The sequence below is a fragment of the Heterodontus francisci genome, chromosome 31, assembly GCF_036365525.1.
Source record: "Heterodontus francisci isolate sHetFra1 chromosome 31, sHetFra1.hap1, whole genome shotgun sequence".
Classification (NCBI taxonomy): domain Eukaryota; kingdom Metazoa; phylum Chordata; class Chondrichthyes; order Heterodontiformes; family Heterodontidae; genus Heterodontus; species Heterodontus francisci.
The window spans coordinates 44,831,019-44,975,197 of NC_090401.1; the positions used below are offsets into that span (position 1 = coordinate 44,831,019).

The 144,179-nt window shown below is 45.9% G+C and overlaps 1 protein-coding gene across 2 annotated transcripts; it reads left to right on the top strand.

The window, feature by feature from the left end:
• The first annotated feature begins 28,578 nt into the window (after positions 1–28,578).
• LOC137347219 (PR domain zinc finger protein 1-like) lies at positions 28,579–86,219 on the top strand. 2 transcript variants are annotated; one of them, XM_068011459.1, is made up of 6 exons: positions 28,579–28,749; positions 45,276–45,395; positions 69,624–69,876; positions 80,220–81,286; positions 84,132–84,260; positions 85,089–86,219. In XM_068011459.1, the coding sequence occupies exons 1-6, from the start codon at positions 28,579–28,581 to the stop codon at positions 85,644–85,646; spliced, it is 2,298 nt and encodes a 765-aa protein (XP_067867560.1). In that variant the 3' UTR covers positions 85,647–86,219. The 2 variants fall into 2 exon arrangements, with proteins under 2 accessions (XP_067867560.1, XP_067867561.1); XM_068011460.1 differs by lacking the exons at positions 28,579–28,749; positions 45,276–45,395 and adding an exon at positions 69,351–69,466.
• The last annotated feature ends 57,960 nt before the right edge of the window (positions 86,220–144,179 follow it).

Sequence of the window (144,179 nt, forward strand, 5' to 3'; positions counted from 1 at the left end):
TGAAGGCAAGTTGTGTCCTAACCAACAGGAAATTCTGGCTCAACGGGCAATTATAACCACATACCTAGCACAGGCCTGTCAGAACGGTGGTGAAGTGGAAGCCCATTTTTTTTTTTCCTCCAACCCCGTTTTTTTTTTTCTTTTTTTTTATGTCGAGGGGGCCTTTATTCCTCAGGCGCCCTTTATATACACACTTATATTTTTAAAAATAACTTTATTAAAACCAGATAAATAAACAAAAAACTCAAATTAAAATGCCATTCTCGGCGTCGACAATGCACTCCAGTCCCTGCGGTGCCCACCGGTCGCGGAAGGCCTCAAGCGTACCGGCGGACACCGCATGCTCCTTTTCCAGGGACACCCGGGCGCGAACTTAACCGCGGAAGAGGGTCAGGCAATCGGGGAGGACGGACCCCCCGACGGCCCGCAACCTGGACCTGTGAATTGCCACCTTGGCCAGGCCCAGGAGCAGACCGACGAGGAGATCCTCCTCCCGGCCCAAGCCCCTCCGCACCGGGTGCCCAAAGATCAGGAGCGTGGGACTGAAGTGCAGCCAGAACTTGAGGAGCAGCCCCTTCATATACTCAAATAGGGGCTGCAACCTCGCACACTCCGTATAAATGTGGAACACGAACTCGTCCAGGCCGCAGAAAGTACAGGTGGCCTGGGAGTCCGTGAACCTACTTAAAAGCCTATTGCAGGGGACTGCTCTGTGCAGCACCCTCCACCCCAGGTCCCCGATGTAAAGGGGGAAGACTCCCGCGTAGAGAGACCTCCATCGGGGTTTCCCCTCGCCGCCAGATGGCAACACGGACCGCCAGGGCGTGTCCGGCCAGCCTACGAGGGTGAGGAAGTGGAGAGTGTGCAGGAGCAGCCCGTACAGGAAACCCCTCCGCGCCGATTGGAATGGCACGGAGGGCATTTCCGAGAGGCGGCTCGGGTTGTGTGGGACCGGCTCCCGAGGAGGGTTTCGGGGCCTGGGTCCGATGAGCAGCTCCGCACTCCCGAGCCCCCTCGCCACCCGCAGTGAGGGGCATCCCGGGGGTTTCGGCTACTCCTCCACCCGCCGGACCGTCCCCGGAGCCGGCCGCCCGGACAGCCGAGGCGCTCTCCTCCGCCGGCGGGGGAGCGCCCTGACTGGAGGCGACCATGTTCCAGACTCGGAAATGATCCCGGTAAAAGACAGGCAAGACGTGGAAGCCCATGAGGGTGAAGACCTGGCAGTGTCACAGACCTCTTTGTAAAGTATGCTGCTGAGAGAGTTAATGTGTGGACTAGGGCAATGTCATGGGAACATAGTGCAATAATGAGTGTGTCCAGATAGTGTAATAGGGAGCGTGTACAAATAGTGCAATAGATTGTGTGTCCAGGTAGTATAATAATGAGTGTGTTCAGGTCGTATAACAGAGAGTACATACTGGTTGTGTGATGTAACAGGTAACGTGCAGGTAGCATATTAGGATCATGTAAAGATGTGTAATTTCCAGTATTGTAAATTGCACTTCCTGCATTACATGAAGCACCAATTTCTTCTTAACGGTTCCTGAATTTCTGGGAAATTAAATGCCAATAAAAAAACAAGGATCGGATAATCTGAGATTTCTCACTGAAAGCACCTACGAGCTGAGTGGGAGCTGAGGCGCTAAAATTAGCCTCTGCTACCTTGATTGTCCTTTATAAGGAAATTAGCAGCAACCGTCCAGTTTTAATTCACTAGGACTGAGAGAATAAAGAGTATTTTATAAACAGGTGTAAGTATTAGAGTTAACCTTACTGTTAAATGTTGACAGTAAGCGGCCCAGTCGTTCAGTGACTATGAATATCACCTGAGGACTGTGTACATTCATGTAATAGTGTAATAGAACCATGGAGGCCAAGAATTCAAATCCCAATACGGTAAGATATGAAATTGAACACAATGAATCTGGTAACCAAAATAAGTCACCATAAAAAAGCAGCTAGTTCATTAATGTCCTTAAAGGAAGAAAGCCTGCTACTCCTATCTGGTTTGACACACAAGTGATGGCACTCCACCCTACATGTACTGCCATCAACATAAGAATTGTAATGGTCAAGGAAAAGACTCACCAGAACCTTCTCAGAGCAACTAGGGCTGCCCAGTAATTGTGGCCTTGCTGGCAATGCCCTCATCCCTGGAGCCAGCCAGACAGAGCAGAAGGAGGCTCGATCCCCAGTTTCTGCTGATAACAGCCGCAGGAGCAGTTTGGCCATGAACCATCAATTTTGGGTCCCCATGGAAGGAGAAGGATGCTCCTGATCATTATCATCACTATCCCAAGAAATCTGATCAGGAGAGGGCTGTAACTTCTGACACTCACTGTTTAGGTTCACACAAAAACAATGGCTGCTTGGGTGAGGTGGTGGAGGACCATGAGCATCAGTGGAACTAAACATGAGAGTCAGAGCCCACAGGAATAAGAGGGGAGAAAATTGAAATGAATGAATGAATGAATAGGCTTCCATTCAAGGCTCCTTGCATTAACACTTCTATGTTTCAGCCACTCCAGAGACCTGAGCACAAAATCTACTAACACTCCAGTGCAGTACTGAGGGAGTGCTACATTGTCAGAGGTGCCACCTTTCTGATGCCTTGTTAAACCGAGGCCCCGTCTGCCCTCTTGGTCGGATGTAAGAGATCTCGTAGCACTACTCAAAGAAGAGCAGGGACTTCTCCCTGTTGTCCTGGCCAATATTTATCCTCTTTCAACATCACTAATAAACAGATTATCTGGACATGGCTATTTGTGGGAGCTTGCTGTGTGCAAATTAGCTGTCAAGTTTCCTATATTACAAAAGTAACTACACTGCAAAAGGACGCCATTGGCTGTAAAGCATTTTGGGACATCCTGAGACTGTGAAAGGCACTACATAAATGCAAGACTTTCTTTTCTTCCTGGATCTAATGCTGGAATGGAGATCGGCTGCACATCCTTTATAGAGAATTCTGGGAGTTGTCAGAGGCCAATGGCAAAAGCAATTCTTTGCCGTCATCTTCTTGTGTTATTGAGAAACCTTGGTCAAACTGCAAAGGGTAAAATAAAGAGGAGGTAAATGATGAATTTTGGTAAGGTGACTCCAAGCGTGGGGTTTGAAATTGTGTAAATTGTAGGAGGAAGGGAAACCTACAAACATACAAATCTGATGGACAGGAAAAGACCAGCTTGTTCATCAAGGCTGTCTCAAACCCAGAATGGCAGGAGCATCACAACAAGATCCTTCCTCCCTTCACTCCACTCCATTCCCCCCACCCCCAGCCCCGCAGCCATGTAATCTTCTGGGATACTCCCTCAGCTGGTCAGTCCAGGGAGCTCACATGGATCAAGTGTTATCTATAAAGACATTTATCTTCTAAACGAGATGAGAAGCTCTACATGTTTGAGATGCTGGGAACGAATTCGAGTGGGAGATGGGGAGATGAGTCCTGATGCAACAGCTGTCATAACTACAGTGCATTAATACCATGCTGATATAACAAGCCCATGGGACAGTGTCTAAATCTGAATCAGAGGCTGGCAGTGCGGCAGATTTTCTTTAAGAAGAGCTGAAGTCTTTTCTTTATAGTGAAAACTATTTTAGATCAAAGTGGAGTTTGCACTGTCACTCATTGCCAGTAACTAACAGAGCAAATGTTTTTAGGGGGCAGCTATATGGCAGTGAGCACTAAGGGATATAGGTATGGGGGGTAAGGGGGTAATAGCAGAGTAGGTGCACTGAAGGAATAATAGATGGGCAGGTTAGTGAATATCAGCACTTATCTGACTGTAGGACACATACACTAAGGGCAGTCCTGTGTTCGTATGGGGACACCTTGTCTGCTTGATTAGGCAGTATTGCATTTACCCATTAACCTATTATGGGGCTTGAGCAATGTATCTTTGCACAGAATTAACACAGTTCCACTGTGACACAACCCCTCACATCTTCAAACTTGTGGCTGAGATGCCAGCCTGATGACAAAATATCACCCACGACCACCAGCCACCGGCTCTTTGCTGACACCACAAGAATAACAGCAATTTAAGAAATATAAGAACATAAGATTAGGAATAGAAGTAGGATATACGGCTCCTCAAGCCTGTTTTACCATTCAATAAGATCACGGTTGATCTTCTACCTCAGTTCCACTTTCCTGCTCTATTTCCATATCCTTGATTCATTAAGCACCCAAAAAATCCTTATATTTAACTAGCCCCTTTGACATAGTATAACATCCCAAGGTGCTTCATAGAAGCATTATCAGACAAAATTTGACACCGAGCCACAGAGGCGAGGTTGGGACAGGCGTGTTCAAAGAGGTCGGTGTCAAGGAGTGTAATAAAGGAGGAGAGAGAGGTGAAAAGGCTCAAGGAGGGAATTCCAGAGCATCGGGCAGCTGAAGGCACAGCCACCAATGGGGGGGGGGGGAGGCGATGAAAATCAGTGATGTGCAAAAGGCCAGAACTGGAGGAGCGCAGAGAACTGGGCGGGTTGTTGGGATGAAGGAGCTTACAGAGATAGGGAGGGGTGAGGTTTTTTTTATTCATTCATGGGATGTGGGCGTCGCTGGCCAGGCCAGCATTTATTGCCCATCCCTAATTGCCCTTGAGAAGGTGGTGGTGGGCTGCCATCTTGAACCGCTGCAGTCCATGTGGGGTATGTACACCCACAGTGCTGTTTTTATTGACTTCGTAGCGGTTAGATACAACTGAGTGGCTTGCTCGGCCATTTCAGAGGGCGTGTAAGAATCAACCACATCGCTGTGGGTCTGGACTCACATGTAGGCAGATTTCCTTCCCTAAAGGATATTAGTGAACCAGATGGGTTTTTACAACAATTGACGACAATGGTTTCATGGCCATCATTAGACTAGCTTTTTCATTCCAGATTTATTAATTAAATTCAAATTCCACCTTCTGCTGTGGTGGGATTTGAACCCATGTCCCCAGAGCAATACCCTGGGTCTCTGGGTTACTAGTCCAGTGACAATACCACTACGCCACCGCCTCCCCTGGTTTGACTTGAAGACAAGGATGAGAATTTTTAAATCGAGGCATTGCCAATGTAGGTAAGTGAGCACAGGGGTGATTGGTGAATGGGATTTGGTACGAGTTAGGATACAGGCAACTGAGTTTTGCATGAGCTCATGTTTACGGAAGGTGCAAGATGGGAGGCCAGCCAGAACAGCATTGGAATAGTCATGTCTAGAGATAACAACGACATGGATGAGGGTTTCAACAGCAGATGACCTGAGGCAGGGGCAAAGACAGGCAATGTTACAGAGTTGGAAGTAAGTACACTTAGTGATGGAGAGGATATGGGGTTGGAAGATTAGTTCAGGGTCAAATAATATGCCAAGGATTTGAATGGTCTGGTTTAGTCTCAGACAGTGGCCAGTGAGAGGGATGGTGTTGAACATTCTAACATTATCAAACTAGCATCCAAAGTGAATCCACTAAAGTCAGACTAGGTCAAATTCAAGTAGCTTAAAATACCATGGATGCCAATTGTGCCACAAAGCATGAGCAGTGAACATGCTGAGTGTAATTCTTTTGTCAGGGATACACACAAGGAGCTCTGTTAGATACTTACTATGTATGATACCAAGGATTAATGGTTTAATCCATGAATTTCCCCCTCCCCCATCATAGATTTGAGAATTCTCTGACATTTTCTTTTCCAATTTCAATTGTGCATTTTTCATTTCAAGGGCTAATGCCTCTCAATAAGCTCCCCCAGACACCCCCCTGGGGAAATGTACTGCTTGGATGAACAAGTGGCCTACATTTTGCTGGTGAGCAGCATCTGGAGCCAAATTCTATGCCCACTTAGAGTGGGAAACTGTGATCATCGACTCAGTGGGTAACACTCTTGCATCTGAGTCAGAAGGTTGTGAGTTCAGGTTCCACTCTAGAACCTAAGCACATAATCCAAGTGACATTTCAGTGCAGTACTGAGGGAACACTGTACTGTCAAAGGTGCTGTCTTTCAGATCAGATATCAAACCACAGCCCCATCTACTCTCCCAGGTGGATTTAGAAGATCCTATGGCACAATTTGAAGAAGAGCAGTGGAGTTCTCCCTGGTGCCCTTGGGCCAATATTTATCCCTCAACCAACAACACTAAAACAGATCATTATCACATTGCTGTTGATGGAACATTTCTAGGTACAAATTGGCTGCCTTCTTTCCTACATTAAAACAGCAACTACACTTCAAAAGTACTTAATTGATTGTAAAGCACGATGGAATCTCCTGAGGTTGTGAAAGGTATTATTGAAGTGTAAATTCTTTCTTTTAGGAGTGTCAGCTTGGATCAGGTGTTGAAGTTACTGGGTTGGAACTTGAACCCACAAACGTCTGACTCAGGTGAGACTGTCATCAACTGAGCCATGCCTGATACTTTGAGCTTGCAATGTTACCTGACAGTGATCTTACTGGGACTGGAGTTCTGCTCTATTTAGATGCAGAAAAAAAAATAGGAGCAGAACCTCAGAATTTCCTGTATCTGATGCCACAACACCAGCAATGGTTGTCCATGAAATGTCCAGGTCCACATCACTGTCAGGTTAATGAAACTGAAAAGGAATCTGCGCGTCCAGAAAGCCCAGTGTTAGTTCATACACAGGGTCACCCATTCTACTCAGGTAGCATGCTTGCTTCGGAGTCAGTAGGTCATGGGTTCAAGCCCATGCCAGATACCTGAGCACAAAATCGTGGCTGACACTCCCAGTGCAATACTGAGGGAGTGCTGCATAACCAGAGGTGCCATCATTCGGATGAAATGTTAAACTGAGGCAAAGTCTGCCCTCTGAGGTGGACGTCAAAGATCTCCCAAGATTTGTAAAGAAGAGCGGAGGAGTTCTCCTTGGTGTCCTGGACAATATTTATCTCTCAATTAACCTCATTAAAAAGCTGATTACCTGGTCATTGTCACATTGCTGTTTGTGGGAGCTTGCTGTGCTTAAATTGGCTGCCAAATTTCCTACAGTGCAACAGTGACTACACTTCAAAAATACTTCATTGACTATAAAGCACTTTAATATGTTCTGAAGTCACACAAGGCATGATATAAATGCAAGTTCTTTCTTTCTCATGCCCTACTGTCTGTTACTCTTTCAGGAGTAACGCACTGTAGGGAAATGATAGAATGAGTCTGTGCTGACAGCTTCAAATCTGGGAATGTAGAAGTCAGTTTACATAATAACAAGATAACATAATCTTAAACACAGGTGGATTTACAAATCAGATCAATCAGCAGGGTCAGAAATCCCTGGGCAGTGACTTTAGCAGACCGAGTCACTGACTGACTGCAGTAGATAGACCCTTCTCTCCTGAACTGTGTTGCTGGCTTCTTGCTGAGATATTTTACACTCACCCTGCTCAGTCTCTCATACCTGGTTGTCAGAGTTCAGCTCAGTTCCAGGATTGGATTGCAGGATTGGAGTGGATACATTTGAGGTTTTTAAAGTGACAAAGGGGTTAGGCCAATAAGGATGACAGTGAGTTGCCCCTAGATCACAAAACAAGAATCATCACCACACGTGCACCTTTTAGAACGCCACTAATATAGGAAGGAAAATATGGTCCTATCAAACTAAAAGAAGCCAAAATAAGTCACAAAGTCTCTACAAAAGCAAAGGGATAAGTAACTCAAAATGTTTTAGATTTAGATATACAGCACTGAAACAGGCCCTTCAGCCCGCCGAGTCTGTGCCAACCATTAACCACCCATTTATACTAATCCTACATTCCAACCACATCCTCACCCGTCCCTATATTCCCCTACCACCTACCTATACTAGGGGCAATTTATAATGGCCAATTTACCTATCAACCTGCAAGTCTTTTGGTGGTGGGAGGAAACCGGAGCACCCGGAGGAAACCCATGCAGACACAGGGAGAACTTGCAAACTCCACACAGGCAGTACCCAGAATTGAACGTGGGTCGCTGGAGCTGTGAGGCTGCGGTGCTAACCACTGCACCACTGTGCCGCACTGTTAGTAGTATCTATAAGACACTCTATACCCTGTGGTGCCTCCAGGTTGCAGTAGAGTCTTGGTTAATAGGTTATTTGAAGTGGATGGGGATGGTAGGATCAGTGGTCATCTACTGAATGAGGTTCAAGGCGAGGAAGCATTTCTCTTTGCAGTCACTTTTCTCTGGAACCAACTATGAAAATACACAGTTGGTTGTTCTGAGGACACTACAGTCCTTGAAAAGGGAACTGGGCAAGTGCCTGAGAGAAGACCCAACTTACAGCTATGGGAATAAATCGCTACTTACTTGGGATCATGAGAGGCTTTGGGCTATAACCCAGGAGTCTGAGTAGTTATTGGGTGGGCCAGTGATTTTTCTGGTTGCAAGATTGACTGGATGGACCTGAAGTTCTTTCCTCTCCTTTGTTTTACATCACTGCCAGGGTCATCAGGCTGAAAATGTTGAAAATATCTTCAATGGCGAGAAAGGAAATGAAAAAAACTTGCAGGATATCCTAGAATGCTTTGCAACAAACGGTGTACTTTCTTGAAGCACAGTCACTGTTGGTAATGTTCGAAACCTTGCAGCCAGATTGCACACAGCAAGCTCCCACAAACAGCAATGAGAAAAATGACCAGATAAACTGAGAGGAAAATGAGGCAGTGTGTATAATGGGCAGCTGATCCGATATCACCCGTTCTGTGCCCCACTCTGAATTTGGAAGTTCTGGTGCTTATCAATATCTAAGAATAGCTGGCTACGTGGTTGATGGAAAGGGGGAGGGATAAGGGGATCTGGGAACACAGTGGGCACATGGGATTAGGATACCGATCATACAAATTAGAAGCAGGAGTAGGCCACTCGACCACTTGAGCCTGCTCAGCCATTCAATAAGTTCATGGCTGAACTGATTACTCCACATTTCCACCTACCCCCGATAACCTTCCACCCCCTTGCTTATCAAGAATCTATCTACCTCTGCCTTAAAAATATTCAAAGAGTCTGCTCTCATGTGAAGGATAAACACCACTGTGGACTGGATGTATCAATTGACCTGTTTCAGTCTTGCAATTTCTATGCAATTCTATGATGGTGGCATGTAGATCACATTTATGTACCTGTGTAACCCCATGAGCTGTTTTTTTAAAGAACACAATGACTTTGTAAGCTTTTTGCCCAGGGGGCTTAAACTGTCACCTTTGAGTTCGATTTATTGCCTGGAGCTTGACCCAGTGTCACAATGTTGTGTGCAGGAGGATATTAAAGAGCTTTATCAGTCAGTGACATGACAGACTAAAATAGTTTTTGTTCTATATGTGAAGTGTGGCTTTTGATCGCACTTTGGAGCAGTGAATGCTTAATCACTTTTGCTTATCTCTGGAAAAAACACCAAGAGGAGACCTGATAGAGATGTTCCAAATTATGAAGGGGTTTGACAGGAAGGATGCAGAAATACTGTTTTCACCTGTGAGTGAGACTAGAACAAGGGAACTTAATATAAGGTAGTCACTAGCAGATGAAATAAAGAATTTAGAGGAATTTCTTTACACAGAGTGTGCTGGGAATGTGGAACTTGCTGCCGCATCAAGTGGTTAAAGCAGAAAACATTGATAATGGATGTTTGATGTACACATGTATACGGGGGCAGGGTAAAAAGAGTTCATTAAATTGTGAGGAGGCTCACGTACAGTATAAATAACGGCAGAGATCTGTTGGCCAAATGGTCTGTTTCTGGGGCATAGATTCTATGTAGATTTGATGTCATTCAGGAAAGCTGCCTGAGACTGTACAAGGTGGTGAAGCTGATGTGACTGCTGTGTTGACCATCCCACCAGAAGGGCTGATTTTACAACCTGTTTTCTAGTCTCAGCGAAGGTTCTTTGGAGCAATGGGAGAGGAGAAGCTGTCAACTGCCCAATAAGTCAGGAATACTTCCGAGTAGTTCCTTCAATCAACATTACACCAGTGACTACGCTTCAAAAGCACTCCATTGGCTGTAAAGCGCTTTGGAATGTCTTGAGATTGTGAAAGGCTCTATATAAATGCAAGTTCTTTATCATGTCCCACTGTCGGATACATTTTCAGGGATAGCGCACAGTAGGGAAATGACAGAATGAGTCTGTGCTGACAGCTTCAAATCTGGGAATGTAGAAATCAGTTTACATGATAACAAGATAACATAATCCTAAACACAGGTGGATTTACAAAGCAGGTCAATCAGCAGGGTCAGAAATCCCTGGGCAGCGACTGTAGCAGACCGAGCCACTGACTGACTGTAGTAGATAGATCCTTCTCTCCTGAGCTGTGTTGTTGGCTTCTTGCTGAGATATTTGACATTCACCCACACCCATGTTTCTTTGTCAGGCAGTTTCTGAACCTAAGATCATGCTTATGATCTAATCCACCTGGTACAGAGTGCATGCTCTCTCTCTCTGTGTAGTGATGACGTTCCACTTATTTCAGTCTAAAGAGCATAAGGTTAGGATGGCAGAGTGAAGGCTTAGGGAACCCCAAGTGTGCTTGGATAGTGCTGGAAATTAACCAGCAGAAATTACACAGTTTACCAAACACAGACCTTTGGTGAGTTTTCTGCTACTTGTTCAGCTAGGATCACCCTACCCACAGAGGCAATGGCTTGCAAGGTTGTCTGGCATCCAGTGGGAAGAAACCCAGGCCCAGCATCTACTCCTCAAGGGTCAATTAGTGAGCTAGGCTCAGTCTGCTGGAGTACCACAGAGCAGCCGAGCTCAGGTATCGTGTTACCAAGTCGGCCATGGAGGCAGGTGGGGTTGGGGAAGGTTGGGGGGGGGGGGGGTTGTGGCTGGTGATATATGTTGGCAGCATGGCTCAGAGCCTCCATGCCCAGGGAAGATAGAAATAAGAGTCTTCCATTCAGCCCCTCAAACCTGTTCCTCTATTCAATCAGATCATGGCTGATCTGTACCTCAACCACATTTATCCACCTTTGCTCCCTAACCCTTGTTACCAAACAAAAGTCTATCAATCTCAAGCATGAAAGTTTCACTTGATCCTGAGCATCCACAGCCTTTCTGGGGAAAGAGTTCTAGATTTCCACTGCCCTGAATTACTTAGTTCTAATTTTAAGCTCATTCCCCCTTGTTCAGGATTACCCACCAGAAGATATAGCTTCTTCGTATCTACCCTATTGAATTCTTTTATCATGTTAAATGTCTCAATTAGATCATCCCACAACCCTCTGAACTCAAAGAGAATACAAGCCAAGTTTATGCGACCTGTCCTCATTATCAGATATACAATGAGTATGATGGGAGAACAATGGGGACCTTCTATTGAAACCATTCACCTTGGCATTCTCAATGTTCAAGAACAATCCTCTGAGCCAGGTTTATTCACTCCCTGGTGGTTAAGCCAAGTCATTGCAAAAAAAGGGGCTGCCTCCTGATTCAACCCCCAGAGTTACTCAGTGACAAGTCAGTGTAGGCCACAGGCCTCCTTCCCTCCATTCAATCTGGCAGCCTACCAGCCCTCCATCACCTCACATTACACTGTTATTCTCTCCCCACCAGCCACCCACCCACTGTTCCTGCTACCCAATGCTCTGAAGGATGGAACTCTGAGTGGGGGATGTCTGATCTTGCAAAGTGGATGTGAGAATTCCCACCAACGGTCCGCCACCATTCCATCCTCGGGCAGCAGGAATCTGCAAGCGATGCTGATTCTCATTCATAAACACGGACAAGTGAACTAAACTCCGACTGCCTGTGTGAAGCAGAAACGATCAGTTTATATGTCCTTTCTCAGAATAAGGCACTGGAATATTGCCATTGCCATTTCAAATACAACAACAACAAATGGCATTTACATAGTGTCTTCTGCGACTTGACAGCCAATGAAGTGCTTTTGAAGTGCAGTCACTGTTGCAGGAAAACGTGGAAGCCAATTAGCGCACAGCAAGCTCCCACAAACAGCAATCTGATAATGATCAGACAATCTGTTTTTGATGTTGATTGAGGGATAAATATTGGCCAGGGCACCAGGAGAACTTCCCTGCTCTTCTTCCAATAGTGCCAAGGGATCTTTTACATCCACCTGAGAGGGCAGATGGAGGCTTGGTTTAATGTCTCATCTGAAGGGCTACACTTCTGACAGCACTGCACTCCCTCAGTACTCCAGTGGGTGTGTCAGTCTGGATTATATACTCCAGACTTAATAGTGGGCCTGGAACTGACAATTTTCTGACTCCAGGGCGAGATTACTACCAGCTGAGACATGACTGGCACTTATCATGACACTACCGAATGACAACTGGTCTCTTATGGCAGGGTAATACCTTGCCTAGCACATTGCCACAGAGCATGATATTCAATCAGTAAAGCTTTGATCCTTTTGTATTGACAGTTAGTCAGTTAGACAGCTAGACAGTGGCGCAGTGGTTAGCACTGCAGCCTCACAGCTCCAGCAACCCGGGTTCAATTCTGGGTACTGCCTATGTGGAGTTTGCAGTTCTCCCTGTGTCTGTGTGGGTTTTCGCCGGGTGCTCCGGTTTCCTCCCACCACCAAAAGACTTGCAGGTTGATAGGTAAATTGGCCATTATAAATTGCCCCTTTTATAGGTAGGTGGTAGGGGAATATAGGGACAGGTGGGGATGTGGTAGGAACATGGGATTAGTGTAGGATTAGTGTAAATGGGAGGTTGATGGTCGGAAGAAGATCAAGAAGATCGCCCCCCTCAAATCTAAATCAGGGGACATAATCACTGACCAACACAAACAAATGGACGGCTGGGTTGAGCACTACCTAGAACTGTACTCCAGGGAGAATGCTGTCACTGAGACTGCCCTCAAATGCAGCCCAGCCTCTACCAGTCATGGATGAGCTGGACATACAGCCAACCAAATCAGAACTCAATGATGCCGTTGATTCTCTAGCCAGCGGAAAAGCCCCTGGGAAGGACAGCATTACCCCTGAAATAATCATGAGTGCCAAGCCTGCTATACTCTCAGCACTACATGAACTGCTATGCCTGTGCTGGGACGAGGGAGCAGTACCCCAGGACATGCGTGATGCCAATATCATCACCCTCTATAAAAACAAAGGTGGCCGTGGTGACTGCAACAACTACCGTGGAATCTCCCTACTCAGCATAGTGGGGAAAGTCTTTGCTCGAGTCGCTCTGAACAGGCTCCAGAAGCTGGCCGAGCGCGTCTACCCTGAGGCATAGTGTGGCTTTCGTGCAGAGAGATCGACCGTTGACATGCTGTTCTCCCTTCGTCAGATACAGGAGAAATGCCGTGAGCAACAGATGCCCCTCTACATTGCTTTCATTGATCTCACCAAAGCCTTTGACCTCGTCAGCAGACGTGGTCTCTTCAGACCACTAGAAAAGATTGGATGTCCACCAAAGCTACTAAGTATCATCACCTCATTCCATGACAACATGAAAGGCACAATTCAACATGGTGGCTCCTCATCAGAGCCCTTTCCTATCCTGAGTGGCGTGAAACAGGGCTGAGTTCTCGCACCCACACTTTTTGGGATTTTCTTCTCCCTGCTGCTTTCACATGTGTTCAAGTCCTCTGAAGAAGGAATTTTCCTCCACACAAGATCAGGGGGCAGGTTGTTCAACCTTGCCCGTCTAAGAGCGAAGTCCAAAGTACGGAAAGTCCTCATCAGGGAACTCCTCTTTGCTGACGATGCTGCTTTAACATCTCACACTGAAGAGTGCCTGCAGAGTCTCATCGACAGGTTTGCGGCTGCCTGCAATGAATTTGGCCTAACCATCAGCCTCAAGAAAACGAACATCATGGGGCAGGATGTCAGAAATGCTCCATCCATCAATATTGGCGACCACGCTCTGGAAATGGTTCAAGAGTTCACCTACCTGGGCTTAACTATCACCAATAACCTGTCTCTAGATGCAGAAATCAACAAGCGCATGGGAAAGGCTTCCACTGCTATGTCCAGACTGGCCAAGAGAGTGTGGGAAAATGGCGCACTGACACGGAACACAAAAGTCCGAGTGTATCAGGCCTGTGTCCTCAGTACCTTGCTCTATGGCAGCGAGGCCTGGACAACGTATGTCAGCCAAGAGCGACGTCTCAATTCATTCCATCTTCGCTGCCTCCGGAGAATACTTGGCATCAGGTGGCAGGACTGTATCTCCAACACAGAAGTCCTCGAGGCGGCCAACATCCCCAGCTTGTACACACTACTGAGTCAGCGGCGCTTGAGATGGCTTGGCCATGTGAGCCGCATGGAAGATGGCAGGATCCCCAAGGAAACATTGTACAGCGAGCTCGCCACTGGTATCAGACCCACCGGCCGTCCATGTCCCCGCTTTAAAGACGTCTGCAAACGCGACATGAAATCCTGTGACATTGATCACAAGTCATGGGAGTCAGTTGCCAGTGATCGCCAGAGCTGGCGGACAGCCATAAAGACGGGGCTAAAATGTGGCGAGTCGAAGAGACTTAGTAGTTGGCAGGAATAAAGACAGAGGCGCAAGGGGAGAGCCAACTGTGCAACAGCCCCGACAAACAAATTTCTCTGCAGCACCTGTGGAAGAGCCTGTCACTCTAGAATTGGCCTTTATAGCCACTCCAGGCGCTGCTTCACAAACCACTGACCACCTCCAGGCGCGTATCCATTGTCTCTCGAGATAAGGAGGCCCAAAAGAAGTCTAAATGGGAGGTTAATAGTTGGTACAGACTCGGTGGGCCAAAGGGCCTGTTTCAGTGCTGTATTTCTAAATAAATAAAATAAACTACTCATCTGCCCTTTGGCAAATCCTGTCCTGAATTTTGCTCACCTATCATCCCTATCATCCTGCCTTTGCTGAGCTCAATTGGCTCTGATGATCCAGTGCACTAATTTCAAAATCTTTGCACTTACAAACTTTCCATACCCTTCACCCACCCCTCTACTAACCAGCTCCATCCCTATGTCCTGGGAGCATGCCCTCGATCTTTAGACTGTGGTCTTCTGTGCATCTGTCCCTTCCTTTGTTTTCCCATCAGGCGTACAGTTTTCAGTCACCAGTCCCTGCACGGTGCGATTGTCTCCTAAACCGTTCCCATTTGCCACAATTCCCCACCTAAAGAGCCTCTGCTAATGCCCTATCTACCACCACATGTCCAGTTACTAACTCTTCCTCATCCTCACCCCGACTCTCTCTTCACTGAAGCACTTTGAAACGTTCAAAATTGCAGACAAGTGTCTCCACAGTGATAGGCAAGACTGTGTGTTTTGGGGTGGGGGTGGTGGAGGAAGGGGAAGAAATAAAATTAGCCAAAATTTCAGCACAGGCAGGACAGAACAGATAATCATGTGTCACAGGATAATGTGACTGTGGTCCATTGAGATTTGCACATTTTGTGGTTTGAAAATCTGTGCAGTCTCAGGAGAAAGGGATAGTTCGGCTGATAGGAAATGGTGTGTGGTTATTAGGGAGTGCCAAACCTCTGAACAGTAAATAGCAAGACAGGAAGCCTATCCGCGTAATCAACAGCTGCAAGTACATGAAGTAGAGCCATCTCTGACAGGACATGCATAGGGATAACAAGGGATGGGATCTATATCTAAATTATTCAAGATTTTATGCTCAGCTCCAAAAATCTAAGCACAGCAAATATATAGAATAACAAAGTTACAAGATAAAAGCTAATCGAGGTCTCGGGTGGTTTATAGATACGTGGGAGTGAGTTATAGGCTTGGATCTAATTGGGGGGTTTGGTGGGGAGGTGGGGTGGAGGGGGTTTATATATAGAATAATAAATACCCACGAGTGAGATACAGGCTGGGATATAATCAAGGCATTGGCGGGGGGGAGTGGTGTTGGTTATAGAGCAACATATTGTTATGACTATTTTGGGCTTGGTATTTAGAGTTGAATCAGGATATTTCTGCTCACACCAAAGGCACATCCTTCAATGACCAGAGCCTGTCTACCCTCGTGAGTAAGTGCGTGGGCTGCTACAGAACTGAAACCAAGAAAGAACTGAGTTGTGAGTTAGCTGATCACAGCTTGAGCAACAGTTGTGGTCCCCCCGGGCTACAGAAGGGAAGAATCGGCAGGACATGTGCTACTGTTCATGACACAAGGATTCCAGGCTGAAACCTGCATGTTTGCATGGATACCGGAAATGAGGACAGGATTCGGCTGTGGTTAAATAGTCAGTTGACTCTCGCTGTCTGGCTGCTGGGTTGAGGTACAGGACAGCGACCGACACCTGTGGTATCACACCCCAGCAAAAGTGACACTTGCAGGAGAGGAGAGGAGGTAATTGTGAGGGAGGTGAAATAAGACACAACCAGTGACTGACAACAATGGAGAAAGGAGCAGGAAAAGCAAACACACGGGCCCCTTGTTAGCCTCCCAGATGGCTGTGTAGATCCAGAGCTGGGCCGCACCATGCTGGGCTTTTGTGTGCACACATCCTTTACTGAGGGATAATAACTCAAGACTTATTAAATATGATAATTGTTTTTTGATTGTTTTTTGAATGTAGGTCAGCTCCTGCTTACTGGCTTTTCCTGGGCGACTGGTACTTAATGGGTTAAGATCACTGTCTGTCTGATTGAGTGAGACACAGCTCGCTGACAGCATCAATCAGATTTAACACTGTCCATGTGCTATATTTGCATCTGCTCTTTGTTCCAGTTTTTTGGGGGAGAGAGAAAGGGACAGCTTCCTTAGACTAAACCATTAATGCCCTCCTGATTGGTTAATCTGAAATAATCTGTTGACGGTTGGGTACCTTGGCAGCCTATAGCAAAGCTGAATGTGGATAGAGTCACATCGGGTCCTGCTCGATTGGGCAATCCTGGCTCAATGGGTGAATGAGGAGATTGACCCTGTGCTACCTAAAGTTTTGGAAGCCTAGGACTGAGAGATTCATTTTGAGAGGACTCCAAACGCGAAGGAAGGATGAGGATTTAAACTGTTCGAGCAGGGAGCGGGGTATGGAAGGGAGGTTGATCACAGCACTGTAAAGGCGAAGCTTAACATGTAAGTACCTTTCTTCTGAAACAAGGACATCACTGCCAATGTTCTTTAAAGATACTGCAAAGTCTGCGCAGCAGTGTGTGCAGTCTGTGTGACTTGAGATTGGCACAACTGGTACTGGGGCAGGATTGCACAGGCAAAGTTTGTTTTATTGAGGAACCAGGTAAAGGACCAATTCCCAAGGGCAAGATAGTTAGGGATGGAAGAGCATTGAGCAAGTGGTGCCCAATTTGGATTTTTAAAGCTTGTACACTGTGCAAATCAATAAATAAAGAAGTGGTGAGTCTGAAATAACTCAGGTTTGTTCATATTTGGTAACCTTTCATCAAGCCCAGAAAGGCTGTTCCAGCTTACTTGATGAGCTGAAATTAATTCCCAGGAAAATTTCAACCCAGGTGGCTGGACAGTCAATATGGAGAAATGAATGAAACTTTCTTAAAGGGGCACCGTCTTTGTAAAAATAAGTTTAGCTGGTTTCATTTCCCATACCTTTTTTAAGCCACAAAAGGCAATGATTTAAATGGAGTTGAATCTTACTGCATATGAACAATGACACTTTCGTCATACTACTATTCCTCCTCTTCAAATAATAAAAATGTTGTCAGATACGACCTAGCCGCCCCCACCCCCCCCCCCCACCCCCCTCCCCTACAGGCTTTCCCTCACTGCCTGGATTGGTGGTGGAGGCAGAAACCCTCAACTCATTTAAAAGGTACCTGGACCTGCACCTGAAGTGCTGTAACCTGTAAGGTTACGGACCAGGAGCTGGAAGGTGGGATTAGATTGGGTGGCTAGTTTTTTCAGCCGGTGCAGACACGATGGGCTGAATGGCCTCTTTCTGTGCCATATCTTTTCTATGGCTCTGTGGTAAATGCAGACACTGCCCGTTTAAGCAAAAGCCATTCCGGAATAATTTCTGTTTTTGATGTTAGTTCTGAAATGTCTCTCCAGTTTGCGATCATTTGTAGTTCGAACAAATAAAATTGGAAGATTTGAAATCAAGGTCTGGGACAGTTTCCTACACTGTACCGAAAGGATTACCTTGTTTGATGTCTCACTCCAATGGTGCCTCCAATCTTAGTCTCCAGAGTACAAAGGCAGAATGCAGTGTTCTCCTGCTACGTCTTGGTTGCTCTGTAGACTTCTCATTGCCCAGTCAAACCCTGTGTGCCTGAGTTTCAGTCTGTGCACAATGGCCTGTTGATTCTTTGCCCACGCTGAGGCCTAACACCTGATGATGGGCAGGCTGGGGAATTTGATGTTTTGGGTTTAAGTGTACTTGTTTATGGAGCTATTTTGCGTCATGAAAGAAAGAATTTACATTAATATAATGCCATTCTCAACCTAAGGACGCCCCAAAGTGCTGTACAGCTAATGAAGTACTTTTTGCAGTGTAGTTACTGTCAAAATATAGGGGAACATGACAGCCAATTTGCGCACAGCAAGCTCCCAAAAATAACAATGTGATATTGACCAGATAATCTGTTTGAGCGATGTTGGTTGAGAGACAAATATTGGCCAGAACACTAGGGAGAACTCCCCTGCTCTTCTTCAAAATGGCATCTTTTACATTCACCTGAGAGGTCAGCCAGGGCCACTGTTTAACATCATGACTGAAAGAAGGCACCTCCGACAGTGCAATACTGCCTTGGTACTGCACAGGGAGTGTCAACCTGGGCTACCTGCTCAAGTCTCTGGAGTGGGACTAGAATGCACAGTTTTCTGACTCAGAGGTGAAAGTCCTACCAATCAAGTCAAGGCTGACACACATGAACGGCACATTCATAGGATTTAGTGGGTTTTGCAGGCAAATTGTAAGGCGTGGGGTGGGGGAAAAGACCATTGAGGAGCAAGAGACCTTGTCTAAAAAGATCACCACTTGCTGTCGACTGTGTGCTGTGAGACCATTTCCACTTGGAAAGACCAATGATTGTGTTAGATATCCATATCTGCAGTCATTGTGACCGAACCTGGCAGCAGGTGCTCTTCTTAGATGGATCAAAAGTTTCTCTTTCCCTTGCTGTTGCTGTCTAACTTCATAACAGCATTGGCCGATCCATACTGTGGATAAATCGCCACATAACTCCTTTCATTTTCCATTCAAGAACATTGTGACATTGGTTGTATTGAGATGCATTTGAAACTGGTGTTCTGCTAGTGAAGGTAGTTTGAAAGTCCTATTACTGGAGAACATTCTCCCTCCCATTTCATCGTTAACTTGTGAAATGAGCAATCAGCTTTACTTACACAGAAACACACGTGGCAGGATCTAGTGTGATAATAACTGTAAACAAGCCTGGAGAAGTCATATAACTTGTGGCTAAACTGCATTCTAATGATTCCCAATCAACAGTTGAACTGTATTTTAATTATTGCTGACCATTGGTTGAACTGTTTTTTAACCATTGCCAACCTGCAATTATGGTATATTGTAAATGGGGCTCTCTGATTAAGGAACCTGATTAAACTCAAGTTCTGTTATCGTATGTGGATTAAGGGATTTGGGGATTTTTTTTGCCATTCTGTGATTCTGTACATTTTTCTGTGTAAACCCCAAATTGGAGACCTTAATTTTCACAGCACTTCACACTATGGACTACTAGTGTGATGTGCATGATGCTGTAGTCATTTCTCTTGTTCTGGCCTTGTTTTGTATGTGTGATCCGTATGGATCAATATCTGGATTCCGTTATACTTTGTGATTCTAATTGATCTGCCATTAATGTGGGCATTGCTGATAAGGCCAGCATTTATTGGCCATCCCTAATTGCCCGTGAGAAGCCAGTGGTGAGCCGCCTTTTTGAACCGCTGCTGTCCGTGTAGTGAAGGTACACCTACAGTGAATTTTCCGCAGCGGTTTGATACAACCGAATGACTTGCTAGGCCATTTCAGAGGGCAGTTAAGAATCAACCACATTTCTGTGGGTCTGGAGTCAGCTGTAGACCAAGCCGGGTAAAGAGACCAGATTTCCTTCCCTGAAAGGTATTAGTGAATCAGATGGGTTTTTTCAACAATCTAATAGCTTCATGGTGACAATTACTGATATCATCTTTTTAGTCCCGATTTATTTAATTAACTGAATTAAAATTCACAAACGGCCATGGTTGGATTTAAATTCACACCTGTAGATTACTAGTCTGTTAACAAAGCCACTATGCTGCTGCACTTGTTCAGAGTACAGTTTAGGCACCAATGCAATGACAATACTGCTTCAAATGTAGGGATAGCACCAGTGTATTAAGTGTGGTAATGCCTTTTAAATTCATTCCAGTGCACTGTTCTGTTGTGTTCGAATTACGGATGAGCTGTGGACATGAAATAGCCAGGGATCATACCCAATCAACTTTATAATGTGGTCTGGCAACCACAGGTACTGGGGCTGTCACTTTAAAAGGGATTCTGGTGGGGAGATTGTCTCTTTAAGGCAGAACCTGATGAGATACTTCCTGTTTCCAAGAGAAAGTTCTGGTGAGAAGCCTCCCTCCTTAAAAGGGTTTCTGATATTGAGGCTCCTTCTTGAAAAAGGGTCAGGATATCGCGCCTCCCCTTCTAAAAGGGTCCGATATTGAAACTTCCTCTTTAAACGTGGTCCTGATATTAAGACTTGCTATAATAAATGTCAGTATATCGAGATTCCCTCTTTAATATATGTTTGGATGGTAAGACTTTCTCTCCCAAAGGTGCCAACGCAACAGCAAATTGGCTGCCTATTGTACGGCACTTCTGTACTTCCTTTTATTGACTTCATTGGAATAACAACCCTGTCTCTATTTCATTGTTTGTCTATTAATAAAGTACCTGTCTGACTATCCTGAGGGAGAAAGGAAAATTACAAATGATGGAAATACACAACCAGTGATTCAGAGTCTGAAAGAGAAAGGATTAACATATCAGGTGGGGACTTGTATTAGAACTGAAACATGTCCCCATCTGAAACATATTACCCTTGTCTTTCGCGCGCTGGCAATTTAACGTAAATCTCCAGCACCTTCTGTTTGCACAGAGCAGGAGAGACTGAGCTGGGGGGAACATGTCCCCCGTAGCTTGTCTTCTGACCTGATCAGGGCCATGTTATGTTGGGAGCCGTGGTGTGAGAGAAATTCATTTATGGCGCTGGTGGGGAAGGAACTTATTAAAAAATTAGTTTCACAATAGAAAGAACAATTCTGCACATCAGGACCTGAATTCTTTTCAAAAATTATTCATAGTATTGGAAATGGGAAAAAAGGCTGTTTGGCTGACAGTCAAGAAGCAAAGAGTGCATTCACTTTCCAATTGACTGTGGGAAGGCAGGGCATCAAGAGGATGGACATGTTGGCCAACCAATGGCAGGAGTGTGGTGGGGTGATTGGAGGCAGGAGGTCATGTGATGAAACCTCCAGGAATATGTGCAACCAGGATGACAACCATGATGCAAGGCCCAGCTAAGAGAATGGACCTCACCTGTCCTGCCACCTTTCACCGAAATACTGAAGAGTTGGTATTCCCCAACACCAAAACAGTCAAGGACTCCATCGCCAGGAGTCCCTTCCTGGTGCATGTGAGTGCTCACTGTTGAGCAGATCCCAGTTTTCAAGTAAAATGTGTTTTCAGAGATAAGACCTTGGACATTGTGCTAAACTGATATGTAATCTGACATAAGTGAGTATTGTTTAGTATCAGCCAGTGATACAGAGAGCTCTTCCAGACTGTTGCCCTCTCAAAAGTAAAATTGAACCTGCCTCAAGGTCTCAATGGGTAAATACATTGCCTGATGTTGGCACTAAGCCATGGACATCAGGAAGGTTTCTGGTTTCAATCCTTAGTCAGAGCTCTGCCAGCTGATCTCACCTGGAGTAGGCGTATGGGTGTTACAGCTGGTCTTGTCAGCCCTACAAGGGGTGAATCAGCCTTGGTTTCTGCTGCTTTTTTTTAATTCATTCATGGGATGTGGGCATCACTGGCTAGGCCAGCATTTATTGCCCATCCCTACTTGCCCTTGAGAAGGTGGTGATGAGCCGCCTTCTTGAACTGCTGCAGTCCATGTGGGGTAGGTACACCCACTGTGCTGTTCGGAAGGAAGTTCCAGGATTTTGACCCAGTGGCAGTGAAGGAATGGCGATATAGTTCCAAGTCAGGATGGTGTGTGACTTGGAGGGGAACTTGCAGGTGGTGGTGTTCCCATGCAACTGCTGCCCTTGTCCTTCTAGGTGGTAGAGGCCGTGGGTTTGTAAGGTGCTGTCTAAGGAGCCTTGGTGCATTTCTGCAGTGCATCTTGTAGATGGTACACACTGCTGCCACTGTGCATCGGTGATGGAGGGAGTGAATGTTTGTGGATGGGGTGCCTATCAAGTGGGCTGCTTTGTCCTGGATGGTGTTGAGTTTCTTGAGTGTTGTTGGAGCTGCACTCATCCAGGCAAGTGGAGAGTATTCTATCACACTCCTGACTTGTGCCTTGTAGATGGTGGGCAGGCTTTGGGGAGTCAGGAGGTGAGTTACTTGCTGCAGGATTCCTAGCCTCTGACCTGTTCTTGTAACCACGGTATTTATATGATTACTCCAGTTCAGTTTCTGGTCAATGGTAACCCCCAGGATGCTCATAGTGGGGGATTCAGTGATCTTAATACCATTGACTGTCAAAGGGAGATGGTTAGATTCTTTCTTGTTGGAGATGGTCATTGCCTGGCACTTGTGTGGCGCGAATGTTACTTGCCACTTATCAGCCCAAGTCTGGATATTGTCCAGGTCTTGCTGCATTTCTACACGGACAGCTTCAGTATCTGAGGAGTCACGAATGGTGCTGAACATTGTGCAATCATCAGCAAACATCCCCACATCTGACCCTATGATTGAAGGAAGGTCATTGATGAAGCAGCTGAAGATGGTTGGGGCTACGACACTACCCTGAGGAACACTTGCAGCAATGTCTTGGAGCTGAGATGATTGACCTCCAAGAACCACAGCCATCTTCCATTGCGCTAGTATGACTCCGAACTAGCAGAGAGTTTTCCCTCTGATTCCCATTGACTCCAGTTTTGCTAGGGCACCTTGATGCCATACATGGTCAAATACTGCCTTGATGTCAAGGGTAGTCACTCACCTCTTGAGTTCAACTATTTTGTCCATGTTTGGACCATGGCTGTAATGAGGTCAGGAGCTGAGTGGCCCTGGCGGAACTCAAACTGAGCGTCACTGAGCAGGTTATTGCTAAGCAGGTGCCACTTGATAGCACTGTCGATGACACCTTCCATCATTTTACTGATTATTGAGAGTAGGCTGATGGGGCGGTAATTGGCCGGGTTGGATTTGTCATGTTTTTTGTGTACAGGAAATACCTGGGCAATTTTTCACATTGCCGGGTAGATGCCAGCTTTGCAGCTGCACTGGAACAGCTTGGCTAGGGGTGTGGCATGTTCTGGAGTACAGGTTTTCAGTACTATTGCTGGAATGTTGTCAGGGCCCATAGCTTTTGCAGTATCCAGTGCATTCAGTCATTTCTTGATATCACGTGGAATGAATCAAATTGGCTGAAGACTGGCCTGTGATGCTGGGGACTTCAGGAGGAGGCCGAGATGGATCATCCACTCGGCACTTCTGGCTGAAGATTGTTGCAAATGCTTCAGTCTTATCTTTTGCAGTGAAGTGCTGGGCTCCCCCATCATTGAGGATGGGGATGTTAGTGGAGCCACCTCCTCCTGTTAGTTGTTTTATTGTCCACCACCTTTCATGACTGGACTTGACAGGACTGAAGAGCTTAGATGTGATCTGTTGGTTGTGGGACTATTATCAAGTTGCTCCGTGTATGTGTGGCTGGCTTGGCTGTGAGGTCACTTGTGGCCAACTGGCTTGCCATCACTTAGGGCCAGATCTTATTCTCCTCACGACAGCAGGTTTCGCCAGAGTGGGTGGGGGTGGGGTAGCCAGAGAATTGGAGTGGCAGTGGCCGCCACAAAACCCGTCGCCGGAATTGCAAGTTCCGATTCTCCCGGGGGCAGGATAGGCCGATCACGGCCTTCCTGCCCAGAGGCCAATTGAGGCCTTTCAGTGGCCTATTAGCGGCCACTTAAGGGCCTCTTCCCGCTGCTGCTGGGATCTTACCAGTGGCGGGGGGGGCCCCTGCTGCATGGGGAGGACGCCTTGGAAAATGAGGCACCCTCCCTGCAGTCTTGTGGGTGGGCCCTCCTCCATGGGCAATTTGTGGCCCATGGAGGACCTCCACCGGAAACCAATTCATCCCCGGAATCCCCCTCACCCTGGATTGAATTCCCACTCCCTTCGCTGGGGCCATCGAACTGGTGACCCTGCCTTACCTACCTCTTTTCCGGCATTCCAGTGCTGGGCCTGGGTCAGAGGCCTCTGCAGTACTGGCAGTGGCCACCGCTCCTGGTGGCGCTGCTGATATTGCTGAGCTGCCAGCCCTGTGATTGGCCGGCAGCTCTTGGGGGCAGGATCCCCATCCCTATTAAATCTATAAAGGAACGGGGATCCCGTGTCTTTAAACTTTCACCCCAAAAGATCTGAGGATTGCTCCGGGAGGCTGAAAAAATGCAGAGCCAGGGTTTTCTTGCCTTTTCAGCCCAGTGCCGGGAGCCCCACCTCCTGCACAAAATCCAGCCCTAATGTCTGGACTCTGATGTTAAGAAGGGCCATTTGGGTGAGGTAGAGGAGAAATTGTACCTAGTAATTATCAGTGGGGCCAATTTCCCCTTTCGGTATGCAATGTGATTGCTTCAAAAATGATTCACTCTTGGAAGAGACTGGGGTAGTGAGGAACTGACTGACCTCTTGCACATTGTCGATTTTAATTGCTTCACCATTGGCGGCCGTGCCTTCAGCTGCCTAGGCCCTAAGTTCTGGAGTTCCCTCCGTAAACCTCTCTACCTCTCTACCCCTCTCTCCTCCTCTAAGATGGTTCTTAAAATTTGCCTCTTTGACCAACTTTTGGTTGAGTATCCTAATAATTCCTTATGTGGCTTTGCTTCAAATTTTGTCGGATAATCACAGCTGTGATGTGCTATGAGATGTTTTATTAAGTTAAAGGCGTTATATAAATGCAAGTTGTTCTTAATGGAAAGTAATTTTGGATGGGGTGTGTAATGGGTGTACAATCTGATGCTGTCAGGAAACTACTGGGCAGGTCAAGTTAAGATGATTCTCCCCCATCCTTGGTTCCAATAACCAGGATTCGATTTGCTTGGAAAGTTATTGGAGGTGTGCGCTGTTTAAAAAAAATACTGATCCCAGTTGAGAAATCCCATAAAGGCTCGGAGTGGAAAGCTGGAGTGGGATCAAGTATGCAATCCTTGTTAATTCCAGCTCAGTCACTGCACTTACCTCTTGGATAGAGGATTAAAGCGTCTTAAAGAAAATCTTGCCTGAACATCGCTCTGCATCAGGTTCTGAGAAACATTGCCCTCAAGTGTTGACACTGAGCAGGTCAGGCTAATTCTGTGGAGAGAACTGACACGGTAACACTTTAAATGGCGACCCTTCATCAGAACATTCCTTGCTGATACGCCTCTTGGTGGAGTGCAAAGCAATGGAGGGGCCTCCAAGGATTTCTGGCTCATGTAACTTAAGCCCATCCAAAATTCTGCTGCCCGTATCCTAACTCGCACCAAGTCCTGTTCATCCATTGTCCCTGGTGCTCGCCAACTTACAGAGGCTCCTGGCGAAGCAATGCTGCAAATTCAAAATTCTCATGCTTGTTTTCAAATCCCTCCATTGCCTTGCCCCTCCAGCCCTGCAACCCTCCGAGATCTCTGCACTCCTCCAATTCTGGCCTCTTGCACATCCTGGATTTTAATCGCTCCACCATTGTCAACTGTGCTTCAGCTGCTGAGGCCCCAAGCTCTGGAATTCCTTCCCTAAACCTCTGTGAATCTCCACCTCTCTCTCCTACTTTAAGACGCTCCTTAAAACCTACCTCTTTGGCCAAGCTTTTGGTCATCTGTCCTAATCTCTGTTTATGTGGCTCAGTGTCAAATCTTATTTGATAATGCTCCTGTGAAGCACTTTGGAATGTTTCACTACACTAAAGGTGTTATATAAAGGCAAGTTGTTGTTGTGTGGGGGCAGGTAGCATGTGTTATGGCAGTACTACCAAGGTGTTTAAAATGATAAAAGAGATTCAGTAGGGTACAGACAGAGAAACTACTTCTAGTGGAAGAAATTGAACAAGGCAGCAACCTTACAATTAGAGCTAGGCTATTCAGAAGTGAAATTAGGAAGCACTTTTTCACAAAGGGTAGTGGAAATCTAGAGCTCTCTTCCTCAAGAGGCTGTCTAGGTTGGGGGTCAGTTGCAATTTTCAAGACTAAGATTGATAGATTTCTATTGAGTAAGGATATCAAGGGATAGGGACTAAAGATGGGTAGATGGAATTAAGGTACAGATCAGCCATGATCCAACTGAATGATGGAACAGGTTCAAGGAACTGAGTGGCCTACTCCAGTTCCTTAGTAATAGGCACATTAATATAACTGAGATACTTGAAAGGATTCTGTGGGGAACACGGGGCTAGAACATTCGGTTACATTTGTATGTGTGGCTTTCCCTTGCTTTCCTGTGGTCTGTGATCTCTGATATTCACCTGTAGATACTAATAACACCCATTATAATGTTCTATTTGCTAACGTTGACCGGTCAGAGAATCAAAATTAGAAATCAATTAATGTGGAGGTGGAAGGTTTTTATTTTAATTATTAGAGCCCCCAAACCATTGCACCAAGGGCAAACACCTACCAACCTATGAGCAAGGAGCTCATAGATACAGAAAGTGTATTTTCTTCTATGTACAGTATTGTGCGACTGCTAGTTGTTCAGGTTTTCAATTAAGTTTCTTTAGAAACTATCAGATCTATAGTCCTGATCAGACACCCTTGTCCTTCCCTTCCTCCAGATCCCACACCCTTGTCCTGCTCCCTGATCCCACACCCCTGCCCTGCCCCATGATCCCACACCCTTGTCCTGCCCCCTGATCCCACACTCCTGCCCTTCCCCCTGATCCCACACCCCTGTCCTGCCCCCAATCCCACATCCCTGCCCTGTCCCCTGATCCCACACCCTTGCTCTGCCCCTTGATCCCACACCCCTGCCCTTCCCACTGATCCCACACCCCTGCCCTGCCCCTGATCCCATACTCATGCCCTTCCCACTCTATTGCCCCCTTTTTCAGTCATGGAGCTGTACCAAACTGTGGAAAGATTTTGAGGTGGGACCTACTCAGAGATCCCCAACTAGCCACCCTCCTTAAGGTAGGCAGACAGAAGGTGTGTGCTGTCTTGGTGAGGTTGTTGTGTGATGGGAAGACATTTTCTTTGCGACATCTTGGAGCATAATTTATTTCTCTCCTGGCAACGCAGGTGGATAAGGTAGTCAAGAAGGCATACGGCATGCTTGCCTTCATCGGTCGGGGCATAGAGTATAAAAATTGGCAAGTCATGTTGCAGCTGTACCGAACCTTAGTTAGGCCACACTTAGGATATTGCGTGCAATTCTGGTCGCCACACTACCAGAAGGACGTGGAGGCTTTGGAGAGGGTACAGAGGAGGTTTACCAGGATGTTGCCTGGTCTGGAGGGCATTGGCTATGAGGAGAGGTTGGATAAACTCGGATTGTTTTCACTGGAACGACGGAGGTGGAGGGGCGACATGATAGAGGTTTACAAAGTTATGAGCGGCATGGACAGAGTGGATAGTCAGAAGCTTTTTCCCAGGGTGGAAGAATCAGTTACTAGGGGACATAGGTTTAAAGTGCGAGGGGCAAAGTTTAGAGGGGATGTGTGAGGCAAGTTCTTTACACAGAGGGTGGTGAGTGCCTGGAACTTGCTGCCAGGGGAGGTGGTGGAAGCAGATACAATAGCGACGTTTAAGAGGCATCTTGACAAATATATGAATAGGAAGGGAATAGAGGTATATGGGCCCCGAAAGTGCAGAAGGTGTTAGTTTAGGCAGGCATCAAGATCGGCGCAGGCTTGGAGGGCCGAATGGCCTGTTCCTGTGCTGTACTGTTCTTTGTTCTTTAAACTCTGAGGTGCGAAATGTTCAATCTTGCAAGTCTGTCAGGGCAGACTAAGTTGTGCTATGTCTCAAACAATAATAATATTTAAGTGGCCTTGGCATCATTCTGTTTCCTGAGTCAGAAGATCCAGATATGTGAGCACATAATCGAAGACTGACACTCCCAGTGCAGTACTGAAGGGTGCTGTACTGTCAGAGGTACCATCTTTCAGATGAATCATTAAACTGAGTCTGCCCTCTCGGGTGGATGTAAAAGGTTGCATAGCACTATTTTGAAGAAGAGCAAGGGAGTTCTCCCTGGGGTTGGGCCAATATTTATCCCTCAATCAACATCACTATGGTGGATTATCTGGTAATGTACCTCATTACTGTTTGTGGGATCTTGCTCTGCGCAAATTAGCTGCTCCATTTTCTACTTTAGAAAGTGACTACACTTCAAAAGTACTTTATTGGCTGTAAATTGGGATTTCCTGAGGTTGTGAAAGGCACTACAGAAATGCAAGTTCTTCCTTTTCTTTTATAATTTTTTCCCCATGTTGTTTGCTTTTGCAGGTTCTCCGATGTTATTGGTCCTGTCACCTTGGAGTGAGTGAGACACTGAGAGGGAAGGAAAATGAAAGCTGAGGTCTCGGACATGAGCCAGTGGAGAGAGGTGGATTTGGAAGAGAAGTGCACCTACATTGTAAATGACCAACAAGGGGATCCGATGAAATATGCTGAGATCCCTCGGGCCAGAGCCTCCATACCCCGAAACCTTACCTTCAAGTACACAATAACCAATGAGGTAAGTCCCTCTGAGTCCAACTGACCCAATATCTCTGAGCCTCACTTGGCAACCTCAAGGTTAACTTTGCAAAAATGATTTCAAATTCAAGGGCAGTGGAAGCAGATTCAATGGTAACTTTCCAACAGGGATCAGATAAATACTTGAAAAGGAAACATTTGCAGTGGTATGGGGAAAGAGCAAGGGTGTGGGACTAACTGGATTTGCTCTTTCAAAGAACTGGCACAGTCATGTTTGGCCGAATGACCTCTACCTGTGCTGTACCATTCTATAATTCTGAATTTCCAGACTGGTGAAGTTACGCTGGCGCATTGGCAGAAAGTCTAAGGAAATTCTGGGCAGGAGGAGGTGGCGGGGATGTGAGTGGTGTGAGGGGTGGTGAGGGGGCAGGCGAGGACCACACACGGGCTGGTGTTCCTTTTAGTGGGTTTGCGAGGAGAACTCATGTTCCTCCTGTCTCTGCAGAAATAAAGGGATTGCTGGTCAGACCATTGAATGCTTGATATGATTAAGTGGAACATGCGTGGTACCCATTCTGCTTGAAAGGTACCTCGATATGGCAGTCACCATCAGCAACTGGTATAAATGTCAGTTGTGGTTCAGTGGGTAGTCAGAAGGTCATGGGCTCAAGCTCCGCTCCAGAAACTTGAGAACAAAAATCCAGGGTGATGCTCCAGTACCGAGGGAGTACTACACTGTTGGAGATGCCGTTTTTCACATGAGACGTAAGACTGAGGTCCAACCTTCCCTCTCAAGTGGATGCAAAAGCTCCAATGATGCCATTTTGAAAAAGAGCAGGAGAGTCTTCCTTGATGTCTGTGGTCAATATTTATCCCTCAATCAATGCCTAAATCAGATTATCTGGCCATTATCACATTGATGTTTGTGGGTTGCTTGCTGTGTGCCAATTGGCTGCTGTGTTTCCTACAGCAGTGACTACACTTCAAAAGTACTTCAATGTCTGTAAACGGCTTTGGGATGTTGCAAAAGGTGCTATATAAATGCAAGTCTTCCTGTTGTCATAATTAAGCAGACATCTGTTTCGAATGGGTGAGATGCTCGACTATGCTTGAAACTAGCATCGGGCAGGTCTTGGATGGGAAAAGTGCAGTGGGGTCCTGGGTACCAAGAACAGTCAAAGTCCCACAACACCCCCCCCCCCCCCCCCCACCCCACCCACTCGATCACCCCTCACCCCGATTCCCTCTCCTCCCTCTTTCTTGCCCTGGATCACAGCAGAAGTGTGCAGGTGGAAAACCTGGGGCTCAGGGATGCGACCTGTCCTGTCTTATTTCTCTGGGTTCCTTGCTGGTGGGTCCCCGTATTTGGCTGGGACCCCACACTAACCCTCCCCAGCACATCCATCCCCACTACCTTGCTGCTTCAACATTTTGAAAGATCACCCCTCAGACAAACATCCGAGGTGAGGCACAATCATTGTAAATGTAACAGGTGGGTACCAGACAGAGAGAGACACATATACACAGACGCATGGTTCTGTCGGGGGGATTTTGGAGTGGGTAATTTCACTGACCTAATGGAATAATCAGAGTTTCACCAAAATACCACATGTGAGAGGTGCAGACAAGTGTTCCAGCTGCCACGCAGCCTATACTGGTGGGTGGGAGTCTGCTCTGTTGCTCCATCCAGACATGTGACCATTGCCTCGACAGGATACGAAACTTCAGACGGTTAATTCAGACACGGTACATTTATTAATGTTTGTGGCAGAGGGAAACTGACCAACTGACAATCAGTTTTTATTTCTCTGTGCAATGGGAGCTCAGTATCCAGGTGAGACTGTCTACAGAAGTATAAGTGGACCAGATTGAAGAGTATGTCTATGTGTGTATATGAGAAACACAGGATTGGAGGGTTAACTGTTACCATCTGGCATGTAACCCAGCCCAGACTGATGCCCAATGGTCTTAGTTTGGTTCCTATTGGGTATTCAACTACAGCCCATTATGAGGACAGGTTGCATAAACACCACTTCTATTCCCATTGGGAAAAATTGCCTGCTTTTCTTCCAATAGTAACATGGGGGCCTTAATGCTCACCAAGATGAGGGCAAGGGGGCTTGTTTAAACATCTGATCTGATAGATCAATGCAGAACACCCGAGGGTATGTTAGCCGAGATTAAGTGTTCAAATCCAAGGGTGAAGTCAATCCCACAATCGTAAAGATGCATCTGCTTGGCTTGTTGTATTCCCTTGAGTTTAGAAGATTGAGGGGGTGATCTGATCAAGGCATTGAAAATAGTAGAAGGATTCAATAGGGTTGATATGGAGAAACTATTTCCTCTAATGAGGGAATTAAGAATAAAAGGGCATAACCTTAAAATTAGAGCTAGGCCATTAAGGAGTGAAATCAGGAAGCACATCTCCATACAAAGAGTAGTGGAAATCTGGAACTCTCTCCCCCAAAAGTCTGTGGATTCAATTAGAGCTTTCAAGACTGAGATTGATAGATTTTTGGGGGGTAAGGGTATCAAAGTATATGGAGCAAAGGCAGATAAATAGAACTGAGGTTCAGATCAATCATGATATAATTCAATAGTGCAGCAAGTCCAAGGGGCTGAATGGCCTCCTCCAGTTCCTATCGTTCCTAGCACAAAACAGGCATTGAAATAGACAATTTCATGCAGAGAGACCGAGAGAGAGGAAATGGAAGTGTTTCATACTGGTGCAGTAGATGGTACTCATGAGATTGGGCCTGAGGCATTATAGTGGGACAGTGTAGAGGGAGTTTTACTCTATATCTAACCCGTGATGTACCTGCCCTGTCTAGTGTTTGATAGGACAGTGCAGAGGGAGCTTTACTCTGCATCAAGCCCACACTGTAGCTGCGCTCGAGTGTTTGGTGCTGAAACTGGATAAATATATGATAATGTTCTATTCCCAGAGTGACATCCTTCACTTTGAGCTTCCAATTTCACAAATAGGAAGTGTGTGATGTGTGAGGCAGCAGTTTAAACAATGGCCTAAGTGTGTTTGTGGTTTCTAATAATGTAAACTATAGCACAGAGATTCACAAATCAGTACTTGCAACAATCTCAAATCAAAATATAAATCCTGCCCAGCTTTGGGAGGCGATGGGAATGAGTGATTTTGAGGGAGAGGTGATTCTTGATGCAGGAACTTCTGTCTCTAAGAAATCATAGAAACCATAGAAATTTACAGCAGGGAATGAGGCCATTCGGCCCAATGTGTCTGTCCTAGCCCTCCAGCCTAATCCCACTTTCCAGCTCTTGGATTCTAGCCTTGTAGGTTACAGCACTTCAAGTGCATATCCAAGTATTTTTTAAATGTTATGAGCATTTCTACCTCTACCACCCTTTCAGGCAGTGAGTTCCAGATCCCCACCACCCTCTGGGTGAAGCCTCCAAGTGAAAGTTCACTGAATTGCCAGTTAAAAGTTAGGAATGAAAGGGAGATGGAAAATGATAGTCACTATATCGTTTGTGTCTCTGGGTGTGGAATTTCCTTGCCAGGATGACTAAGTGTCAATGAGTAATTTGTGGTGATTTATTTTTTGAAGCGTATGAGCGGTGTATTACGCCCTTGGGCCTAACGTTGAACACATGATCTGACCAAGGCACACAGCATTAAAAGTATTAAAAGTTAGTGCAGAAGCAGATCCATGAAACATCACAGAAACAGTCAAAGCTGATTAATTTAATCACCGCTGGATTGATCTCGAGGTAGCTTGGTTAGTTACACTCAAGTCCACAAGTTAGCTAATTGATCTGTCTAATTTCTATTGACTACTTCTGCTGAGTCTCCATTGAAATTATGAGGGAGAAATCCTTTCCAACAGTGAAACGATCAGTAAAATGGGAAAACATATTTTCCTACGGTGTTGGGCAAAGAAAGAACTTGCATTTATATACTGCCTTTCACAATCACACTCATGCTGCAGCTTCCTGCAGATTCAGAGTCGCAAGGTAGGTAAAGGGAACATTCAGGTGGTCGGGACGGGGTCGGGGTCGGGTCAGGCGTGGGAAAAAGTGGAGGGACTCGGGCCAGATCCAGTGTGGTTCTGTCGGGTTTGGGTCGGGTTTTTTTCCCCTGACCTGAGAAGGCCTTTAAACCAAATAACAAAAACAGTCCTTTTAACAACTAAAAGTGAAATCAGCAGCACGTTTCATAATGATTCTCCTTCAGAATGGCTCATGGGACAGCCTGGCGTAGCCTGTCGGTTAACTTCCACTGCGGCCCGCCCCAGAGTGTGGGTGGAACAGATGTGATAATGAGAGATTTGTCACTGCATTTCAGACAATGGGCAACTGATTTTTTTCATACCATGCTAAAATGAAATAAAAGCTCTCTCCACACTGTCCTTTCAAACACTCCCAGAACAGGTATGGTACAGATTAGACATAGAGTAACACTTCCTTTATATTGTCTAATCAAACACTTCCAGGGCAGGTACAGCATGAGTTAGGTACAGAGTAAAGCTCCCTCTACACTGTCTCATTAAACACACCCAGCTGCAGTACAGGAAGGGCTAGATACTGACTAAAACTCCCCTACAATGTCCCATCAAACACTGCCAGGGCAGGTATAGCACAGGCTAGGTAAAGAGTAAAGCTAACAGAGTTGCAATAACTTATATTTATATAGTGCCTTCAACTTAATAAAACATCCCAAGGTGCTTCACTGGAGTGTTACCAGACAAAATTTGAGACTGTCCCCAAGGTAGGTATTAAAGCAGGTGACAAAAAGCTTGGTCAAAGAGGTAGGTTTTAAGGAGCATCTTAAATGAGGAGAGGTGGAAAGGGTTAGGAAGAGAATTCCAGATCTTATGGTCTTGGCAGCTGAAGACCAATGGTGGAGCAATGAAAATTGGGGACATGCAAGAGGCCAGAATTGGAGGTGTGCAGAGATCTTGGAGGGCTGTATGGCTGGAGGAGGTTACACAAATAGGGCAGGCTGAGGTCATGGAGGGATTTGAAATCAAGGATGAGAATTTGAAATGGATTCATTGTTGGACTAGGAAACAATGTAGGTTTTTTTTATTCATTCAGGGGATGTGGGCAGTAGTAGTAGGTCAGTGAGTACTGGGGATGAAAGGGAATTCATGCAAGACAGGATACAGGTAGCAGAGTTTTTGGTTTGCTGAAGTTTACAGAGGGTGTAAGATGAGAGGCTGACCAGGGGAACACTGGAATAGTGAGTCTGGGGGTAACAACAGCATGGATGAAGGTTTCAGCAGTAGTTGAGCTGAGGCAGGAGCAGAGACGGCGATATCACATAAGAAGCAGCCTTGGACCTCCCTTGTCATGGGTTTCCCTCTCCTCCCACCGCCACGCCTAACCCATCCTCCCAATGATAGCTTGCCAGACCTGTTCCTATAGGGCTCTATTGGTGACCCCCTGCCATGTTTGTCCACTACTGCCATGTGATTATCGCTGGGTTCGGGATAATTTATTTAAGTGAGGTCAGGCTTCACATTGACAAGTCTGACGGTGGTCACGTTAGCCCATCGCTCACCCCCAGTTAAAATCGGGGCTTATGTTACTTTGGGGTACAGGCACAATTATGAAATTTGCAGATGACACAAAGCTTGGAACTATTGTAAACAGTGAGGAAGATAGTGATAGACTTCAAGAAGACAAAGACAGACTGGTGGAATGGACAGAAACATGGCAGATGAAATTCAATGCAGAAAAGTGTGAGGTGATACATTTTGGTAGAATGAGGAGGGACAATACAAGATAAATGGTACAATTTTAAAGGTGGTGCAAGAAGTGAGAGACCTGGGGGTGCACAAATCCTTGAAGGTCGTGGGACAGGTTAACAAAGCAGTTATAAAGCATATGGGTTCTTGAGCTTCATAAATATTGGCATTGAGTGCAAAAGCCAGGAAATTATACTAAACCTATAAACCTAAACTTAAACACTGGTACAGCACCAGCTGGAGCATTGTGTCCAATTCTGGGCACCACATGTTAGGAAAGGACATGAAAACTTTGAAAAGGATACAGAAGAGATTTACTAGAAAAGTTCCAAGAATCAGGAATTACAGTTACATGGACTGGAGAAGCTGGCATTGTTCTCCTTAGAGCAGAGAAGGCTAAGAGGAGATTTAATAGAGTTGTTCAAAATCATGAAGGATTAGGTACAGTAAATAAAGATAAACTGTTTCCAATGGCTGAAGGGACAATAAACAAAGGGTATAGATTTAAGGTGATTGGCAAAAGAACTAAAGGTGACATGAAGAAAAACGTTATTGCATAATGAATGGTTAGGATTTGGAATGCACTGGCTGATGGGATTGTGGAAATAGATTCAATAGTAGCTTTAAAAAGAGAATATGATAGATACTTGAAGGAGACAAAAACTGCAGGAATATGGGGAAAGAGTGTGAGAAAGGGACTAACTGGACTGTCCTTTGAAAGATCCAGCGCAGGCTCGATGGGCTGAATGTCCTTCTTCGTTGCTGAACTGTTGTATATTTCCTTGTTTCGATGATTCTATGCCCGTGTAGAATATATAAATATACAAAATGTGTGAGCAAGACTTTTTGAAATTGGGCCATACTCTGTATTAGAAACTCTGAGTATCAGGAACACCCAGAGGAGGTCGTGACCAATGTTCAGAGACTGCAACAGGCTTGAAGTTCTCACAGGTTTGATTGCACCATAAAAAGAGAGCTCCAGTCAGTTGGAGAGTAAACAGGAAGCTGCTCTTTCCTTTGAATTCACTCGACTAATACAGCAACTATGGCCCGTCAGTTTTTCTGTTTGTCGCTGTGTGCGGGGATTTCCTTCACTGCAGTAGTAGCTGGTCTTGGGTTACTGGCATTGAAGCACTAATAGTCCCACAGTGTTTCCTATTCACCAATCTACATAGGCCCAATGTGCGTTTGACATTATTGGGCTGTTAACCACTGCTTGTAAGGTGGAGACAGGAAAGCAGAAAGAACTAAATAACTTTGCATTTATATAGCACCTTTCACAGCCTCAGGACATCCCAAAGCACTTCAGAGCTAATTAAGCACCTTTTAAGGGTAGTCACTGCTGTATTGTAGGGAATACCGGCAGTCAATTTCCGCACAGCAAGATCCCACAAACAGCAATGAGATCATCTGTTTTAGTGATGTTGGTTGAGGGATAACTGGGGAGACTCTCTTGTTTATCTTCAAAATAGTGCCGGGGATCATTTACATCCACCTGCAATGACAGGCGGAGCCTGGGTTTAACGTCTTATCTGAAAGAAGGCACCTTCGACAGTGCAGCACTCCCCTATTACTGCCCTGGAAGTGTTGGCCTGGATCGTATGCTCAAGTTCCTGGAGTCTGTCTTGAACCCACAACCTTCTGACACAGAAGTAAGAGTGCGGCCTACCGAGACTCAGCTGATATCAGATGAGAGCTCTGTCTATCAGTTAAATGTCAATGCATTTCACTGTCTATTGTGTCCATCAAATTTAATACAGGTGCAGCCTCAGACTAAGTTGTCAACTTTCCAGGAGCATCCTGCAGTCTCCAGGAATTGAAAATTAATCTCCAGCACACTACTCCGATCACCCAGGAGAAAAGTCATAGAGACTTTGAAAAAATTGAGTTTTATTCAATTTCTTTGAACATGTTCATTTATTAGCTATAAAAAATATTGGAGATAGGGGAGAAGGATGTTTTACTGGGCTTGAAATCATGTGATGAAAGCTCCAGGAATGCATTCAACCAGAGATGGTAATCCTACCACAGACTAGGTAATTATAGTCCCATAATTGACAACTGCAATCATACTGACCCCGCACCTTCCATTCAGTCTGTGCCAGTGCTTTTCTACAAACAAGACATTTATTCAAATGTCACTCTCCTGCTTGTTCCCCAGATCCTTTTTAATGTTCTGCTTTTTCAAACAATTATTGAATTCACTTTAAGACAATTTATGAACTCAACAACGGTTTGTGATTGACAATTCCACATTCTAGCCACCCTGTGTGTTATTGAATTTTTTAAAATGTAAACTATTAACAGGACATCAGATAGAGTACTGTGTGCAGTTTTTGGCTCCACCCTGCAGGAAGGTATTGAGGCTTTACAGAGGGTACAGTGCAGTTTCACCAGGATGCTGCGTGATGTGAGGAAATACAATACAAAATTGAAAATACAATACAATTGAAAAATTGATCCCTTTTTGTTAGATCAACACAGATCATGCGGCAATATGATAAAAATGTTTAAAATCATGGAAGGATGGGACAGGGCAGAGAGAAGCAGACTGAAGTTGAGGGATCCAAAGCGAGGGGCCGCACACGCAAGTAAGAGACTTACAACAGAGGGCAGGAGAAATTTCTTTACACGGATAGTTGAAAAGCTGTGAAATTCACTTCCAGGATTAGTTGAGGCAGAGGTTATGTCAACATTCAAGATTAGATTAGACAGGTCGATTAAAACTATTAGAGTATTTGCTTGTGTGAAGGTAAACACTGGCACAGACTGGAAGAGAAATGGCAATGAATTAAACACTAAACATAGACTGCTTAGATTGAATGACCTGTATTGTAATTTTGATTCATTCCGATATATTTTTCTGATCATTATCAGTGACTCTCAATCTTCTAGAAAAGTGCTTGTCACACACTCTATCATTCATCTGTTATATTGAATGAAGTCCATGCATGGGAAAATTCATTATTATGTAAAAAGGAATTAATTTTATAAAATCTACAAACCAGCATTTATCCCATTCAGATCTCCACCTCCCTCTCCTCCTTTAAGACCCTCTTTAACATCCATCTTTCTGACTCTGCTTAATATCTCCTTCTTTGGCTAAACTTCCCACTTTTGTCCTAATGTGCCTCTGTAAAGCATCTTGGGACATTTGTCCGCATTAAAGGTTAAGTGTAGAGGGAACTTTCCTCTGTATCTAACCTGTGCTGCACCTGCCTTGGGAGTGTTTGATGGGACAGTTAGTGCTTTAAAATAGCAAAAGATTCCACTCACCAATATCCTTGATCTTTGTTTCTATTTGTTGTCAAGATGTGGATAACACTGGAAAGGCCACAATTATTGCACATCCTTTATTGGCCGAAATCAGAGTAACCCACATGTTGGGGGACTGGAATCACATGTAGGTGAGACCAGCTAAAGATGGCAAGAGAAAAACAGCAAGTGCTGGAAATACTCAGCAGGTCATCAGAAGGTCTGACCTGCTGAGAATTTCCAGCACTTTCTGTTTTCATTTCAAATTTCCAGCGTCTGCTTTTATTAAAGATGGCAAGAGCCCTTCCCTGAAGGACATTAATGAACCAACTGATGGCTTTCATGTTTTTTTTTCTGTTTTTAGCCCATAAATTACAGATCTATTTGAACTCAGTTTCATAATTTGCAATAATGAGATTATGAACTGATAGCTTCTATGATGTTAGTCCATTGATTCAATCACTAGGTTACCATATCTTATAGAAAGCATTAAATGTAATTTCAAAAAAGTCCAAACTCTATGTAACATAATACATGTCAGGGCCCAGTGAGCTGATGCAAAGCCACACCCTTTTTATGGAGAAACTGAGGTTCATATTTCATGTTCCAAGGAACTCGACATTATAGTTAAACTTCAGGTGAGAGATTGCAAATAATTCATATACCCAACACAAGAAAGGTAATAAAATAATTTACTAATTACAATTAAGCACATAGAGAGAGAACAAGTGAGCAAATGTTGGAGCTCAGTAACCTGAAGGATAAGCTTTAACCTGATAGTCTTTCCCATAAAAGACAACAATTAGTTGTGCTGAATGACTAGAACGTGGACAGATGCCAATGGAAGCTGGAAAAATCATTGGATAAGACACCCATTCATTGATGCAATTCAGGAGAGGTTCTTGGCAGGAGTTTAATGCCGCTCTTTATTGGCTTTTCTTAGAAAAGAGGAAGCAGAAGTGGCATTGGGAAATTAACATTGGAAAATTAACATTCTGCTTCCAATTGCCCCGGGGAAAACTGACAGCTGTAAACTGGGTCAAAGTTGAAACTAGTTTGAATTCATTTTCATCTACTTTCTCCCAGTCAGTTCTGTTGCAACATTGTATTTCCCATTTCATGATGTAATTTGGTGTAATCTGAGATAACCTGCAGCTTCCTGTCCTTCTAAACAATGTGTGATATTATTTAGAGATACAGCACTGAAACAGGCCCTTCGGCCCACCGAGTCTGTGCCGACCATCAACCACCCATTTATACTAATCCTATATCCCTACCACATCCCCACCTGTCCCTATATTTCCCTACCACCTACCTATACTAGGGGCAATTTATAATGGCCAATTTACCTATCAGCTGCAAGTCTTTGGCATGTGGGAGGAAACCGGAGCACCCGGAGGAAACCCACGCAGACACAGGGAGAACTTGCAAACTCCACACAGGCAGTACCCAGAATTGAACCCGGGTCGCTGGAGCTGTGAGGCTGCGGTGCTAACCACTGCGCCACTGTGCACTGAAAATCACGTAAAGTACAAAGCACTTTACGACATGCATGGTCTCAATTGACCCTGTGTCTAATCCCCCCACTCTCCAATGGTGTTTGGGTTTTCTTTTAATTCCTCTTACACCATTTCCTGCAAACAGCTTGATACAGCATCTTTAACATAGTCAAATCGTTCCAAGGCGCTCAGATGAGCTTGGTTGCACAATAATTGACACTGAGTCAAAGATGGAGATATTAAGATAGGTTGGTCAAAGAGTTAGATTTTAAGGAGCGTCCTAAAGGAGGTGAGAGGTTTGGGAAGGGAATTCTAGAGCTTAGGCAATGCTGGAGTGATTAAAACTGGGGATCCACAAGAGGCTGGAATTGAAGGGGGGCAGAGATCTTGGAGAGTTGTGTGGCTGGAGGAGGTTTCAGAGATAGGGAGAGGTAAAGCCATGGAGGGATTTGAAAACAAGGATGTGAATTTTAAATTTGAGGTATTGCCAGACATGGAGCCAATGTATGCCAGCAAGCACAGTGGGGATGGGGGTGAGGACCTGATGCGAGTTAAGATACAGACAGCAGTGTTTTTTGGTGTTTATGGAGCATGGAAAACGGAAGACCAGCCAGGAGAGCCAACAGGAAGCATCAGACCTTCGGTTCCCTGCTTCAGATCCTTGACGCCTCTTTTTCTGTCTTTAGCAATATGGTGGGTGCCGCTCATCCAGCATGTATGCATGCACGCTTCAGGTACCACATTGGATGCTTAGAAGCCTGTTTTGCACCGAGAAATGGGTGCAGTGCCATTGTAACTACATGGCCTAGATATTCAATCAGTGAGACTTAACAAGCCCATTTTCTATAAAGCAAGCCACCTCTTCATTTAAAGAGATGTTGAATACTCCTATTCTGTCCCCTACCCCTTGTATTAGCTCATCTCATTCTACCTGCAAATCCTTGATCAGCGAAACCTTTCTTTTGTCAACACCACACAACAATTCTTGGGCGAGAAATACATAATGAGTGGTATTGCATTGACAGTCCCGACAAACAAATTTTTCTGCAGCACCTGTGGTAGAGCCTGTCACTCTAGAATTGACCTTTATAGCCACTCCAGGCGCTGCTCCACACACCACTGACCACCTCCAGGCGCTTACCCATTGTCTCTCGAAATAAGGAGGCCAAAGAGAAGCTCATTATACTCCCCCCATTATATTGAGTTTAATTTGAATCAATTGCTGTTAATATCAGCTGGGGTGTATAATGGGCAGCCAATGCAATACCAAACATTCTACCACATAGCGTCTAAGTGGAGGATAAAATGAAATACTTGCAAATCCTACAGCAAGACAATTTGTGTAGAGAAGGAGAGAAATGAGTGAATGAAGAAGATATATACTTGCTGCTATTTGGGGAAGAACAAGGGAATTCTCCCTGAGGTCCTGGTCAATATTTATCACTCAACATCACTAAAGCAGATTATATGGTCATTATCACATTGCTGCTTGTGGGACCTTGCTGTGCACAAATTGGCTGTCACGTTTCCTATATTACAAAGTGGTTACTTCAAAAGTTCTTCATTGGCTGTGAAGCACTTGAGGCCATTCTAGGATGTGTAAGGTGCTATAGAAATGCAAGTACTTTTTTTTTCTCTTTCCTTTTTGTTTTCTTTCTTTCCTCCTCCCTTCCTTTGATCCTCATCAGACAGCCCTAGCTTGTTTTGTTTCTGGTCTGGCCCAATTTGATCAAATAAATGGTTCATGATTGAAAACCTTACACCACAACACTCACTGCTGTGGTTAAAAATGAAACGGAAGTCTGGAATGTGCCAATGGTATTCTGTTCTGAGTTCCTGATTAATGAGTCACTGATTAAAGGGAAAGGGTTTATTTATTCACTGTCTGTTACGCAGTAAGACTGAGATTGTGACTCAGCTCTTTTCCTTTGTGTTCATCCCATTACTTAAGTGTTTACTAGTTCTTTCGATAGTTAACTGCTTTTCAATTGACTGAGAGAGGGCTCCTAAATGGCGATTTCATTGCCTGTGGTTAGGGTTGTCAACTTTGGCTGGATGCATTCCTGGAGGTTTCATCACATAACCACCTCCATCAAACTGCCCCGCCCCTATATTCCCCAACATTGGTTGCCTGACACGTCCATCCCCGTAGCCTCCCACATTTGTCTGGCTAATCGGAAAGTGAACAGTCCCTTCATTACCCAATTGGATGATGCTTGACAGTCAAAGCAGCTTGTACTTTCCCGCCTCCAATATTTTTATAATTAATAAACAAAATTGTTGAAAGAAACATTTTTTTCTTAATGCCCCTGTGATTCATTTAGCTTGCTCACAGAAGTGTCCTGGAGATTTATCTTCCATTCTTGGAGCTGTAGTCATAGTAATCTTAGGACTACTAGGGTTTGGGATTGGAGAAATTGATCAACACTCCTACTTGCATAACTCCCATTTACATCAGGCATAGGCCCTGGACATCTACACTTCAACCAATGATGGGCAGCGCTCTGCCAGCATGGAATGTACTCATGCACGCCACCCACCATAGTGGGAGGCGGTAGTGTAGTGGTAATATCACTGGACTGGTAGCCCAGAGGCCTGGCTAATGCTCAGGGGACAGGGGTTCAAATCCCACCATGGCAGATGGTGAAATTTGAATTCAATTAATATATCTGGAATTAAAAAGCTAGTCTAGTGTGACCATGAAAACATTGTCGATTGTTGTAAAAACCCATCTGGTTCACTAATGCCCCTTAGGGCATCCTTCCGTGGTCTGTTCTACATGTGATTCCAGATCCACAGCAATGTGGTTCACTTTTGAAATGGCCACTCAGTTCAAGGACAATTAGGGATGGTCAATAATTCTGGCCTAGCCATGAACAAATAAAAAAAATGGATGCTTTCGTGCCCATTTTAATGCATTGCAGCATCAGCAAGTTTCTAGGTCCTAATCTTCTAGAGAAAAGGAGAGGATATTGGGAGCGGAAAAGGGGAGTAAAAGAAATAATGAACAAAAGATGGATAAAAAAATAACAAGAAATATAAACAATATTATCTGTTGTTTTGCTGAGACAGGTTTTGTGCTCTGACTACTTCTAATTGCAGACATTTTGGGCCTGATTTTAATTCTGTGTATGTGGGTGGGGTTTCACTGAGTTAAAATCTCACCCTTTGATTCCAACCAAATTATAGAATGAAACAGCACACAAGGAGGCCATTCGGTTCATCATGTCAGTGCTAGCTCTAAAACAGCTATTCAATTCATCTCAGTCCACCTGCTCGTTCATGTACTTATCCAATTCCCTTTTGACAGTTACTATTGAAACTGCTTCCACCATCCTTTCAAGCACTGCATTCCCGATCATAAGAGCTCACTGTGTTAAAAAGATTTCTCCTCAATTACACCCCCTCCCCCCCAACCTCACAATAATGTCTTGCTAATTATTTTAAATCTGTGTCCTTTGATTCCTGATCCTTCTGCCAATGGAAACAGTTTGTCCCTATTTACATTATCAAAATCCCTCACAATTTTGAACACCTCTATTAAATCGCCCTTTAACCTTCTTTTCTCAAAGGAGAACAATTCTAGCTTCTTCTAGCCTCTCCACATACCTGTATTCCCACATACTTGTACTATTCTGGTAAAACTCCTCTGCACCTTCTTGAACGCCTTGACTTCCTTCCTAAAATGTGCTGCCCAGAATTGGACACAATACTCAAGCTCATGTTGAGCCGGTGATTTATAAAGTTTTACCATAAATTCTTTGCTTTCGTACTCTATGCCTCTTTATATAAAGCCAAGGGTCCTGTTTGCTTTCTTTAACAGACCAATCATATCCCAAAACTACTGGATGAACAGCTTCTGGAAGCCTCCCTGATGGTGTATTCCTCATTCCAAAAGTGATTAGTCGAGCAAAGCAATATAATCCTTTCACTTCTGCTTGAGATGAAATGTACTTTCTTTATCCTCACAGTCTGGCAGCATCTCTGTAATTATAATTATACCCTGAAAGAGGTATAAATGTGACTGTTCAGGGAGGCTTACTCACATTCAAGTGTTGATGCCGGCCTCAGATGATCAGACAGATGGGGCAGTCTTTGCCAGCCTGTTAGAAAGTAGGTCGAGTACCTGATTAACGTTCATTCTGTGCGGTGGGGGAGTTTTTTTCCCTGCTTATCTTCATCCACTTCCCAGCCCACCCAGTTCCCTCAGACGCGAGACCTCAGTGTCAGCCACAGCTCCGTCAAAGCCACTCTGAGGTGGCTCCAAGGCTCCCGTGAGTCTGGCATTGAATGTCCTTCCAGATTGTCCCGCTTGCTTTCATGAGTGAAGGGCTGTGGGAAGGGAGGGGCAACTAGCTGGAGACCTCCTCTTGGGTTTTCTCACAACAGGGTAAGCACAGGGCTGGTGAATTCATCCAGGATATGGCTAAGCTGGTGAACATATTTGACCTAACCCACATCCATAAATTTGGCTTGTATTTCCTTGAGTATAGAAGATTGAGGGTGGTTGATGGTTGGCACAGACTCGGTGGGCCGAAGGGCCTGTTTCAGTGCTGTATCTCTGAACTAAAAGTGTTTCAAACGCTAAAAGGATTTGATAGGGTAGATATAGTGAAACTATTTCCTCTGGTGGAAGAATCAAGAACAAGAGGACATGTTCTTAAAGTTAGAGCTAGGCCATTTAACGTCAGGAAGCACTTCTTCATACAAAGGATAGTGGAAATTTGGAACTCTCCTGCAAAAGGCTGTTGATGTTAGGGAACCAATTAGAGCTTTCAAGATTGAGATTTTTGCTAGGAAAGAGTATCAAGTGTTATAGAGCAAATGCGAGTAAATGGACTCGAGGTACAGATTAGCCATGATCCAAATTAATATCTGAGCAAGGCCAAGGGGCTGAATGGGCTGCACCTATTCCTAATGTTCCTTTGTTCCTAACCACTTTACCCCATTGTGAGAGTGCTACCCTCTGAGTCAAGGCACCACAACAGTTGGAGAGAGACACATAACTGTTGGCAGTCAGACAGGAAACAGAAACCTCTGAGAATTCCCCTTAATTCTAGAAAATTATCATGCTAAATGAAAGCAGACAGAAAATTACATCATTTTCAAATATTAGTATACACCTAACAATCAAACTGCTATTTCTGCAAACAAGTAAGGACTAATTTGCAATATATTTTTATTTAAAAGGAAGGAAATGCCATAAACTGTCATTTTCCCACATGTTGACCTTGGTAGCCACTGTATAAGGGCAGCATCCAATCCTTGGCAATTGTCCAAAGACAACTAGTGGATCCTTGGTGTCAGAGGGAAGAGCTGAGGATTGACTTGTTCAACTAGTACCTTTCAATATTGAAGGGAAATATTCTCAATGGCACTGTTTGGAGGTATATAAAATAAGAAAGAAAGAAGGAACTTGCATTTCTGTTGCATGTTAGCCAATCTTCCAAACATCCTAGTGCACTTCAGGTCAACGAATTCCTTTTGAAATGTAGTCACTGTTGTTAGGCAGACAAATTCTGCAGCCAGATTGTGCACAGCAAGCTCCAAGTAAGAAGATTGTTTTCTCCATTACACATTGACCCCTTTGAGGTTCAGCACAGCGGGGTCCAAGTCTTCTTACAACCTGGTCCTCCAGAAGCATTGGGCCAATTACAGCACCTCTACCATCAGGCCTCCTCAGAGTTAGTGGACTCAGCACAGGTCAGGAATCAAAGTTCAGCCCTTCCTGATTTGTATTGGTCAAATACACACCAAGCTCACATCTCAAGATCTCAAAAGGCATTAATGTACATGTGGGGATCTTCATTTAAAAAAAAGACTCTCTCAGTACTGCACTAGTAATGTCAGCCTAGATTTCTGTGTTCAAAAGGCTCTGGAGTGGGGGTCAGAGGTAAGAGTGCTCCCATTGAGTCACAGCTGACACTAACTGAGTGCTGCCAACATTAACTTGCTTTACTTTTTTCTTTCAGATGGTAAATGACCTGCAGTTTTTTGTTTGGATATTTTGATTGTCTGTAGGACCATGGGCTCAGGGATTTGGGCAAGCAAACAATCTCTGACCAAACCCTTTCTCTTTCTACCCGCAGGTGATTGGAATAATTAGCAGGGAATACATCCCCCAAGGGACGCGCTTCGGGCCATTGGTTGGGGATATCTACACCAAAGACAATGTCCCAAAGAACATAAACCGACAGTACTTCTGGAGGGTAAGTAAACCAAGGTCACTTGGCTGCCCAGATACTAGATGGCACAGCTTATCTTCACACCTCTACGAAAGGGAGGAAAGGGCTTGTATTCACATCCTTGGGGTGGCTGAAAGTGCCTTATAGCCAATTCATTGCTTTTTGAAGTGTAGTCACTATTGTAATGCAGGAAATGCACAACCAATTAGTGAACAGCAAGCTCCCACAAGCTGCAATGAAATAATGGCCTGATTTATTGATGTTGGTTTTGATGTAAATATAGGCCAACATACTAGGGAGAACTCTCCTGCTCATCAAAATGGTGCTGTGAGATCGTTAACATCAGACGGGGCTTTAGTTTAATATCTCATTCTAAAGATAGCCCCTCTGACAGTGCAGCACTCCCTCAAGTGTCAGCCTAGATTAGGTTCTCAAGTTCCACGAGTGGGACTTGAACTCCATGACCTTCAAAATCAAGAGTGCTACAGACTGAGCTGTGACTGACACTATTACAGATAAGTCTATGAAACTGACATTGCTTAGGTAAATGAGATTCTAGCAAAGGGACAGAGCACATGAGGATATACAGTTGTTGTTATGAGGTGCTGTTCAGTGATCATCTGGAGCACTCTGATCAATTCTGAGCACCTGATCACTAGACAAATGCTATTAGCCTTGAGAGGGTCCAGAGGGAAACAGTGAAGATGATCCTTGGGATCAGTATTTTTAGTTGTGAAGAATGTTTAAGGAAATTGAAATTCATCTCTTTGGCAAGGAGTTAATTTTGAGATGAGCTACTTGAGGTTTTTGTGGTTCTAGAGAGTTTTGGCAGTGCTGATCTGGGCACATTGTACAGTGTGGCAAAAGTTCAAATCCCAGGGTCACAGATTAAAAATGAGGAAGTTAGAAGTAAGAAGGAAAGTTGGTGGAAATATTTCACTCAAAGGCAGTTGTGGAATTATTTATCAGGGAAGGACTTCCAGTACAAATGGAAGTGAAGAGTCAATTGGATCTGTTCCTGGAGAGAGAAGGGGGCTGGGAGATATGGTGAGAAGATGGGCGGAGTGGGTCTGACACTTGTCATCTCTGAGATGCTGAAGAGTCAATTGGATCTGTTCCTGGAGAGAGAAGGGGGCTGGGAGATATGGTGAGAAGATGGGCGGAGTGGGTCTGACACTTGTCATCTCTGAGATGCTGAGTTCAATAGTGTACCGGTTGGCAAAGCTTACATTACAGACTGGCACACTCCAGCTGGACCCTAACTAAAATTGTGGAGCAACAGCCTCCAATTCTCCATATAATTGGTCACTGGGAGCTTCCAGGTATCTCCCCAGCAGGACTACAGGATTACCTCCTCATTCTTTCACTGGAAGTTCCTTCAGGCTGTACGAGACTGCTTTTCAGCCAATGCTGCTCAGATCAAGCCAGGAGGAACCTGGTAATTTCCGTCCATTCCTTCTCTGTGATACTCAGCCTCAGAATGACAGCTGGGCCTGGTTTTATCAGCTTACAATGGGCAACCACTCAGATGGGCAGCAGTAAACCAACCTTGACTCCTTCAAAACCTCACTGATATTAGCAGCGATATACAGATATATAGGACCTGGAAAACTGGTTTTTCCAACACAAACAGAGAACAATCCCTGCCTGGAATGGGTAGGTCTGAGGCACACCCAATATTGGACCTCTGGCCTCATTTACACAAGTTCCCTGGCGAAGAAGATTTCAGTTCCAGGCCACTGTGCCACTTGCAGGTAGACCCTGAAAGAGTGGGGAAGTGATTGGCAGGGAGTGGGGTGACCAAGAGAAGGGGAAAGCGATTAAGAGGGAGGGACCTGACAACAGTCTTCACTACTGCAATGGAACCAGGAGGACCACTTGTGTGCCTCCCACATTCAGGTAAGTATTTTTTTAAGCTTACCTTTTTTGGCGGTGGCCTGCGGTAGTCCCCTTAATGGCTTTAAGGTGAGGAGGTGTGGTTGAGGGATTAGTCTAGGAGGCTTGTGGAACCTCATGACCTTTCTACTGTTCCTTGAAATTCTGTGAATAATGAAGGTGTGGTAGCAGCAGGAACATTACAGATCGGGGAGTTCAATGGAGCAACGGATCACAGGCTCAGTGACTTGGGGAAAATGCTGTGACAGTTTGACAAAGAGCAGAGATTAGTACAGATACTCACCCAGCCCACCTTCTCAGCTTGGAAATGTGTGTTTGGTTTGCAAGGTGGTGGCTTAATGAGATCAACAAACCTAAACCAGGATGGGGGAGGGAATTTTTAAAGTTTCATTACATTAACCTTGAAAGAGTAAGAACTGTACAATTTGGACCCACTACACCTCTGGCATCCTGTAGGATCGGAAGATAAACAGAAACAGGCGCGGAAACGCTCTCGCTGGCTGCCTTTAGTTTCTGACTTAATGGAAGTTTCAATTTCAGTGTCGGTTCCTCTTCTTCAGTAAGCCAGGCCCTTCTCAAGGGCAATTAGGGATGGGCAACAAATGCAGGCCTTGCCAGCAACACTCACATTCCACGAACGAATAAAAAAAATTGGAAAAGCTGAAATTGTTCTCCTTAAAGCAGAGAAGGTTAAGAATTAGAATTAGAATATTACAGCGCAGTACAGGCCCTTCGGCCCTCGATGTTGCGCCGAGCTGTGAAACCATCTGACCTACACTATTCCATTTTCATCCATGTGTCTATCCAATGTCCACTTAAATGCCCTTAAAGTTGGCGAATCTACTACTGCTGCAGGCAGGGCATTCCACGCCCTTACTACTCTCTGAGTAAAGAAACTACCTCTCACATCTGTCCTATATCTATCACCCCTCAACTTGAAGCTATGTCCCCTCGTGTTTGCCATCACCATCCGAGGAAAAAGACGCTCACTATCCACCCTATCTAACCCTCTGATTATCTTATATGTCTCTATTAAGTCACCTCTCTTCCTCCTTCTCTCCAACGAAAACAACCTCAAGTCCCTCAGCCTTTCCTCGTAAGACCTTCCCTCCATACCAGGCAACATCCTAGTAAATCTCCTCTGCACCCTTTCCATAGCTTCCACATCCTTTCTATAATGCGGTGACCAGAACTGCACGCAATACTCCAGGTGCGGTCTCACCAGAGTCTTGTACAGCTGCAGCATGACCTCGTGGCTCCGAAACTCGACCCCCCTACTAATAAAAGCTAACACACCATATGCCTTCTTGACAGCCCTATTAACCTGGTTAGCAACCTTCAGGGATTTATGCACCTGGACACCAAGATCTCTCTGCTCATCTACAGTACCAAGAATCCTCCCATTAGCCCAGTACTCTGCATTCCTGTTGCTCCTTCCAAAGTGAATCACCTCACACTTTTCCGCATTAAACTCCATTTGCCATCTCTCAGCCCAGCTCTGCAGCCTATCTATGTCTCTCTGTACCCTACAACATCCTTCGGCACTATCCACAACTCCACCGACCTTAGTGTCATCTGCAAATTTACTAACCCACCCTTCTACACCCTCTTCCAGGTCATTTATAAAAATGACAAACAGCAATGGCCCCAAAACAGATCCTTGCGGTACACCACTAGTAACTAAACTCCAGGATGAACATTTGCCATCAACCACCACCCTCTGTCTTCTTTCAGCTAGCCAATTTCTGATCCAAAGCTCTAAATCACCTTCAACCCTATACTTCCGTATTTTCTGCAATAGCCTACCGTGGGGAACCTTATCAAACGCCTTACTGAAATCCATATACACCACATCCACTGCTTTACCCTCATCCACCTGTTTTGTCACCTTCTCGAAAAACTCAATAAGGTTTGTGAGGCACGACCTACCCGTCACAAAACCGTGCTGACTATCTCTAAGGGGAGACCTAATAGATGCATTCAAAATTATATGGGGGGGGGGGGGGGGTTGATTAAGTAGGGAGAAACTGGCAGATATAAATTTAGAACAATTTGCAATAGAACTAAGGGGGAAATGAGGAGAAGCTTTTTCACACAGAGGGTTGTAAAGATCTGGAATGCACTAGCTGAAAGGTAAAATTACAGGAACTTTCAAAAGGCAATTGGGCATGCACTTGAAAAGGACTAATTTGCAGGGTTATAAGGAAAAAGCTGGGATGTGGGACGTCATTGGACAGCTCTTTCAAAGAGCCGGCACAGGCAGGACGGGCCGAATGGCCTCCTTCTTTGCTATATGATTCTATGATTATATGACAATGATCCCGCTCGCTCACATTTTGGTCTCACTGCCATCTGCTGGCTGCACGGGGATTTTTGTCAAGAAAGTTCTTACCTGTGTGTCTCACATCCTTCTTTATTTCATTTTTAAAAAGGTGGGGTGGGGGGGGGGGGGGTAGTAAAGCTCTATCAAATCCCTCTAATTTTGCCAGATCTTTACCCTCAACTACTTACTCTGTCACCACATCCTCCGTTCCTTTTTGGACCCATTTATCTGTCTGCTTTTCAGTGACATTCCTAGAAATGTACTTAATTATTACTTTTTTCTGTGAAACATGCCCATTTGACTTTTCCAAATTTTATTGGTCTCTGATCAAGTTGGATTCTCTTGAGCTGACTCTGAATATTTGTTATTGAATCTATTAATTTGTTGCCACAGTTTTCCTCTAATCGCCCCAGAATCTGAGGGACAAAAGAGACCCAACATAGAGACGCTAAACCCCTAATTTCCTGATTTTTAACCCGTGATATCTGAAAGCCTCTGGTTATTGTACAATTGTTGAAAGCGCTCGTATCGAATTCCTCTCGATCTTGACGGAGACGTTAATATATTTATTCTCTATTAAGAACAGCGTCACTGAGGAATTCGATACTATCTGTTAAACGTGCATACAGTAACGTGACAGTCAGTCGCTTCCGGTTTCGTGGCATCCTACGCACTCAGGATTATGCTTCTTAGTCTGTTGATGTGTATATATATATATATATTCAGAGTTATTATTGTGATGTAGTTTGGCTTCTTCCTATCATCTCCCCCCCAAGGCTTTTGATTTTTTTTGTTTCTGGTGTGCTGATCCTTAGATTTCCCCCCCGGCAGCGGGCCCCAAGTGGCCATCCTTCATGGGTGATTCGAGTTGATGAGTGTTGGCAGCTATTCGACTGCAGAGGGCATCGCATTCCAAAAGCCTCAATCCTGTCCGCACTGGGATACACACAGTGTTATAAAATCTGGCCCCAGGCCCCTTTTGAAAACCAACAGCGGCAACACAACCTCGGAATATTTTGCAGGAAGTTTAGAAACTGGAAATAATCCCAGTTGGACTAATATCCGCACGTGCTTTGCTGCAGCTATTCTCTCGCCTCTTCCAGTTTTCATTAAAATTGGCATTGCACACATCGCTTAAAGGGAAATCTGGCAGGGAACACATTTAAACCCGCAAAATTTTTAGTGACGTCTATGTTAGGAATAATCGTGAAATTGCTACCTTAGAGTAAATTTCAGGGAAACAGATTGTGGTTATATTTTGACAATACGAAACTTGAATATAATAATAAAATCCGTTTGAGTTTTATTTGTCGTGACTAGGACAGTGGGCGGTGTAAAGTGGGATTCCCTCCAGCCGGACCAACTGCTCCTTGTGGATGTTTACTCACATTCCCACTGGGCAGCATGGTACTGACAGAATCCTAAATCAAAAAGTGCAACATCACATCACCTTCTGTGCTTACCATTCTCTGTTTTGTCCTTTGCAGTAGTAGAAGGTCCTCATTTTAAAAAAAAAACAAATGTTCTTTGGGCCTCCTTATCTCGAGAGACAATGGATACGCGCCTGGAGGTGGTCCGTGGTTTGTGAAGCAGCGCCTGGAGTGGCTATAAAGGCCAATTCTAGAGTGACAGGCTCTTCCACAGGTGCTGCAGAGAAATTTGTTTGTCGGGGCTGTTGCACAGTTGGCTCTCCCCTTGCGCCTCTCTTTTTTCCTGCCAACTACTAAGTCTCTTTGACTCGCCACATTTTAGCCCTGTCTTTATGGCTGCCCGCCAACTCTGGCGAACGCTGGCAACTGACTCCCACGACTTGTGATCAATGTCACAGGATTTCATGCCGCGTTTGCAGACGTCTTTAAAGTGGAGACATGGACGGCCGGTGGGTCTGATACCAGTGGCGAGCTCGCTGTACAATGTGTCTTTGGGGATCCTGCAATTTTGCAGGGGTAATTCCATGATCTTACAGTCCTTCACCGAATCATCTTGCAACACCAACTGTTGCAGACCCAGGGTCCTGCAAAACCTCCCGTAGACTCAACAGTAACCATAGGTACCAGCATAGGGGAAAGAGATCTGTTGGGTTTGAAATTGTCCCAAACAGCATAGTTAAATCTGCACAATTCTGCCAAAATATTTTATGGATGGAGGCAGTGCCTCGCTGTAGCATTGAGCCATCTCGGCCTGAAGGCTCGGATTCAATCCCTGATCTGTGCTGGAATGGCTGATGTCAGTCAAAGTGTTCCAACTGGCCTCAGTTCCCTAGTCTGGGTGGGGGGTTGGATAGGAACTCAGACCTGCTTCCTGCTCCTGGTCATTATACAGTGACCCACCAACCCCCACCCCGACAGGGAAGGTGCTTGTGTGTGGATATGGGTGAGGATAGGGTGGGATAGCCACTGCTAGTTGTCAGCACTCAGCTTCCAGGTTTAGGGCACCTGCTGAATTGTATCCAACCTGCTCCAGACTAGGATCCCTCAAAGATCACCGCACTCCTCCAATTCTGGGATCTTGCACATCTCCAGTTTGCATCACTGCATCATTGGCAGCTGTGCCCTAACTTCTGGAATTTCTTCCCTAAATTCTTCACCTCTCAACCTCACTCCCCTTTGAGACATTCCTTAAAACCTACCACGTTTGATCAAGCTTCTGGTCACCTGTCCTGATATTGCCATACGTGGCTTGGTGTCAACTTTTGTTTGATAGCATTCCAGTGAAATGCCTTGGGACGTCAAAGGAGCTAAATAAATGTAAGTTGCTGCAGTGACTGTCAGTGTTTGTGGGACTGTACCCCAGTGAGAGTCAGTGCCTGTGGAACTGTACAGCAGTGAGAGTCAGTGCCTCAGGAACTTATGCCAGTGAGAGTCAGTGCCTGTGGAAATGTATGCCAGTGAGAGTCAGTGCCTGAGGAACTGTAGGCCAGTGGGAGCCAGTGCCTGTGGAACTGTACGCCAGTGAGAGTCAGTGCCCGTGGAACTGTACGGCAGTGAGAGTCAGTTCCTGTGGAACTGTATCCCAGTGAGAGTCAGTGCCTGTGGAAATCTATGCCAGTGAGACTCGGTGCCTGTGGAACTGTATCGCAGTGAGAGTCAGTGCCTGTGGAACTGTATCCCAGTGAGAGTCGGTGCCTGTGGAAATATATGCCAGTGAGCGTCAGTGCCTGTGGCACTGCATGCCAGTGAGAGGCAGTGCCTGTGGAACTGTATGCCAGTGAGAAGCAGTGCCTGTGGAGATGTACGCCAGTGAGAGTCAGTGCCCGTGGAACTGTATGGCAGTGAGAGTCAGTTCCTGTGGAACTGTATCCCAGTGAGAGTCAGTGCCTGTGGAAATTTATGCCAGTGAGACTCAGTGCCTGTGGAACTGTATCGCAGTGAGAGTCAGTGCCTGTGGAACTGTATCCCAGTGAGAGTCAGTGCCTGTGGAAATCTATGCCAGTGAGACTCGGTGCCTGTGGAACTGTATCGCAGTGAGAGTCAGTGCCTGTGGAACTGTATCCCAGTGAGAGTCAGTGCCTGTGGATCTGTTCCCCAGTGAGAGTCAGTGCCTGTGGAACTGTACACCAGTGAGAGTCAGTGCCTGTGGAACTGTATCCCAGTGAGAGTCAGTGCCTGTGGAACTGTTCCCCTGTGAGAGTCAGTGCCTGTGGAACTGTATCCCAGTGAGAGTCAGTGCCTGTGGAATTATTCCCCAGTGAGAGTCAATGCCTGAGGAACTGTATCCCAGTGAGATTCGGTGCCTGTGGTACTGTATCCCAGAGAGAGTCAGTGCCTGTGGAACTGCATCCCAGTGCGTGTCAGTGCCTGTGGAACTGTATCCCAGTGAGAGTCAGTGCCTGTGGAAATCTATGCCAGTGAGACTCAGTGCATGAGGAACTCATGCCAGTGAGAGTCAGTGCCTGTGGAAATGTAAGCCAGTGAGAGTCAGTGCCTGTGGAACTGTGCACCAGTGAGAGTCAGTGCCTGTGGAACTGTATCCCAGTGAGAGTCAGTGCCTGTGGAACTGTTCCCCGGTGAGAGACAGTGCCTGTGGAGATGTACGCCAGTGAGAGTCAGTGCCCGTGGAACTTTACGCCAGTGTGAGTCAGTGCCTGAGGAACCTATGCCAGTGAGAGTCGGTGCCTGTGGAAATGTACGCCGGTGAGAGTCAGTGCCTATGGAACTGTACGCCAGTGAGAGTCAGTGCCTGTGGAACTGTATCCCAGTCAGAGTCAGTGCCTGTGGAACTGTATGCCAGTGAGAGTCAGTGCCTGTGGAAATGTACGCCAGTACGAGTCAGTGCCTATGGAACTGTACGCCAGTGAGAGTCAGTGCCTGTGGAACTGTATCCCAGTGAGAGTCGGTGCCTGTGGAACTGTTCCCCAGTGAGAGTCAGTGCCTGTGGAACTGTATGCCAGTGAGAGGCAGTGCCTGTGGAGATGTACGCCAGTGAGAGTCAGTGCCCGTGGAACTGTACGGCAGTGAGAGTCAGTTCCTGTGGAACTGTATCCCAGTGAGAGTCCGTGCCTGTGGAAATTTATGCCAGTGAGACTCAGTGCCTGTGGAACTGTATCGCAGTGAGAGTCAGTGCCTGTGGAACTGTATCCCAGTGAGAGTCAGTGCCTGTGGAAATCTATGCCAGTGAGACTCGGTGCCTGTGGAACTGTATCGCAGTGAGAGTCAGTGCCTGTGGAACTGTATCCCAGTGAGAGTCAGTGCCTGTGGATCTGTTCCCCAGTGAGAGTCAGTGCCTGTGGAACTGTACACCAGTGAGAGTCAGTGCCTGTGGAACTGTATCCCAGTGAGAGTCAGTGCCTGTGGAACTGTTCCCCTGTGAGAGTCAGTGCCTGTGGAACTGTATCCCAGTGAGAGTCAGTGCCTGTGGAATTATTCCCCAGTGAGAGTCAATGCCTGAGGAACTGTATCCCAGTGAGATTCGGTGCCTGTGGTACTGTATCCCAGAGAGAGTCAGTGCCTGTGGAACTGCATCCCAGTGCGTGTCAGTGCCTGTGGAACTGTATCCCAGTGAGAGTCAGTGCCTGTGGAAATCTATGCCAGTGAGACTCAGTGCATGAGGAACTCATGCCAGTGAGAGTCAGTGCCTGTGGAAATGTAAGCCAGTGAGAGTCAGTGCCTGTGGAACTGTGCACCAGTGAGAGTCAGTGCCTGTGGAACTGTATCCCAGTGAGAGTCAGTGCCTGTGGAACTGTTCCCCGGTGTGAGACAGTGCCTGTGGAGATGTACGCCAGTGAGAGTCAGTGCCCGTGGAACTTTACGCCAGTGTGAGTCAGTGCCTGAGGAACCTATGCCAGTGAGAGTCGGTGCCTGTGGAAATGTACGCCGGTGAGAGTCAGTGCCTATGGAACTGTACGCCAGTGAGAGTCAGTGCCTGTGGAACTGTATCCCAGTGAGAGTCAGTGCCTGTGGAACTGTATGCCAGTGAGAGTCAGTGCCTGTGGAAATGTACGCCAGTACGAGTCAGTGCCTATGGAACTGTACGCCAGTGAGAGTCAGTGCCTGTGGAACTGTATCCCAGTGAGAGTCGGTGCCTGTGGAACTGTTCCCCAGTGAGAGTCAGTGCCTGTGGAACTGTATCCCAGTGAGAGTCAGTGCCTGAGGAACTGTATCCCAGTGAGAGTCGGTGCCTGTGGAACTGTATCCCAGCGAGAGTCAGTGCCAGTGGAACTGTATGCCAGTGAGAGGCAGTGCCTGTGGAAGTGTACACCAGTGAGAGTCAGTGCCCGTGGAACTGTACACCAGTGAGAGTCAGTGCCTGTGGAACTGATCCCCAGTGAGAGTCAGTGCCTGTGGAACTGTTCCCCAGTGGGAGTCAGTGCCTGTGGAACTGTACACCAGTGAAAGTCAGTGTCTGTGGAACTGTATGTCAGTGTGAGTCAGTATCTGAGGAACTGTACGCCAGTTTGTCAGTGTCTGTGGAACTCTATGCCAGTGAGAGTCAGTGCCTGAGGAAGTTATGCGAGTGAGAGTTGGTTCCTGTGGAACTATATCCCAGTGACAGTCAGTGCCTGGGGAACTGTATCCCAGAGAGAGTCAGTGCCTGTTGATCTGTTCCCCAGTGAAAGTCAGTGTCTGTGGAACTGTACACCAGTGAAAGTCAGTGCCTGAGGAACTTATGCCAGTGAGAGTTGGTGCCTGTGGAACTGTTCCCCAGTGAGAGTCAGTGCCTGTGGAACTGTTCCCCAGTGAGAGTCAGTGCCTGTGGAACTGTTCCCCTGTGAGTGTCAGTGCCTGTGGAATTGTATCCCAGTGAGGGTTAGTGTCTGTGAATCTGTTCCCCAGTGAGAGGCAATGCCTGAGGAACTGTATCCCAGTGAGATTCGGTGCCTGTGGAACTGTATCCCAGTGAGAGTCAGTGCCTGTGGAACTGTACACCAGTGTGAGTCAGTATCTGAGGAACTGTACGCCAGTGTGAGTCAGTATCTGAGGAACTGTACACCAGTGAAAGTCAGTGTCTGTGGAACTGTACACCAGTGAAAGTCAGTGCCTGAGGAACTGTTCCCCAGTGAGAGTCAATGCCTGTGGAAATGTACGCCAGTGAGAGTCAGTGACCGTGGAACTGTACGCCAGTGAGAGTCAGTGCCTGAGGAACTGTTCCCCAGTGAGAGTCAGTGCCTGCGGAACTGTTCCCCAGTGAGAGTCAGTGCCTGTGGAAATGTACGCCAGTGAGAGTCAGTGCCTGAGGAACTTATGCCAGTGAGAGTCGGTGCCTGTGGAAATGTACGCCAGTGAGAGTCAGTGCCTATGGTACTGTACGCCAGTGAGAGTCAGTGCCTTTGGAACTATATCCCAGTGACAGTCAGTGCCTGTGGAACTGTATGCCAGTGAGAGTCAGTGCCTGTGGAAATGTACGACAGTGAGAGTCAGTGCCTATGGAACTGTACGCCAGTGAGAGTCAGTGCCTGTGGAACTGTATCCCAGTGAGAGTCGGTGCCTGTGAAACTGTGCCCCAGTGAGAGTCGGTGCCTGTGAAACTGTGCCCCAGTGAGAGTCCGTGCCTGTGGAACTGTTCCCCAGTGAGAGTCAGTGCCTGTGGAACTGTATCCCAGTGAGAGTCAGTGCCTGTGGAACTGTATCCCAGTGAGAGTCAGTGCCTGTGGAACTATATCCCAGTGACATTCAGTGCCTGTGGTAATGTATGCCAGTGAGAGTCAGTGCCTGTGGAAATGTACGCCAGTGAGAGTCAGTGCCTATGGAACTGTACGCCAGTGAGAGTCAGTGCCTGTGGAACTGTATCCCAGTGAGAGTCGGTGCCTGTGAAACTGTGCCCCAGTGAGAGTCCGTGCCTGTGGAACTGTTCCCCAGTGAGAGTCAGTGCCTGTGGAACTGTACACCAGTGTGAGTCAGTATCTGAGGAACTGTACGCCAGTGTGAGTCAGTATCTGAGGAACTGTACACCAGTGAAAGTCAGTGTCTGTGGAACTGTACACCAGTGAGAGTCAGTGCCTGAGGAACTGTATCCCAGTGAGAGTCAGTGCCTGTGGAACTGTTCCCCAGTGAGAGTCAGTGCCTGTGGAACTGATCCCCAGTGGGAGTCAGTGCCTGTGGAACTGTACACCAGTGAAAGTCAGTGTCTGTGGAACTGTACGTCAGTGTGAGTCAATATCTGAGGAACTGTACGCCAGTGTGAGTCAGTATCTGAGGAACTGTACACCGGTGAAAATCAGTGTCTGTGGAACTCTATGCCAGTGAGAGTCAGTGCCTGTTGAACTGTATGCCAGTGAGAGTCAGTGCCTGAGGAAGTTATGCGAGTGAGAGTTGGTTCCTGTGGAACTATATCCCAGTGACAGTCAGTGCCTGGGGAACTGTATCCCAGTGAGAATCAGTGCCTGTGGAACTGTACGCCAGTGAGAGTCAGTGCCTGTGGAACTATATCCCAGTGAGACTCAGTGCCTGTGGAACTGTTCCCCAGTGAGTGTCAGTGCCTGTGGAATTGTGTCCCAGTGAGGGTTAGTGCCTGTGAAACTGTTCCCCTGTGAGAGGCAATGCCTGAGGAACTGTATCCCAGTGAGATTCGGTGCCTGTGGAACTGTATCCCAGTGAGAGACAGTGCCTGTGGAACTGTATCCCAGTGAGAGTCAGTGCCTGTAGAACCGTTCCCGAGTGAGAGTCAGTGCCTGAGGAACTGTATCCCAGTCAGCGTCGGTGCCTGTGGAACTGTTCCCCAGTGAGAGTCAGTGTCTGTGGAACTGTTCCCCAGTGAGAGTCAGTGCCCGTGAAACTGTACGCCAGTGAGAGTCAGTGCCTGAGGAACATATGCCACTGAGATTCAGTGCATGTGGAACTTTACACCAATGAGAGTCAGTGCCTGTGGAACTGTATCCCAGTGAGACTCAGTGCCTGGGGAACTGTATCCCAGTGACAGTCAGTGCATGTGGAACTGTTCCCCAGTGAGAGTCAGTGCCTGTGGAACTGTACCCCAGTGAGAGTTAGTGCCTGTGGAACTTTACACCAATGAGAGTCAGTGCCTGTGGAACTGTATCCCAGTGAGAGTCAGTGCCTGGGGAACTGTATCCCAGTGAGAGTCAGTGCCTGTGGAACTGTATCCCAGTGACAGTCAGTGCCTGTGGAACTGTTCCCCAGTGAGAGTCAGTGCCTGTGGAACTGTTCCCCAGTGAGAGTCAGTGCCTGTGGAACTGTATCCCAGTGAGAGTCAGTGCCTGTGGAACTGTTCCCAAGTGAGAGTCAGTGCCTGTGGAACTGTTCCCGAGTGAGAGTCAGTGCCTATGGAACTGTTCACCAGTGAGTGTCAGTGCCTGTGGAACTGTATCCCAGTGAGAGTCAGTGCCTGTGGAACTGTTCCCCTGTGAGAGTCAGTGCCTGTGGAACTGTTCCCCAGTGAGAGTCTGTGCCTGTGGAACTGTATCCCAGTGAGAGTCAGTGCCTGTGGAACTGTTCCCCAGTGAGAGTCAGTGCCTGTGGAACTGTTCCCCAGTGAGAGTCAGTGCCTGTGGAACTGTTCTCCAGTGAGAGTCAGTGCCTGTGGAACTGTTCCCAAGTGAGAGTCAGTGCCTATGGAACTGTTCACCAGTGAGAGTCAGTGCCTGTGGAACTGTATCCCAGTGAGAGTCAGTGCCTGTGGAACTGTACCCCAGTGAGAGTCAGTGCCTGTGGAACTTTACACCAGTGAGAGTCAGTGCCTGTGGAACTGTTCCCAAGTGAGAGTCAGTGCCTGTGGAACTGTATCCCAGTGAGAGTCAGTGCCTGTGGAACTGTTCCCAAGTGAGAGTCAGTGCCTGTGGAACTGTTCCCGAGTGAGAGTCAGTGCCTATGGAACTGTTCACCAGTGAGTGTCAGTGCCTGTGGAACTGTATCCCAGTGAGAGTCAGTGCCTGTGGAACTGTTCCCCTGTGAGAGTCAGTGCCTGTGGAACTGTTCCCCAGTGAGAGTCTGTGCCTGTGGAACTGTTCCCAAGTGAGAGTCAGTGCCTGTGGAACTGTATCCCAGTGAGAGTCAGTGCCTGTGGAACTGTTCCCAAGTGAGAGTCAGTGCCTGTGGAACTGTTCCCGAGTGAGAGTCAGTGCCTATGGAACTGTTCACCAGTGAGTGTCAGTGCCTGTGGAACTGTATCCCAGTGAGAGTCAGTGCCTGTGGAACTGTTCCCCTGTGAGAGTCAGTGCCTGTGGAACTGTTCCCCAGTGAGAGTCTGTGCCTGTGGAACTGTATCCCAGTGAGAGTCAGTGCCTGTGGAACTGTTCCCCAGTGAGAGTCAGTGCCTGTGGAACTGTTCCCCAGTGAGAGTCAGTGCCTGTGGAACTGTTCTCCAGTGAGAGTCAGTGCCTGTGGAACTGTTCCCAAGTGAGAGTCAGTGCCTATGGAACTGTTCACCAGTGAGAGTCAGTGCCTGTGGAACTGTATCCCAGTGAGAGTCAGTGCCTGTGGAACTGTACCCCAGTGAGAGTCAGTGCCTGTGGAACTTTACACCAGTGAGAGTCAGTGCCTGTGGAACTGTTCCCAAGTGAGAGTCAGTGCCTGTGGAACTGTATCCCAGTGAGAGTCAGTGCCTGTGGAACTGTTCCCAAGTGAGAGTCAGTGCCTGTGGAACTGTTCCCGAGTGAGAGTCAGTGCCTATGGAACTGTTCACCAGTGAGTGTCAGTGCCTGTGGAACTGTATCCCAGTGAGAGTCAGTGCCTGTGGAACTGTTCCCCTGTGAGAGTCAGTGCCTGTGGAACTGTTCCCCAGTGAGAGTCTGTGCCTGTGGAACTGTATCCCAGTGAGAGTCAGTGCCTGTGGAACTGTTCCCCAGTGAGAGTCAGTGCCTGTGGAACTGTTCCCCAGTGAGAGTCAGTGCCTGTGGAACTGTTCTCCAGTGAGAGTCAGTGCCTGTGGAACTGTATCCCAGTGAGAGTCAGTGCCTGTGGAACTGTTCCCAAGTGAGAGTCAGTGCCTGTGGAACTTTACACCAGTGAGAGTGAGTGCCTGTGGAACTGTTCCCCAGTGAGAGTCAATGCCTGTGGAACTGTTCCCCAGTGAGAGTCAGTGCCTGTGGAACTGTTCCCCCGTGAGAGTCAGTGCCTGTGGAGCTGTATCCCAGTGAGAGTCAGTGCCTGAGGAACTGTATCCCAGTGAGAGTCGGTGCCTGTGGAACTGTACCCCAGTCAGAGTCATTGCCTGTGGAACTGTACACCAGTGAAAGTCAGTGTCTGTGGAACTGTATCCCAATGAGAGTCAGTGCCTGTGGCACTGTACACCAGTGAGAGTCAGTGCCTGTGGAACTGTTCCCCGGTGAGTGTCAGTGCCTGTGGAACTGTACCCCAGTCAGAGTCATTGCCTGTGGAACTGTACACCAGTGAAAGTCAGTGTCTGTGGAACTTTACGTCAGTGTGAGTCAGTATCTGAGGAGCTGTACGCCAGTGTGAGTCAGTATCTGAGGAACTGTACACCAGTGAAAGTCAGTGTCTGTGGAACTGTACACCAGTGAAAGTCAGTGCCTGAGGAACTGTTCCCCAGTGAGAGTCAATGCCTGTGGAAATGTACGCCAGTGAGAGTCAGTGACCGTGGAACTATATGCCAGTGAGAGTCAGTGCCTATGGAACTGTACGCCAGTGAGAGTCAGTGCCTGTGGAACTGTATCCCAGTGAGAGTCGGTGCCTGTGAAACTGTGCCCCAGTGAGAGTCCGTGCCTGTGGAACTGTTCCCCAGTGAGAGTCAGTGCCTGTGGAACTGTATCCCAGTGAGAGTCAGTGCCTGTGGAACTGTATGCCAGTGAGAGTCAGTGCCTGTGGAAATGTACGCCAGTGAGAGTTAGTGCCCGTGGAACTGTACACCAGTGAGAGTCAGTCCCTGTGGAACTGTTCCCCAGTGAGAGTCAGTCCCTGTGGAACTGTTCCCCAGTGAGAGTCAGTGCCTGTGGAACTGATCCCCAGTGGGAGTCAGTGCCTGTGGAACTGTACACCAGTGAAAGTCAGTGTCTGTGGAACTGTACGTCAGTGTGAGTCAATATCTGAGGAACTGTACGCCAGTGTGAGTCAGTATCTGAGGAACTGTACACCAGTGAAAATCAGTGTCTGTGGAACTCTATGCCAGTGAGAGTCAGTGCCTGTTGAACTGCATGCCAGTGAGAGTCAGTGCCTGAGGAAGTTATGTGAGTGAGAGTTGGTTCCTGTGGAACTATATCCCAGTGACAGTCAGTGCCTGGGGAACTGTATCCCAGTGAGAGTCAGTGCCTGTGGAACTGTACGCCACTGAAAGTCAGTGCCTGTGGAACTATATCCCAGTGAGACTCAGTGCCTGTGGAACTGTTTCCCAGTGAGTGTCAGTGCCTGTGGAATTGTGTCCCAGTGAGGGTAAGTGCCTGTGAAACTGTTCCCCTGTGAGAGGCAATGCCTGAGGAACTGTATCCCAGTGAGATTCGGTGCCTGTGGAACTGCATCCCAGTGAGAGACAGTGCCTGTGGAACTGTATCCCAGTGAGAGTCAGTGCCTGTAGAACCGTTCCCGAGTGAGAGTCAGTGCCTGAGGAACTGTATCCCAGTCAGCGTCGGTGCCTGTGGAACTGTTCCCCAGGGAGAGTCAGTGCCTGTGGAACTGTTCCCCAGGGAGAGTCAGTGCCCGTGAAACTGTACGCCAGTGAGAGTCAGTGCCTGAGGAACATATGCCACTGAGATTCAGTGCCTGTGGAACTTTACACCAATGAGAGTCAGTGCCTGTGGAACTGTATCCCAGTGAGAGTCAGTGCCTGGGGAACTGTATCCCAGTGATAGTCAGTGCCTGTGGAACTGTATCCCGGTAACAGTCAGTGCCTGTGGAACTGTTCCCCAGTGAGAGTTAGTGCCTGTGGAACTGTTCCCCAGTGAGAATCAGTGCCTGTGGAACTGTTCCCCAGTGAGAGTCAGCGCCTGTGGAACTTTACACCAATGAGAGTCAGTGCCTGTGGAACTGTATCCCAGTGAGAGTCAGTGCCTCGGGAACTGTATCCCAGTGAGAGTCAGTGTCTGTGGAACTGTACCCCAGTGAGAGTCAGTGCCTGTGGAACTGTTCCCCAGTGAGAGTCAGTGCCTGTGGAACTGTATCCCAGTCAGAGTCAGTGCCTGTGGAACTGTTCCCAAGTGAGAGTCAGTGCCTGTGGAACTGTTCCCGAGTGAGAGTCAGTGCCTCGGGAACTGTATCCCAGTGAGAGTCAGTGTCTGTGGAACTGTACCCCAGTGAGAGTCAGTGCCTGTGGAACTGTTCCCCAGTGAGAGTCAGTGCCTGTGGAACTGTATCCCAGTCAGAGTCAGTGCCTGTGGAACTGTTCCCAAGTGAGAGTCAGTGCCTATGGAACTGTTCACCAGTGAGTGTCAGTGCCTCTGGAACTGTATCCCAGTGAGAGTCAGTGCCTGTGGAACTGTTCCCCAGTGAGATTCAGTGCCTGTGGAACTTTACACCAGTGAGAGTCAGTGCCGATGGAACTGTATCCCAGTGAGAGTCAGTGCCTGTGGAACTGTTCCCCAGTGAGGGTCAGTGCCTGTGGAACTGTTCCCCGGTGAGAGTCAGTGCCTGTGGAACTGTACCCCAGTCAGAGTCATTGCCTGTGGAACTGTACACCAGTGAAAGTCAGTGTCTATGGAACAGTACGCCAGTGTGAGTCAGTATCTGAGGAACTGTATGCCAGTGAGAGTCAGTGCCTGTGGAACTGTACACCAGTGAAAGTCAGTGTCTGTGGAACTTTACGTCAGTGTGAGTCAGTATCTGAGGAACTGTACGCCAGTGTGAGTCAGTATCTGATGAACTGTACACCAGTGAAAGTCAGTGCCTGAGGAACTGTTCCCCAGTGAGAGTCAATGCCTGTTGAAATGTACGCCAGTGAGAGTCAGTGACCGTGGAACTGTACGCCAGTGAGAGTCAGTGCCTGAGGAACTGTTCCCCAGTGAGAGTCAGTGCCTGCGGAACTGTTCCCCAGTGAGAGTCAGTGCCTGTGGAAATGTACGCCAGTGAGAGTCAGTGACCGTGGAACTGTACGCCAGTGAGAGTCAGTGCCTGAGGAACTTATGCCAGTGAGAGTCGGTGCCTGTGGAAATGTATGCCAGTGAGAGTCAGTGCCTATGGTACTGTACGCCAGTGAGAGTCAGTGCCTGTGGAACTATATCCCAGTGACAGTCAGTGCCTGTGGAACTGTATGCCAGTGAGAGTCAGTGCCTGTGGAAATGTACGCCAGTGAGAGTCAGTGCCTATGGAACTGTACGCCAGTGAGAGTCAGTGCCTGTGGAACTGTATCCCAGTGAGAGTCGGTGCCTGTGAAACTGTGCCCCAGTGAGAGTCCGTGCCTGTGGAACTGTATCCCAGTGAGAGTCAGTGCCTGTGGAACTGTATGCCAGTGAGAGTCAGTGCCTGTGGAACTGTATCCCAGTGAGAGTCAGTGCCTGTGGAACTGTATCCCAGTGAGAGTCGGTGCCTGTGGAACTGTATCCCAGTGAGAGTCAGTGCCTGTGAAACTGTGCCCCAGTGAGAGTCCGTGCCTGTGGAACTGTATCCCAGTGAGAGTCAGTGCCTGTGGAACTGTATCCCAGTGAGAGTCGGTGCCTGTGGAACTGTATCCCAGTGAGAGTCAGTGCCTGTGGAACTGTATCCCAGTGAGAGTCAGTGCCTGTGGAACTGTATGCCAGTGAGAGTCAGTGCCTGTGGAAATGTACGCCAGTGAGAGTTAGTGCCCGTGGAACTGTACACCAGTGAGAGTCAGTGCCTGTGGAACTGTTCCCCAGTGAGAGTCAGTGCCTGTGGAACTGATCCCCAGTGGGAGTCAGTGCCTGTGGAACTGTACACCAGTGAAAGTCAGTGTCTGTGGAACTGTACGTCAGTGTGAGTCAATATCTGAGGAACTGTACGCCAGTGTGAGTCAGTATCTGAGGAACTGTACACCAGTGAAAATCAGTGTCTGTGGAACTCTATGCCAGTGAGAGTCAGTGCCTGTTGAACTGCATGCCAGTGAGAGTCAGTGCCTGAGGAAGTTATGCGAGTGAGAGTTGGTTCCTGTGGAACTATATCCCAGTGACAGTCAGTGCCTGGGGAACTGTATCCCAGTGAGAGTCAGTGCCTGTGGAACTGTACGCCAGTGAGAGTCAGTGCCTGTGGAACTATATCCCAGTGAGACTCAGTGCCTGTGGAACTGTTTCCCAGTGAGTGTCAGTGCCTGTGGAATTCTGTCCCAGTGAGGGTTAGTGCCTGTGAAACTGTTCCCCTCTGAGAGGCAATGCCTGAGGAACTGTATCCCAGTGAGATTCGGTGCCCGTGGAACTGCATCCCAGTGAGAGACAGTGTCTGTGGAACTGTATCCCAGTGAGAGTCAGTGCCTGTAGAACCGTTCCCGAGTGATAGTCAGTGCCTGAGGAACTGTATCCCAGTGAGAGACAGTGCCCGTGAAACTGTTCCCCAGTGAGAGTCAGTGCCTGTGGAACATATGCCACTGAGATTCAGTGCCTGTGGAACTTTACCCCAATGAGAGTCAGTGCCTGTGGAACTGTATTCCAGTGAGACTCAGTGCCTGTGGAACTGTTCCCCAGTGAGACTCAGTGCCTGTGGAACTGTTCTCCAGTGAGAGTCAGTGCCTGTGGAACTGTATCCCAGTGAGAGTCAGTGCCTGTGGAACTGTTCCCCAGTGAGAGTCAGTGCCTGTGGAACTTTACACCAGTGAGAGTCAGTGCCTGTGGAACAGTATGCCAGTGAGAGTCAGTGCCTGTGGAACTGTTCCCCCATGAGAGTCAGTGCCTGTGGAGCTGTATCCCAGTGAGAGACAGTGCCTCTGGAACTGTATCCCAGTGAGAGTCAGTGCCTGTGGAAATGTACGCCAGTGAGAGTCAGTGCCTTTGGAACTGTACGCCAGTGAGAGTCGGTGCCTGTGAAACTGTGCCCCAGTGAGAGTCAGTGCCTGTGGAACTGTATCCCAGTGAGAGTCAGTGCCTGTGGAACTGTATGCCAGTGAGAGTCAGTGCCTGTGGAACTGTATGCCAGTGAGAGTCAGTGCCTGTGGAAATGTACGCCAGTGAGAGTTAGTGCCCGTGGAACTGTACACCAGTGAGAGTCAGTGCCTGTGGAACTGTTCCCCAGTGAGAGACAGTGCCTGTGGAACTGTATCCCAGTGGGAGTCAGTGCCTGTGGAACTGTACACCAGTGAAAGTCAGTGTCTGTGGAACTGTACACCAGTGAAAATCAGTGTCTGTGGAACTCTATGCCAGTGAGAGTCAGTGCCTGTTGAACTGTATGCCAGTGAGAGTCAGTGCCTGAGGAAGTTATGCGAGTGAGAGTTGGTTCCTGTGGAACTATATCCCAGTGACAGTCAGTGCCTGGGGAACTGTATCCCAGTGACAGTCAGTGCCTGGGCAACTGTACGCCAGTGAGAGTCAGTGCCTGTGGAACTATATCCCAGTGAGACTCAGTGCCTGTGGACTGTTCCCAAGTGAGTGTCAGTGCCTGTGGAATTGTGTCCCAGTGAGGGTTAGTGCCTGTGAAACTGTTCCCCTGTGAGAGGCAATGCCTGAGGAACTGTATCCCAGTGAGATTCGGTGCCTGTGGAACTGCATCCCAGTGAGAGACAGTGCCTGTGGAACTGTATCCCAGTGAGAGTCAGTGCCTGTAGAACCGTTCCCGAGTGAGAGTCAGTGCCTGAGGAACTGTATCCCAGTCAGCGTCGGTGCCTGTGGAACTGTTCCCCAGTGAGAGTCAGTGTCTGTGGAACTGTTCCCCAGTGAGAGTCAGTGCCCGTGAAACTGTACGCCAGTGAGAGTCAGTGCCTGAGGAACATATGCCACTGAGATTCAGTGCATGTGGAACTTTACACCAATGAGAGTCAGTGCCTGTGGAACTGTATCCCAGTGAGACTCAGTGCCTGGGGAACTGTATCCCAGTGACAGTCAGTGCATGTGGAACTGTTCCCCAGTGAGAGTCAGTGCCTGTGGAACTGTACCCCAGTGAGAGTTAGTGCCTGTGGAACTTTACACCAATGAGAGTCAGTGCCTGTGGAACTGTATCCCAGTGAGAGTCAGTGCCTGGGGAACTGTATCCCAGTGAGAGTCAGTGCCTGTGGAACTGTATCCCAGTGACAGTCAGTGCCTGTGGAACTGTTCCCCAGTGAGAGTCAGTGCCTGTGGAACTGTTCCCCAGTGAGAGTCAGTGCCTGTGGAACTGTATCCCAGTGAGAGTCAGTGCCTGTGGAACTGTTCCCAAGTGAGAGTCAGTGCCTGTGGAACTGTTCCCAAGTGAGAGTCAGTGCCTATGGAACTGTTCACCAGTGAGAGTCAGTGCCTGTGGAACTGTATCCCAGTGAGAGTCAGTGCCTGTGGAACTGTACCCCAGTGAGAGTCAGTGCCTGTGGAACTTTACACCAGTGAGAGTCAGTGCCTGTGGAACTGTTCCCAAGTGAGAGTCAGTGCCTGTGGAACTGTATCCCAGTGAGAGTCAGTGCCTGTGGAACTGTTCCCAAGTGAGAGTCAGTGCCTGTGGAACTGTTCCCGAGTGAGAGTCAGTGCCTATGGAACTGTTCACCAGTGAGTGTCAGTGCCTGTGGAACTATATCCCAGTGAGAGTCAGTGCCTGTGGAACTGTTCCCCTGTGAGAGTCAGTGCCTGTGGAACTGTTCCCCAGTGAGAGTCTGTGCCTGTGGAACTGTATCCCAGTGAGAGTCAGTGCCTGTGGAACTGTTCCCCAGTGAGAGTCAGTGCCTGTGGAACTGTTCCCCAGTGAGAGTCAGTGCCTGTGGAACTGTATCCCAGTGAGAGTCAGTGCCTGTAGAACCGTTCCCGAGTGAGAGTCAGTGCCTGAGGAACTGTATCCCAGTCAGCGTCGGTGCCTGTGGAACTGTTCCCCAGTGAGAGTCAGTGCCTGTGGAACTGTTCCCCAGTGAGAGTCAGTGCCCGTGAAACTGTACGCCAGTGAGAGTCAGTGCCTGAGGAACATATGCCACTGAGATTCAGTGCCTGTGGAACTGTACGCCAGTGAGAGTCAGTGCCTGTGGAACTGTTCCCCGGTGAGAGTCAGTGCCTGTGGAACTTTACACCAATGAGAGTCAGTGCCTGTGGAACTGTATCCCAGTGACAGTCAGTGCCTGTGGAACTGTTCCCTAGTGAGACTCAGTGCCTGTGGATCTGTTCCCCAGTGAGAGTTAGTGCCTGTGGAACTTTACACCAATGAGAGTCAGTGCCTATGGAACTGTTCACCAGTGAGAGTCAGTGCCTGTGGACCTGTATCCCAGTGAGAGTCAGTGCCTGTGGAACTGTTCCCCAATGAGATTCAGTGCCTGTGGAACTTTACACCAGTGAGAGTCAGTGCCTGTGGAACTTTACACCAATGAGAGTCAGTGCCTGTGGAACTGTATCCCAGTGAGAGTCAGTGCCTGGTGAACTGTATCCCAGTGAGAGTCAGTGCCTGTGGAACTGTATCCCAGTGACAGTCAGTGCCTGTGGAACTGTTCCCCAGTGAGACTCAGTGCCTGTGGAACTGTTCCCCAGTGAGAGTCAGTGCCTGTGGAACTTTACACCAATGAGAGTCAGTGCCTGCGGAACTGTATCCCAGTGAGAGTCAGTGCCTGGGGAACTGTATCCCAGTGAGAGTCAGTGCCTGTGGAACTGTATCCCAGTGAGAGTCAGTGCCTGTGGAACTGTTCCCCAGTGAGAGTCAGTGCCTGTGGAACTTTACACCAGTGAGAGTCAGTGCCTGTGGAACTGTATCCCAGTGAGAGTCAGTCCCTGTGGAGCTGTTCCCCAGTGAGAGTCAGTGCCTGTGGAACTGTTCCCCAGTGAGAGTCATTGCCTCTGGAACTGTTCCCCAGTGAGAGTCAGTGCCTGTGGAACTGTTCCCCCGTAAGAGTCAGTGCCTGTGGAGCTGTATCCCAGTGAGAGACAGTGCCTGTGGAACTGTTCCCCCGTGAGAGTCAGTGCCTGTGGAACTGTTCCCCAGTGAGAGTCAGTGCCTGTGGAACTGTTCCCCAGTGAGAGTCAGTGCCTGTGGAACTGTTCCCCCGTGAGAGTCAGTGCCTGTGGAGCTGTATCCCAGTGAGAGACAGTACCTGTGGAACTGTATCCCAGTGAGAGTCAGTGCCTGTGGAACTGTTCCCCAGTGAGAGTCAGTGCCTGTGGAACTGTGCACCAGTGAAAGTCTGTGGAACTGTATGCCAGAGTGAGTCAGTATCTGAGGAACTGTACGCCTGTGTGAGTCAGTATCTGAGGAATTGTACACCAGTGAAAGTCAGTGTCTGTGGAACTGTATCCCAGTGAGAGTCAGTGCCTGAGGAACTGTATCCCAGTGAGAGACAGTGCCTGTGGAACAGTTCCCCAGTGAGAGTCAGTGCCTGTGGAACTGTACGCCAGTGAAAGTCAGTGTCTGTGGAACTTAACGCCAGTGAGAGTCAGTATCTGAGGAACTGTATGCCAGTGAGAGTCAGTGCCTGTGGAACTATATCCCAGTGAGAGTCAGTGTCTGAGGAACTGTATGGCAGTGAGAGTCAGTGTCTTTGGAACTGTCCCCCAGTGAGAGTCAGTGTCTGTGGAATTGTCCCCCAGTGAGAGTCAGTGCCTGTGCAACTGCACCCCAGTGACAGTGTCTGTAGAACTGTCAGACATTGAGAGTCCGTGTCTGTGATTGTGAGCCAGTGATTGTAAGTTCGGGAGTGTAAACTGGGAAAGAAAATATCGGAAATAAAGATGCACCTGTTGAGGATTTAGTATGTGCAACCTGAAGAGTATGAACATGACAAGGACAGAACTGTGGTCTACACAGTGCTCTGCTGCATTCGGGACATATAGGAAATACTCCTGGTTTATTGTGAGAGGTATCTACCAGCACAGAGCACCCCGCTCGAGCTTAGAAGATGCTTAAAAGAAGCAAAGATATCGGCAAGAAAGGGTGAGGGAGCCGATGGCTTGCATTGTCATATTACCTTCCTTGCTGCAAACTTTGAGATTCTAGTATAAATCTGGCCAAAAGCGCTGGGCTCCCACAGATACAATCAATATTTGCATGTCGGTTCCTGTGTCTTGTTCAAAATCCCCTGGCTGAACGCCATTCCCTTATTCAAAAGAAATAAATGACACCAGCATTTGTAACCAGCATTTGCTTCCTGCTCTGGGAACCTTGCGCTTTCTCTGGCAAAACAGACAGGAATTGTTTTTTTAAAAAAAAATGCCTCAGGGGGAAAAGGTAGTAAAAAAAAAACTCAAGGCTGAGAGAAAGAAACAGACACACACGCACAGGAAGATCCAACCCTCAGAAACATGATGTCACCAAATGAACTCACTGTTACCATGTGACAGCTCTTTATAAATAGCTCAGTTATCATGACATTGTGTTAGCCTCATTAGAATCTGCAAAGTAGTGCTGACGAGAGGGAGGTGTGAAGGATTGTCTCCTGCTTGTGTTCCGCACTCAAATACTGACTTAACAATTGGAGTGCATACTGGATTTGTGATTACATGGAGCAGGTTGCTTAATCCTTTTTGCTTTAATTATTTTCTACTGATCAAATATATATATATATTTAAAATGAACCAGAAACACAGATGATATTGCTCTTTACTTTTTTTTTCTAAAAAAAAAATCCATTTTTAAAAATTTAATCCAATTTAATTTCATCGCTAGGTTTATTCCTCCGGGAGCCTCCATCATTTTCTGGACGGGTACAACGTGTGCAAAAGTAACTGGATGCGGTACGTGAATCCCGCACACTCGGCGGAGGAGCAGAACCTGGTAGCCTGTCAGAATGGCACCGATATTTACTTCTACACCGTGAAGCCAATCCCTCCCAGCAATGAGCTGCTGGTCTGGTACAGTCGGGAGTTTGCTGAGAGATTGAATTATCCTCCGACCGGCGATCTGGTGATGTTAAAGCTCAGTGAGTCCCAACACTTATTGATTTATGTCTGGTTTGTCCCTTTGGTCGTGTGGCATTTAAAAGAATGACTCCCTTGCCCCTTCCCCCCCATCTCACTCTCCCGTACTGTGACCTATGCAACCTGTAGGCTAACAGTGATTTGCGCCCGACAACTATCCCATAAACTTAGACCTGAATGATTTGCCCACGCACCGTTAGACTCTGATTGTTGTAGATAGTTCGCGTTAAGTGGAGTGCAAGTTTTATTTTTCTATCAAAGTTCTGCGACTACCCCCAGTTAATGCAACCCTCTCTGCCCCAAGAACAGGCAATAGAGGGATGTGATCCCATCTCTCTCTCTCTCCAGTCCAAGCGGTTGCTGCTGTTGTTTCCTCACCTGCTGTTGATTCGTGATCGTAGCAATATTTTTAACCCCCCCCACCCCCCACCGGCTGAAATCAGTTTCTCTGACCTTAACCTCATAGACTGTTCTTTATAACAGCACACTACACAGTGCCTGGCTTGTTTATTGTTTTGAGCCAAGTATAAAAATGAAACCAAAAAAAAAACGCAGAGTGGGTTTGATGAGATTTTAACAACCCCGAGGTCTGTCGGGGAGAGAGAGTTGACAGTGATCGAAGCTGATCAGATGTTATATTTCCAAATGGACAGTGGGTCACTGTGACAGGGCAGGGCGAAGCCTCACTTCACGGCAAGTGTGCCTGAAATAAATTCCAAATCGCATGGAATGTGCGGAGTTGTTGGATTTGAATTGGTAACTGTGATCAGCTGTGACTGCTGATATAATACAGCAGCCCCATTCAGACACCTTCCAATTCTGGTGCCAGACTTTGTTCACTGTCTAACTGAACCGTTTCAGGCACTGAGCTACATTTGTCATGGTCGCAAGGTATTGAAGCATTTGGAACCGGGGTGGCAGAAGGGAATATAACCCATGCCAATTTAATTTGGGGTACCTTTGCCCCGCTCCAACTCGCCCACCAACCATCCCTATCCAATGATTCTGACATCTGAGATCACTGAAGTCTGTATCCCAGCAATGGTGTCAGGGCAGTTGGGCTGGGGTGTTAGCACCTCACTGCGTGAACTCAGTCTAAAGAGAAGTTCCATTAAAAGGTAGACTTCACCAGTCAGTGATAGGACATGATCCTTCCTCCTGTTTGCTACCCTTGCCTATCAAGAGGGAAAAGTATGCTCGGAACTAAAATATGAAACGCTGATCTCACAGGGAGATTGCAGGGAGTTTAAACTTTGTCACCCAAAGCTGGTGTTTAGTGAGTGCAGGATGCAAGAGGGAGATTTGACTGCTTGATTTTAACTTGAGGTGCGGTTGCTGAGATAAAGTCATACTTCAAAAGAAATTATTTATACTTTCAAACAGTTTTCCCCTTGTACTTTCTCTGCAGCGGGAATGTGAATTGTCCCTTTAAAAGCTCTTCAAAGACTTTGGGAGGGACATGTGATTTTTTTTTATTATATATGATCAGAAGCTGCTTAGAGAGTAGGGAAGCGGGCAGATTTATGGAAATTACAGAACTGCGCCAGTTTAGAACATAGAACATAGAACAGTACAGCACAGTACAGGCCCTTCGGCCCACGATGTTGTGCCAAACCTATTAACCTACTCTAAGATCAAACTAACTACCTACCCTTCATTCTGCTATCATCCATGTACCTATCCAAGAGTCGCTTAAATGCCCCTAATGTATCCGTTTCTACTACCACCGCTGGCAGCGCATTCCACGTTTGTGTCCCTCCTAGACTCCCTTTGCCTTTTGTTTCTCCTACTTGCTGCACTTTTAGAAAAAAAAATAGCCAGAATCCCTTTATTTTCATTCCACTGATTAATATGCAGCATTTTTGAGCAGGGCTCTGGGTTATGATAGTAGTATCTTCATCCCTGTTCGTGTGCTGGAGGAGGGATGGGAGAGGGGGGCACATTGAACTGACGTTATCCTAGAACGGGTCACATAACTTTTCAACAGAATCTGTTTTTGAAACTGTTAAATGCGGGCCCTGGCTGTCCTCACACCTCCCTCCTCCTCTTTTGTGTTTAGCTGCAAAAATAACACTTCTGAAACTTGTGGGCAGAGATTTCGATCCCAAAACATTTGAATTGAAACAGGCAAGGAGAGGGTGACAGTGAGGGTGAGTGGATGGGTGCAATGAGGGTGCAGGTCAGTGCGAGCGAGAGTATTGAGGGCAAGGGTGGGAGTGAGGGTGCAGAAAGACTTGTGTGATCGAGGCTGAGGGAGAAGAAGATGAGGGTGTGTATGTTAGTTGTGTGTGTATCTGAGTGTGTTTATTAGTATGCATTAGTGAGTGTGTGTATTACTCTGTGTGTGACATGTTAATGTGTTTGTGTATTTTAGTGTGTGTCCAGTGTAAACAAGTTCTATCTGAAGTGCCCCATGTTGCTTGGCTTTCTATAGTGACTTTAATGTGCCTAGTTACAACTCACCCTGTGGTCACTGATCATATCTCAGAAAGCAGTGACTCCATCCCATCCCAGCCTCCTCTTGTATGATATCAGTTTTGGAGCTGGCGCCTTGCTATTGCTGGTTGAGTAATGAGCAACAATTCTCTTTTGTCTTGAAATGTGGTTTGACAAGTGTTAGCCTTGCTAAACAGGTTTCTATTATGTATTGCAGCCACAAATTGAAAAATTAATTTGTCCTCACACTCCCCTCTCCCTCTACCCTGGGGTGTTAGTAAGTCCGAGCTCGATCTGTCAGTAACTTACTCTCTTATTACTCATCAAAAAACTGACTCAGTTCCTTTCAAAAATGGACTGTTCCGCTGGGTCATTATCATTTGTGTCTGGTTAGAGGGAGGGAAATCATGTAAGCTGCCTGCTCCAGATCTCTATCCAATGCTGCTACTGGACAACACACACATGTAGATGTTGGCTGAGGAGCAGATCGCACTCTGTTGCGATGCCCCACCTGCCAGAGCTCAAAAACGTGTCGATATGCAGTATCTATGTCGCTGCCCTATCTTAGCTCGCACCAGGTCCCACTCAGTCATCACCCCTGTGTCCATCAGCCTACATTGACTCCTGGTCCACCAGTGACACGATTTTAAAATTCTCATCCTTGTTTTCAAATCACTGCATGGCGCTCACCACCCTCCCTTCCCTATCTCTGTAACCGCCTCCAGACGTACAGCCCTCTGAGAGCTCTGCATTCCTCCAATTCTGGTCCCTTTGTCCAATCGTTGGCAGCCATGCCTTCAGCTGCCTAGACTTAAACTCTGGAATTCTCTCCCTAACCCTCTCTCCTGCTTTACCTCTCTCCTTCTTTAAATGTTCCTTAAAACCTACGTCTTTGACCAAGCTTTTGGCATTCTGCCATAATATCTCCTTATGTGGCTCAGTGTCAAACTTTGTTTGATAACGCTTCTGTGAAGCACCTTGGAATGTTTTACTATGTTAAAGGCACTATATAAATGTAAGTTGTTGTCCAAGCTCACACAAAAATAATAGCCAATTGATTGAAATGTTGAGTGCACCTATACTCCAGTACCCCTGTACACTGTACCAATATATCCCTGTATCCCTGTACCTCAGCGAGATTCAATTCCTTAAGGGGAGGGGGAATTAGGTAAATAAATAACAGACTGAAAATGAGTTCTCAGAAAAAGGGCGCTCATTTCATAGTCAGGGTTGATGAATCTCAGAGTGCTCTTTTTTCTGCTCAGAAAATAACGTACAATATTTGCAGTGTTAGCCCCTTCCAGTAATGTAGTCAGCCTCTCCCTGTCCCCAGTTTCACTACATTCAAACTGAAACAGAAAGCAGGGTTAAACATCAGTCAATCAGGTCCACATCGCTACAGAATCCAAAAACAACTTGAGGTTTTAATTGACTCAAATTTTGCCTTCAGTTATTTAACGGCTTAATATCTCAGAGAGGAAAATCAGTGCTAAGGTTGGCTCGAGAGGGCTGAACCCATGCTGACCTCTGTGCATGCAAGCTTGGGTTTCTAGAGTTGGTGTCAGTTGATTCTTCTGTCTGTGACTAGTGCTCTTCAGATATTAACACAGGGGCAGGGGTGTGAGAAAGTAAACTGACTTTTTTTTTAAAAAAGCTGAATTTTAAATTCCCTTCCACACCTCCGTTCCCCTTGAATGACTGACTGAAAATAGTGTCTCCAACTACACCAGTGTGAATTTTCTTCAGTTCCCACACCGGCTATCTTAGTGATTTCTAAAAGACGTCGTCAATTTACTGCCATTTTTACATTGTGTGCCAATTCCTTCTTGGAACTGGCTTGCTACTGCCCGCCCCACCTCACTCCCAACATATGTCTTGTAAAAGCCTTGCATTTCTGTAGCGCCTTTCACCACCTCAGGATGTTCTAAAGTACTTAACAGGCAATGAAGTACTTTTGAAGGGCAGTCACCTGTTGTAGGAAATTCAGCAGCCAATTTGCACACATCAAGATCCTACAAAGAGAAATGAGATAAATGATCAGATAATCTGTTTTTAGTGATGTTGGTTGAGAGATAAATATTGGCCAGAACGCTAGGAAGAACTCGCTTACTCTTCAAAACAATGTCATGGGATCTTTTAAGTTCACTTGGGAGGGCAGACGGGACCTCGGTTTAATGTCTCATCAAAAAGTTGTTTGAGGACCCTTCCAGCCAATAGACAAGGGAAATTTTGGCCCATCAGTCCGAGATGGATTTGAGATGAAGTACTAGAATTAAGCACAGTGTCTCCCCTCCTACCCAATCCAGCTCAGCTTCTGCAGTTTATTTTTTTAATGAAGAAAAATGTATCTTTTGAAAAACAAAATACAAATTAGTCGATTCATAAATGGCAGGCATCTACTGAGAGTTCATAATCAGCAAAGGAGCATCCAGGAATGAGGCTTCCTCTGAGAAAGCAGTGACTCACACTTAAAGTGAGCATGACATGTCAAAAATAATCCCACACATTGGCTGACACAACAACATCCATTTATATCGTGCTTTTAATGTAATAAAACGTCTGAAGGTGCTTCATAGGAGTATTTTCAGACAAAATTTGACATTGAGCCACATAAGGATATACTAAGTCAGATGACCAAAAGTTTGGTCAAAGAGGTAGGCTTTAAGGAAAGTCTTTAAAGGAGGAGAGAGAGAGAGAGAGAGAGAGAGAGAGAGAGATTGAGAGATGGAAAGGTTTAGTAAGGGAATTCCAGAGCTCGGAGCCAAGGCAGCTGAAGGCACAGCCGTCAATGGTGAAGCAATGAAAATTGGGTATGCGCAAGAGACCAGATTTGGAGGAGCACAGAGATCTCTGAGGGTTGTAGGGCTGGAGAAGGTTACAGAGATAGAGAGGAGTAAGGTCTTGGAGCGATATGAAAATTAGGAGGAGAATTTTAAAATTGAGGTGCTGCCAGCCAATGTAATTTGGTGAGAACAGGGGTGATAGGTGAACGGAACTCAAGTTGAGTTAGAATACACAGTTTTATCGAGGTGTAGCCAATCACAGGATGTGATCGACTCTCTAAACTCCCTTCAATGCTGATGTCATATTTTTGGAACAGCATAGCATTCCGATCTCAAAACTGATCTTCAGCCCAGAGTTCTTCGACTTGCAAGGACTGATCTGCTCGCATCATTCTGACGTTGATGAGCTTTGGAAAGAATGAATCTCATGCTAGGGCAGCACATAGCTCATGGGTAATCTGCAGGGTTGACACCACAGGCACTCCATTTCATTGTTATTCAGAGGCTTTGTCATGGGGCGGAGACATGGATCAATAGGAGCAATACAGGATCGGAGCCTCACTGAGGCATGAGCGTCGTTCTCTCATAATCAAGAAGCTTTTAGGAAAGATTGAATTGTACATGACAAAAAGAATGAAGTAATGGAAAGTTTGCCCAAACATGACTCTGCCCCAGTTGCAGTATTTCTGGCTTACGTGATACTTACAATTCAAAATTACGCAGGGTTTTGATCGAGTAAACAGGGAGAAACTGTTTCCAGTGACAGGAGACTCGGTAACCAGAAGGCACAGATTTAAGATAATTGGCAAAAGAACTAGAGGGGAGATGTGGTGAATTTTTTACACCGACTTGTTATGAAATGGAATGCGCTGCCTGAAAGGGTGATGGAAGCAGATTCAATAGTAATTTTCAAAAGGGAATCGGATATATACTTGGAGGGGAGAAAATTGCAGGACTATGGGGAAAGAGGAGGAGGAGTGGGACTAATTGAATAGCTCTAGGGCTAAATAGCCTCTTTTTGCATTGTATGATTCTATAATTCAATGTGAGCCTAGCTTTGCAGGTCTACCTTCTATACTCACTGATCTGATTAATAGGGCCTCTATACACAATGGGTGACAGCAGCCAATGCACTGTGTTCTCCCCATTAACCACTCTCCTCTTCCCCCAGATCAGTGATACAAAGGGTTTATATTCAGGAACCTTTGCTGATATGGCCTAGTCACCCTGTTGAGTCATCTGTTCCTCTAACACTACGGCACAGGTCTGAAAACAACTGAGTAATTCTGTAGACACAGAATTTGCACAGCAGCATTAGTTAAAGGAAGCTTTGCAATATTAGTGCTCATCTATTAAAGTATCAGTTCGAGTGAGAGTGTAGTGACTATACTCAGTGTTGCCTGTAACTGGCCAACACCAACTGCCAGCTGGGTAGGTAACCGAGCCATCTCCAGAAAGTGCCAATGGCTTTGGGCAGATGGGGAAGGGAAGCTGGAGCTCTGATGGAGCGAAAGCCATCAAAAGGCAGATGAATTGATACTTGAATTAACCAATGGTAGCCACAACCTTCAAGGGGTGATGCAGCAACAGTACAAAACAGATCAATGAAAGAGTAACTGTGGACAGTCTGAAACACAACCCTGGGGTTTAAGCCCCGGCCTTAGGTGTGAAGGATAGGTGAGGTGAGAGTGATTGCCCTTGACATCAAGGCAGCATTTGACCAAGTGTGGCATCAAGGACCCCTAGCCAAATTTTAGTCAATGGGAATCGGGGAGAAAGTCATACCTAGGATAAAGGAAGATACATAGGAATAGGTTGTGGCTGTTGGAGGCCAATCATCTCAGCCCCAGGGCATTGCTGCAAGAGTTCCTCAGGGTAGTGTCGTAGGCCCAACCATCTTCAGCTGCTTCATCAATGACCTTCCCTCAATCATAAGGTCAGAAGTGGGGATGTTCACTGATGATTGTATGATGTTCAATACCATTTGCAACTCCTCAGGTACTGAAGCAGTCTGTGTCTATATGCAGCAAGCCCTGGACAACATTCAAGCTTGGGTTGATAAGTGGCAAGTAAATCTTGTGCCACAGAAGTGCCAGGCAATGACGATATCCAACTAGAGAGAATCTAACCATCTCCCCTTGACATTCAATGGCATTACCATCACTGAATCCCCCACAATCAACATCCTGGGGGTTACTATTGACCAGAAACTGAACTGGAGCAGCCACATAAATACCGTGGCTACAAGAGCAGGTCAGAGGCTGGGAATTCTGCAGTGAGTAACTCACTTCCTGACTCTCAAGGTATGTCCACCATCTACAAAGCACAAGTCAGAAGTGTGATGGAATATTCTCCACTTGCCTGGATGACTGTGGCTCCAACAACACTGAGGAAACGCAACACCATCCAGGACAAAGCAGCCCGCTTGATCGGCACCCCATCCACCACCCTCAACATTCACTCCCTGCACCACCGACGTACAATGGCAGCAGTGTGTACCATCTACAGGATGCACTGCAGCAACTCAACACTCCTCCTTCAACAGCACCTTCCAAAGCCACAAACTTTTCTCCTAGAAGGACAAGGGCAGCAGGGACTTGGGAACACCATCATCTGCAGGTTCCCCTCTAAGCCACCAATCATCCTGACTTGGAACTATATCGCCATTCCTTCACTGTCACTGGATCAAAATCCTGGAACTCCCTCCCTAACAGCACTGTAGGTGAAACCACACCAGATGGACTGCAGTGGTCCAAGAAGGCAGCTCACCCTGCCTTCTCAACAACAACTAGGGATGGACAGCAAATGCTGGCCTTGTCAGCGATGCCTGCATTCCATGAACAAATATAAAAAACAAACAGGGGCTCCAACTATAGTTGATCAATGGCAATGACAGTAAACAGGTTGACGCACTTGCTAAAGTCACAAGCAGGAATTGCATACAATGTGTTAACATGTCTATTACTGATTCTGTACACTAATCAGACACTGATATCCAAGTGTGACTTTACCATTCCACCCAGAGACCTTCCTCGGTAGTTGTGGGAAGGACAGGATCCAGGACAGCAATGCAATTGGTACATTGCCTGCAGACTATTCCAGTGCAGTAAGTGGGTTAATCGAGTGGTACAGGCTGTTCCAGTTTACCTGATTATCTGAGGTAGATGGACTCCATGTTAAAATCGTCTTGCGGAGCCCATCTATGCAAAATATTTTAAACTGAATAAAATTGTATCCATCGCGCTCCTGCCAGTTGAGAGGGCGGGGGATTAAGGGTTAATGATTCAGTATAAAAGGTTTCTTTCTCATTTGCTTCTTGTTTCTGTATTAAAACTATCTGTCAGCATTTTTTTTCAGCCACCAGTCTCACTGCCTTCAGTCACTGAATTCCACGCATTTGCATTTTATGATTCAGCACAATTCAGAATGACTGTGATCTCTCCACAGTTAGTCAATCCCTCAGACCAAGACCCCGCCCACCTGAAGCTCTTCAGAAATGATTCGGCCAGCGAAAGAGGAAGCTCTGGTTCAGTGTGCCTTGCCTCAACTTGCCTCCTATCTGGATGCTCATCTTTGGTCACAGATCAAAGCGCGGTTAATCTCTCTTTGGTGCAATGCAGCACAAACAAGCAGAAGCACTTTTACTCTGAGTTTTGTCAGATTCTGGCTGCTGGGTTCAGTGACTGAAAATCTTTGACTACCTATCCACCACCCCCTCCCTCCACCCTCTCTCGAAGGAGCTGACCCCTAGTTGTGCTGCCCGCCTCCTTGTATCTCATTCATCTGTGACCCTAGACCCTAGTTTTGGAACAATATTCCAAACCCCATCCTAGTGGTGCTGTGTGGCCTAGGTGGTAACATAGTTGTGGAATGGGGTTTGAACCTCAGAACTCAGAGGCAAGAGTGCTACCAAGTGAACCAGGGTGACAAAATATATTAAACTGAAGAAAAATTGTCTCCATCAAGCTTGTGTCGGTGGGAAGGGTGGAGTATAGGTTTGAATGACTTGGTATGAATATCTTTTTTTATCCCATTTCTCTCTCGTTTCTGCATTAAAACCACCTTGGTCTGTGTGTCTTTAGTCATCAATCTCGCTCCTTTCAGTCATTGGGAATCATATGTGAACTGTAAATCTGACAGTGCAGGACCACACCTGGGTTGAAAATAATCTTAAATTCTTCAACTTTGCTTTCTCCCACAATCTAAGAAAGAACTTGCATTTCTGTAGAGCCTTTCACCACCCCAGCACGTCTAAAAGTGCCTTACAGCCAATGAACTACTTTGGAAGTGTGATCACTGTTGTATTGTAGGAAACACAGCAACCAATTTGCACACAGCAAGATCCCACAAGCAGCAATGTGATAATGGCCGGATAATCTGTTTTGGTTGAGGGATAAATTTTCACCAGAACTCCGGGGAGAACTCTGTCATAGAATCTTTTATACCCACCCACAAGGGCAGTTTAATGTCTCATCTGAAAGATGGCACCTTTGACAGTGCAGCACTCCTTCAGTGTTAGCCTAAATTATGTGTTTGAGTCTCTGGAGTAGGACCTAAACCCACAGCCTTCTAACACAGAAGTGAGAGTGTTATCCACTGAGCCATGGTTGTCTTTTAGAACTTGAGCATGGCTTCACTTCATTACTACTTCTTGAGAAACTCCTCTCCTCAATGTCCTTTTTTCAGAGATACAGCACTGAAACAGGCCCTTCGGCCCACCGAGCCTGTGCAGACCAACAACCACCCATTTATACTAATCCTACATTAACCCCATATTCCTACCACATCCCCACAATTCCCACACCTACACTAGGGGCAATTTATAATGGCCAATTTACCTATCAACCTGCAAGTCTTTGGCTGTGGGAGGAAACCGGAGGACCCGGCGGAAACCCGCACAGTCACAGGGAGAACTTGCAAACTCCGCACAGAATTGAACCCGGGTCGCTGGAGCTGTGAGGCTGCGGTGCTAACTGCTGCGCCACTGTGCTGCCCAACACTGTCCTGTTTCAACTTTGATGGTATCTTGCACTGTGTGTCTTGGCATTTCATCCCATCTCCCTCCACCAGTCAGTAATAGTTCCGCTCACCCTTCCCCAGATTAACAATTTGATTTTTTTTTCTAGGACATAATCTCAAGGGATATAAGGATCTGGTGTCTGGATACACTGGCCAGCTACCTCAGAGCAGAGAAGACATTCAAGAAGACCAAAAACAACATGCTAAAGACGCAAAGAATGAGGAAGAAAAAGTGGATGTGGAGATAATTGAGAGAGATACACCGCCCATCACTCCAGACAACCAAATAATGGACTTCAGTAAAAAGCTTTACCGAGGTGTAGTGACCAGACCTCTACCAGAAGAAAATAGCTCAAAGATAAATGGTGTTAATGACAATGAAAGGCCAATGGAGAGAACCAGCCCTTTATACAGAACCAGTCCAAACCAAAGATCAAGAAGTCCTGTTATTCAACAAAACCCTCACATCCTGTCTCCCAACTCAACTACCTCACCTCACAAAGAAATCCCGCTGCATACGAATGGACATCACAGTCATGCTGAGGGCCTGGTCTCCTACCCAATGTACTCACCTCCAAGCCATCTCCAACACCAGTATATGTATCCGTACAGCTCTCTGCCTCCTCACTATCCCAGGTTTATATTACCCAACTATTCACCTGGTTTCAACAGTATTCATCCCTTGAATAGTCCAGCCACTTTGAACAACGTGAACAACCTCAGCCTATTTGGCAGGATGGCCCCAGTCTGCAGCAGTTTTGTGGGTGGAGACTGCCTCCCTCATCCCATGCTGAGTCGGACTGTGCTGCCCGTCGCGCTATCTAGTGAAGAAGGCCAAAGGCTTCATGTTCCTGAGCAGCCAAGGGGTATTCTTATCCCTGCCCCCACCAGTGCTTTCTCACCCATGGGTCCAGCGCTGGGCCTAAAGGAAACGCTTCTCAATCACTCACCACCGTCAGGTACCTCAATAACCTCCGAGCTGTCGGTGCCGCTGAAAGCTACCTCCTGGGTTCCAGGAAGCGAGGAAGCAATGAATCTATGCAAACCAAAGATTTCTCCCGAAGATTCCCCTGGTTATAAGTCACTTCCATACCCGCTGAAGAAACAGAATGGGAAGATCAAGTACGAGTGCAATGTGTGTTCAAAGACCTTTGGCCAGCTTTCTAATCTAAAGGTGCGTATTCTTTGCAATGAATTTGCAAACGAAGCAGTAATGTCAAGCTTTGACTCCATTTGAAAGTCAGCTGCGCAGAAGCTCCAGTTTGTTTCCTCAGCATTAGCATGGATAGGATAGCCAGGACTATATAACTCCTTCTATTACTTTCTCCTTCCCTCTCTCAAGCAAAGAAGCAATCGTGCAGAAATATCCTTAAAAATTCTTCAAAAATAGTCTGTAAATTAATAACTAATATTTAAGAAATTTAGATTGTTTGCTGCCAAAGATTGTTTTGGCCAGCATGTTAGTATGACCTCTTTTGCTTAGCGTTTACTCCACCGTTAATTACAACACTAATGCGGTGCTTGGAGTAATCGAATGTTCAGAGTAATGCAGTACTCAAAGCAACACATCACATCAAAGGTTAAAATGACACTTTGTTCTTTGAAGTCCTTGAACGAAGATTGTTTTTGGCAAATGCTTGTTGGTGATGCTGGTTTAAGGCCTGGTTCCTTTAACAAATCAAGGGGCATCATAGTCATTGGACAGAATTTGGTGCCACTTTCCCGTCAGGTTTGTCCACAGATGGACATAAACCATGTCGGAAATAAACACTCACAACACTTGCACCCAATGATGAAAGTTATGTTCAGATTTTTCTGAGCTCTTTGTGTCACTGAGACTACTGCAGCCTTCCTCTCCCCAGCACCCTAACTTTTAGCAAGTGTGGTTCATTAACCTGTGAATGATGTCATTGTCCACTTGAGGCTGCCCCTCTGGCCATGTTTGGCGCCTGTAATTTGTCACGACGCAAGTTTCTACACAAACTCCACGTACAGAGATTTGTTAACCAAATATAGTTGAAGGGGAAAAAAATTGCAGGGCTGTGGAGAAAGAGACTATTTGGATAGCTCTTTCAAAGAGCTGGCACAGGCATGATAGGCCGAACGAGCAATTCTGTGCTGTATGATTCTCTGAACTGCCACAATTTTGCATAAAAACGTCCCCTAGGCATGGCAGTCACTGGTTTGTGTGCAGAAGTCAGCAACAACACTTCATCTGTGGGTTTGGTAGTACAGTGGTTATGTTACCAGACTAATAATCCAGAGAATGATCCTTAACTACCCTCTGAAGTGGCCTAGCGAGTCACTCAATGGTATGAAACTGCTACGTAGAATAGCAGTTCAACTAGAAGGCCCACCACCCCTGCATTCTCAGCTTAAATAGGGATGGGCAATAACTGCCAGCCTTGGCAGCAACGCCCACATCCCCAGAATGAATTCTGAAATTTTGCTGTGCCTTTTAAAGTTTTTTTTTTAATTGCTTGGCAAAACTTTTCTGATCCAGGAAATCTTGGGTCATCTAATTCTACCTGATGAGGGGGCAAATTCCTTGCATCTCAACTTTAAAACTTAGAACCAAGCTGACCTGAAATTCAAAAGCTCGTTATAATCAACCTCAGCCTGACTGAGTGACTCACATGGACTGTGCTTATGGGACAGAGATGACAGTGATTAATTCGTTTCACTGTGGAATGATTGAAACAACAAAAGATGAGCAAAATTCTTTGTGCTGTTTAATTGCATCTTTGAGATGTAGAATATGCCTTTGCTGTTAAATTGCTCTGCCTGTGCAGGGCTCCACTCACACCAACCAGGAAGGTCCCAGGGTTGATAACTAGTCAGTTAGTTAATCTCAGCTAAGGATGCTATGTGGGTGTTAACAAGTGACCTGGTGCCTCTCCCCCCCCCCGCACCATCCCCCCTCCCCCCGCCCTCAGAGAAGTGAAAGGGGAAATCAGCCAGATTTGCTGTTCCTGATTGCCCTCCAGCGCTCCCCAGTCTGCTGAAAAGTGGTCAGTCAAGGGCAGGGTTGGAGTGCTGCCATTGTCAAATATCCAGGCGTGTACACATACACAAAATGTCCTCAGGGTTGCTTTGTGCTTCTGGAGCTGTACGACAGCAAGGATCAGCACCTTCTGGCAAGGGGGGTGGAGGGGGAGGTGTCGAGGTTTGGGGGGGAAGCAGAAAATGTGTTAATCAGCATTTCACAGAATGATATTAGGGCTCAAACAATAGCAAGGGAGGGAAACACCTGTATTCACTAAATGTAGCCAAAGGAAGTCCAAATGACTCTGAAGTGGGACCAGAAGTTTTCACAGTCCCCTGAATGATCTCCTATCTCAACTTTAATTTGTAGTATAATGCCAGTCTGTACTCAGTCGGTAGCAGAAAGTTGTGGGTTCAAGTTCCAGTCTAAAAACGTGAGCACAAGATCTAAGATGACAGCTCCGACAGTGCAGTACTGAGTCAGTGCTGCACTGTCAGAGGTGAACACCAGATGAGGTGTTCAGCAGAGACCTGTCTACCGCTCAGGTGGATGTAAAAGATTCCACGGCACTATTTGAATGAAGAGCAGGGGAGGTACCCCTGGTGTCCCGACCAATATTTATCCTTCAGCCAAAAACACAAAGTATTTAACTGGTCATTATGATATTACTGTTTGTGGGATCTTTCTGTGCACAAAATTGGCTGCTGCATTCCCTACATTATAACAGTGACTACAACTTCAAAAGTACTTCATTGGCTGTAAAGCACTTTGGGATATCCTGAGGTTGTGAAAGGTGCTATATAAATGCAAGTTCTTTCTTTCCTTTATGTGACATGCCACATACTCTATTGGTAAGGAGCTATTAACATAAAGACTTTAGCCGTGACATTACGAAAACCTTAAGAATGAGTCACTCTCCCATAAAGAGAATGAATACCTCACTTCTGGAGCAGATGCTACCAATGAGGTTTTGATGCACCATGGAATTCTGCCACCATCTGCCTGGAGTATAATTGCATTCCATTTCTTGCAGGTTCACCTGAGGGTCCACAGCGGGGAGAGACCTTTCTCATGTCACACCTGCAATAAGACATTTACACAGCTGGCCCATCTCCAGAAGCATTACCTGGTACACACTGGAGAAAAACCTCACCAGTGCCAGGTAAGAAAGCAAAGAGATCGTGCAAGGTGATTAAAGAAAAGGAGCCCCGAATGATTAAGAATATGAGCCAAGGTTCCTACTACTGAATGCAAAGTACAGCTGTGATGCACTCCATGGCCCAACATCATCCATACACCTTGGGGGCGGGAGGGCAGATGTAGACATTTGTTTGGCCCTGTTTTAGGTGGATGCCAGGAAGGCCTAAAAAAATGGGCTTAACAATCTTGCAGTGGCCTGAATGCCTACATAAGTTGGGCCCTGGTCACCCCCACCTGCTAAATTGTCAGCGTTACACTTGTTCTTTGTCCGTTTTATTCCCGAGCATGTCCCAGTTTCTACCCCTCACTTGAGTGAGGTGCCAGAGCACAGCTGGTGCCTGGGGACCGGGTACCCCAACACGGGTCAGTGGCTTCAGAAGAGAAGTGGGTGTAGAGGGAAAGGAAATAAAATAAACATTCATAAAATGCAGGTGATCACCGTTGTGAAACTTCCAAACAGGAAGCAGAATATGAAGTGCTCAACATTAAAATCTTAGCCTCCATTTTAATCTAATACACTAAGCTGGAATAGTTTGGTTCACCCTGCCTGATTTTACTCTCTTTGGACCCCTCTCTATCAGCCAAGGTGGGTGGGGGTGCAGGGGATGGTGAGGGCCGGGTCTCGTTTCTGAATCTCCCACAAAAAAATCAGATTTATTCTTTCCACAGAGTCCTGAATAATGATTAAATGTAATATAATGAACCAATTGCCTGTCTCCTTTGTGTCCTCTCTGTCTCACCCGCTCTGTTACTGTTGTCCTGACTGATGTTCCATCTTTCCTTGTGACAGGTGTGTCACAAACGTTTCAGCAGCACCAGTAACCTGAAGACCCACCTCCGCCTCCACTCTGGAGAAAAACCCTATCAGTGCAAGCAGTGTTCAGCAAAATTCACCCAGTTTGTCCACCTCAAGCTGCACAGGCGCTTGCACAACAAGGAGCGGCAACACAAGTGTCCCTTCTGTTCCAAGAGCTACATCCACCTGTGCAGCCTGAAAATCCACCAGAAAGGCAACTGCCCCATGGCCTCAGTTACCAACTTGTCCAAGGAGGAACTGCTCAGGATTGATGATGAGATCGATAAGTTTGACATGAGCGAGAATGCAGAAAGACTGGAAGAGAACATCACTGTAACAGAGATGGAGGTGGTAACTGAGCAGCTTATAGCTGGTGGCCTAGAGAAGGGCTACAGAGAGGAGCAGTTCAGAGCAATATGTCACAAGAACAATGGAGACAACCTTCCATCCATTGGCTTCCATGAGAGGACCAAGAATGGCAATCTAATGCTATTCCACCAGAGTCCACCACCTCTTCTGCCTATCAGGGTCAAGCAAGAAGCCAGTTTATAATTGCACTGTAGTCATCATCATGTGCTGGCACTAATTCAATGAGTTCTTCACCAAACAGGGTACATCACTGGGGATCGCAGCAGGCAGCTGACTGTATTGGACAAAGTAGAAGGAAAATTTATGACATTGAGGAAATTGATCTCACAAAAATATGTGGATTCAAAGTACTTCCAGCCACAGTAGTAATTCACTGGCTGTGTTTTATATGTGTCTGTGTGCGTGTGTTTTTTTTTGGTTTAATCTTCCTGAGGGTGTAGCCGCTGTTATAGGATCTGACAAATTGTCATTCCACTCCCGTGGTCCTCGTGAGTTCTTATTAAGTCAGACCAAAAAAAATTCCCCATCACATTAGCGGGTGTGGATGATGTGCAGACCCAGCCTCTGCTGTAATAACCAGTTGTGCTTTCATTGCTTTCTCAGGGCGTGTTAGATATATTTATACAACAGAGAATGGTATATATTTTTATCAGTTAAGAGACAATCAGATATGAGTTTATTCTTCTAAGGCCTATATCTTATTTATTAAGAAACAAAACATTCCTTTATTTTAAATAAAGTTTGCAATGACTAAAATGTGGGATTGATTTGATATCTGCGGTACTGACAATGAGAAAATAATTGAATTATTTCAAAACCTGGCTTGTCAAGCAGGCAGCATAAGGACAAATTGTCCTTCAGTCCTTGACATCTGTGCCTGAGCTTTTGAGTTTATCTGACGGTCTTGTTCACTCTCAGTCTGAATGGCTCTACATGATCTCACACAAAATTCAATCAGGTGTAACACAGCGTTATTGGTCTGGGCTTGCATGGACCAGGAGGATCAAAGGCTCTTTAAAAGGAGATGATTGGATCCGTCTGAATCCAATCAGCGAACTGCACTCACGCAGCCTCAAAAGTCTTGCCATTTGGTTGTGAGGGTGAAGTTCGGAAGGTTGGGCAGGGTTATTTAATGAATTCCTATTCCACAAGGTATCAAGAAACTTCTTTGGTTTGGCACCAAAGAGTTCAATGCATGTTGTGTGTGTAAAATGTAGTATCATAGAATGGTTACAGCAAAGAAGGAGGCCATTCGGCCCATCGTGTCCATGCCAGCTCCTTGCAAGAGCAACTCACTTAGACACGCTCCTCCGTCTTTTCCCCATAGCCTTGCAATTTTTTCTCTTCAGATAATTGTCCAATTCTCTTTTGAAAGCCATGATTGAATCTGACTCCACCACACTCAGGCAGTGCTTTAACCGCTTGCTGCGTAATAAAAAAATGTTTTCCTCATATTGCCATTGCTTCTTTTGCCAATCACCTTAAACCAATGCCCTCTGGTTCTCGATCCTTCCATCAATGGAAACACTTTCTCCCTATCTACTCCGTCCAGATCCCTCATGATTTTTAAGAGGCAAGTGAGGCAGCACTCCTTCACCCTCCAGTGCTTGCAAAGGGGATTTGTTTTCTGTTTGCGTTTTTTTTTAATTGTCTCCCACCCGGCTCATTCACTGTTTTGTCTGGAAATTGGTTCAGGTACCCAATGACATCTTCAAAAAATCAGTACTAATAGAAACACAAATTTGTCCCAATTTTAAAGCTTAATCTCCCTTTGGTATTCTACAGTTCTGTCCTCCACCATTATTTTATGCATTTCCCCCTCCTTCGCTGGGCTGCAGTTGAGACAGAGTTTCTTCCCATCATGCCCCTGTAGTCTACCACTCATTGCTAAAACTGGAGTAATAAAACTGATCTCATTCCATATATTTATAACACCAGTATCATAACTGGACAATGCAGGACATACTATGGGGTACAACCTGTGTACATATGCAAGGTGCAGTGCAGTTGGCATTGGCTGTGGATCTAACTGTTTCCAAAGTGAGTGTCTATCAGATAGAGAGGACAGGAATTTGAAATACCACCCACCCTTCTATAGCCAAAACCTGTTGAAGTCACCTAACCATATGGCAAGGGCTTCAACAAAGGTTTCTTCACCTTGCTGAAGTATTTTATAGCTGGCTGAATGATATAAAATCAAAATAGATTCAAAAGCAACAAAATAAAGATATATATCTTGCTTGGAGCTTGCCAAACGAGGGGAGAAACAGCACCATTTGGATGAGTTATAAAAATACCAAAAAACAACCATTAAGGCTTAGACTTGGCAAGGATGTGATTTAAGTAAGTCTTAGAGTGTTTAAGTAGAATGTGTGTTTTTGAACATGATGTCAGTCATTGTGAGTAGGTGACTAGTAAAGATTGCTCAGGGCAAAATTCTTTTTGAAAATAAAAACAGAAAAAGAAATTGCTACTTTTGATAAAAAGTTAGTTTTGTAAAAAAAAATAAAATGTAGAAACATTTTAGACTTCTTAACAGAAAAATCAAATAGTCATACACTGGGCTCTAAACCCCACTGTGGTAGCCTGACACAGGGATTCCATTTCTCAGTTTTATCATTTGCTTTGAGAATATGAATTTATTTTTTGTCTTTTACATTGGATTTGGATGTGAATGTTTTTGATCGACATTATTTAGAAGCCCAGTGAATGGCTGCCATGGAAACCACTAGTGTCACCGACATGGACCGCTGTCTGCCAAATTCAGGGGAACAATCAAATCCAATGGCTATTTATGACTGAACAGTTGTCTAAATGCACCTTTGGTTCCCAAAGGCAGAGAACAAAAGAAATCTTCTGGCTTTCCTTGAATTGTTTTCCATGTTATCAATAGTTTCCATGGTTACGAGGGGCCGCATGGCTACTCTGGTTAAAATGTGTTCTACAATTTCCCTAATTTCAGAGGTGTTGACAGGTGGTATTCTTGTCTACCATGGTTTCTATGGATAATGTACATGGCTCCTGTAAGTTCCATAGTTTCAGAGGATTCAATGGGTGACATCGCTGGCTCTGAGGGACCCAGGGTTTCAGTGGTTTCCATGGCAAATTGAGATCCCTAGCAATATGCAAACCAAAGCAGTACTTTTCTTGAACTGGGTCCACTTGAAACATTCGTTCCTTTTGCTGTATTTGTTCACTCGAGGTGCAGTGATTTCACCTAAATATTTCATGACCTTCCTCAACTCTTTACACTGTGTAATGTGCTGCCACATGGGCTTACACGGAGCCTGATGTGTATTCACAATGAATTATTGGGCCCTTGCAGTTTGGGGTTCCAAATCAGTCAGCAATGGGTTCAATGAGCAAAGATCAGGGTGGAATCTTGAAAAATCTCAATAAAGCGGCTTTGGTACAAATATCTCCAAATTGTCAGGGGTGAGCAATTTGTTCATTTTAAAATAAGGGATGCCATAAGCTGAAAAATGCCACTGTGTGAAGTGCTGCTCATTATGATTTGAGCTCTGTCACACACTCCCACACACAAAGATACACTTACCTGCGTACACTCATACACACACGCACACACACACAATTAGTAACAACCATTAACTATTTCCAGCTTCTTCCTACAGTCAGCTAATGTGACTCAGCTTTAAGATTTAAAAAAAATCCCTGTTCAGAATCTACCTCTAGAAATCTTCATTTCTCTAATTTTCTCTCAGAACCAGCTCAGGGCCAGAAATTTCAGTGCCAATCTACATCAGTAGTGTTAGATGTTATCTTTAAAGTGACAGCAACAGCCTGCCCCTCTATTGCCTCCTGGTAGATGCTCCACAACTGTTCCGAGGTGGGACCTGGGACCAGCAAGACATCCTTTAGTCATAAGTACTGCATGACCCATGAGGATGGGAACTTAGGAGAGAACAACATAACCATTCAAAAAACCAGACAATTCCCAATCTGTTCTTTGCTTTGTAGAGCATTTCCTGTGACTGCTTTCTATACAAGTGCAGCTTCCAGCATAGGTTAATATTATGGGTAACAGTTTTTTTAAAGCATTTTTGGTAGATTCAGTCACAAGTCAATTAAAAAAAAAACAACAACGCTGTCTTAATTCCCTCTTTGGAAAGTCAGACCACAGTAAGAGTCGTTGGATTAAAGTGCATGACAGAAAATATCTGTACTAGCCAGGGAACCAGAGAACCATGTGCCAGGATCATGACCAGAGCAGAAAGGCAGCAAATCCATATGGGATGGGTATCTGCAGAGAGTGGGATTAGAATGCCAAGAATCAAGCTAGAGTGGGCAATCAATTGTGTATCCTGTTACTCCACAAACACGGCTAATTTTTACAGTCCTGAAGTCCCAAATAAGTTGTAAAGGCCTAATGATTGAAAACAACAAGCTAATGTAATGTTCCTTCTCCTTTCCTAAAAAGCTTGGGTTTGTGTCACACATAGAAGGGTAGAAATTATACTTCAGTGCTATTTGGATTAATAGTAAAGAATGCAGCAACAGACTTAATTGGGCGCATTAAGTATTTGATGACAATAGTACCCAATGATAACTTCTACTTTGTGATCTATGTGCCCAACAGACATTATTTGCAGTTATGAGGAAACAACTGATTGCACCAGCAGAAACATTAATAGTTTTCACTCTAGACTATGGGAGATCAAAGATTCCCCCACAGAAAGAGGCAGTCGTGAGCAAGGGCACAGACAGCAGTGACATATCTGAAGCCCATCGATCGAAAAAAAAAAGCAACTGCTACCTGGTGATACCGTGGAGGTTTGCACTGAGTCATTGCACCTCTATCTCTTCCTCTTGTGAAAACCAAATGTTGTTGGATAAGTGTTTGGGAGGTCAACTGATAGAAATCAGGATGTTCTCAGCTGTGATATTCAACATCCTTTAACTTGAGTCAAACAGCAGGTCGAAAATGTTACAGGGACTGATTGACATAAATATTTGCACCAAAGTTACTGGGTAGTTTCTTTTTGCAGTTACATTTATTTTGTGTATTAATGGAAATGATTTTGTACAGGATGACTTTTTGCAAACTTATGTTTACATGTGGTTTACACTTTATTTATGTTCAATTTCTCTGACAATTCATATGTAGCTGTGACTTAAATTAAACTTGTTAATTTCTATATCTCCGTGAAGTGAAGTATTTTTGTCTCTATGTGTTAAATTACGACAGGATGGGGGGCCCAACCCTGCACTGTGTTGGGAGCAGTCACTTGACCTCAATTTTGCCTGAATTGTCCAATTAGTGGCCAGAAGGCACGCTTGCAGTCCTGAATTAGATGGCGGGTGGGCTCTTGAAGCTGGAGGGCCAACAGGAGGCTGTAAAAAATGGAGTAAGAAATGGCCTGTGGCTGCACCTGTTGCCAGATAGGCAGTGTGGGGAGTGGAGGGGGTGGGGGGGGGGGAGTTGGGGCTGCAAAGGCATCCAGGAGCGTTTGTTCCCTGGTCTGCCATCACTAGGCCACCTCCAGGCAGCTGCCATGCTGCCGATGCCGCGGGGAATTTTCCAGTCGGCCTCTGAACCATGGCCTTAATTGGCCTGTTAATGAACTTATCTAGCTACCTGCTACATCCTTTAATTTGAGTCAAACATGAAGTCGAAAATGCTTTCTGTAACAATCCTGCCCAGAGAGTCTGAATTTCACACACCCCCGCCTCCCCCAGAACTCCCCCAACCAGAGGGCAGCAGGAAGCAGGAAGGTCGTGAATTGAAAATGGTGGCACTGTGGGTTTTCACTGTGTTCCTATCCCGCTCACTGCCATTTTCGTGGGGGCTGTGAAATGGGTGTCCCAAACTCCCACCTTATTAACCCAGGCAAGTCAGTGTCCTACCATGTCATTAGGACATGAATGGAATTTTGACAAGTCAGTGGGCAGAATGTAGGCTAAGCAGGTGAAGCCCATTGGCACTTGGCATTGAGCGGCCTTACTAATGACTCTTAAAGGGACCAATGTGGGCTGCTCTAAAACCAAAGTAAAGAAAATGTTTTAAAATCATTTTTGTGAGGTCAGGAGGAGCATTAATATTCCTCCTGGCACCACATACAGATATCTATAGCCAATCTACCTTAATGTGAGAGCTTCTAAGATCCAGGTGAAATTTTCCATTTGCCACGTGATCTCCTGGACTGGTTTTATTTGTTGGAGAGGGACTTTTCAGAGTGTTTTTCCCTTGTTGGCTCTGGGTTTTTCTCGCCACTCGCAGGAGATTACATAGCAGTGAAGAGGAGGAAGGGAAGCAGTGTCCAGTCCTGATTCAATGGGCATTGTGAGTGTGGGCAGTCTTGATCAACCAGCTGATCTTTTCCTGCCCATCAATTTTGCATGTTTGAATCAGTTTCCCACCCCTCCCCCACCTCCCCCCTACCCCTCCCCATTTAACATTGTTGGACCAGCTGGGCTCTGTGGAGTAGGCTCCCCCACGCTTGTCTGCTCCCCCACACCCCCTGTCTCCTGCTCCCCCCACCCCCCGCCCCACAATTGATTAGTTGCTCGAAATGCGCCAGAAGTCCACTGAAGAAGCTTAAATGACGCCTGACTGTGAAAACACCCAGGCTTTTACCAATGGTTCAGGTGTGTGAAATTAGGGGGAGATAGTTACAAGATTAAATGTAAGAGACTCAGGATAAATAGCTGGAGGCTGTAGAATGCACTACTGGAGTTAGTGATTGAGGTAGAGACTATGTCAAGGTTTAAGAACAGGTTAGACAGAGGTTAAAGGAAAGGCGATAAAGGGATATAGGAACAGGGTGGGGCACATGGGGTTAGGTTACTGCTAGTCGGGGCAAACACCAACATGGGCTGAGCAGTCTGTTTCCGTGTTGAAATTTCTGTTTAATTTTATGGAAGGGATCTTTGACATAATTGTTGATTGCATACAGTTACCCAGCCATTCTCCCAGCTCCTCTGCACCCTGTCTCTATCCTAGTCCCTGCGCGGAATCTTCTGGACTTAGTTCCTGCTGGAATGGCACGATCATTATAGGGTGGGGAACCCAATTGCCATGGCTGTTTCCTAGTTCTCCCTGATGTGCCATGTTGTGCAGGGCACAGAAGACCACAACAATCCTGGACACCCTTGCTGGGGCCGATTGAAGGGTGCCCCCAGATCTGTCAAGGCAGCGGAACCTCATTTTGCAAGCCCAATGACTTGTTCTATTGTGGCCTTAGTGGTGACATGGCTCCTGTTGTACATCTCCTGTGCCTCCGTGGTGGGGTCATCAGCTAAGTCGTGAGCAGGTATCCTATGTCTCACAGGAGCCAACCGCTGAGACTGTCGGGTGAAGAAATGCCAGCAGAACTTGAGACTGCTGAAGGATAGGAGTCATGGCAGATTCCTGGATATCTGGTGCAGGCTTGCATTATCTTCTTGAGGTGGTCGCAGACCAGCTGCACATTAAGGTGGTAAAAGCCCTTCCGATTAACAAAGCTGCCTGGCTGATCTGATGGCTCCTTAACTGCCACATGGGTATAGTGTACAACACCCTGAATCTGTGAAAACCCTGCAAGGGAAACAAAGCTGACAGGCCTCTGGGTTTGACTGGCCTCATTTGCATCAAAGTGGATATACTTGGAGGCCCTCGCAAACCAAGCATTTGTGATCTGGGTGATATAGATTGTAAGATTCTACAGATGTCATCAGCAGACCCCTGAAAAGAGCCAGACATGAGAAAATTGAGGGCTATGGTCACCTTGACAGCCACGGACAATGGGTGGCCACCTTCTCGTCCTGGTCGGAGATCTGCTTCCAAAAGGCTGCAGATGTCTGAGACTACCTGCCGCGAGAGCCTGAGCCTTCAGAGCTGTTGTTGTTCCGAGAGAGTGAGGAAGATGACTCTTGACGTATAGATCCTGTTCTGGGGGTATCGCCTCCTTTGAGGGTGCAGCCCTCTGTCCATCTTCTCTGTCCCATACAGCTGCACATGGCTCCGGAGAAGGCAGCTGCTGCCACTGGAGATGGAGTTGCTGCCCCTGTAGCAGTGGCTGCTGGGCTGGAGCATCCTAGGCCCAACCATCTTCAGATGCTTCATCAATGAACTTCCTTCAATCATAAGGTCAGAAGTGGGGATGTTCGCTGGTGATTGCACAATGTTCTGCACCATTCATGACTCCTCAAATACTGAAGCAGTCCGTGTAGAAATGCAGCAAGACCGGGCAATATCCAGGCTTGGGCTGATAAGTGGCAAGTAACATTCGCGCCACACAAGTGCCAGGCAATGACCATCTCCAACAAGAGAGAATCTATCCATCTCCCCTTGACATTCAATGGCATTACCATCACTGAATCCCCCACTATCAATGTCCTAGGGGCTACCATTGACCAGAAACTGAACTGGAGTAGCCATATAAATACCGTGGCTACAAGAGCAGGTCAGAGGCCAGGAATCCTGAGGCAAGTAACTCACCTCCTAACTCCCCAAAGCCTGTCCACCATCTACAAGGCGCAAGTCGGGAGTGTGATGGAATACTCTCCACGTGCCTGGATGGGTGCAGCTCCAACAACACTCAAGAAGCTCAACACCATCCAGGACAAAGCAGCCCGCTTGATAGACACCCCATCTGCAAACATTCACTCCCTCCACCACCGATGCACAGTGGCAGCAGTGTGTACCATCTATAAGATGCACTGCAGCAATGCACCAAGGCTCCTTAGACAGCACCTTCCAAACCCGCAACCTCTACCAACTAGAAGGACAAGGGCAGCAAATGCATGGGTACACCACCACCTGCAAGTTCCCCTCCAAGTCACACACCATCCTGACTTGGAACTATATCGCTGTTCCTTCACTGTTGCTGGGTCAAAATCCTGGAACTCCCCTCCTAACAGCACTCTGGGTATACCTACCCCAAATGGACTGCAGCGGTTCAAGAAGGCAGCTCACCACCACCTTCTCAAGGGAAATTAGGGATGGGCAATAAATGCTGGCCTAGCCACATCCCATGAATGAATAAAAAAAAACTGCACCTCCTCCTCAGAGCTCCAAGCAGCTGCAGAATATGTCGCCCTCATGTTGCGGGAACTCTCACAGGTAAGATGTTGAGATTGACCTTCGTGGAATCCAAGGAACTTGATAGTAACTGGACAAAGAAATCAGTGAATTTAGGCTGAAAGAGCTGCTCCTGTCAGCACTAACCTTGCACTGTGGCTGACCACAGGTTTACCAATAAGAGCCTTTGTATTATTGCTGTCAGATCAGTTCCATTCAACAATGAGTTCTCTCTGTGCACTCATGTTCCCTAACATGGCAAGGTGTCGACACAGTGTGGTAAAGGCCTGCTCAGGTCAGAGAAAAAAAACCCGACTCAAACCCGACAGGACCACATCGGACCCAAGCCCGACCTGGCCCGAGTCCCTCCCATTTTTCCCGCGCCCGACCCGACCCGAGCTGAGCCCAACCCGACCACCGGAATGTTCACTTTACCTACCTTGTGACTCCGAATCTGCAGGAAGCTGCAGCATGAGCGCGATGACATCATAGAGTCGCTCACTGCGCAGACTCAGAGTTTCCCTTCTTGATGTCCCGGACTTCCAACTCTGCCCGAGTTTTACTTTTAAAACTTACCTGAAATTCTTGATGTGGATGTCCGTCCCAGACCCTGCCCGACCCAAGCCCACGCCCGAAAGCTGGACCTGGAAGAGCGACCCGACCTGACCAGAACCAGACACGTGTCTCAGTTGGTTTCCCGCCAGACCCATGGGTGTTCCCCACCAACCTCAGGACCCACCCCAGGGAAGGCTGCAAAAGGGCGGGATGACATCTGGATTCTAGTGTGGCATCAATTTCAGGGGATTTAATTCCCTGCACCCTTTGAAACTTGCCTCCACTTGGCTGCAAAAATTCCCCCAGCACCTCCTGTCTCTATCCCAGTCCCTGTGCTCCCTGTCACTATCCCAGTCCCTGTCTCTATCCTAATCCCTGTCTCTATCCCAATCCCTGTGCTCCATGTCTCTATCCCAGTCCCGGTTCTTAACTTGGCTTTCGGTTGCAGACTTGTGTGTTAAGTAAGTGCCAATTCCCTGTTTCTCTTCCCCCAGCATCTGTCAATAAATGGGAACTGGATGATACTGGTGACATCAATGCTATGTCATGGGTTAGAAGTCAAAAATAGATTGAATTGGTGCAAGTTCCAGCAAATGATCCTGGTGAATATATCCCAGTATTCAACTGTCATCATCGTCAACCATCTCTGTCATCCCACTGTGTGTGGCAGTGAGTAATAAAATAAAAGCGTGAACAGTCAAGGCAGGTTAACCCTTTCATGGACCTTACACTTATGATTCACAAAATAGTGCGAGAGTAGGTCAAAATGTAAGTTTCACTGAGACTGTATTGGAGGGGGTAGGGTCTCCTGGTAAGTGTTATAGCTGCAAATTGTGGCAGAGATACATTCCCAGGGCAGGTACAGTACAGGTTAGGTACGGGGTTAAGCTCCCTCTACACCATCCCATCAAACACTCCCAGGGCAAATACAGTACGGAACAAAAACAAGAAATGCTGGATTCACTCAGCAGGTCTGGCAGCATCTGTGGAAAGAGAAGCAGAGTTAACGTTTCGGGTCAGTGACCCTTCTACAGTACGGGTTAGGTTCAGAGTAAAATTCTCTCTCCACTGTTCTATTAAACACTTCCAGGGCAGGTACAGCTAACAAACTCTATGCTTGGTGACCTATGTTGCTGTCACATCCTACAAAGGTCTGCAGACAGTCAATGTTGCTGAAAACTGATCTGTAAATGTGAAAATAATCTGCAAAAAGTGAAAAAAATGGGTTAGATAGAGAGTGAAACTTCCTCTACACTGTTCCATCAAACACTCCCAGGACAGGTACAGCACTGGGTTAGATACAGAGTAAAGCTCCCTCTACACTGTCCCCATCAAACAGTCCCAGGCAGGTACAGAACGGGGTTAGATACAGAGTAAAGCTCCCTCTACAATGTCCCCATCAAACAGTCCCAGGCAGGCAAACACGGGATTAGATACAGAGTAAAGCTCCTTCTACACTGTCCCCATCAAACATGAATGAACAATGCACCACCCACCCTGATTGTAGAGGAGAGCCATAAATATAAGATTGTCACTCATAAATCCAATCAGGAAATGAGGAGAAATCGCTAAGAAAAAAAAAACAGGTTAGATACAGAGTAAAGCTCCTTCTACGCTGTCCCATCAAACACTCCCAAGCAGTTACAGCATGGGTTAAATACAGAGTAAAGCTCTCTCTGCAGTTGTTCCTGCTGCTATTTTGTTAATGCTGCTCTTGCTGTTGTTACTGTTGTTGTTGCTTCTTCCATTGGTGTTTTGGCTTCTGCTGTTGTCACTGGCTAATCCTTGAGGACCTGGTAACCAGGGCTCAGGGTGTAGCTCACATTCTGAAGTCCACTCAATTTGGCTGTGAGTATTGCTCTGGCAGCACAAGGCTGCCCATTGTGCTACAATGCTGACCGAGGCCACTAGGGTAGAACATGGCCATGTTTTTGGGATGCCGAGTTGTTGGCTTACATGTAATTAATTCTACAAATGGAGACCCATTGACACTGAATCAAATCAACTGAGCTCTCTCCTCACTAACCTAGAACAAATTTGCTTGTTTTATTTTAGACTCCTTCACTTTTGTCATTGATTTAAGTTGAGATAAGAAAGATCAGCAACAAGCAAGAATGATTCAGACGTTCAAAGCTCAGCACTCTAGCACTCCAACCAGCCTAGTAAGCAACCTGATTTTCAATGTCCCCCCATCTCTATTAAATGCACTCCAGATGTGCCTGTGGGGAATGAAATGCGTCCCTTTCTAATCCAGCCCCATAGGCTTGTGTAAATCAGCATGGGAGCTGCTTCGGATAATGGATAGATCGGACAATTGCACCCAGCCAGGCAACCACAGGACATGAAGTGAATCTTCTAACCGCCGAGCTCTCTGGGCCACCCAGCCCTCAACACATTTCCTTTTAATATCTCTAAGCCACTGCCACAGGCAATGTGCTAATGCTGTTTGAAGTTGAATTTTATTTTGACAGCCACAAAGCTGACAGCTAATGAAAGTTTAGCATGCAGCAGGAAGTGTTCAGTATCTGTACCAGCTATCGCAGCTCAGAAACACCATTGAGGAAGGAGTTGGGTGTTTTAGGCAGCAAAATATCTGCTCCTCCACCACAGTTCCTAGTGTCCCAAATTAACAGCTTCACAAGTTAGAACCTCACTACAAATTTGTGTCATTGGCTTGTTCCCAACATTATTTCGTCTAATTATTTTCCCTCCAATTCTTTTTCCTAGAATATTTTCTAGCACAAGAGACTTCCCCTCAGCCCATCACCCCACAGTGCTGGCTCTCTGCAAGAGTTATCCACTTAGAAACTTCCCCATCCCGTTCCTGCTCCCCTTTTAAATTTTTTCTTTTTCAAATATCTAAGTAAAAACATTATTATGGATTCTGCTTCCACTATATTAGGCATTCCACATCCTAACCCTTTTGTTGGAAATAGATTCTCCTAACCTCCCTTTTAATTTGTTAAGCTGTAGATTTTAATGCCATCTAGTTAGCAACACACTGATTGATGGAACTGATTTTCCCCTATTGACAGGGGATGGCAGCTGTGCAGCTATCAGGAACATACCACACAGGAAACAAATGGCAGCCCACCCACACAGCTTAGAGGGAACAGTGCCTCCAAGGTGTCAATTTTTTAAAAGCATTCGCAGGAGGTGGGCATCACAGGCAAGGATGGCATTTATTGCCCATCCTAGTTGCCTTTGAGAAGGTGGTGGTGGGTCTTCTTCTTGAACCACTGTGGTCTGTGCGGTGAAGGTGTTGACGCAGTGCTGTTAGGTAGGGAGTTCCAGGATTTTGATCCAGTGACAATGAAGGAATGGCTGATAAATGTCCAATGGCAGATGGGGAAATATTGCCCTCATTTCTCTTTGCTTCCATTGTGCCCAAATTTCTGAAAGCAAACAAATAAAGCCCTCCCCTTAAATGGAGATCAGCAGTCCCTCCCAAACAATTGGCGGACTTTTCCTCCAATTTTTCCTCCTGGGGCACCGATTAAAATAAGGAGGGCTGCTTAGAGTAAAAAAAATTTAGTGAAGACAGCCCTACCCTCAGCTGCCTGCACGAGCCCATTTCTGCGATGCCAGAGAGTTTAACTAATCCAGTTACAATGGCATCCCCTTCAACACGTTAGCACCGCAGCCTCACAGCTCCAGGGACCCGGGTTCGATTCCGGGTACTGCCTGTGTGGAGTTTGCAAGTTCTCCCTGTGTCTGCGTGGGTTTTCTCCGGGTGCTCCGGTTTCCTCCCACAAGCCAAAAGACTTGCAGGTTGATAGGTAAATTGGCCATTATAAATTGTCACTAGTATAGGTAGGTGGTAGGGAAATATAGGGACAGGTGGGGATGTTTGGTAGGAATATGGGATAAGTGTAGGATTAGTATAAATGGGTGGTTGATGTTCGGCACAGACTCGGTGGGCCGAAGGGCCTGTTTCAGTGCTGTATCTCTAATCTAATCTAATCAAACACCTGATATGTACAAGTTGGCAAAACAGTACCACCACACGGAAAGGCACAGAACCTGCAGAGAGCTTGCCTGAAATCATTCAGCTTAAATCAGCTGTGCTGAATGAAGAGTCTTTCATTGTTTGAGTCTGTGATGGTTTCACATGGATAGCATGAACCAAAGGTTTTGAGAAACATGTCACTAACCATTGACTCTATAAAGGTGGAGGTGAGAGGGACAAAGAGCTGGATTGCTTCTTCTACACCACTGCTTTTAAGGGTGTGAAACTTAAAACCCTATTGACTTTGTTGCTGAAAGCATCTCAGTTGTGGGTGGCAAAGCAAACATCAGAATGTTCGCACTCTTCTTAGGTTTATGTTGTCAGGGTTTCTGACGATCAACCATCAAATGAGCAGCAACTAGATTTATTATGCTGGAAAGCAGCTTACATACATCACCTTCCAGTACCACAGGCCCTGATTTTAACCTGACCCATTCAGAGGGAATAGGCCAGGAGGATCCCTGTTACACCTCGCACGATTTTACATTTCACTGAAGTCGAATAACTGGTGATCAATCTCATTTGCTGTTTGTGAGATCTTGCTGTGTGCAAATGTGCTTGCCTGCAGAACAACATTGACTACATTTGAAACACTTCCGGCTGCCTGATGGATGTGAGATGCTGCTTCATGAATGCACAATCTCTCAGACTCTGAGAGCAGAGTTGCATTTGCAGCTTTAAAGCAAGATGACAAAGAACAGGTAAACACCTACTAGGTGAGAAGTATCAGGTTATTAATAACTACACATGGACAGCTGTAGAGTCAGTGCTGAGGTGACAAGCAAAGAAGCAAGCAGACAAGTTGGTTGAAAAGGAAATTAAGTCACCCCTCTATAAAGTGAAATCGACAGACTGAACAAGAATAATAGATAATGGAGCGAGTACAAGGGCTTGTTGTAAATTTTTCTTGCCTTTTTTCCTCTTTGAAATTTCTACCTGACTTTGCTGTATGTGATAACTCCTGCCTCTCTCCATGTCAGACTGCTCAGCTGTGGACAGCATCATATTCAAACCCACATGCACACTCACATACTGTCCAACATGTTCACTTTCTACCTGGAAGTTACTGGATCCTGATCAAGACCAGGAGCCTTGGCTGAACTTTTCCCCATCTAACCCAGGGGTGTTGCAGTCAATTTAATCATGGATCAAACTCAAGAGCTTCCCAATATCTGTAGACAGCTGTGGCCTATGGGACCTCCAAGGTAATCCATAGTTGGTTGGTTAGACATTGGTCCAAGAAGAACAACATATCCTTGAAACAGAAGATACGAGCCATGCATGAGGGAACAAATCCTACTAACTTCATGTCATCACTGGATATTGGAGCCAGTAAATGGGATACTGCTTTAGCCATGTATCTTGACCAACTTAGATACAGTGCTTGGGTGCAGTAGATGCAATCGTTGAGCAATTGTCCTTCCTGCCAGCAAGGGTCTGCAGCCTTCCTAATAAGGGCGGCACAGTGGCGCAGTGGTTAGCACCGCAGCCTCACTGCTCCAGGGACCCGGGTTCAATTCTGGGTACTGCCTGTGTGGAGTTTGCAAGTTCTCCCTGTGACCGCGTGGGTTTCCGCTGGGTGCTCCGGGTTCCTCCCACAGCCAAAGACTTGCAGGTGATAGGTAAATTGGCCATTGTAAATTGCCCCTAGTGTAGGTAGGTGGTAGGGAATATGGGATTACTGTAGGGATAGTATAAATGGGTGGTTCTTGGTCGGCACAGACTCGGTGGGCCGAAGGGCCTGTTTCAGTGCTGTATCTCTAAATAAAAAAAAAATAAATAAATGGCTCATCAGCACAGTCCTAAAAATGGCTTCAAGCCAATCGACTGGGAAATCCACACAGATAAGCTTTGTGTTTGGCTGATGCGGAGTGCAAAGTCTCTTCCTGTAGAGACACACTACACTTACGAAAATGTAGAGAGCTTATGTTCCAGTTAAGAAGATCTAAAGTTTTAAAGTGCTGATTAAAGCCTTTTTGGAGCAATCTAGTTGCTGCTAATGTGGATCTGGGATATTGTTGTGTCCAATTGGCTTCAATGTTGCCTAGCTCAGTGTTGGACAAGTCAGCCAGTATTTGCACTGTCTTCCATCCCTCACTGTGAGGCTATGACCATGAAGGACAGTGTCATACATGTCATTTATCTACATTGGGACATCATCACATTGGTTTCCAATGGATCAAACTCTGTCCCACTCATTCTCACTGCTTACAATTACGAGCAATGGTGTTGAAAGTTTCATAGAATTGCAGAGTATTTACAGCACATACAGGCCATTCGCCCCAAGTCTGTGCCAGTGGTTATGCTCCACAGGAGCCTCCTCCCACCTTATTTCATTTCACCCTATCAACGTATCCTTCTATTCTTTCTCCCTCCTGTGTCTAATCCATGTTGTACCTACCCTGGGAGTGTCTGATGGGGCAGTGTAGCAGCTGAGGATTATCTACCGTTGGGAGCACAACAGTCTATTACTAAATAGGTGAGCGATAATAAATGGCAATCGGGATGGAGGGTTCTGTATAACAATAAAAGGTATTGAACTGGAGCCAGACATAAAAGGCACTCAAGTCATTCTGAACTGAGTTTTACTCACCATCTGAACACAGAATCCAATTATTTACAACATGTGTGACCTTCCTTTTTAGAAGTACCATTAACATCTTTGCTGCAGCCATCAAGTTCTGGTGTCAGCTCTAATTTTGGCATTGAAGTGGAAAGAGGAGAGAAGACAGAGATATTTCTTGCAATAGACTTCACGTGACAGGAGGCGAAGGTGAGCAAAGGTAATTTTTATAATGTGTTAGCAGGATTGTCACAGACTGTGTCTGAGTGCAGTTACAATACTAGGGGTACCTCGTACCAAGATTCTTATGTACAGATTCTACAAAAGTGCCCCTGAACAGAGAGCATTACAATGAGTGCTGTTACAGAAGTCTTACCTCCCTGATGTTTGTATTAAAGGGTGAGAGCTTTCATTTGAGTATCACCCATTGTGAAACATTACCTGTAAACTCATTGGGTTGGATTTTCCTTCAGGCTTTGGAACCCCGAAGTCGGGAGCAAATGGGGGTCCTGATCCCATACTTGCCAGAAGTGACACCAGCTCAGAAACCTTCCCGGAACTGGCCTCCTAATTGGCTGCCTCTCCTATGGCCGTCCTATTAAGGATGGTGGGCAGACTCATGATGCTGCTGGCTCAGTCAGAGGGCTAGCAGCTGTAGAGGCTTGATAGCCCCACTACGAGAGGCGGGCGCTGCTGATGCAGGTCGGGGTCCGTGAGGGTGCTTGCAGCCTTTCCTGCCTGTGGGCCCATCAATGGGGCATGGAGTCTCTGGCTCTAAAGGCCCCCAGCCTGCAGCAGGAAGGCCGCCAACAGTAAGCTTGCCTCTCTGCCACCAGCAAAATGCCGGCAAGACTGCAAAATCACCACTAATTGGGGCTTTAATGGTGTTAATTGGCTGCCTGCCACCCCAGGAACGTTCCCCGGCAGCGGGAATGCGTTAGGGAGCCGACATGGCTCCCGCTGATTTTCCTGACCCACTCACCTCCAAAGGCCGACACCCTGGGGCCGGGAAAATTCAGCCCATTGGTCCCTCTCATTTTGCATGTTTTTCCCGTTTTATTTTTAAATCTGCAGATCAAAAGCATCCAGAGTATCAGTTGAATCTCCAGTGATATGTTGAATAAATGAATGGATCACTAAACGTTGCGATGCAGCTTAATAAGTCCATAAAAAAGGAAACAAAGCACAGCTGTTCATTTCTAGAGGGATAGAACTGGAAAGCAGAGAAGTTACGTTAAGCTTATATAGAACCTTGTTTAGACCACACCTGGAGTACGGTGCACAGTCCTGGTCTCCACATTATTAAAAGGATATAGAGGCACTGGTGAAGGTGCAAGAAGATTCACAAAGATGATACTCGAACTGACAGGATATGCTTATCAGAAGAGGTTGAGCAGGCTGGGGTTCTTTTGAAGAGAGAAGATTGAAAGGTCACCTGACCGAGGTGGTTTAAAATAATGAATGGGTTCAACAGGGAGATGTAAAGAAGATGCTTCCACTTGTGGGGGTGTCCAAAACTAGGGTCATAAATATAAGATTGTGACTAATAAATCCTATAGAGAATTTAGGAGAAACTTCTTTACCTAGAGAGTCGTTATAATGTGAAACATGTTACCACATGGGGTAGATGATATGAATAGCATATGTGCATTTGAGGGTAAGCTAGATAAACACATAAAGGAGAAAGGAATAGATTGATATGCTGATAGAGTTAGATGTCGTAAGATGGGAGGAGACTTACGTGAAATATAAACACTGGCATAGAGCAGTTGGGCTGCATGGCCTGATTCTGTAATCTTTTTGTGTGGCTGTGGGAGCTTAATATGTACAAGATGTCTGCTGTACTTGCATATGTAACAAGAATTACTGCCGTTTAAAGTAATTTATTATATGTGGAGCCATTGGGGGCGTTTTTCTGAGACTGGATAAGGTGCAGTATTTATCAAACACATTCTCTCTGATATTTATCTTTTTCCATTCATCATTTTCTCTCTCCCTTCTATGAAATAAATTGACTTTGAAGTGAACAGGTCACATGTCTGAACAAAGCCTTGTATATTGTTTCACTTCCCCCACTGCTTATTGTAATAACATTTTTTTTTAGGGCTGTCAGCTAATCGCTTTCAACTTTTGCGGTTAATGTGATAATTATTTTAGGGAATTTTTTTGTCAACATTAGTTAATCGCTGAGGTCACATGGAAAGTGTACCTCGATAGCAATAAGTTTCAGCCAACCAATGGCCTGCAACTTTAGCCTGCTGTAAGTTCCTGCATTTGATTAGACATTGAGTAAAATGACACTCTTTACACTGCCTAGAGCCAAACGATATGATCAAATCTCACATGATCAAATCTCCGGGAATACGTCAAACCAGAGTGAGAAAACCTTACACAGATCCCAATTATTGTTCGTAGCAATGAGCAGAAAGACAATGGGGGTGGATTTTGATTGGTCCATCAACTAGTGAGTTAATGGGACAGTAACAGCCTCAGGAGCCGCCACCATTTTGAAAGGGTCCTAACACCAATGGTGTCCAAAGCGCCCACCTGATTCAGATGTCAGTCTCCTTTTAACATGGAAATCAGGGTCCCATGACAAAAATATGATTGCCATTGTAGATGGGCACTGCTCGTAACCTGCGCTGTGCTCACTCTGACCAGTCCCATGGGCGATGAAACAAAAAAGGTCCAACCAAAGGAAAGGGTCAAATTAGTTTTTCAGTCCTCAACAGCAGACGGAGCGCCGAGGGCCTTTAATATAGTAAAATGTGCTGGGGTGCTTCACAAGGACATTATTTGAGAAAAATTTGACACCGAGTCACCGAAGGAGAACAGGACAGGGGAATAAAAATTGGGACAAAAAGGTAGGTTCTAAGAAGGATCTTAAAAAAGGAGAGAGGGGCAGAGATGGGAAAAGGTTTTGGGAGGGAATTCCAGAGCTTAGGGTCTAGGCAGCTGAAGGCATGGCCACTGATGGCGTAGAGATTTAAATCGGGGATGCGCAAGAGGCCAGAATTGGAGGAGTACTGAGATCTTGGAGGGTTGTAGGGCAGGAGGAGGTTGCAGAGATAGGGAGTGTTGCATGATTGCTTTAAGAGTGATGTCCCTTTAAGAACTCAGTATGCTCAGTAAGAGCTCAGGGCGGCACAGTGGCGCAGTGGTTAGCACCGCAGCCTCACAGCTCCAGGGACCCGGGTTCGATTCCGGGTACTGCCTGTGTGGAGTTTGCAAGTTCTCCCTGTGTCTGCGTGGGTTTTCTCCGGGTGCTCCGGTTTCCTCCCACAAGCCAAAAGACTTGCAGGTTGATAGGTAAATTGGCCATTATAAATTGTCACTAGTATAGGTAGGTGGTAGGGAAATATAGGGACAGGTGGGGATGTTTGGTAGGAATATGGGATTAGTGTAGGATTAGTATAAATGGGTGGTTGATGTTTGGCACAGACTCGGTGGGCCGAAGGGCCTGTTTCAGTGCTGTATCTCTAATCTAATCTAATCTAATCTAATGAGCTAAGTTCCAGGATGTAGTCATGTGCCTAGAAGCTATAGTCACTCTGCACAGCAACACCCCAAACAAAGGTGCTGTATGTAGTTTGCTCTGTATTGTATATGCTAGTTTAACTGTTAATAAACCCGCTAGAGATCTTCAAGGAACTGGAATCCAAATACCTCATTGCGTTGCTTAAGATAACGCAAGGAAACTCATGATATGGTGGCAGCAGTGGTGAGAAGACAAGATATAAACTTGAAGATCTCTCGCCAGTTGGCCAGCGTTCAGAAAGACAAATCAAGGTGTGACATCACAGGGAAGCTGGTAGGTGATTGGCTGGGTGAGACTACAAATAGCGCGAGAGGGGAGAGAGAGCGGCAAGGCACAGGGAGCTAGTTGGTGAGTATTTGGCAGATATTTTCTTACTTTCTTTTTTTCTGCTGATTTTTTTTTTCTCTAGCATTTAAGTCTATCTACTAAGTAGAAGCTAAAATACCAGTAGTCAGTAGGTGGTTATTCATTTGTTCATTCTATTTATAACCATTTTATTTTGTTTATTTAACTTCCAATTTTAGTGCAGTAAATAAATAATTCAAGGAATGGCAGAGCTGCTCATGCCCATCGACAACACGTCCTGTGCCATGTAGGGACTCCAGGATCCTACCCATGCCTTGGACAACTATATGTGCAGAAAGTGCCACCAAATGCAAAAACTCGAGCACTGAATCTTGGAACTCAAAGAGCAGCTGGTGTTACTGAGGTGCATTTGTGAGGATGATGCATACATGGATAGCATGTTCAGGATCTTAAGAGAGTGCAGGCAGAGAGGGACTGGGTGTCTGCTAGACAGACAAGAAGGTCAAGGCAGGTAGTGCAGGAGACCCCAGAGGGCATTCCACTTTCTCACTGGTATTCAGAGTGCTGATGTGAGAGAGGGTTCCTCTAGAGAGTGCAACAAGAGTCATGACCAGAGCACCATGGGTGGCTTTGTTGTTCAGGGAGGGAGAAGACAGGAGAGCAATATTGGTAGGGAGATTCTATAGTTAGGGGTTTCTGTGGTTGCAGATGTGATTCCAGGATGGTATGTTGCCTCCCTGGTGCAAGGGTCATGGATATTAATGAGCAGCTACAGAGCATTCTTGAGGGTGAGGATGCACAGCCAGAGGTTGTGGTCCACATTGGTACCAATGATATAGGTAAAAAAAGTGATGAGGTCCTGTAGGCTGAGTTTAGGGAGTTAGAAAGAGATGAGCAAGCAGGATCTCAAAGGTAGTGTTTATGTTTATGTTTAGAGATACAGCACTGAAACAGGCCCTTCGGCCCACCGAGTCTGTGCCGACCATCAACCACCCATTTATACTAATCCTACACTAATCCCATATTCCTACCACATCCCCACCTGTCCCTATATTTCCCTACCACCTACCTATACTAGGGGCAATTTATAATGGCCAATTTACCTACCAACCTGCAAGTCTTTTGGCTTGTGGGAGGAAACCGGAGCACCCGGAGAAAACCCACACAGACACAGGGAGAACTTGCAAACTCCACACAGGCAGTACCCAGAATTGAACCCGGGTCGCTGGAGCTGTGAGGCTGCAGTGCTAACCACTGCGCCACTGTGCCGCCCACAGTGATCTCCAAATTACTCTCAAGGCCACATGCGAGTGAGTATAGAAATAGGAGAATACACCAGATTAATGCATGGCTGAAGAGATGGTGCAGGAGGGAGGGCTTCAGATTTTGGGGGCATTGAGACCAGTTCTGGGGATGGTGGAACCTGTACAGGTTGGATGGTCTACACCTGAACAGGACCAGGACAAATATCCTTGCCGGAAGGTTTGCTAGTGCTGTTGGGGGTGGTTTAAACTAGATTGGCAGGGGGATGGGAACCTGAGGGCAGTTTCAGATAAGACAAATTCAGCAGGGAACCGGAGGCAGAAAATTAGCGAGTGACTCTGAAAGAGAGAAAAAAAAATTAAAAAGTGTACAGCACAGGAATTTGGCAGTTAAAAGTTTTTTTTTAAATTCAAGGAGTATAATAAATAAAGCCGATGAGCTGAGGGCACAGATTGACACATGGCAGCATGATATCATTGCTATAAAGGAAACTTGGCTTAAACATGGGCAAAAATGGCAACTCAACATCCCTGGATATAAAGTTTTCAGGCAGGATAGAGAGGGGGATAAAAAAGGAGTGAGTGTAGATTCTACGGGCACAGTTTAGACATGTCCCCACAAAGAAAAAGGGTGGTACTGCCAAATCTAGAGCCCCCTGGTAATCTAAAAGGATGCAAGGTAAGTTAAAGCAGAAAAAGAAAGCTTATGACAGTCACAAAAATCTTAATATTTTAGAAAGCCTTGAGGAGTATAGAAAGTGCAGAGGTGAAGTAAAAAAGGAAATTAGGAAAGCAAAGAGAGGACAGTAAAAATTCTTGGTGTGTAAAATCAAGGAAATGCAAAGATGTTTTATCAGTACATTAAGAGGAAGAGGGCTCAGTGTTGGGTCCCTTGCTGTTTGTGGTATATAATGATGATTTTGACTTAAATGTGGGAGGCATGATTGGGAAATTTGCTGATGACACAAAGATTGGCCTTGTAGTTGATAGTGAAGAGGATAACTGTAGACTCCAGAATGGTTTGGTTGAGTGGTCAGAAAAGTGGCAAATGGAATTCAATCCAGATAAGTGTGAGGTAATGCATTTGGGGAGGGCAAACAAAGCAAGGGAATACACAATAAATGGGAGGATGTTGAGAGGGGTAGAAGAAGTGAGAGACCTTGGAGTGCATGTCCACAGGTCCCTAAAGGTGGCACGACAGGTAGATAGAGTGGTGAAGAAGGCATGTAGAATGCTTTCCTTTATTGGCCAAGGTACAGAATACAAAAGCAGGGATGTAATGCTAGAACTATATAAAATGCTGGTTAGGCCACAGCTGGAGTACTGCGTAGAGTTCTGGTCACCACATTACAGGAAGGACATAATTGCTCTGGAGAGAGTACATAGGAGACTTACAAAAATGTTGCCAGGATTTGAAAATTGCAGCTATGAGGAAAGATTGGATAGGCTAGAGTTGTTTCCCTTAGAACAGAGGAGGCTGAGGAATGCCTTAATTGAGGTGTACAAAATTTTGAGGGGCCTAGATAGAGTTGACAGGAAGGACCTGTTTCCCCTAGCAGAGAGGTCAATTACCAGGGGCACAGATTTAAGATGATTGGTAGAGTTAGAGGGGACACGAGGAAAACCTTTTTCACCCAGAGGGTGGTGGGTGTTTGGAATTCATTGCCTGGATTGGTGGTGGAGGCAGAAACCCTCAACTTATTTAAAAGGTACCTGAACTTGCACCTGAAGTGCTTTAACCTGCAAGGATGCAGACCAGTTGCTGGAAGATGGGATTAGAATGGGCGACTAGATTTTTTTCAGCTTGCGCAGACATGATGGGCAGAATGGCCTCTTTCTGTGCCATAACTTTTCCATGCTTCTATTTCATTGCAATCAATTTCATAAATTGCTTGACAGTCCTGATATTTTAATTTAAAAATAGTCTTTTGCTACAAACAACATTTTCACTTGAATAGTCAAACCACACATTATGTGCTAATTATTTTATTGCTGTGCCTGAAAAAACACACTGTGAATCATGCAGTTTAGATTAGATTAGAGCTACAGCACTGAAACAGGCCCTTCGGCCCACCGAGTCTGTGCCGAACATCAACCACCCATTTATACTAATCCTACACTAATCCCATATTCCTACCAAACATCCCCACCTGTCCCTATATTTCCCTACCACCTACCTATACTAGTGACAATTTATAATGGCCAATTTACCTACCAACCTGCAAGTCTTTTGGCTTGTGGGAGGAAACCGGAGCACCCGGAGAAAACCCACGCAGACACAGGGAGAACTTGCAAACTCCACACAGGCAGTACCCAGAATCGAAACCGGGTCCCTGGAGCTGTGAGGCTACAGTGCTAACCACTGCGCCACTGTTAGTCTTGAGAGTTGTATCCAGAGTAAATATTCCTTTTTAACAGCAAATTAATCATCCCATGCATGGTTGCTCCTCCCAACATTCTCACTTAATTCAATTTGGATGGTTGGAGGGAGGGGTGGAACTTAAACCTTTTCTCTGCGGTGATCCTGGTGGGGACTTTCTGCTCCTCTGGATGAGAAGCAGGATATCGACCCACGTATATCACAGCAGTCTTCCTGGCAGTGATGCAATGTGCTTTGCTTGCTCATGAGGTCAGCAGATTTTCCACACTAGTTTATCCTGTTAGGGCTTTGAGGGAATTTCATGCATAAACTATCACTTTGCTGTGGATCAGATACCCTCCCACTCATGCTGCCTATGAATCACATTTCCTTTCACAGCAGTTTCGGGATCATACTTCCTTTCAGATGTTTCTGGGATCACACCGCTCTCTCTTACTGTTTCTGGGATTACACATTCACCTGTCCAGATGTTTGTGGAATTACCCCATGCCCCCACTGCCCCCAGGAGGCCTAACACCTCTTTGAAGCTGCCACATGGGATGCCTGCACACTGTGCGAGGTCAATATGGTATCAGATGTATTTCAGTGTTCCTGCAGTGCAGGATATGGTCCACAAAATTGGTTCAGGTGGAATACTGGTGCGATGAAGACCAATTTCTACCCACAAATGGCAGCATCTTCCAGAGAACAAGAGAGAACATGATGGGGGACGGGGATTATATATGCACTGTATTGTTGTGTTAGGGTTAAGAGCCTTTGAGACAATGCCTAAAGTATGGAAACATTCAATACGCCCATTCCCTGGAAATAACTTATCCTTTATAGCGCATGCATGCACACACGCACACTGGGCAGGATTTTTCCCTTTGGGTCTCGACCCCACACTGTGTGGGAAACAGACACCCGGCAGTGATTTTCCCCGAATTGGTCAATTAGTGGCCAAAGGGCACATTCACCATCCAATTAAGGACAGTGGGCAGACTCTTGAATCTGGAGGGTCAATAGGAGGCCCTTCAGCATGGAAGGAGCTGTCGCAGGTAAGGGAGAGAGAGGAGACGCCTCCATCTTGAGGTTCCCTTTCAGCAACTTTAAAAATATTTAACATTACCAAACGGCCACAGCTGCTGAGCCACCATATTGTAGGGTAAACCCCTTCACAGGGCAGCCTTTGGCCGCAGCTGTGATCAGATAGGTGGGGAGGGCCTCAAAGGTTGCCTGGAATGGTGGCCCCCCAGTATGCCGCAAGGCAGCCCCTTCCAGTGGTGGTCCCGCAGTTAGACTGAAAATTCCAGTTGGCCTCTGTTAATTGGCCTGAATTGGCCATAAACGTGCCTCCATTGGCTACCCGCTGCTTATGGGAGGGTAGCCCTCCTGCCCCCAATCCCACCTCCAGGAAAATGGCCCAAAGGCAGGATGGTGCCGGCAAACTGGCACGCTGGCTGGTGGCACAAATTTTCACACCCGCCCATCTCCATTCTTGCCCTTGTATGGGGGTGAAAATTCTGCCCATTATTTCTCTCACACTCACGCATATAATTACACTCACACACTCACAATGACACACTCACACCCACACACACCTACACACGCATACACTGTCACATTCACACTCACATGGAATGAACAAGCCATCACCGGTGTGGGCAGTGGACCATCACTGGTGACACTATGGTGCCTGCGTGTGATTAAAATTCACCACTGTGACTTTCATTGCTACACTGTGGGGCTTCCCCACGAGTAGTGCAGAACCCTGGCTGTGCTGTTGTCAGGTTAAAAACAGGAACATTGCCCCTTTTTAATATAATAAAACCATCCCTTTAAGTGCAACTTTCAGTTTCAATCAAACTAATTGTTTCATTCTTGACAGAGTGTGATTCGATCATTCACAAACAAAATCTGAGACTGAAGAAAGTAATGATTCCTGAAAAAAAGCATCCATTTCTCCAGCACCATTCACAGCCTCAAGGCATCTCAAACACTTCAAAGCCACTGACGTACATTTGAAGTATAGTTCCTGTGGCTGTCAGTTTATACACAGCAAGCTCCCACAAACCGCAAATTGATAGCCAGAAAATCTGTTTTAGCAATATTGGTTGAGGGAGAAATATTGGTCAGGACAACAGGGTGAACACCACTGTTTTTCTGTGAGTATTGCCATGGATCTTTTATATCTACCTGACAGTGCCTCAGCTTAACATCCCATCATAAAGACAGCACTTCCAACACTCCACTGGAGTATCAGTCTAGACCTTGTGCTTAAGTTAGCAGAGGGGGTCTTGAACCCATAACCTTTCAACTCAGCAGAGAGAGTGATAACCAGTGAACCGCAGCTGACACCTGGGCTGAAGGCTTGCACGTATCAAAGCATTAACTCACCAGTGCCTGTCTTAGAATTTGCCTTGTTTATCACAACAGATTTGATCCTCTGGCAATGTAACCAACATGCTGGGTGCCAGTGCTCAGTATAGAAATGGGAATCTCTTCTAAATGATTCAATACAGGGTGTCAGGCTCTTATGTTCCCTTCTGTCACCACAAAATTTATTATGGGGTGGATTTTAGCTGAATCCACATGAGGGCAATTGCAATCGCCCAGGTAACTTATATGCCTTGAAGCTGATTGGTTATGATTTGCAACTGGCCCACTGAGCAGGGACAAAGGACAGCCTGCTCATAGTCGAGTGGGTCATGTTCACATCAAGTCCTGATGGTGTCATAGGGACCGTTCTGTATTTCTTAACTTGGAGACTTGATGCCCAATGCAGCAAGGCAGTGGATTGGGGGTGGGAGAGATCCAGAACCTTAGGCCAGAATTTTTGAGGCCGTATAAATCCCGCCACCAGGGATGGAAGCAGGAGGCAGCCCTGCTTCAGTGGGTTGCGGGACCCGGGCAGTATTTTGCTGGTGACAATTAAGTGGCCCATCCCCAGGAGCTGCCAGCTCAATGAGAAAGCTGGCAACTAGGCAGCTTCAGCAGCGCAACCACTAGCAGGGGCTATTGCTGAGGCTGCAGCTGCGGGCACCTCAATGACCTGGTGCCCTCAAAGAGGGGTAATTGGGGTTGGGGGTAGCCGGGGCCTAGCAGGCAGGCCCTGGTGATTGGTGGGTGGGAGGTGGTGGTTGCTGAGGACAGGCAGCACTGTTGCAGCAGGCATGGGCATTGCTGCAGGGGATGCCCCTCTGTGGGCTGTGGCATGACCTGAAATGAGGCCCCGCCCCCAGAGTCCGCTGGGAGGCTGCCAGATTTCCCTGGGTGGTTTCAACAAGCAGCGATGCATCCTCCCAATGCGGGCAAAATGCTCCAGGAGGTGGGAAGTGGCCTTAGATTGGCTGCCCAATGGGAGGCCAATTAATCAGCTTTCCCACCACTGGCAAAATGGCACGGCAGCAGGAAGACATCAGGCGCTCACCGCCACCCCTCCCTCCCCCCACCCCACCCCCTTCCCCCAAACGCTACCCACACCATTTTCCCAGCCTACCTGCCTCCAAACCCGTCTCCAAAGGGTTGGTAAAATTTAACCCATACATTTTTAAGCCATTGTTTACTTTCTCTGTGTGACAAAAAGGAGAAGGAGGCTCCCCGAGGCCACACAAGAAAGAAGTCATAGTCACACCCCTGCCCGATCAGAGGACCCCTCTCCACCCCAGACCAGCACTCAACTGCTGCCAATGGGTGAGATTTTCCTCTACTTCCCACTGACTTCCCATCCTCACCAGGTGGAAAGGCAGCCAGTGGGATTTAACTGACTCACCTCCAACTCCTCCTTCACCCCAATTCTCCAAACTCTCCCTCTCCCCTCCAACTCCTTAACCCCTACTTCCAAACCCTCCCTCTCCCCTCCAACTCCTTAACTCCTACTTCCAAACCCTCCCTATCCCCTCTCACTCCTCTTTCATCCCAACTCTCCAAATGCCCCCTCAGCTTCAACTCCTGGAGCACTAGGTGAGTTTATAAATCGCACCTCTATGAACCTACACAAAAATTAGTCCAGAGTTAAAACCAGGGCATTGACTGATTTTTCCCTCTCTGTTACCTTTTGCTCAATATATACATAAGTACAATAACAACTTATATTTGCATAGCACCTTTAAAGTAATAAAATATCCCAAGGTGTTTTACAATCGCATTATCTACTGAATCATGCAGGAAACGACCGACAACCAAAAGAGAAAGTAGGATAAATCTTGATACTATTCTAGATTGGAGATACCCTGCCATACCCAGGGAGGAATGAAAGTTAACCAGTAGCTACAGTACAAGCTCTGCGTTTACAGGAATATAGCGCAATAAATCCTGCCCAGTTACTGTAAACAGATCTGCTGTTTTCTGGCTGTAATATTTGAAAAACATTCCATGGGGTAATTCCAGATACGCCTTGCAATGAAATGACTTGTGCGTCACAGGTTAATCTGTCAATATTTTTACCCTCGCTGTTTCTGTTTTAATCTTGAGGATCTGGTCTCCAATCAAGGCTGATGAGATGAAAGTTCACAACCTGAAACATTAACTCTGTTCCTCTCTCTGCACCTGATCTGCTGAGCACTTCCAGCATTTTTTGTTTTTGTTGCATTTACATAGCACCTTTAAATGTCGTAATAAGTTCCCAAAGGGCTTCACAGGAGCGTTACCAAACAAAATTTGACACTGAGCCACTTAAGGCAATATTAGGACAGGTGTTCAAAGCTTGATCAAAAAGGTAGGTTTTAAAGATTGTCTTAAAGGAGGAGAGAACGGGACAGAGATTTAGGAAGGAATTCCAGAGCTTTAGGACTGAGGCAGCTGAAGACATGGTCACCAATGGTGGAGTGATTAAAATCAGGGTTACGCAAGAGGCCAGAATACAGCGGAAGTAAGTTTCAAGGGAGTAAGACCAGGATGGATGGCCTCTACTTTAATGCTGGGAGTATTATAGGCAAAACGGATGAGTTAAGGGCAAGGATTGACATGTGGAATTGTGATATATTAGCCATCACGGAGACATTGTTGAGGGAGGGGCAGGATTGGCAGCTCAATATCCCGGGACATAGAATCTTCAGGCGAGACAGAGGAGGGGGTAAAAGAGGAGGGGGCATTGCAATATTAGTTAAGGAGTCAGTTACTGCTGTGAGGAGAGATGATATCTTGGAGGGGGCATCAAATGAAGCTTTATGTGTAGAGTTTAGGAATAAAAAAGGGACAGCCACATTGCTAGGTGTTTATTATAGACCCCCAGATAGTCAGCGGGAAATTGAGGAGCAAATATGTGCGCAATTAGCAGAGGTGTGTAAAAATAATAGGGTAATTATATTAGGTGATTTCAACTTTCCCAACATTAATTGGGATAGTCATCGTGTTAAGGGCTCAGATGGAGTGGAGTTCTTAAAATGTATACAGGAGAACTTTTTAGCTCAATATGTAGAGGATCCAACAAGGGAGGGTGCAGTGCTGGACCTAATTCTGGGGAATGAAGCCGGACAGGTGGTTGATGTGTTGGTGGGGGAGAATTTTGGTGATAGCGACCACAACATGGTACAATTTACGCTTGTTATGGAGAAAGAAATAGACAAGTTGCAAAAAAAGGTTTTGGATTGGGGGAGAGCGAATTTTAGTAAAATAAGACAGGATCTAGCCAAGGTAGACTGGAAAGAGTTATTTGTCGGGAAATCTACAGAAGAGCAGTGGGGGGTATTGAAAAAGGAAATGGGGAGGGTACAGGCTCAACATGTTCCCTCTAGGGTAATAGGTAGGAGTAACAAGCCCAGAGAACCATGGATGACCAGAAACATTCAGGGTACGATGAGAAGGAAAAGAGAGGCTTTTAGCAAATACAAGGAGAGCAAATCAACGGAAGCATTAGTGGAGAACAAAAAGTGTAGGATGGAGCTTAAGAAAGCAATTAGGATAGCAAAAAGGGATGTGAGAAAGCTCTGGCTGATAAAAGTAGGGAAAATCCCAAGATATTCTATAAGTATATCAATGGGAAGAGGATAACCAGGGAAAGAGTAGGACCCATTAGGGACCAAGGGGGAAATCTGTGGGTGGAGCCAGAGGACATTGGTAGGGTGTTGAATGAATGCTTCACATTTCTCTTCACCCAAGAGAATGAGGATGTAGATATGGAACTCCGAGAGAGAGACTGTGAGGTTCTTGAGCAAATTGTCATAGGGAGTGACAAGGTATTGGAGGTTTTGGCAGGCTTAAAAGTGGAAAAATCTCCAGGTCTGGACAATTTGTGTCCCAGGATGCTGTGGGAAGCGAGGGTGGAGATTGCAGGGGCTCTGACCCAAATCTTTAATTCCTCTCTGGCCATGGGGGAGTTGTCAGAGGACTGGAGAACAGCTAATGTGGTCCCACTATTTAAGAAAGGTTGTAGAGATAAGCCAGTGAACTACAGACCAGTGAGTCTCTCATCAGTGGTAGGGAAACTATTGGAGAAAATTCTGAAGGAGAGAATCTATCTCCACTTGGAGAGGCAAAATTTGATCAGGAATAGTCAGCATAGCTTTGTCAGAGGGAGGTCATACCTAACAAATTTGATTGTATTTTTTGAGCATGTGACCAGGTGTGTAGATGAGGGTAGTGCAGTTGATGTAGTTTACATGGATTTCAGCAAAGCCTTTGACAAGGTCCCACATGGGAGACTTAACAAGAAAGCAAATGCACATGGGATACAGGGTAACTAGATAAGGTGGATTCAAAATTGGCTTAGCTGTATGTAGGAGACAGAGTGATGACAGACGGCTGTTTTAGTGACTGGAAGCCAGTGTCCAGTGGCGCACCACAGGGATCTGTGCTGGGTCCCCTGTTGTTTGTCATTTATATAAACGACATAGATGACTATGTGGGGGGTAGGATCAGTAAGTTCGCGGATTACACAAAGATTGGCCGAGTGGTTAACAGTGAGGTTGAGTGTCTTGGGTTACAGGAAGATCTAGATGGGATGGTCAAATGGACAGAAAAGTGGCAGATGGAATTTAACCCTGAAAAGTGTGAGGTGATACACTTTAGAAGGAGTAATGTGACACAGAAGTATTCAATGAATGGCCTGACATTGGGAAGTTTCGAGGAACAAAGGGACCTTGGCGTGTTTGTCCATAGATCTCTGAAGGCAGAAGGGCAGGTTACTAGGGTGGTGAAAAAGGCATATGGGACACTTGCCTTTATCAATCGAGGCATAGATTACAAAAACAGGGAGGTCATGTTGGAGTTGTATAGAACTTTGGTAAGGCCACAGCTGGAGTACTGTGTGCAATTCTGGTCGCCACACTATAGGAAGGATATGATTGCACTGGAGGGGGTGCAGAGGCGATTCATCAGGATGTTAGATTAGATTAGAGATACAGCACTGAAACAGGCCCTTCGGCCCACCGAGTCTGTGCCGAACATCAACCACCCATTTATACTAATCCTACACTAATCCCATATTCCTACCAAACATCCCCACCTGTCCCTATATTTCCCTACCACCTACCTATACTAGTGACAATTTATAATGGCCAATTTACCTATCAACCTGCAAGTCTTTTGGCTTGTGGGAGGAAACCGGAGCACCCGGAGAAAACCCACGCAGACACAGGGAGAACTTGCAAACTCCACACAGGCAGTACCCAGGGATGGAACATTTAAGCTATGAAGAGAGGTTGGATAGGCTTGGGTTGTTTTCGCTGGAGCAGAGAAGACTGAGGGGTGACCTGATTGAGGTGTACAAGATTATGAGGGGCATGGACAGGGTGGATAGGGAGCAGCTGTTCCCCTTAGTTGAAGGGTCAGTTACGAGGGGACACAAGTTTAAGGTGAGGGGCAGGAGATTTAAGGGGAATTTGAGGAAGAACTTTTTTACCTGGAGGGTGGTGACGGTCTGGAATGCCCTGCCTGGGAGGGTGGTAGAGGCGGGTTGCCTCACATCCTTTAAAAAGTACCTGGTTGAGCACTTGGCACGTCATAACATTCAAGGCTATGGGCCAAGTGCTGGCAAATGGGATTAGGTAGACAGGTCAGGTGTCTTTAATGCATCGGTGCAGACTCGATGGGCTGAAGGGCCTCTTCTGCACTGTATTATTCTGAGATTCTGGAGGAACACAGAAATCTCGGAGGGTTGTTGGGCTGGTGAAGGTAACTGAGCTAAGGAGTGAGGTGAGGCCATGGAAGGATGAGAATTTTACAATTGTGACATTGCCAGACTGGGAGCCAATGCAGATCATCTGGCTGACTGTCATTCTATGAGCTCAGGCAGTGGTTTCCCCCAGTGGGCCCATTCATGGTTTGATACTGGGGCTAAAAGGGTTAAATTATGAGGATAGATTGCATATTGTCTCAACTGTAAAAGATTAAAGGGATGATCTAAAGGAGGTGTTTAAAATGATTAAAGGAGTAGATAGGGAGAAACTATTTCCTCTGGTGGGAGAGTCCAGAACAAGAGGGCAAAATCTTAAAATTAAATTGAGACTGTTCAGGTTGATATCAACCTGAACAGATTAGCCATTGAATAGCAGAACAGGTTCGAGGATCTGAAAGGACTACTCCTGTCCCTATGTCTGCAAAAGTATCCCCATCATTCTTCCAAAACAGTGAATAGTAAATTATGTGTCACACGTCATGAAAAAAAACACAAGCATAAAGGGAAAGCACTATGGCAAAACCCCTTGTCAAAACTGACCAATTCCAGAGAGGCTCTGATAAATGTCCTGGACCTGGTTTGATATAGGTGAGTTGAATGGAATAATGCAGGAACTCCACAAAGGATAAACATTGATGGTAGTTGAGGAAATGTGCAGGAAAGGCAGCAGATTGAGCTTAGGGGAAGTTTATTTAGATAACACAGGCACCCCTCAAATGATTTGTGTTTGATGCTGGTGCACCAATCCTCCTGGTCCATTGGCAGCTGCTTCCTTGCTGACACTATCACACTCCTGGTTTGGCTGGCTTCAGGACTCATGCTGTGTCTGCAGCAGGGCGAGGAGCCGACTTATGCAGTAGGTGATAATTCTGCAGTGGGAGCAGCAATGAGAGAATTCTCTGTCTAGGTTTCCTCACTTTTGGCAATAAGTATCTCATCTACTTAATCAGGCTTTTCTCTCCTATCCGAGTGGCACTGCCTTTGCTGGTGTTTTGTCCAAAAGCACTGGGTACAGTAATGCAGTGGTTATGTTACTGGATGAGCAATGCAAAGGTGTGTACCAATAGTCCACCAAGAACAAGAGATCAAATCCCACCATCGCACTTTGTGAATTTGAATTCAGATAAGAATAAGCTTGAAAATAAAAAGCTGGTATCTGCAAAAGGGACCAAGTGTTGTAAAAATGCAACTGGTTCACCCTTTATGGAAGGAAATCTGCTATCCTTACCCAGACCTGCCCATATGTTACTCCACATTCTTAGCTGAAGTACCCTAACATCTTGAATGCAGTGCTTCAAGAAAAAGGCTCATCATCACTTTCTCAGGTGGCACAGTGGCGCAGTGGTTTGCACCGCAGCCTCACAGCTCTAGTGACCCAGGCGCAGTTCTGGGTACTGCCTGTGTGGAGTTTGCAAGTTCTCCCTGTGACTGCGTGGGTTTCTGCCGGGTGCTCTAGTTTCCTCCCACAGCCAAAGACTTGCAGATTGATAGGTAAATTGGCCATTGTAAATTGCCTTTAGTGTAGGTAGATGGTGGGGATGTGGTAGGGAATATGGGATTAATGTAGGATTAGCATAAATGGGTGGTTGTTGGTCAGTACAGACTTGGTGCGCCGAAAGGCCTGTTCCAGTGCTGTATCTCTAAATAAATAAATAAATAAACTAGGGCATGGGAAATAAATGCTGGGCCTTGCCAATGACAGCCTCATCCTGAGAGTGACATATTATTCATGAGTGTCGATGGATCCAGGGTCACTCAGGGACATTGATAGTGAGGCGCTCATCACCAATCTGGGATGTTACTGCCCAGAAGTGACATGTTTAGTTTTTAGTTTAGAGATACAGCACTGAAACAGGCCCTTCAGCCCACTGAGTCTGTGCCGACAATCAACCACCCATTTATACTAATCCTACACTAATTCCATATTCCTACCACATCCCCACCTGTCCCTATATTTCCCTACCACCTACCTATACAAGGGACAATTGCTAATGGCCAATTTACCTATCAACCTGCAAGTCTTTGGCATGTGGGAGGAAACTGGAGCACCCGGAGGAAACCCACGCAGACACAGGGAGAACTTGCAAACTCCACACAGGCAGTACCCCAGAATTGAACCTGGGTCGCTGGAGCTGTGAGGCTGCGGTGCTAACCACTGCGCCACTGTGCCACCCACATTTAATGCATTTGTACAGCATTCCTCTTCCCCTACTTCAGCAGAGGGAATGATTCATTTAAAATGTGCAGGTTGATGCCTGACTCCAAATAGTGGGCACTAAGATGTGTCATGTGTTTCCCCCCCCCACCCCCCCCCCACCCCCCACTAATATTCCAACAGTAATTTTTAGGTTCACAAGTGAGGTGCTCATACCCACTCCATTCCAGAATGGATGGGGTTAATAAAAATAGAAACTTACTCTTCAAGCTGACTTTTTTTTCCTCTTTTTTTTAAAGTTTAGAATTTAGCTTTGTGACGATCTTATCAGTTTCAATTCATTTGCACTAACACAGTCAGCAACCTCTTGGGGTGGTAACAGGAAGAGTTCATTGTAATAAAGTGTTGTCATGATGACGGGATTTCACTCAAACTGCTATTGAAAAGGCCTGCTCGGGTCTGCAAAAAAAACCCAACCCGAGCCCGACAGAACCACATAAGACCTGAGCCCGACCCGGTCCGAGTCCTTCCTTTTTTTTATCGCACCTGACCTGACCCAACCCATCAGTTAATCTACCTGCTGTTTTTCACTTTCTTGCTGATCTGCACAAGCTTAAAATAACTGTCTTTAAAAAAAAAATCTTTCAAGTCAAAAAATTAAATTAACAGTGGAGCCACTTACCAAATGATAGAGCGTGTCGAATGCTGGATCCAGAAGTGCAACCCGACCCGAACCCGACACATGTCATTGGGTCACGTCGGGGTCGGGTTGGGTAGCAGGCCTTTATGCTATTGTATCAATTGAAATTGTAAAAGCTAAACTTATAAATAATCATTCGTAATGATGATAACATGAGAATTCTTTGCCTCTGACTGAAGCTGTTCCTGTGTTCTAGAACATTCCAATATCCGACGATATACCTTGTTCAGGGGCACTGAATGTAGCAGTGGGTTAAACACTGGCCTTTCACGACAGATGTGGATGTAAATACAACTCGGGTAGCTGGGTAAACGGCTCCTCTTGATGCAAGAATTACTGAACTCACCACCACCTTCTCAAGGGCAATTAGGGATGGTCAATAAATGCTGGCCTGGCCAGTGACGCCCACATTCCATGAATGAATAAAAAAAAAACATTAATTTGGCCAGTCTTAACATTGTGAGCACAGGTCCATGCTAGACAGCCACTCCGAGTTCAAAGAATGAAAGAACATATATTTGTACAACACCTTTCAAGACCTCAGGATGTCCCACTGTGCTTTAAAGCATACTGTTTGAACGGCAATCAATATTACAAAGTAGGGAACATGGCAGCCAAATTGCATACATGAAGGCCCACAAACAGCAATATGATAAACATTTGTTTTAACAATGTAGTTTGAAGGATAAATCTTAGCCAGGAAATCATGGTGGACTCCCCTGCTCGTCTTTGAAATAGTGCCATGGGACCTTTTCCATTCATCTGAGACAGATACTGCCAGACCTGCTGAGTATTTCTAGCTCTTCCCGTTTTTATTTCAGATTTCCAGCGTTTGCCAGAACTTGCTTTTATTTTAATGTTTAATTCACTGCCACTTCAATAATCCAGGTAATTATAGACCGGTGAGCCTGATGTCAGTGGTAGGGAAGCTGCTGGAGAGGTTACTGAGGGATAGGATCTATTCCCATTTGGAAGAAAATGGGCTTATCAGTGATAGGCAACATGGTTTTGTGCAGGGAAGGTCATGTCTTACCAACTTAATAGAATTCTTTGAGGAAGTGACAAAGTTGATTGATGAGGGAAGTGCTGTCGATGTCATATACATGGACTTCAGTAAGGCGTTTGATAAGGTTCCCCATGGTAGGCTGATGGAGAAAGTGAAGTCGCATGGGGTCCAAGGTGTACTAGCTAGATGGATAAAGAACTGGCTGGGCAACAGGAGACTGAGAGTAGCAGTGGAAGGGAGTTTCTCAAAATGGAGACGTGTGACCAGTGGTGTTCCACAGGGATCCGTGCTGGGACCACTGTTGTTTGTGATATACATAAATGATTTGGAGGAAAGTATAGGTGGTCTGATTAGCAAGTTTGCAGACGACACTAAGATTGGTGGAGTAGCAGATAGTGAAGGGGACTGTCAGAGGATACAGCAGAATATAGATAGACTGGAGAGTTGGGCAGAGAAATGGCAGATGGAGTTCAATCAGGGCAAATGCGAGGTGATGCATTTTGGAAGATCCAATTCAAGAGTGAACTATACAGTAAATGGAAAAGTCCTGGGGAAAATTGATGTACAGAGAGATTTGGGTGTTCAGGTCCATTGTTCCCTGAAGGTGGCAACGCAGGTAAATAGAGTGGTCAAGAAGGCATACGGCATGCTTTCCTTCATCGGACGGGGTATTGAGTACAAGAGTTGGCAGGTCATGTTACAGTTGTATAGGACTTTGGTTCGGCCACATTTGGAATACTGCGTGCAGTTCTGGTTACCACATTACCAAAAGGATGTAGATGCTTTGGAGAGGGTGCAGGGGAGGTTCACCAGGATGTTGCCTGGTATGGAGGGCGCTAGCTATGAAGAGAGGTTGAGTAGATTAGGATTATTTTCATTAGAAAGACGGAGGTTGAGGGGGGACCTGATTGAGGTGTACAAAATCATGAGAGGTATAGACAGGTTGGATAGCAAGAAGCTTTTTCCCAGAGTGGGGGATTCAATTACTAGGGGTCACGAGTTCAAAGTGAAAGGGGAAAGGTTTAGGGGGGATATGCGTGGAAAGTTCTTTATGCAGAGGGTGGTGGGTGCCTGGAACGCGTTGCCAGCGGAGGTGGTAGACGCCGGCACGATAGCGTCTTTTAAGATGTATCTAGACAGCTACATGAATGGGCAGGAAGTAAAGAGATACAGACCCTTAGAAAATAGGCGTCATGTTTAGATAGAGGATCTGGATCGGCGCAGGCTTGGAGGGCCGAAGGGCCTGTTCCTGTGCTGTAATTTTCTTTGTTCTCTTCCAGGAATGCCTACCTTGAAGAAGTTCTGCTCTTCTCTCCAATGGGATTTCCATTTGTCTCTTTTACCTTGAGTTCTGATGAAAGGTCACACACCTGAAACGTTAACTCCATTTCTATCTCCATTGATGCTGCCAGACCTGCTGAGTATTTCCAGCAATTTCTGTTTTTATTTCACCTGAGTCAAGGCCTCAGTTCAACATCTCCATTCAAAGGATGGAACCTCCAACAGTGCAACATTCCCTCTCTACTACACTGCGAGTGTCAGCTTCGATATTTCTGCTCACGTTTCTGGGCTTGATCCGATAGCTGACTCAAAAGCAAAAGTACCACCTACTGAGCCACCGCTGACACTAATTAACACTTCAGCACAAACTGACAATCTCAAAGTATTAAGAGCTTCAAAAAGTCAATACGAAAGTAGGAATCTATCTTGTAGCTCTCCTCTGAACATTTTCTAAGGTCACTATCACCCACCAGGAGAGGGGAGAAATGTTGGGTTTTTCTTACCATTTTATTGCGCAAGGCGAAGATGGTGAAGAGGAGAGCCAACCCAGACCCCACTTCCATCTGGTTCAACCCATGAGAAGTGCTTTGAAACAATTTGAGAGAGAAATGAAAGAGAACTGAGCTGCGAAATGGAGCTTCCTTCTGACCAGATTCCCAGTGGTGCCTGGTTTGGTTTGGTGAAGTGGGGTGAGGAGGTAACTCATCTCATGGTACAGGGTTTGGGAGCTTGAGTGCTTTAAGTGTCAGTTTGGGTTAGTAGGTAATTTGAAGTTAGGAGGTGGTGGGGCTCAAGTCCCACTTCATGGGATTTGAGTACATAATCTCGGCTGCCACTCCACTGCAACACTGAAGGAGTGCTGTACTGTCAGAGGTACAGTCTGTCAGATAAGACATTAAACCAAGGTCCCATATACCTGCCCAAGGTGAATGTAAAAGATCCCACAGCATTATTTGAAGAAGAGCAGGGAAGTTACATAGAAACATAGAAAATTTATGGCATAGAAGGAGGCCATTCAGCCCATCATGTATATGTCAGCTGAAAAAGCGTTATTCAGCCTAATCCCACTTTCCAGCTCTTGGACCGTAGCCTTGTAGGTTACAGCACTTCAAGTGCATATTCAAGAATGTTTTCAAAGTGGTGAGGGTTTTGCCTCTACTACCATTTCAGGCAGTGACTTCCAGACCCTCAGCACCCTCTGGGTGAAAACATTTCTCCTTAATTTGCTTCTAATCCTTCAGCAAATTACTTTAAATCTATGCCCCCTAATTATTGACCTCCCTGCTAAAGGAAACAGGATCCTTCCTATCCACCCTATCTAGGTCCCTCATAATTTTATACACCTCAATTAAATCTCCCCTCAGCCTCCTCTGTTCCAAAGAAAACAGCCCCAGCCTACTCAATCTTTCCTCATAGCTAAAATTCTCCATCCTGGCAACATCCTCATAAATCTCCTCTGTAGTGTGATCACATCCTTCCTGTAATGTGCTGATCAGAACTGTACACAGTATTCTAGCTGTGGCCTAACCTAGTGTTTTTTTACAGTTCTAGCATCTCGATGCCTTCTTCACCATCCCTTCTTCCTATTCTGCTAACTTCAGGGATCCGTGGACATGCACTCCAAGTTCCCCCTGTTCCTCTACACTTCTCAGCATCCTACCATTTATTGCAAATTCCCTTGCATTTTTAGCCTTCTCCAAATGCATTACCTGACACTTCTCTGGACTGAATTCCATTTGCCACTAATCTGCCTACCTGACCAGTCCATTGATATCTTCCTGCAGTTTACAGTTTTCTTCCTCACTATTAACCACACAGTCAATTTTTGAATCATCTACAAACTTCTTAATCATGTCCTCTACATTTAACACTAAATCATTAATATATACCATGAAATGCAATTTCTTCTGATGCCCCTGTCAACATTTACTCATCAGTTAATGCCAACAAAACAGTTTAACTGATCATGTATCTCATTAGCAGTCTGTGGAAACTTGTGTGTAAATTGGATGTTACATGTCCCCATGTGTCAACAGTGACTGCCTTTCAATCATAACTCATTGGCTGTGAAGCACTTTCAGATAATCTGATGCATGTGAAAGTTGCTCTATATATATTTTTTTTGGTAAATTTTGAAAATTTGTGTTTCAAAACTGAAAAGTTTCTATAGATGCTGGACTTTTGTGTATGTTTTTTAAGGGAGGTCACCAGAAGGCTTTTGGACTGAGCTTGAAAACAATTACTGAAAGACACCTGTCTGCAGATAGTTACCCAGCAGGTGTTGTTTTTGACTTGGGAAAGGTGTTTACAGAGAAGTGACAGGTCAATATTTATAGAGGTCAGGAGGCTTGTCTCTTATGACATTGTTTATGGTTTCGCTTTGAGTGAGTCAGTGAGTTGGGATATGGACAATGGTTCAAAAAGACAGTTGGAGAAAACATGCCAAGAAGAACAAACCACCCCAACTCAGTCTGTTCCAGCAGTTTGGAAAAAGCCTGCCAGTTTTCCATCTCTTGAGGAACAGAAAAGCAAGTGTAAGAAGCAGACTGAAACTGTAGCTGCATTCATCCTGTAAAGCCTGTGTCTGAAACCTCTGTTGCTGCATTTACTGGAAGCCTACCCAAACTGATCTTCAATATTGCCTGCAAAGAACTGTTCTAGGAAGATCCCAGTGACAGCCGTTTATTTGCATTTGGGAAGCCAAACCACAACAAAGGACATCTTTCTATATCTTCTCTTTTTTTTTTTCAATAATTAGCAAGTATTTAACCAAAGTGTTTCTGTCAGTCTTTTTTTTTTTGTAACAGAGCGCTAAAAACAAAAATCCCTTTATTTTTCCAGTTAACTGGTGTATGTTTGTGTGAGTGAATGTGAGGGGTTAAGATAAAAATGGAACTTTAATATTTCAATCTGTGTGTTTATGCTTTACTTCATTACTGGTTAAGACTTGTTTTATAATAAACTGACAGTTTTGTTCTTTATGGAAACCTGGTTGGTGTATTTTATTCTGGGATAAGAATAGAGTCTATGATTGACCATATCACTAAGTGGGAAAAAATGTAAATATATGTTGTGACCCGTGGAGAAGTGGAACTAGAATAATCAGTGCACTCCTCCCACCTCGGTCATAACAACATATAGTTGGTAATATGGTCATGGTATTTTAGGAAGACCTGAACTTTAGGGTTTCCGAAGGATGAATCTAAAATATGAAATAGTGGTCAAAATCTTGTCTCAGGAGTTGGGATCAATTGTTGGTCCCAGTGCTGCTGGTGTCCACTGGCCACATGGCGTCACCATCTTGGGGCAGGCGGCCAATTGAGAGGCTGTCTCCCCGTTCATTGTCCAAATGAGGATGACGTGCGGGTTCCTGAGATGGGAGGCCCAATCAGAGGGCCTGCGGCGCTGAACAGCTGGGAGAGGTGGTTGCTGCTAAGGCAGGTAGGAAACCGCAAGTTTGCCTCAAAATGGAGGCAGCCTCGGAAGCCTGCTGATTTAAAATGAAATGCCTACAGCTGTCAGGACCATCAGTGTGGAAAGGATCCTCTTCACATGATTGATAGTGCCAGTGTCTGTTGCATCTGAATGGCTCTGTGATTGGGGAATTGAGAGGAGGCTCCGATGACCCCCTGGCTTGCTGCCAGGAAGCCATCTCCAGCTAACTGCCAGGCTACAGCCTCAGCCAAGTGCATGTCCAATACTGGGAAATGCCAATGGGTTCTGGCAATTGTCCTTAAGTGGGTCCTTAATCGGTCTGATTGTCTGCCCATATCCATGGTGCACGGTGTTGATTCCAATGGCAGCCCTCCACTGGAAAACCCACCTGAAGGCGGGACAGCGCCGGCAGAGCCAACCTAATACACAACCTTCAAAAATTTCCTGCCCCTCCCCCACCTCAAAAGATAATTACATTGAGTTACATCAAATCTACAGCACAGAAATTGGCTTTTTGGACCAATTGCTCCATGCTGGCGTTTATACTCCACATCGGACCCCTCCCACCCTCTTCAGCTAACCTATCATCATATTCTTACATTTCTTTCTCCCTCATATGTTTATCCAGCTTCCCCTTAAATGCATCTGTGCTGTTCACCTCAGCCACTCCTGGTGAAAGCACATTCCACATTCTGATTACTCTGAGTAAAGAGGTTTTGCCTGAATTCCTTATTGGATATATTAGTGACTATTGTTTTATTTGTGGCCTCTAGTTTTAGACTCCGTCACAAGTGGAAACATCTTCTCTACATCTACCCAATCAAGTCCTTTTATCACCTTAAAGACATCTACTAGATCATCCCTTGGTCTTCTCTTTACAGAAAAGAGCCCAGTTGGTTCAATCTTTCCTGATCAGTAGGATTGACGCTCCCGAGAGTAGGGTCCAGAGAGTTGAAGGCTCTGTCACTAAAGGGGCAGAACGAGGGGATATGCAAGTAGCAAGATACAAGAATTGGTGTAGCAAAGAACATGGGCTGGGGCTTTGCAGAGGTTGGAGGTACAACATGACTCTGGAGTGATTTGTCAGTGTGGGATCAACTATAGCTTTATTAATAGAGGCATTGGGTAAAAAAGCAAAGAATTTAGCATAATTTATGTTATGACCAGGTGAGAGGGGTCTAAGGATTCCCTCTCAGCCTTTGCCTGGTTTAACTGTAACAGGGTTTAATTTTAAATGCACTTTTTTATAGCTCCCCCTTAGTGAATCTTTGTTCATTTTTTCCAATTATAAGGCAAAGAAACCAGTGAAACAGGTTTTCTTAGGTTTAAAGGAAAAAGGTTGAAAATTATTAAACTTAAACTCTAATTTGGTTAACAGCTATGGATACACGACACGTCCACGCTAGCATACATACCTGATAGACGCACATGCAGATAGAGACAGAAAAGAGCAGAAGAACTAAAGTGGAAAAGTTTGAGGCAATATCTGAGGATGGTTTTGGTTACTGTTCTTCGAGTTCACTTTAGAGTCCTTGGTCGTAGGTAAATCTTGTTTTTTGTTGGGGCCCAGTATTCTTCTTAAACCTTGTTCGATGTAGGAGACTTTTCTCTCTTGAGGTTCATGACGTCAGTGGATTTGGAGTTCCGTGAGAAAAAGATGGGAACAGACAGAAGAGTCTGTAGCAAGCCAGCCTGGAGTGATCTTTACAGTCCAGGAGCATACAGTCTCTCTCTCAAACTGTCTGTACAATCCAAAAAAGCTCAGGCTGCCCAGCAGGTTAGTCATGTGACTAGCTGGTTTGACCATATCTGTTTGTGGATTCAGCCATCTTAGCAGTCATTCTGGAATGTGAGCTTCCTCACCTTCAATGTCTGGTGATCAAAATCCACTGTGGGTTGAATGTGTCAGGGAATGGTCCTTTGTCTCCACAAGCGCTGTCTTTTAGTATGTAAATGGTTTTTCCAGCCACGGCTGATCTGTTTAACAAGTCATTTCCTCGCTCCAGCAAATTGTCTCCTTCTGTGCTAATTATGATTCCTTGGTGAACCCTTCTCGAAGTAGAGAGTGTTGATTAATTTAAATGCAAATTTGGAATGTTTCCTTCAGAAAATAACATTTTGGGATACATTATTTTTTTTATGCATTTGTCGGATGTGGGTGTCACTGGCTAGGCCAGCATTTATTACCCATCCCTCACTGCCCTTGAACTGAGTGACTTGCTAGGCCATTTAAAAAAAAAATGTCAACTACATTGCTGTGGGTCTGGAGTAACATGTAGGCCAGACCAGGTAAGGACAGCAGATTTCCTTCCCGAAAGGACATTAGTAAATCAGCTGGGTTTTTACAATAATCATTTCATGATCACCAATAGACTAGCTTTTAATTCCAGGTTTATTAATTGTATTCAAATTTTACCATCTGTCATGGAGGGATTCAAACCCATGTCCCCAGAACAGTAGCCTGGATTTCTGGACTAGTGACATGACCACTACACCACCACCACAAGTCTTTAGATAGACTGCCAAGAATGAGGAAAGTTAATTTTGCCACATGAACACTGATTTTAAACTGTTGTTGGCGAAGAAAGAACTTGCTTAAAAAAAACAACTGGAGACTTTGGCTGGACAGAGACATTAGCATATCAACAGACAGTACTCCAAAGGACAAAGGGGCTATTCCCTGCTCCAATTTAATTCACAATGGACTTTTGATTATCAGATGTTGAAGCATTCCAGGTTAACTACTAAGATGGCCGAATACACAAACAGACGTGGTCAGACCAGTTTAGTCACATGACAGGCTGACTTTTGGACTTTTTTGAATTTGAACTGGCCACAGTGCGGCGCAGTGGTTAGCACCGCAGCCTCACAGCTCCAGCGACCCGGGTTCAATTCTGGGTACTGCCTGTGTGGAGTTTGCAAGTTCTCCCTGTGTCTGCGTGGGTTTTCTCCAGGTGCTCCGGTTTCCTTCCACAAGCCAAAAGACTTGCAGGTTGGTAGGTAAATTGGCCATTATAAATTGCCCCTAGTATAGGTAGGTGGTAGGGAAATATAGGGACGGGTGGGGATGTGGTAGGAATATGAGATTAGTGTAGGATTAGTATAAATGAGTGGTTGATGGTCGGCACAGACTCGGTGGGCCGAAGGGCCTGTTTCAGTGCTGTATCTCTAAAACTAAAAACTAAAAAACTAAAAAACAGGGTTAAAACTCAGAAGGTTGTTTGCTCCTGGACTGGAAAAGACCTCACTCCTTTCTGCTCTCATCCTGCTCTCACCAGCTTTGGAAACCATTGAAGACATATGAACCCCAAGAGAGAAAAGTTTCCTACAGTGAACAAGGTTAAGAATAATACTGGGCCCCAACGAAAAGCAAGACTACCTACAATTAGGGATCCTACAGCGAGCTCGAAGCACAGTAAAGAAACCTGTCTTCAGAGATTGCCTCAAACCTCTCCAATTTATTTTCTTCTCTTTTCTGTTTTCGCATGTTCATACTAGCATGGGCGTGGCGTGTATCCGTACGTGTTAACCGCATTAGAGTTTAAATTGAAGGTTTCAGAAATTTTGCTTTTCTTCTTTAAACCCAAGAAAACCTGGTGTGCTCATTTCTTTGCCTTAATATTGGAAAGCTGTGAACAAGGATTCACTAAAGGGTGTAAGTGATTTTCTCTTGGGTACCGAAAACACACCTCTTATGACAAGTTCTGGGCAACAGGGATTATATGAACTGATCAGACTCAGACCCACGATTTTCAGGCTCAACTGTATTGTTTAATAAGATTAACAACAACACTTGTAAACAGTACAAAACAGTACAACCCTAGCTTGTCCAACAAGCCCTACCATGCCACGTTACCGCGGCCTAATAAAAGAACCCTCCCGTTAAATAAACTAACACAGGACCCCCAGCACTAAACCCCTCTAAGGTTTGGTTGGGGCTTACAATCACCCCCTCACATAGCTAAGTGGTCTTGTGGATGTGTAGGCGCAGGCAATATGCTCACCCCGATTGCCCATTGTCTTGCTTGCAGTTTCTTCCTGTACGTCTCGCTCCTGGTTCCATACTGCCAACGCAGTATCCAAGTTCAAGTTTGAGTCGAGGTCTGTTGATGAGGGATGAAGAGCAGCGCTCAGCTTCTGGCAGTGTTCCGTTGAATCGGGCCGAGCCCCACTCGGGAGACTCGCTGTGGGAATAGAGGGAAGACAGCACAGTTGCCAAATGGCTCCATATCTATCCAAAACCTATCACCTTTTCTCCCGTCAATATTGATCAATATATTGGCTCAGGTGATCTGGCTGGACCTCCCCCATCAACCCCCCCCCACCCCTCCCGTGGCCGGGAGTGACTCATAACCTTTGAAATCTTTGTGAAAAATTATATTTTGTTTTTCCGCTCCCAGGCCTGGCACCTGGAGAGACAATGAGTGCTGATTACTAGATGTCTGTTGTTTCCTGATCTTGCTTAACTGGCTTATCTCCTGGAAGACAATGGCCCGGCCATCTCCTGCCTTCCACCAGTTTCGGTTAGGTCTGAGTCGCGACTGTGCTTTATTGAGTTACCTGTCGTGGTATTGTTCTCAGTAATCATGTTAGATGGTGATGACATCAATCGGCCTGGGTTCCCTTCCACCCAGCCTGTCAGTGTGAAATGGCCGTTTGCATATGAATGCAGCTCAGCCAGGTTAGCCTGGCTCAAAACTCCTGCCAGTCAATCCTATTCCCTAAGCCGCTCCCACAAGCTTGCCAAACAGTACAGTTCTTTATTGGGGTTTTGGATTTAAAATATGATTCATAAAAATGGCCTGAAAGCTGGTGCTGCAAGGGGGAGCTCAAAACACAGTGTGTTTAAAATTAAACCCTGTTACAATAAGACCAGGTGAAGACAGTAAAAGACCCCGGACACATTTCTCACCTGGTTGTAACAGAAAGTTGGGGGCTCGTCTAGGATTTTACCTACAGACAAACGAGAGAAACTGGAAGTGGGAAGCCAAATTGTTCCCAATCAAAAAAAAAAGAGCAAATTTCAATACAGGTTTTCTTGTGATTGTGTGCGATTGAATACTAACATTTCTGTAACTGAAGCCAATAGCTCTCAAGCCAGGGTGAAGTAACTTGGGATAAGTTAAAAGCACTGTCTATGGAGGAGATGAGAAAAATAGCCGAGCAGTGTGGGATCACTGTATGTGGCAAGGCTAGGAAGTCTGAACTCCTAAGGCTAGTGGCCAACCATTTTTCCCTTGAATCTGAAGAAGCAGAAGCAGGGTTAGAAGCAGACCCAGACAGGGTACTGTTAACAAAGATACAATTGGAACAAAGGAAACTTGAATTAGAAGATGGGGAAAGAGAGAGAGAGAGAGAGAGACGGACCAGAAAGAAAGAGAGAGCCTTCCAGAGGGAATGTAAAGAAAGTGCAAGACAGGAGAAGGAACAAGAGAGAGAGAGAGAGAAAAAAAAATTCCAGAAAGAATCCGGAGAGAGCAGTAGCAGCTTGAGTTAACTAGGGAGCTACAGAGTAAAGGCCTGCTTGGGTGTGCAAAAAAAAAACTGACCTGAGCCCGACCCTGCCCAAGTCCTTCCATTTTTTCCCGCGCCCGACCTGACCCGACCATCAGTTAACGTACCTTCTGTTTTTCACTTTGTTGCTGATCTGCAAAGGTTAAAATAACTGTAACAAAACCACCTTTCCAGTCCAAAAATTAAATCAACAGTGGAGCCACTTACCTGTGATAGAGCGTGTCCGACCCGGCCCAACCCAAGACTGAATGCCGGACCTGGAAGTGCAACCCGACCCAACCCGAACCGGACACATGTCGTCGGGTCCCGTTGGGTTCAGGTCGGGTAGCACTAACCCCAGTGAAAGTATGGCCAATATGGAGGAGTAGAATTCAGGGCTGGGTACACGATTGCTAAAACTCGCTCAATTAATTCCAAAATTCAATGAGGAAGATGTGGAAGCGTTTTTCGTGTCTTTTGAGAAACTGGCAAGGCAGCTAAAATGGCCAGCTGAGATCTGGGCCGGAATTTTATTCCACCCCAGCGAGCCGGATGGTGGTGGAGGTGGTCGCGTAAAATGGAGTGGGATGCTCTGGGAGGCCTTCCCGACCCGCTCCCGCCTCCACCCCATTTTACATAGGGTGAGGGGAGGGCGAAAACCGGGCCGCCTGCCCCAGGCCAATCAAGGCCCTTAAGTTGCCATTTAACGGCCACTCAAGGGCCTTTGTTCGCCTCCACGGGGATTTTACCCATGGCAAGCGGGCGTCCTGGAACTGGGAAGGGCCGTCCGGTGAAAGCTGGTGGCCTCTCAACACCCCAGGGGTGGGCCCTGACAAACGAGCAAAGGGTGCCCAATTGAGGGTCACCTCCACTTCCCCAACCACTCCCAGGACCCAAGACACCCCCCTTCCCCCAAACGACCACCCTTGCTTTGCCAGAACCCGACTGATTATCCCCAGAGAGGCAACCCAACTTACCTGGACTCCTGTCTCCATGTCCTTGGTTGGGCTGCAGTCCCAGCAGTGCCCACCACTCCCAGTGGCGCTGCTGGGACAAAGAACTGCCAGCCCGATGATTGGCCGGCAGCTCAATGAGGTGGGACTTCCTCCCTCAAGCAGGTGGAAGTCCTGCCTCGGAACAATTAAAGTCTGGGGCCCCGTAAAATGTGGGATGGATCCCCAGGCTAGGTGGAAGTGGGATCGCCACTGACCTTTACGTCAGTGGCCTAGCTCCTGCCCACCTGACGTAAAATCCAGCCCCTGGTCTCTTTTAATACAAAGCAAGCTAATTGGAAAAGTTCATGAGGTTTATTCCCTGTTGCCAGATGAAAGTTGATCAAATTATGAACTGACCAAAAATGCTATCCTCGGGGCATATGAATTAGTGCCCTAAGCCTATCGCCAAAAGTTTAGAACCCTCAAAAATCAAGCTAACCAAACTTATCTGGAGTTTGAAAGAAGCAAGCAGCTGGCTTTTGACCAGTGGCTGAGGGAATTAAATATACAGCTCAACTATGAGACTCTCAGAGAAGTAATCCTGTTAGAGGAATTTAAAAACTCTCTCCCACTCTCAATAAAGATGCATGTAGAGGAGCAGTGGGTTCAGAGAGCCTGGTAAGCAGCCGTTCCGGCCAATGAGTTTGCTTTAATTTATAAGTCGGTTTTCCAGGGGAGAACCTTTCCCAATAATCCCCAAAAGGACAAAGGGAAGGTGATAGGAGCCTAGGCGGGGAGAAAAGAAAGCAGGAGACACAGGGGGCCCTCCTCCAGCCAAAACGGAAGGTGCTGTGAGCAAGAGTGAGACGTGGAGACCTGTGTGCTTCCATCGTAAAAAGGCAGGGCATTTAAAAGCTGCTGCTGGAAACTAAAGGGAAAATTGGTAGGGTTCATCAAGGCATACCTGCTCAGTGAAAACGGGACCCTGATGGAAAACTCAAAACAAGCTGCAGTAAGAGTGCACCCCAGGAAGCTTACTATGGCCAGTGCAGGAAATGTTAATAGGATTCCTGAAGGTTATCAGGGTTTTGTGTCTGAAGGGAAAGTAACCCCATACTCCGCAAGTGGATCAAACAAGCCCATAGTGATTCTCAAAGACACAGGGACGACTAGACCCCTTTTACTGGGAAAAGGCCTGACCTTACCCCCAGAGAGTGCAGTGAACACCAAAATGGTGGTGAATGGTATTGGAGGGCAGTGTATGCCTGTACCTGTACACCAGGTGCACCTGGAGTGCGACCTAGTTTGGTGACCGGTGACTGTAGGAATTGTTTCTAGTTTCCTAATTTCCCTATGGACGGGGTTGACCTGTTCCTGGGTAATGATCTGGCGGGGGTGAAGGTGGTAGCCACCCCCCGCCCCCCCACCAGTAGTGAAAGAAAGACCGCAGGAGGTTAGAGAGACAGGGCAGTGGCAGGAGACAGTCCCCTCCAGAGTCCCTGAATGTGTAGTGGGTCAGGCCATGATCAAACCAGCTCCCCCAGAGGAGACTGCATTGGCACTGCAGGCAAATGATCATGAGGTCTGCCTGTCCAAGACTTTCTTTGGAAAGTTAGGAGACCCAGGGAATTAATTAAATGGATTTTCCCTAGCTGAGGCTCAGCGAGCCGACCCAGAATTGCAAAAGTTAGCACAGGCTGCCCAGTCTGAAAGTGAAGCAGAGGGAGTCCCTGATTGCTACTATTTAAAGATTTAGGTACTGATAGGAAATGGAGTTCTCCTCACAGACCTGAAGGCAAGGAGTAGACAGTAGTTCAACAGTTAGTGATGCCACAGAGGTACCACAGAGAAATATTAAGAAGGGCCCATGAGACTATAGTGACTGTACATGCTGATATACGAAAGACCAAAACCCACAAAAGACAGCAGTTTGACTGGCCAAAGCTCCACAAAGATGTGGTGGAATACTGCAGGAGTTGCCACACGTTCCAGGTTGAGGAGAAATCCCAAACTACTGTGAAACCTGCACCCCTAAGTCCTGTGTCAGGAGGACCCTCCAGCAGAGGGCTGGTGAACTATAAGGAACCCCTGCCAAGAACAAAAGGGGACAGGCAGGGACCCGGCTGGCAAAGGTTTAGAAAGGGAAGGGGAAAAAGTGACCACGAGGGCAGGTTAAAGGAAGTCCGCGAGGAATTCTGGATGAAAAGTCTTACTGTCCGGTCAACCAACCCCGAAAAATGTGAAAAGTTAGACCCCACATCCTCCTATGTAAATGCAGACTCTAGAAGCACCCCACCAGAGTTGCTAACAGCATTTACAGGAACCTGCAGAGACAAAGACAGACCTCTCAGGGGCACAGAAACCATGAGGGTGATGCCTCATCTAGTCGAAGTGTCACAGGAGAGTGCAGTCAAGTCTGCACAAATATCTGCAGGTAGGAATGTTCCAGAGAACAAAGGGGGGAATAACAAAGAATCCTCCCCCACAGTCAGAGGAAAAGGGAACCACCTGTCCCCTGAAGTCAAAAGTCTTTGCATGACTCAGAGAGTTCAGGATAGACCCGCCCACTACTAACTCTCCTGAGAACAAAAAAGGGGAAATTAAAGCAGCCCTGGCACCCAGAAAAGATCATTTTTAATCAGCTTTAAGATGCGTGAATGAATGGGAGAAATACATGGTTTTTCTTTCTGTATCTTATATTTCTCTCAAACGATGTAATGAAATGTACCTTTCCTTTTCAAATCACACATCATTCCCCCGGGTGTGGAGGTGTCAGGCCCCCACCTGCCAAGAATGAGGAAAATTAATTTTGCCACATGAACGCTGATTTTAATCTGTTGTTGGTGAAGAAAGAACTTGCTTTAAAAAAACAATTGGAGACTTTGGCTGGAGAGAGACATTAGCGCATCTACAGAAAGTAGTTCAAAGGACAAAGGGGCTATTCCCTGCTCCAATTTAATCCACAATGGACTTTTGATTACCAGACATTGAAGCATTCCAGGTTAACTACTAAGATGGCCGAATACACAAACAGATGTGGTCAGACCAGTTTAGTCACATGACTGGCTGACTGTTGGAGTTTTTTGAATTTGAACTGGCCACAGGGTTAAAACTCAGAAGGCTGTCCGTTCATGGACTGGAAAAGACCTCACTCCTTTCTGCTCTCATCTCGCTCTCACCAGCTTCGGAAACCATTGAAGACATATGAACCCCCAGAGAAAAAAGTTTCCCACAGTGAACAATGTTTAAGAATAATACTGGGCCCCAACGAAAAGCAAGACTACCTACAATCAAGGATCCTACAGTAATCTTAAAGCGCAGTTTAAAAAAAACCTTCTTCAGAGATTGCCTCAAACCTGTCCATTTTATTTTTCTTCCCTTTTCTGTCTCTATTTGCATGTATGTATCATGTGTTTGTGCTAGCGTGGGCACGGCGTGTATCCATAGGTGTTAACCGAATTAGAGTTTAAGTTTAAGGTTTAATAAATTTCGCTTTTCTTCTTTTAAACTAAGAAAACCTGGTGTGCTCATTTCTTTGCCTTATAATTGGAAAGCTGTGAACAAGGATTCCCCAAATGTGGAGCTCAAAACACAGTGTGTTTAAAACTAAACCCTGTAGCAATAAGACCAGGTGAAGACAGTAAAAGACCCCTAGACACATTTCTCACCTGGTCATAATACTGGCAAAGCTGAAATTTATTGCCCAACACTAATTGCCCTGATAGGGTGCTGGTGGGCCTTCTTGTTAAACTGTTGCAGAATTCCTTGTAGGCATTTGATATGACTGAGTGGTTTGCTTGGCCACGACAGAAGGCAAGTAAAAGTCAACTACATTGGTGTGGGACGGGAGTCATGTATAGGCCCAGATTTGGTAAAAACGAAAGACTTCCTTTCCCAAGAGGACATTAATGTACCAGTCGGGTTTTTACAACAATCTGGCAGCTCATGGTCACTTTATGCTAATACCAACTTTTTTATTTCTGGATTTTCTTAAACTGTCATGGTGAGGTTTCAATTCATGTTCTCAGGATTATTAGTTAAGAACACTGGCTTACTAGTCAAGTGATATAACCACTAAATTACCATACCCAAATCCATGGATTGGTTGCCATGATTAGTCGACAACACCATTTTTATTGTATCATGGGACTACCAGGAGGTAAAAGGTGAACTGGATGGACCTTGGTCTTTTATCATTTAGCAATTCGTATGTTCGTGATGTTGATGTACCATCAGAATCTCTTCTGCACACCAGTCTCACCTTGTACTTGTAGCTGCGGTGACCTGAGATCAAACCACAGCTCTTTATTTCTCTTGCACAGGTCGATTTTTTTAAATCCACACTTCTATTTATTTCTAATTTCTTATATCAACTAGAAATATCCAATTCTAGCAGCGCGCCTAGGCGAATGGGGACATGCTGCACGATTAAATATACACCGCCTGTATCACAAAGTCTAGCAGGTCGCCTGAGAGAGCAAGAGCTGGAGGCCACTTTTGCCGTTAATTATAAACCGACTCGCTGTCGCTGACTGCAGACAAATGAAGATCGCATACTCTATTAATGTGCTCTGTCCTCCCATAGCATATATGTGACTGAAGACACACTCCACTATTAATTACGTGCTGTTCCTCCTCACTGCACACAAGTTAACAGTACCCCTCGCAAAGCAACAAATGTATTTTTATTGCAGACCCTTTTAAACACATAGAGATGTATTTGTTTTTCTTCTGGTTGAGTGAGGAGTTGTCAAAAGAGACTTAATTTCTTTGGCAAAGTAAAGACAAATGACCTTTATGCAAAGGGGAGCGAATCAGTAAGATTGGCAGCACCTCAAAGCATCCAAGAACACAAGAAAATGATCAAACTGCTCCATGTCATCTGAAACTCACACAGAGGAATTTTCTCAATTGTCAAAAGTCATTATTTGGTCCATAGGTGAAGGAATTAAATGCTTTATAAGCCATTCCTGTGGACTGAATGCTACTCACTGGTTGCTAAAGAGTCCCGAGAGATGAGGGAGAATTAGACGCAGCAGGAATGAATCCATGAAGTATTGAAACTGAAGGGAGAAATACATGGAGGTCAATCACAAACTGTTGACGATTTTCCTTGGACCACAATTCATTGTGTTATGCTTTCCATAGAAACATGGAAATTTACAGCTCAGAAGGAGGCCATTTGGCCCATCATGTCTGTGTGGCTCTTTACTGGAACCATTCAAAACTAATTCCATGAACCTGTTCTCATCCCATCGGTCTGTTTAGGATCTGGGAGGGAGGGGAATGGGTAAGGATAGCGGTGCGGGGAATGGGCCGGACATGGTTGAACTGCGACAGGGTTCCCCTTGTCCTCACTTTCCACCCCATCAGCTTCGATATCCAAAGGTTCATCCTCCGCCATTTCCGCCAACTCCAGCGTGATGCCACTACCGAATGCATCTTCCCCTCCCTTCCCCTGTCAGCATTCCGAAGGGATCGTTCCCTTCATGACACCCTGGTCCACTCCCCCATTACCCCCACCACCTCGTCCCTTTCCCATGGCACCTTCCCCTGCAATCGCAGGAGGTGTAATACCTGCCCATTTACCTCCTCTCTCCTCACTATCCCAGGCCCCAAACACTCTTTTCAGGTGAAGCAGCGATTTACTTGTACTTCTTTCAATGTAGTATACTGTATTTGTGGCTCACAATGAGGACTCCTCCACATTGGGGAGACCAAACGCAGACTGGGTGACTGCTTTGCGGAACACCTCTGCTCAGTCCGCAAGCATGACCCCGAGCTTCCGGTTGCTGGTCATTTCAACATAACACCCTGCTCTCATGCTCACATCTCTGTCCTGGGATTGCTGCAGTGTTCCAGTGAACATCAATACAAGCTCGAGGAACAGCATCTCATTTACCGATTAGGCACACTACAGCCTGCCGGACTGAACATTGAGTTCAATCATTTCAGAGCATGACAGGCCCCTCAGTTTACTTTCATTTTTAGTTATTTTTTTTATTTTTCCTTTTAAAAAATATTTTGTGTTTATTTTATTTTATTTCATCATAGTTTGTTCAGTTTTCTTACCCACTGTTTTTTTTCATGTTTGTACTTGCGGCTGTTCAATTTTCAGTCCGTTAACACCCTATCTGTACTAATGCTTTGTCTTTCAACACAACATTAACATATTGTTTGCCTTTGCTCCACGACCTTCTGGTCAGCTATTCTGTGACGTTGTCCTATCTACACCTTCTCCTTTGTTATCTCTTGCCCCACCCCCATTTTACTTGCTTATAACCTTTCACATTTCTAATATTTGCCAGTTCTGAAGAAGGGTCACTGACCTGAAACGTTAACTCTGCTTCTCTCTCCACAGATGCTGCCAGACCTGCTGCATATTTCCAGCATTTCTTGTTTTTATTTCAGATTTCCAGCATCTGCAGTATTTTGCTTTTATTTTTGTGAATTACTTGTCGGTTTTCCAGATTGCTGCTGAAGAGCACTGTTAGAATTTCCTGGAGCCTCCACTGCTTAGACCCATTTTATACAGGCTTTGCACCAATGCTCACATCAATGGATACACAGAAAATTCCGATGTATCCCTGCTAAAGACCAGTGGCTAACATAACTTGTTAAGGGTGCTGCAGTGGTGTAAATTTCATGGAGGAAACTTTGGGCCGATGATCTTTGCTTCGCTTCTAAGTTGAGCCTCTTTCTGACTGGATTCGCAGCAATGCAGTCATGTATGGTCTGGTCTGGTTTGGTGAAAAGGGGAAGGTAACTCATCCCATGGGAGCTTGAGTGCCTGAAATGTCAGCTTGGCTCAGCTGGTTGCTCGGAGTTGGAAGGCGGTGTGTTCAAGTCCCATTTCATTGGTTTTGAGAACATAATTGAAGCTGAGTCTCCAGTGCAGTAATGAGGGAGTGCTGCATTGTCAGAGGTGACACCTGTCAGTTAAAATATTAAACCGATGCCCTATATACCTGCTGAAGGTGAATGTAAAAGGTGCTACAGCACCATTTGAAGAACAGCAGTTCTTCTGATCTCCTTGTCAACATTTACTCATTAATTAATACCAACAAAACAGATTACCTGATCATGTACTTCATTGGCAGTCTGTGGAACCTGGTGTGTAAATTGGAGGCTGCATTTCCCATGTAGCAACAGTGACTACCCTTCAAATGTAGCTCATTGGCTGAGAAGCATTTTCAGATTTCATGATCCATATGAAAGGTTCTCTCTCTCTCTCTTTCTCTCTCTCTCTCTATATATATATAGTTAGTCATATGTTTGTTTAGAGATACAGCACTGAAACAGGCCCTTCGGCCCACCGAGTCTGTGCCGACCATCAACCACCCATTTATACTAATCCTACACTAATCCCATATTCCTACCACATCCCCACCTATCCCTATATTTCCCTACCACCTACCTATACTCGGGGCAATTTATAATGGCCAATTTACCTACCAACCTGCAAGTCTTTTGGCTTGTGGGAGGAAACCGGAGCACCCGGAGGAAACCCATGCAGACACGGAGAACTTGCAAACTCCACACAGGCAGTACCCAGAATTGAACCCGGGTCGCTGGAGCTGTGAGGCTGTGGTGCTAACCACTGCGCCACTGGTCATGGTTTTTCAGAAAGTCCTGAACTTTAAGGTTTCCAAACGATGAATCTAAAATCAGAATTAGTGTAGCCACTGATTGTGTCCATATGATTGCACATATTACAATAACTTACATTTATGATACATCTTTAAGTTGTTTCATACAGGAGACATCAAGATGGATAGCAGAAAGCACAGCTGATATGCTAGGTTTAGGGGAGGCTTTTAAAGGCACTTGAAGAGGCCACAAGGGGAAATAATTACATTGAATTACATCGAATCTACAGCACAGAAACTGGCTTTTTGGATCAACTGCTCCATGCTGACGTTTATAGTCCACATCAGACTCCTCCCACATCTTCAGCTAACCTATCATCACAATCTTATATTTTTTTCTCTCTTATGTGTTTGTCCAGCTTCCCCTGAAATGCATCTATGCTGTTCACCTTAACCACTCCTGGTGGAAGTGCGTTCCATATTCTCACTACTTTCTGAGTAAAGAGGTTTTGTCTGAATTCCCTGTTGGATATATTAGTGACTATTTTTTGCTTGTGACCTCTGGTTATGGATTTTGTCACAAGTGGAAACATCTTCTCTACATCAACCCTATCAAGTCCTTTCAGCACTTGAAATACATCTACTATATCATCCCTGTCTTCTCTTTTCTAGAGAAAAGAGTCCCAGTCAGTTCAATCTTTCCTGATAAGTAGGATGGACGCTGCAGAGTGTGGGGCCTAGAGTGTTGATGGCTCTGTCACTAACGGGGCAGAAAGAGGGGGGTACGCAAGTAGCAAGATGCAAGAATTGGTGTAGCAAAGAACATGGGCTGGGGCTTTGCAGCGGCTGAAGGTGCAACATGACCCTGGAGTGATTTGTCAGTAAGGGAACAACCATGGCTTTATTAATAGAGACATAGGGTACAAAAGCAAGGAACTTATGCTAAACCTTTATGAAACATTGGCTGTACTGCAGCTGAAGTATTGTGGCTAATACTGGGAACTACACTTTGGGAAGGATGTCAAGGTTTTATAACAGGTTGTTGTGACCAGGTGAGAAAAAGGTTTAGGGTTCCCTTTCGGTCTTCACCTGCTTTTACTGTAACAGGGTTTAATTTTAAACACACCGTGTTTTTAGCTATACCTTGGTGAATCCTTGTTCAGCACTTTCCAGTTATAAGGCAAAGAAACCAGCACAAACAGGCTTTCTTAGGTTTAAAGAAGAGAAGTTAAAATTTGTCAAACTTAAACTTAAACTCTAATTCGGTTAACACCTACGGATACACATTGCGCCCATGCTAGCATGCATACATGGTACGCACATGCAAATAGAAACAGAAAAGAGCATAAGAAAAATAAAGTGGAAAAGTTTGAGGCAATATCTGAAGAGTTTTTGTGATGGGTCTTCGAGCTCACTGTAGAGTCCTTGATTGTAGGTAGATCTTGCTTTTCGTTGGGGCCCCGTATTCTTCTTAAGCCTTGTTTGCTGTAGGAGACTTTTCTCTCTTGGGGTTCATGTGTCTTCAGTGGATTCAGAGGCTTGTGAGAAAAAGATAGGAGCAGATAGGAGAGAGATCTTCTCAGTTAAGGAGCAAACAGACTTTCTCCCCAAACTGTTTGTCCAAATTCAAAAAACTCAGGTTGCCCAGCAGGTTAGTCACGTGACTAGCTGGTTTGACCATGTCCGTTTGTGTATTCGGCCATCTTAGCAGTCAACCTGGAATGCGAGCTCCCCCACCTTCAACGTCTGGTGATCAAAAGTCCATTGTGGGTTGAATGTGTCAGGGAATGGCTGCTTTGTCCTTCCAAACACTGTCTGTTAATATGCAAATATCTTTCCAGCCACGGCTGATCTGTTTAACAAGTCCTTTCTTCACTCCAGTAACAGTTTAAAATCAATGTTCATGACAAAATTAATATGCCTCATTCTTGACAGCTGGGGGCCTAGCATGACAAGGTGCAGAAGTGATTTACTAGAATGGTACCAGGGATGAGGGACTTCAGATATCTGGAGAGACTGGAGACGCTGCAGGTTTTCTTCTCAGGGTAGAGAATGTTGAGAGGAGATTTGATAGACATGTTTAAAACCATGAAAGGTTGTGATGGATTAAATAAGAAGGAACTGTTTTCAGTGGCAAGAGGATCAGTAACCAGAGGACACAGATTTAAGATGATGGATGAAAGGATCAGAGGTGATGTAGGGAAATGTTTTGTTACACAATGAGTTGTTGTTATCTGGAATACACTGCCTGAAAAAGTGGTGGAAGCAAATGAACAATAAAATTCAAAAGAGAATTGGATAAATGTATGCTGGCATGGGCTCAATGGACCGAATTACCTCCTTCTGTGCCATAATGACTCTATGACTTGAAGAGAATAATTTACAGGCGTATGGGGAACAAGTGGGGCTGTGAGACTTATTAGATAGCTGTACCAAAGAGCCAGCACAGGCTCAATAGGCCAAATGGCCTCTTTCTGTATAGTAGCACTCTCTGATTCCATGATTCCTCGGTAAACCCTTCTCACAGCAGATGGTGTAAATTCATTTCATACAAATTTGATCCGTTTCATTCAGGAAATAATATTTTGATATACATGATATGAATAATTTTAGAGAGAAAATGTGGTAAGTGTAACATGCTGTGGCTGAGCAGGTGACTTTAGCTCTATGGTTCTCAATGTTCTCCACACCGAGGGTTTTCGGAAACCATGGGCTGGATTTTATAGGGTCTCCGATGCCAGGAATGGTGGCGGGGGGGTGGGGGAGGGGCATGAAGATCACAACGGATGAGGCCCACCACCGACCCCAATGCCGGCGGGCCTCGTCCCAATCTCAGCGGCAGCAGTGAGGCCTCGTGGCGGCTCCCCCCCCCACCCCGCCACTCGGTGATGGGACCCACATTAAAATATGCAGATGGACACGTACCTTTCATTAACATGCCGGTTGCTGTGATTCTGACAGCAGGTTTAAATCTTCATTCCAGCTGTCAGCAATGCAACGCCTTCGAATCCCTGTTCAGGGAAATGAGGTGCAACACCTTTGGAGAGGGGGGAGGAGGTGATTTTCTCTGTGCAGGAGGGGGGCAGCGGGGTCAAATGCTTCGGATTGGTTGGGGCTGATGGGCAGGGGTAAAGGACAAAGGTTCTGAACTCTGGGTGGGGGGAAAGGTCATGCATTCATAGTAGGTATTCCGGCGGTGGGGAGAAAAGGGCAAGAATGATGTGTAATGCCATTGAGGGGGGGGGGGGGGGGTGGGTGGTGGAGGAGAGTGGTGGAGGGCATGAAAAGACTTTTCTATTCATTTTTATTAGCTGTAAAATAACTAGCCCTTTAAAAATTGCACTTGTCATTTAGGGCTCTAAGCCCTTTAAAAATGGTGCCGACGCCTCGCATTGGCGTTGGATGCTATTGCTGGGGATGGCTCGCCTGCCCGCTCCTTGTCATCGTGGGTGGGGAGGAGGTGTGACCATCCCGGACATGCTAATAAGACACTGCATTTGGAATCATGGCGACTCCGTGACGTGTGCCCACGTGTGCCCCATGTTTTTCGCCCGCCGCCTATTTTGGCAGCAGGCTTTCAAGATGCAGCCCCTTATGTCTTTGTCTCTTGTAGACTAGTTGATTGCAATTGATTCCACTCATTCTAGGGATGTGAGCATTGCTGGCAAAGCAAGAATTTATTGCCTGATGCTAGTTGCCCTGAAAGGGTGCTGGTGGGCCTTCTTGTTAAACTGTTGCAGAATTCTTTGTAGGGATTTGATAAGACTGAGTGGGTTGCTAAGCCATGACAGAAGGCAGGTAAAAGTCAACTATGTTGGTGTGGGACCAGAGTCAATTATAGACCCAGACTGGGTGAAAATGGTAGATGTCCTTCCCTAATACAATCAGGCAGAGTCAACATGGGTTTGTGAAAGGAAAATCATGTCTGACAAATTTATTAGAATTCTTTAAGGATGTAACAAGCAGGGTGAATGAAGGGGAACCAGTCAATGAGGTGTATTTGGATTTCCAAAAAGCATTCAATGAGGTGCCACATAAAGGGTTACGGCACAAGATATGAGTTCATGGTGTTGGGGGTAACATATTAGCATGGATAGAGGATTGGCTAACTAACAGGAGTCAGGATTAATGGGTCATTTTCAGATTGGCAAACTGTTGGCAACTGAGATGCCACAGGGATCAGCACTAGGGCCTCAACTACTTACAATCTATATTAATGATTTGGATGAAGGGACTGAGTGCATTGTAGCCAAATTTGCAGAGGATACAAAGATAGGTAGGAAAGCAAGTTGTGAGGAGGACACAAAGGGCTGAATTTTATAGAGGCCTCAACGTTGTGATCCGTGGTGGTGGGGGCATTAAGATTGCCCCGGATGAGGCCCGCCATGGACCTCG

Bases quoted from the DNA above. Each gene is read 5' to 3' on its own strand.
- LOC137347219 (XM_068011459.1), top strand. From the start codon at position 28,579: ATGAAAGCTGAGGTCTCGGACATGAGCCAGTGGAGAGAGGTGGATTTG. The intron at 45,396-69,623 runs GTAAGTAAACCA...TTTCATCGCTAG, and splicing joins ACCGACAGTACTTCTGGAGG to GTTTATTCCTCCGGGAGCCT. The intron at 69,877-80,219 runs GTGAGTCCCAAC...TTTTTTTTCTAG, and splicing joins TCTGGTGATGTTAAAGCTCA to GACATAATCTCAAGGGATAT.